Below are 127,937 nucleotides of genomic sequence, written 5' to 3' on the forward strand. Positions count from 1 at the left end.
TCTCTAATTGGTCACACTCTTGCTGAGTGTGTTTCAGACAATGCTTTGGAGTAGGTAGTCCTGCTTCTCAAACCTCCCCTGGATTTTGTCTCACATTTTGTCTGCAATAATTTATATACTTTGGCATTCTTTTCTCTTTCTACAAGCCAGTTCCATGCTATGTAATATTTCCTCCTCCAGTCTATACAGGAATACAGCATCTAATACTTGAATTCAACTTTCCTTGAAAGAAACAAGGAAAGAATCAGGCCTGAATTGCTGATACAGAATAGATAACCAAACCATGAGTGATACACAACACACCTCACAGAGCTGCACAAATGGTTCCCCTGCAACTAAACCCCTCCTTTTTAAGAAATTAGGAGCATTTTCATTGTAGCACATGTAAAAGACAGAAGTCTTCATGAGCTTCCCTTCAGTGCAGTGTTCAGCTTGAACACTGAAAGAAACATTGCAAGCAAATTATCAGACTCAGCTGTGCTCCCACTGCCTGAGAGTAGAACATAGCATGTGAGATCAAGTACTTTATTACAGGCTAAATCCTGCTGCATTCATTCACCTTTTAAGAGTTTAGTCATGGGATGCAGCTCAAGAAACCTAGGTTTTCTTCACAGCTAACTTGCCCAGGAGCTGGCTGGGTCACCTCACACCCTTTACCTCCCCAGACACTGGTTTCACCATCACTGAAATGGGGCTAACAATGTTTTCTTGCAATGCTTTAATATCAGCTGCCGAAAAAAGTTATTTTGCTATTATTTAGGTAAAAACCTGTATGACTTTGTGAGACCTATGCAAAAATCAAGAGAAGATGAGTACTTTCCCTGAAGCGCCCATCACAGGACATGAATCTCTCCAAGGTAGGGAAATACTATTGTCACCCTGCAGCAGGAGGGCGACTGACTGCAGGCTACCACTGCTGCTTTCTATTCACAACCACCTCATACCATGTTCATTCTGACACACAAACCTAAACCTCTCTGGACCCCTGCCCTCCCACCAGCACCCTGCTTCAAAGTCACATTTCTTCACAGCTGACCTTGATCAAGATCTGGATCATTATAGCCACAGAATAAGATGACAAGCACTTATTAGGTTAATAGGCATTAGGAGAGTTGGGCTATGCAAAATGATGAGTTCAGAGGGAATCATCAGCCATGATGTGCCGCAGGAGGACACGGAAAATGGGAGATCAGGTAATCCATCTGAATCAGCCAGTGAGAGGAGAACTGAAATCTCCCATGTAAGCAGCCTACAGCTGTCTGTTACATCTTGGCGGTGGAGTGAAATTTGAAAACCAGAGAAAGACAAAGTGAAAGAAATTGACTAATTTATATGCCTTCAGATCAGGATTTCAGATGGAAGACATTGCTTCCCAGCAGACAACATATTCTAGAAACAATGCTCCTCAGCTCTTTCACCTGCAGACTCACAAGTATGCAGCATGCTGACCTTCATGGGTTTTGTTTTGGGTGACCGGTTGTCCCTTGGGAAGAGCCTGGGCCAACTCTTGACTAGTAAGTGCACTAAAATTATCCATACACTAAAAGTTCTTCTTGCAATACCCAATAGCTTCTTGTAAATCTAGCTTCCAGTTAGTTTGGGTACACTGGACCACAATATTGTGTAATATTTACAGACTTCCTGGTGCACTGAAGCCTGTGAATAGGGAAGAATTAAGTAGAACTTCCTTCCCTCTCCCCCCGCTTTTTTCCTCCCCCTTCAGCTTTCAGGCTACTCACAAATGATCAGGATGTCTTCCTAGAATAGTCAAGTCTTCCACAGAGCTTTGAAAATGCTATCACTATAATATTGCTTTTAGTGAGTCCTAATTACTGACTTGTGGGAAAGGGAAAATAATGCTATGTCCCACAGCACAGTAAGCAAAACGTATTTCATTTTGGAGTAGACTACTATAAAAGCAAATACTAAAAACTGCTATACAAAAACCTCAAGGTATTCACCAAAACATTTTTTGATCTTATTTTTTTTAATGAAAATGCTGGTGTTTTGCTTCCTTGTATATATATAGAGGACACTTTTTTCCCAGGATGCCTTCCTGGGAGTAAGTCTTTGGGATGCGGGTGGAATTTAAAATCAGGCTTATTTATTTATTTATTCTGGCTAGATAAGTGACTGGCACTTGGTTGCATTGTTTCTTCTTACAGTAAGTAATCAACATTTTTCCTTCTCATACAGCATTTCATTCTTCATTTGGCAATAGTTTAAACATTGCAGTATTAGCAAATGTAACCATATCCTGAAATAAACCCACTGATGTGCAAGATACCTCCTAGTCTCCTTTTAATTTCAATTAAAGGTTTAGTAGAAACTCTTCCAGAAGGAAACATAACCTCAAGCAAACTATTTTAATGTTTCAGGGACTAACACTCAGGCAAAGCTAAACACAGCTCACTGTAAATTACAAGGCAGTCTTTCCAAGAGTATAAAGTGATATAAGCAGCCTCAACTGACTTTCTTCACTCTACAAAATTAAAAAAAACACGTCAGAAAGAGAAGTCATCTGTCTAATGGTGAAATGAAGAGCCAAGATACTGTTATTATGATTACAGTTGTGAATATTCTCAATAGTAGCGTTCTGGTTTATGCCCATCCTTGCAGAAAGATTTCCAATGTGCAAGCACAGAGGACAGCAAGCTCTCTTACAGAAAGATCTGCCATCAAAAACTAGAATAAGTGGAGGAGTGAGGAAAAGTCCACTTGCAAGTTGTCTAACAGTAGGCAGAGTTGTGACAGACCCACAGCTTTACTGAGGTCAAACAGGAGAGAGCAGACCCTGTTGGGCCACTGCTCTGTGTTTTATATAAACAGCTATCCCTGTGTCCTGAACTCTGGGCCCAAGAGGACATTCTTGTTCAAGGTCACAAGGAAAACAGAAGATGTAAATAGAACCTGGCAGTTTTTGAAGGAGAGAGGCCCTAATTACATGGAGACAGACAGACAGACAGCTTGCCTGTGGAAAGCCAGCTCTGCTAGCTAAGCGTGGTGTAAACTGGGCACCTCCTGAAGAGCTTTCCCATTTAGTATTTGCATACAAGATAGCTAACCAAAGTGAAATCCCCTGTATTCCATTAACAGACATTGTTACTAAAATGAAACTGATTTCCTGGATTCTTTTCAATAAAGCTACCAAAAATAGTCTCATTCCACTGCCAAAAAATCAACACAGTCCAAATTCCTATGAAAAGAATCGATGTGTGCTTTTCACTATGTAGAATTACTCACCAAATTAATGCCATGTACCTCACCTGGAGTCCAGGAGTCACAACCATCATCCATAAGAAGAAGGCTGTGTAGTACACTATTCCTTTCTTCATATGAGTGTTGAAATAAAAATGCTTATAATAATAAGGTATTTGAGGCAATGTTGTGCTGTTAGGGTCTTTAGATGGATCAAATAGAAAATATACTGTTCTGAAAAAAAAGTACTTGTCAATGTCTTTATATCAAGACTAAATAAGGTTAACAGAAGTATGTATAGAAGTCTGGGGAGGATGAGGGCCAAATCTTGTGAGATGTCTCATCTTGCTCAGAGAATTAGGCATTTTTTAGTCTGTGTAACCAGTCCTGGTGACTTGAATAGCTGAATAATTGAATAAATCACAATATCAGATCAAAAATACTTATATTAATTCTCTTTAACACTTCACCAGAAAGAAAAAATCCAAAAAGCCAACAAAATAAGTCATAGTTTCTTTGGTGTTCTTAACTGATCCAGGCCTTCAGTCTACAGTTACGGGGCACTACTCTTTCACTGAGAGCAGCTTTTTCCAGCTGAGTTTCAGTAAAAGTAATCTTTGGGGTCCTCTGGATGAACTCAGATGGCTCTTAAGAACTGCTTTAAAAATGAGGGCTTGTGACTAAGCTTGCATGTTCTACATCTCTGGCAACTGCAGCAGTTTGTTAGTGCAACAGGCTGTGCTATTAGCATTCGATTTCTGTGTCTTTTATGAGCTTTGTGTGAGGCTCTGATCTGTGCCTGCCTTTAAAATAGGACAGAATCAATATTGTTCCAATTGTCATTTGGTTCATTTTGTGTGCAAGATACACAAGAAACTCTCATCCTTAAAAGTACTTCCCTGCAACACAACACTGTCATTGTGACAGGGAACAGGAAATGCTATGAAAATTTGAGATGGTTAAAGTCAGAAGAATGTTAATTATGTAGTGGGAAATTTCCTGAAGACCTTGTTCTGTTTGGAAGGCCCCAAAAATCTGCAAATGCATGTAAAACACTTCTAGGAAAAAGAAATTACTTTCTAATGTATTTGTGTTTGGGTTTTCTTTCACACCTCAGAAGAGTATCTTCTAAGCTACAAAACCAGTATAGGAATTCCTTCTTCAGAAACTGGGATATACCATGGGTTCTTTATGATGTCCTGTGGTGAGAACATCAGTTACTAGGATTTTAACCACAGAAAAGGAATTTCATTCAGCAACAGTATGCTCAAGTAGCCTCTCTGTTTGAGCTGTTGCAAAGAAAAGCCATACTAGTATCTTCTGACAATCGTTTGGATTTTTCTTGGCTAATTGCTATACAGCTTTAATAATACTTAATTTGATACTTCCTGTCATCATAGATGACCTATTTCCAACAGAATCATTCTTAATTCTCAGTATCAACTAGAATGGGATCTGATGTTCTATGGTTACAAATCTATGACCTTGCTGAATAGTACTGTATAATTTGACCATACTTACTGAACAATTTTTATCTTAGAATATTTATTTGTTCATTTTTGAAATACAAGGGGAAATAATGTCAATTTCTATCTCCTTTCTTTCCTCCAATTTTATCTAGTAAAAGTTATATTTACATTTCATACCTCTGCACATCTGAAAACAAAGATATAAATTCTTTCAGAAATATGCAACATACATGATAATCAAAGTATCACCTATATATAACCATTCCATATTTAAAGAGGAGCCTTTATCTTTTTATATCTCTGCTTCTTTGTCTTTAGAAGAATAGAATTCCAGGATAATTTTCTCATGTTTTGGAAGGGTTTTAGACTCCAATATTATTTCTTATTCAAGTACAGGAAGCATCTACATTGTAGGCATTCTTTCTTTCATAAATATTCAGAACAGATTTATTTTTTTGCATACAGATGCCCTGCTCCTCTGAGCTTTGGGAAATTGTGATACCTTCCCAGGATGAATAATAAAAAAACATTCTTTCTAGACTGAGTTTCAGCAGCAGGAGCTTATAGCCTTCAGCATAAGTAATCAACCTTGGTTACAAAAATACTTGGTTATTTTTGGCTAATGAGAACTTTCGAATTTACACATCAACACAATTTTTTCTCTTTTCCTGTATTTCCATGTTCATACCATATTTCTTTACTAGTTGTATCAACAAGACTTAGAGAAACTGAAAGGAAACAAATAAGAAGGCTGATAGTTTACAGACACTTTGTTGTATAAAAATACTTACATGGATCATAAAAAAAGTTTAAACCCCTGGTGTGCATGAGAGACAAGTGCATATTTTCTGATTGTCAAAAATCTGCATCTTCTAAAGTAGTCACTAGACACTGTTTGGAAATAAAATTTGATTGTTTATTTACATTTTCAATAGAAAAGAGTATTTCCTATTTACTTCTTACTAACAGCCTTAAATTTGTGATTTGATTATTTCTGTGTGCAAGATACAGAAGAAACTCTCATGCTTTAAGGTATAGTATGCCCAAAGTGTGGGCAAACAACACACTGAATTTTGTAAACATATGTTTGTAGTTATAGTACATGGGTTCAAACCATGCAGAAATAATACGTGTTCACTCATAAAAGACAAGGCTCAGACCTTTGATTTGCCTGCTTTCTGTATCCAATAGTGTATTTTTGCTTTTCCATCATGGCATTTTATTGCCTCAAAGTGACCTTTATGTGTGCTGCTATTCTTCCTTTTCTTTTTCCCTTAAGTATTGACTTTGTTCTGGGTGGCTGAGGGCATTGAAGGCCCTGAAGTAACTGCTTGTCTAAGGACAGAATAAGATGAACAGAACACAGCCCAGGCACGCAATCCTGCAGCTCAGTGCAAGCCTCTGGTTTGTAAGGCTGTCCCATCTTCTCTGTGATCAGGGCACAGCATCCTAGGAAGTGTGCAGTATGCTCTTGCTACAGCCTGGCCTCTACAGCAACACATGGATGCATAGCCATGCACATTTTGAATCAAAGTTTTCAGTGCTTGCATCCACAAGCCTTCAAGAACAAAATCTGAATTGCAGCTCTGTAACAGATATACTCAAATGTGGTTCCAGGTATTTTTTTCAGTGTACATATTGAAGTGCAGATGCTAGGTTAGTTGAAAGATTAACGATATTTAACCATGCATGTACATCAGGCAAGTTAAAATCCAGGAAAGTGCCTCTGTTCCTTTGAACATGATCCTGTCCCTTGGCTCACAGCTATGGAGCATGCTATGCATGGGTGCATCTGAAATCCTCAGCACTGCTTTCAGCAGAGCAGTTCAACCTGATTAGAGTAGTGAATTTCCTGAAAGGTAAAATAGTCTGTTGCACAGAAATTCTAGCTAAACAGAGAGCCCTCAAATCATATGAAGTAAATACATATATAACAAGTTCTTTGATCCTTCAAGACCTGATGTCCCATAACAGATTCCTAGTCAACTGTAAAGACTTACCAGGGTATCTAGTAAGCACTTCATAAGTAACTGCAACACGACCAGTTTCACGGCCAGTTGAGTAACCTATCCAATGTTCCCCAAACAACGGGACATGAAGAGGCATTCCAGCACAGACATCACCATGATATCACCATGAGTGCCAGCAGATTTCGTTCATTCCATCACCATAAGGCAGTGATAAAACTTTTTGTAAGCTGTATTTTGGAAAATATGTCTTGGCCAAAAAGAAGACCCTGAACTTTACGTTCTCTTTTAGAGTCCAGGAAAGATCACATTACTATAAAATTTATTATTGTATAATTTAATGCATTTAATGTATGATTTATAATATTACTTGAAAGATCACATTACTATAAAAAACCTTCTATTTATATTAGACACCACCGCCTTCTCTCATGTCTATGTGTCTATGTTTTCAAAAGAAAAATTAGTTTTCTTCTGCCTTTAATGTAAATACCTAGGAATATGTTGTCCCATTAACTCCAATGCAAATTTTGTTCCAAACTCCATAGTGAAGACATATATTCCCTGATCTGTCCCTCTTCCCCTGTTAGGCATCTGGTATATTATAAAGGATCAGAGTCAAAGCCCTAACAGTAAAGTTCAGACAAGGCCCCCCATGCTGTGTAAGAGTAAGAACACTCTGATCTTATATAAACTGTAAATTACTTTACCTGGACATAAGTCTTTCTTGTATGACAAGCTGCCTGGAAAAACAAAAAAAGATTTTTCATGAGATTTCTTGAGGGGTAGGGAAGGGAGAAACCTTTCTTTGATCACTTCGTTTTTTCTAGACATGAAGATAATTATTCCCGCTATTTTCTGTTAGTGTAATTTGCACAATGAGAAGTTGAGAATATATGCATTAAGCCTGAAATTTTCCCTGTTATCCCAAAAGGGCATACATGGTTTTACAGAAAATAAACTACTTAATATAGGCTCCAAATCACTTTTTGATAAAGCCTTTTCAAGTTTCATAGAAGTACTATATTATTGTGATGGAAGCAGCTGTGGGGCTCCCTCATCCAAGCAGTACACCACAGGTTATATATGACAGTAGCACTAATTTCATACAGTGCTACTGCTGCAATCCTTTCCTGCCCTGGAAGTCTCCCAACCTCCCATTTAGAAAGATGACCTCTTCTCATGATCATTCCTTAGTCTCAGACAGTCAGAGGTATGAGATGAGGATATGTAACCCTTAAGAAATGGAATAGTAGTGGCATTTAGAAATGACTCTGTAGTCTTTTTTAATTACTACCACAATCTACCCAAGAAATGAACTAGAAATTATTCTTACTGATCTAATTATTCTAACCCAATCCAGCCTGCAAAATGACCAATACCTTTTATTTTCAGACATGGTCAGCCATCACTGACTTTTGTCTAACAGTTTACCTAATTGACAAAATCTGTATGAGGAAAACTAATAATAATTAAAATTCTTTCATGAAATGTTTTAATTTTTTTTTCTTTTCTTCCTTCTTCTTCTAATTACAAGTGTTACAGGGCATATTTCCATGGACTTTCTGAATAGGTCACAAAAATTACCGAGTTTTCAACTATAAAAATAAGTGTAATCAAAAGTAAACATACTGCTCTGCTGTCAACAACATTCCATTTTCTTTTAGAGTAATATGATGCCACAGACGTATTTTGAACTAAATTTTTCTATGTAAGTAGTCTTGAGTGATTCATGTGAGCAAAGGATACAATATCAATGCACTTGATCACCTCTTTACAGTGAAGAAGGTATCATATGTAGACAACTTCGTTCTCAAGTGCTCTTAAAAGCACGTTTTCCCTTCACTTTACATTCTGTGAGAGAGACAGCACCCAGGTCATGAGTGTTTGTACAGTTTACATAGATTTCAGTAGTCTTTAAAACTGTCCTTATTTTACATAGTGTAGACTGAGGGCATGTATAAATTTAAACAAATTTTTTCCTTGTTGAAATCAGTTCAGTTTGTCTAAACACCAGATTCTTCTTTACATCACTTACAAGATACAGATTGTTCTAAGGGATGCTATAATGTTTATTTCCTTTCAGATCTTGGACTTTTGATCTGCAAAATGGCTTTGGTAGAACTTTTCTTTTGTTACAGGTTATTAAAATATGTGAGTGCATTGCAATTGAATGAATGCTGAAATTTTGCATGACTATTCTACATTTACAAAATACACAATTTTCAGTGCTGTGTGCGTGCAGCACTGTATCTGTATGATCATGATTCATCTCCTCTGTCTTTCTCAGCTGCTAATTCCTTGCCAAGTTTCACTGCTGGGTGCTTTGTAGTGTGTAAAGATTTGAAATCAGTATGCAGTTGGCAACAAGTTGAGAAATAAGTTAAAAGAGCCCACTGCATTATTTATTTTTAAAGTCCTGGATGGTTTTCTTTGTCAAGCTAGTAGCATAAATCACCCCTTTTGGGTCTTGGGCTAGACCTCTTTCAGTTGAGGTTTCACAACATCTGTTTCACAATGCTGAGGCAACAGAAAAACTAGTCTGCCTTGGCAACAGTCATTGCTATCCATTTATATTTATTTTTAAATATCACTGTAAAATTAGGCAGGAGGGGTTGCTGCAAAAAGAAATTTTAATATCATTGCCTTAAGTTAGAGATGAGACTAATGCTTATCTCTGCTTATAATTGCATTTGTATGAGGTGTAATTGATAAAATTGACAAAACTTCAAATGTCTCAAGCTAGTACATGGGATTGCTTGTGGGAGGCAGATGGAATAGCTGAGGTGATGAACCTGGGTTTAGGTCCACGGAACCATGTCATTGAGTCAAAAGCTCCAGGGAAGGGGACGTGCTGCTGGAAAGCACATACTCTCTGGCTGTTGTTACTGGCTTGCCAAGTTGCCGCCTTTGTCTCTTGGCTTCCCAGTGCAACAGAAAGCATGTCATGCTTTGCTGCTGTGTGGGTGTCATAGGCCAGCTGTGGGACACATTTGTAATTTATCTTTACATTTATAGCAATGTAATATAACAAGGACCTTTCCATCCTCTGCAGTGAGTTGTTCTGGCCCTTATAATCCTCCCACTGCCATGGGTAGATGATTTGCTAAAATCAAAGCACACAGATATGGTGGCTTCTTTTTCTGAAGACAATAAACTGGATCATTTTCTTATTCTTTCTATTTACAGAAGGAAATATTAGAAGTCACAATAGGAATGGGCTGACAGTCATCTCTAATGCCTTCTGCAAGGTCTCTGATGCTGCAGTCTCAGAAAATTAATTGGTTTTGTGCATTGTGTCTTGAAATCAGGAACACTTTGATCTACATTTAAATGCACGTAGTCACGGCCTTTACTTACATAGTTCAGATGTTATGGAATGACACTTCTGATGATAAAGGCTGTGCCGCCGGACTTTTACAATTCTGCACATGTCGTCTTTATGTAACTGCCTTATAGAATGCAAGCAGACTGTTTCTTACCTTTATTCACTGGTTATTGTGCTTGGGTAGAAGGAGGCTAAGCAATGGTTGGACAGAAATAATGGTCATGTCTCAGTGTCCCACTGCTGTGTTGTAGGGCAGACTGGGCTGTCTCCAGCCCTCTTGTCAGTCTGTGTTGGCTCATTTTTCTTCAGAGGGAAGGAACCTGTCTTATTAACATCCTCCATGCCAGCACATCCTGCTCTCAGTTGTTTTCAAAACCTGCCCATCAGAATTTCCCTACTGTGGCAGCTACAACCAGCCATGGAAGAGAGTTCCTCCCTAGAAGAAATACCAGGGTGGGGTGAGTAAAACTATGCAGAGCCGTAGGAAAATCCCAGGTCACCCAAGCCTCATCCCACCGCTTTTCTACTGAGCTCTGCCAAGACTTGGTCATGCCAGGACCTCCCACAGCTGTCATCCCTCACATACATGTACCATAGGCACCAGTGAGGTTTCCATTGGGAAGAGTCAGTGCAGAGGATGAAGACAGCTGTAGGCCCTGGCAGTGTCCTGACAGGAGGGACATTACCAGGACAGGGACAACAGGGCATTCTGAGATCAAGCTACCAGGCTCAGTTTGGTAATGTCTTGAACAGATCTGCTTCGAACAGAGAGTCATGTGTAATGGTAATCCAGTATGGACAAAGAGACAACCCAGGTCAGAGTGCAGGATTTCAGTGTGACACCACTTGTGATCCAGAAGGCTGTAAATGGAGAATATATGTATTCTCCATCTCCAGTGTTTGGAGGTTTATGCTCCCAAAATGTTCTAATTTTTATGTGGTGAAGAAAAATCCCTGTTTATAAAAACCCCCAGACTAAAGTAAAAGAAACTAGTAAGAAACATGTTTATTTAATTTCAAATGAGACAAAGAATGAGTTTTCTTCATACAGCAACACTGCAGGAAATGGCAAATGTGAACAGGTAGAAATCCATGGCTTATTCCTGCACAGTTTTATTTGCAGCAAGTTTATCCACATGTGTATCTTAATTTCCTGTACTGTATTCTTCTGTAAATATACATTGTCACAAAGTCTGCACATCATCTTACCCTTCTGAAAGTATTTTAAAATGTCTTTCAGAATTTCCAACAAAAATAAGATTGTTGCAATTAGGAGTGAGGCAGATTCCCTAGGCAGGTGCAAAGGAGAGCCGCTTTATTGCAAAAACCTGGTCTTTTTAAGCAGTTAGCCAGTTATCAGTTTACATAGTTTTAAAGCATAACAAACATAATTCAACCAACCACCATACACCATGATGTGAACATGCAATGGTTATATAACATGTTCTTCTACCCCTAATTCAGCTGTGGCTCTTTCCTACAGTCCTTTACTACCTAGCTGGAGTAACCGGCCTGAGCCATGATTTTACAAAGGCAACAAAGCCTCCATTTTATAAGGTTTTACCTATATGCAACATAAGATTATTGAACTTGAAATTTCATTTAATTTATTGCATATCATTTTTCTTGTTTTATCAAGTCATTTCAGATGCATGAGCTGACAGTTTGACAGCTGTTCTTCATTTGATGGTACTGTAAGCAGTTACACAAGAGGATAACATATGAGTGTTATGGCAACAAAAATCAGCAAGAGTCCTGACTTAGCATCTTAGAATATGCCTAATATGTATCTGTTGCTCTGTATATAACTTTATTTTTCAGCACAAGTAAAAACCAGGGGAAAATCCCCCAGAACTTTAAATAGGACTTCTTATCATTCTGTTACTTTTTTGTATCTGAAGTGATAATTTCTAGATTTGTAAAATAACCACAGCGAATCTGTGCTCAGCAAGAACTCTAATGTACTCATGTTTATATAGTCTGCTTCTGATTTTGTCTTGATGTGCATATATTTCTCATAGGAAGATACTGTTCTGTGAATGAGCTTAGCAGGACATACTGAATAAATACCATTAACTTCCACTTTAAGCCAAATAACTTTGATTGCTTCGATAAATATCCACCCTAATTCTGCTTTAGTATTACTTCAGCAACTCTTCATCATCAACTGTTCTGGGAAAACTGAGCAGTGTAAAAGGTTATTCACTGTTATACAGCAATATATAAAGATGTTTGAAACCCAATATATTTTAGATGTCCCCAAAGAAAGGCCTTAAACATAAGCACTTCGTTGTTTTAAAAATATAATACTTCTACCCAAAATTCACCACTGTGGTCAGAGTAAAAAACTCACACTGATTTAAGGGAAGTTAAGAATTCCCTTGTCTGTAGGAGCAAATGTGACTAGTAACAAACATGAGCAGAAAAGTCCATTGACAGAAGAATTTCTACATTTAAAAATCTGGCCTTCTTTTGAACTAACACCAAGAGTAAAAAGTCTGAGGAAAAAAAATTCAGCTGAAATCAGTGCAGATCTTTTGCCTGATAAGACATTTCATTTCAGATCTAACTACTGTCTGATCAATTTATATACTATAATATGAAATAAATGACTTAAAATGCACAGAAAAAATAGAAAACAGCAGAACAAGATATTCAGACTTTATCAGAATCCGTAAAGCGCTTCTTTTCCTAAATATAATTTATCTCAATAACTATATGCCAAACACTGTTCGAGATGTGATTACATTTTTAGGCAGCAAATGGTTCCCTTAGCAGCTTCTATCTCATTCTAATTAGTAGTAATACTAATATATGAAAATGGTGGCTTCAGATTAGCTATTCCCTACATAGCATAGAACAGGGATGTTTGTACTTCTCTTGCTTTTCTTTTTCCCTGAATAAAAGAGGTAACTGTCTTCTTAGTTTTAATTAGGCATTGATTATAAAATGAAATTGTGGTACCTTTCCCATGATCACATCCTTCTCGCAAGTTAGGAGCCTTTAGAAGTACTGCCCAAAAAGGTTAGAAAAGAAAACGGTTACGGATTACAATATCCATGCTGATCTGCAATTTTCTCTCTTTTATTGCAAAGTGAAAGAAGACTAAAAAAAGGCTAAGTATCATTTGTAACAGGAACTCAGTTTCTTATTCATCTGTAAAACTGGGTTAATGACGGTGACCAATTAATAAAATGCTTCTGCACACAAGACCTGGCTAATATAAAAACCCAATTAATCGCTCTTCTACCATAACAGACAGTGTACCATAGAAAATCGAGTGTTTCCATTTTTCTGAGATGAAGAACTTTCCCAACCCAGTAATTCTGCAAGACCTTGTCTATTCTCAGGATGGTGGGTTGGGGTTTCTTTCAGGTACTACAGGCCAATTTGGATGCAAGATCCATTGCATTCACATCAGGACTATTGAAGTGTTGTTTGGAAGGGCTCTCCTGAGAATATACAGTTCAACCACCTGCTCAAGGCAAGCCTTTTGCCTGCGCTAAATCAGGTCAGTTGTGGGGCTATTTAACTCAGCCTTGGAAATCTCCAAAGATGGAGGCATGACTACATCCCTCAGATCCAGTGATAGAGGAAGAACATTTAATGGAAAAATATCCACCAGCAGACCAGTGCCTCTTAGCCAGTGTTAGGACAGCCTTATTGAGAATGTAGGCTGTGCTTATCTCCACATTCTGAAGGCTAGATGGAAAACTAGGTGGTGTTTCAATAAAAACGTGTTTATTCCTTCTTGCTCCTTGTTAAAACAGTTGTATGTTCACACTTCAGCTGATTTATATCCTGATATAGCACTATATTTTGACTCTTAGATGGTTTACTTGTATCTGAATATAACTGTGGAATGAATTTCCATGGCCTGACTTTGATGGAAGGAGAGAGGCCCTAGATATTTTATAGGTGTTTCCAGTATGTTTTACGTGGCAAACCCTAAAAGATGAGCTGATAGTGTATTTTGAAAACAAAACCCCATCACTTTACAGTATGCCCAATAAAACCTATTATTTTGTTGGGGGTATTTTTTAAGTCCAGTGTGATTACTATGAAACCACTAATACATCATTACAAGGTTAGCAGAAATTAGATCCTCAAAGCACATTCATGTCAAGAAAACTTGGAAACCCCATGTAGTTTTGTGGCTGAAACACTGAACTGGCCAGACACAGGTTTTTATTCCCAGCTTTCTACTTGCACACAGTAAGCAAATAATGTCATATTTTCTTCATCTGCAAAACAGAGCAAATGGCAGTAACCTACTTTATAAAGTGCTTTGGGATCTATTGATGAAAAAAACTAATTGAAAAATTTGATGATCCTAAATAAAAGGTCTTATCTCTGGAAATTACTCAATGGGGCTTCAAATCTTCATACAAGCAGACTACTCTGATTTAAATATGTTCCTTAAGAAACTGATGCAGTTAAATCATAGCAACTTCTGTGGTACAAACAAGACCAAAGAAAAAGCCTGAAGCAATAAGTACAGGGGAAAGGGAATGTATTTGTAGGTCAAGGAGTGTAGAGCAAAATTTTCTGAAGCAAGCACTTCAGTCTCAATCAGTTCTCATTAGCTTTCATCTCTTCTTGTTTTAGCTTCAGATTATGCTGTACAAATGAGAGTAGCAAATAACAGCAAGAAAGGACCAGCCTTTTTACCTGAAGTTAAACCACGCATTACTATGTGCTGCAATATAAACCATATTTGAAACTTTTAGTAGATTGTGCAGGCATGGAAGACAATTAGAAAGAACTAAGGAACAACCTGTGCCAGACATGAACTTCCTAGTGTATTTTTAAGTAAAGATGATTCATTTTGGCAGCAGTTCTCAACCTGGCAGTGGGTGGAGGGGGGAGACTTAGCCTGATGGTGTTGTCGCTGTCATCCTTCCTCATAGCTTTGCCTGGAACAGCTTAAGAGCCTTTTCAGCAAAGCATGCTGAATCAACTTATTCTTGGCCAGCTCAGTTTGCTTTTTGCTGAGCCCAGTGCAGGCAAAGAGGAGGGTGTGACCAGTGCAGCCTCTTCATTCTGCAGACTTCCTAGCCCCTTGTCATAGTTTCTGGTATCTAAAACTAATTAAAATTGAGCAGTGTTCATTGCCCAAGGTGTCTTGTGATAGGAGTTGTAGCTTTTATGTGAGTTCTTTAAGTGCAGAGGAGCTGTGTTATTCACTATAATGCCACCACAACTCCCTATGTCTGACTCATATTACCGAAAAACTATTAGAGCTTAAAAATATTCATGTGGGGTTTTTTGCTGTATCTAGAATGCAGAATAAGTACCATGGAATGCAATGACCTAGATGAATTTATTCAATCCTAGATTACTTTCCATTAATTTGTGAGGTATGTACATGTGTTTGCAGCAAAGAGAACTAAATATTCTGCTTTAGATGAGTCGATAAGCATTCCTGTAAGAGCATTTTGATGCTTGAATCTAAGAGAAACAGTATCTTAACTGCAGTCAATGACATTTAGACTAAGAAACACTGAACATGAGATCTCTCTCTTCAAAAAATTACTTGCTTGGGCAAAGAGAAAGGCTAAGATATGACATGGAAGCCCTTTTACCATTTCACAAGGAGATAGGCCTATGCCTAGTGTCCAGAGCAGATGGCCTCATTCGATTTCATTTCTAGATTAGGCCATGATTTTTCTGAATGATAGTAAGTTGTTTCACTTGTCTGTGCCTTAGGAGTTGTTATACAAAAAAATCACGGATATTCAGAGAATTACATGTAAAAGTGTAGAGCAACCTAAACATTTCACCTCATAATTAATGCTTTGTTTAAGGAAATCTTCATATCACTACTAATACAATATGGCACACACATTTCAGAGACAATGACACACAGAATTTTGATTTATCAGAAGTACCTTTCATTTTTTAAGAGGTTCTTCTGAAACTGAACTTCTCATACGGACAACATCCAGAACCATTAACTTTGGGCCTTAGAAAAGAGAGGACTCTACACAGATGTTGCCTTCACTGGGCCTAGGGACCAGGGATGCAGTGAGCAGGAATGGCAGCAGCATCCTTCCCCCGTCCCTGGAATTAAACCATCTGGACCATGACTGGTGCTCTGCAAAAGCTTAGCTGAGACTGCAAAGGAGAAGTGGACAGATTTTGCCTCTCTAATTCTTGAGCCTCTGTATATCCTCTTCTAGACCAAAGAATGCCAAAATACTCAGAAGATCAGATGATAAGCTTAGGCTTACTAGCAACATTTTCATTCATACTTTCCCATCTTCTGCAACAAGACTAGAATGCAAGACATCAGAGGAATTCAGACCTCTGACCTTCTGAATATTCACAATGAACATGCTTTGAAAGCATCATACACTTCAGTCTCAGGACATCTTTGTTGTCTTTGGTGTGGTACAATTACTAAAATAAGATGGTTGGAATGCCTTTCCGTGTACCAAAACAAACACCCTCACATGGTTCTGTAACATGCATCTGCACCAAATACTCCATGGTTGTGGTTCTAAACAAATGTTTGACAGGTTTATAAAGCTAGTCTCAGATATGAACCATTATTATTCCAAAAAGTTACATTTTATCTCATGCTGTGTTGAGAGCAGGGAAATACAAACATTTTCTCTATATATGACTTTTATATATTTTATGACTTTGGCTTTAACATCACCAAAATGCATTGGAATTTAACTTCACTACTTTCAATACTTTCAAAAAAGATGGAAGAACGGAGGAGTCAGGAATTTATGATACATACCTCTTTAATATGCTGTCATTAGTGATGGTTTTAGAATGACAAATAAGAATCAAAGACAATATCAAGAAAAAAAAGATTACATACAAACAATTTTGTGTTTACTGACTGATTTACATATGTGTTCAGATGAGTTAGAGAAATAGTCCTGTTTTATTTGAGATATAAATAAGTTGCTTTACACCATTCACATTGGGGGAAATTCTGCCTGTAAAAAATAGGATATTTTTTAACTTTCTGCAGGCTTTTCCAGTTGACCATATTCTTCTTTCATAATTTTCTCCAGTGATACTTTTCAGAGGCTCTTCAGCTTCCTTCAAACACTGGATTACTTAATATGGTAAAAAGATGAGCTGTGTTGTTCTTTGATACCTAGACACTCAGGGAGTAGTGCATATACTACTTCAAATCCTTCAAAATCTGAAAGAGAAGCTTCTGGTAGACATGCATAATGTTTCACAGAAGTATGTATCTTGTGTTGAGATTGAAGATTCCCACAAATCAAATCTGAGTTTTAACAATCTGGGGGAATTTTTTGAAATGTGGAAAAGACAGGAACTCTACTCCAGGGGAAAAAAGATTTCTATGTACTGCTTAAAGATGCAAATGGCAATCTACTCTACTAAAATTCAATTGGCAGGATAAGAAAACAAAGAATTGACCTGAACTAGAATGGTGCTTTAATGTATGAAGAGTACCTTTTCTTAAGGTTTAATGAATTTAAACCTGTAGATTAACTGACATGGAAAGCTGGGCTTTCCTCATATTTAAAATAAAATGTTGCTGAAATAATGTGCAAGTGCTTCTACTGAACTAAGTCCTAATACCTCTGAGTTCTCCCTGAAAAAGACAGAATATATATTGTCACATTCATAGTGAACGTGGGGAGTTAGAATATACAAAGAAATTTGAGAAAAACTCAGAAAGTTCTCGGTTTAGGAACTTAAAGGTAAGAGAGAGTATTATTTTCTTTATTTAATAACATCAGCCTATGTTTCATTTTTACCCTTGGTATCTCTTCATACTTCATATATACATGAATATATTTCACTGGATGTGAAAGAAGTTATTAGAAAGTGGCTGCAGTAGTTCTTACTGTAGACTTAAAGGTATGTACCACCCTGTGAAGGATCCTTTGTTCTGGTTAAACAGAGCAAACAAATAGTTATAATCTCAAGACTTCCATGACTAATAAGTAAATGTGTTAATACACATTCTTATCTTGGATAGAAATTAAAATGGAGACTGTTCTCTTCAACATAAAGCAGACAGTTCATGGAGCTTGTAATTAAGATGTTAGAAACCACCTAAAGAAGCCAGTATAATGAAACTGGGGTGAATATTTGTAAATAAAATCACCTCCAAATCTTGTGTCTAGAGGAATGAAACTACGAGCAGCAGCTCGGTACTGTTCTGTTGTTAATGAAGTTCAAGAGAAAATTTTGACATTTGCTTTTTAACTGATCTGACTTGCACTGTTAGTTTCATGCTCAGAAAACCTGATTAAGGCACTGTCCTTGAAAAGCAGTTACACAGCTAACTGGAAGTGTTTTGCATGGATAATTCCTTCAATTGTAAGTGGCCAGTTATGCTCTGGAGACTTGCAAACCTTTGTTCAAAATCTGAAATGTTTTGGCTTAAACCACAAAGAACAAGGAAGATAGGCAATCAGTCAAAATAAATTGTGTATCCTACCTTGGCAACCATTAGAATAATGTCCTCTCCCAAATCCACACAACATATTCTGTCAAGGTCATTCTTTGCTTCTCAAAGCCTTTCATAGTGCAAACATGTAGAACATTTGAAGTCAGCTCAGCTTTGTACTCTGATAATATTTTGTTACATAAGTGAGATGAAATGATCAAAATGAAAATTGCAAAACCACAAAATTGAAACCAAATCTGTTAAAGAAGCAACATATATATATATTATACATATATTTATAGTATTTGCATGTATTTATATTACATGCAAATTAACTTTGCAAATGTCAAAGACCGCAACAGCAGTTTTCTGTGATGCCAGTACCTAACAAAAGGATGGTAAGCATGCAGAAAATAGAGGATTTTTCTATTAATGATTTACTGATAGGATTAATTGGGTGAGGAAAGGAAGTTATGATGTAGAACAGCTAGATCTCTATAAAAGATAAACCTCAGGGACACCAATCAAATCCAACAGGTAGTTTTGTATTGTGGAACAGATAGAATATTTTTTTAAATATCTTATCAGTAAAGTAGAACTCAAGAAAGGTCAGAAATTCATTTCTCAAAAATATATTTTATTTCTTTGTATTTCTTTTGGAGACAGCTTTTCATGAATTATAAAGATAAGATGATTGATTTTAACACCAATCAAATACTAGAAGTGAAATGCTACTTTCCTCAGAACTCTCCAGTGCAATTTTCTTTTTCCAAAAACCACATGGGAATCTTTTTTATAGCTCCTGGACTCTTACTTATGTTTGGACGTTGAAGCAACATGGTGTTCAAAATATTTTGCCACTAGATAGGCAAATTCCTACTACTGATGTCCAGATCATCTGTTTTTTAAGATGTTTAGTTTAAATGACAGCTTTGAACACCATGATTAAATGGCTTCGAAAACACCATTCTCAGGGCCTGTGACTGGCACACAAGCAATGAAGTAGTGTTGTGCCAACTATATTGCTGGAGGGAATAACAGAGATTTAAGAGCCTAAGAAAAAACCATGTAGCCTTTTCTAAAGAGGTGGAGATGATAAAGATCTGACTCTTTGGACATAAAGGATCCCAGAACTATTTTTGAGATCTGCAGATTCCTTGCCATTGTTACAGCTAATAGCTGCTTGATTCACTTCAGCCATGGTGCCAGAAAATTGGCAGACTTGGCATAAAGGGGTCACATGATAAACTAGGCATGGATGTTGCTGCTGAGTTTTATTTCCTCTGACAATAGTGAGGTCCTTGGCAGGTCTACCTGCTGGATTTAGGAAGAGGAACAGCACTGCCATCACTGCTAGCCATCATGAATGGAAGCATACAGACATTATGACTAGAGGGCCAGGGTGGGATGAAGAGAAATTAAAAGGAGGGAGAGAATGTGTCAGCATGGATGCTGTTACTGCACCCAGAAATGATTATTCAGATATGCACTACCTCTGGAGAAAGCAAGGAGGGTACTCTGTGGAGGGTGTTTCTGCCAGTTCCTTGTCCGTCTGGCAATTATTCAGGGAGGCACTTATCCAGAGGTCTCTATAAAATTGTGTCACTCTTGTCTGCTCTTTTTTTAGAGGATGCTCAAAAGGATTGTGTGCTATGTGGTGGGTACATCAATCACACAAGACTTGTTTTACAGCCCACAGCCATGCTGAGACATACCAACAAGGGTTTTAATGTTTGCTGGTGGTTGAATGTTTATGCTGTTTTCAGGTTACTGTCCTCCAGGAACTGCAGCTGGCACTGTGTGATTCTGCTGCCAGGAGAGCAAGGGTGATGAGCAGCAAGCAGAGGAAAAGAAAAACTGCAGGGTCCTCTTCAGTGGGAGTGAGGAAGTGGTCCTTCTTCCATCCTATTAAGACAAAAATAAAAGTGAAATTCTTTCATCTGTTTCTCTGTAATTTGGAAATCTGTAGCTTCCAGTGGAAAAAAGCATCCACAATTTATTAAAATATGAGCTTCTGTTTGTGTCTTTGACTCATAGAACAGAAGGAATAACAAGCACCTAGGCTGAAAGAGTTGTAACAGACAGTGGTAGCAGCAGGGGAAAGGAAAACTGAGCTATCATTGTTTTTCTGAGTCTTAAGTGGTAGAGTTGTTTTCCCCCAGAGAGAGAACAGATAGTGGTGCTTACAATAGATGCAACTGCTGATCCAGGTGAGAACTATGTTTTCAATTTATTAGTCTGGAAGAATACAAAATAAAAGAGCTGCTGGCTGCAATAATTTTGGTAGATCTTCGTAAGTGATGTATGAGAAAAGGTTTAAAAGGTTTTGCTCACTTCATTTATATATTTCTTTTGAGCAAGGGTTCACCTGGAAACTCAATAATATCATATCCCTCAGCCTTGTGTCATGCCTTAGGTAAATAAATAAATTTTTTACACAGTTACAGTTGGGAGAAATTGAACCATGAAAGGATCCTGACTTATTCAAGGCCAGAAAAATCCTCTGTAATACAGTCAAGAAGAATATCCAAGTTAGATATCGAGGTATCAATATTCTAAAGACTATCTGAGGACAAAAATTGAACTGATTTCAGTAGTTAATGCAAGATGTACAAACTAGTGATAAAAAAATCAAGGCAGCAGATCTTCTTATACAGTACAAGGACTGCACTCTAGCTTGCTGATTGCTCTGTTGCCTGTTTGTCTTTCATACTTAAATTGTAAACTCTTTGGAAACAGATCACCTTTTTGCTTTGGATCATATGGTGGATAGACTAAAAGGTTCACTAGTTCATGAGTAGATGCTACAGCAAAAAAAAAAAAAAACAGTTAAATGTAAGGAATGTGACTAGACAGTGCAGGAGTGTTGTAAGTAGCATCAGTATCATTAGCCCTTAAAAAGAATCAGGGAACTGTTGTTACATGCCTTGGCAGAACAAGCAGGTTTAAGTATAGCTCTTTTCTTTTATTATGCATCTGACACCTAGGTCAAGACATCATCTTCACTTTTGTAGATCCAAAATACATTTTTAACAGAAGTTCAGTTCCACGTGGACTGAAATGTGAGGGAAAAAATAATCTTTAAACATGTTTTGCATTGAAATAATGAAGAAAAGCAGAAGTAAAACATTAAGAAAAGAAATACATAAATAACAGTAGATGAGACATTCCTAGTGTGTCAGCAAAACTGCTAGAATTCCCTGTAACAGATTCCAGTTTTACCTTTCTCTCTCCTGACAAGTGATATGGGATCCTGCTTTTCTGAAGGAAATTTCTTCTGAAAGGTACACCTGTTATGCTATAAAGTAAGAATAGTGCATCAGCAAGATGGCAAAGCATTTCTACAGAAAACAGAAATGCCAGCAGATTTTCAGTAGGACCTAGGAAACAAGCATGAGAAGGTCCTCAGACTGGTCCTCATTTAGTTCCTTGACTTCTCCATTACATGGAGGAGTAAACAGGAAAGGATTTTGGCTTAGGAGCAGGTTTGTTTTCCCTTTCTCACAATGGAACGAATGAATAGAAGATCAAGGTGAGGATGTCTTTCTACATAGACTAAGAAGACAGAGAGAATCCAGTTTGCATACAGTATTAAAGCATTTTTTGCATGTTTAGTCAAGACCAGAAACTATGGACTGTGTTATCTCTCATATTTATTCTGTTTGTGCATGATGATGCCTAGGTTATGTATTCAGGGGCATGGCAGATTCCTATCTCTAGCATGTTGAAAATTGTTGATTATTCATTACACTGTTACAAGTTTTGTGCAACAAGGAAACTCCTTGGCTTGCAAAATCTTAGTGTGTTCCCAAACAGAAGTTTCTTTGTGTACAACAGTAGATGTTCCAAATATTGCACGATGCTAATTTGAGGCCAAAGGCCTCTGTTTCATAACAAACCCTGGGTGCCGCTACTTGTGACTGAAAACTGCTAAAAGTCTCATGTTACCTTCTAGAGCTGTGTTTTAAACAGACTGAGAAATAATCTATGCAAGAGGTAACTGACTGTTTTTCTGAGCTCTTTGGTAAGTTTTGTACTTTGTTTTTCAATCAGGTCAACTCATTTGTTTAAGTGCAAAAAAATTTCTAAGAGCAAATGAGAAGAAAACACAGATGTCAATCAGCATGTTCAGTTTCTGATTTCAAAGTGGTAGCGCCTCTATATTGTGCACAAATCTATGTTGCATGCCAGCAACGTACAACCTAATGTTCTGGAGTGAGGACTGGAAGGTGGGTCTTGTTAGCCACTGTGCTCCCTTCTCTGGTCAAGGCACTGTGGAGAAACACACATTTGAAAAAATAAGGTGAACAAAAGGATTATAGGCAGAATGCAATTTATTAGAATTTAAATTCAGCCAGTAATAAGGAGATAAACAACCCTTATCAGGCCCACCATGCATTTTTTAATTACAGAATCATAAGGGTTTTCCACTTTGCATCTTATCCAAAAGTAACTCAATACCGTGACAGTGCTGGCCTTACTCAAAAGGCAAGGTAATGCCTTAACAGGAGTGGTGATAGCACTGGTCTGCTTTTATGTATTTCTTACACCAGTGCCTGTATTTTATGTTTTGCCCTGTTGCTTTCCAGAAAACATTTCTCCTCTGTGCACATGCACATTCCTCAGTACCCTACTGTTACTCCTACATTTTGCCTTGAATTTCCTGTTTCCTTCTCCCTTGTTGGAGACTTGGCACTTGGGAAAGTTTTTCCCTAGAACTGTCATACATATTGTATGCACCCTTACCTCCTAGATTTACTTTTATTGAAGATTTGCTTTTTCTTCTCTGTATTCTATTCCAACCAATTGCTATTCAAAGGGGTACTCCACATGATGAGCATTTATAAAACACCTAAAGTTGTTCTCTTGTTCTGTTTAGATGTCTTTAAAAGCATGAGGTTTTGTGTGGTTTTCTTGTTCTCTTTCCTCGGTCTGTTAATGTCATTGTATGGCAGAGAGGAATATTTGAAAAGATACAAGGGCACTGATTTGCATGCAACTAATTTCATGCTGCTTCTACAAAGTGGATACTTTGTTATCTTTTTCCCATGAGTAACATTCCCACTTTGTCAGTGTGTCTTGGTTTAGGAATCTTCCAGAAACAGTCTCTAATTTATAGCAGAGTCTTTAAGTGTCAAATGCTACCTTTATGAAACTCAGAACTGATTTACATCTCTCAGTTGTACATTACAAGAGAATATTTACATGATCTGCTTATCCCAAAGAAACCTTAGTTGAAAGACGACAATAAATGCAACTTTCTCACAGCATCTTTCACTAAAAAACCTGCACAAGGGTGGCTGTAGTGTGGCATTTTGACAGATCACCTAAGTAATCCAGTCAGTGTGACCTCGAGGCCTTATCTACTGATATTATTCTGCAAGTATATAGAGCACAAAGGGTGCCCTCAGGCTTTCGTCTAGAAAGACCTCTTCCAATCTGGTCATGACATCCTCCAGCAAAGACCCTACATTTAGGTCAGCATCTGATCACGTATGCAAGGCAAGAATCTGCTTCTGTTAGAAGGTACTTCTCACTCAACTAGTGCTTCAGATCAGATCACTGATCCCAGGAAATTGACCATACTAATACTCATTGTTGAGACGCTTAGTTAATGTTACACTTGGATACCTACCAAATTCTGAGAAACAAGCCTGAAATATTCAGCTTAACTACTTTGAACTGTGTGACTTTTACTGTATCTAAAAATCACACCACCCTGAAAACAACCTTGTGTGCATAGCAATATGCAGTTTTCCTTTTCTCATCTCAGATCAAAAAGCAAAACCACCCCAATGCGGTCGAGTGAAAATCTAAACCAGGAGAAAATTTACTTGAACCTCCCCAAGGTTCTGGTCATGTGATGTCTCCTGCCTTTCTTCTCTCTCCCAGTCTCTCAGGAAACAGCCGCAGCGGTAGGTGTGCGTGGCAGGGTATAATCTCATCTACATGTGCATTCCTGCGCACACATGGAGACGGGTGTGCTCCGACGAGACATTAACGCTTCTCCGTCGTTTGCAGACATGGAGAAATACCTGAGGACGGGGGCGGCGGCGCCGGCCAACTGAGGGCAGCCGGGGGAAGGACGCGCGAAGGCTACGAGCGAGGATGTGCATTTAGTTTCCTACTAACTCCAGACAGGGAAGACCAGGTGAGCTGGGGCACATTGGAGAGGCGATTCCGCGGCTGCAGCGCAGCGAGACACCGCAGGCGCTCCGCTCCTCCCGGCCGCTCGCCGGCTTCCCGGGAAATGCTGGGGGGAGAGGCTCAGGTTACGGGGGTGCGAGCCGGGAACGCTCCGAGGTCCGGGAAAGCTTTCCCCCCACCTCGTACGGGGGAGCCCAGCCCACACGCCCGGCCGGCCGTACCCCACCCCGGGGCCGCCGGAGCCTCCACCGTGTTCCCGCACGTGGGGATGGCCGCGTAGAGGCGGGGCCGCGCTCCCCGCTCGCCGCCTCCCCCGGTTCCGGGCTCGGGTCGGCTCGGCCGCCCGGACGAACTCCGTCCGGCCCCTACTCCGGCTCTGTAGCGCGGTGGCGGTGGCGGCGACCGCGACTCCCACCCGGCTCCCTCCCCGGCCCGACACCTGCGCGGGGGCGGGCAGGGCGCGGCCTCGCGGCACCTACGGGCGCGGCCCCGCCCCCAGCGCCCGCCGCCGCCAATCCGCGCCCGCCGCCCGCCCCCGCCCTACGCCGTTTGCGCAGGCGGCGCTGTTTGCGCAGCGCGCCGTCCGCCGGCGGCCCCCGGTGCTCGGGACTCCGATGTGACCCGACAGAGAAAATGGCGGCGGCGGCGGAGGATCGCGCCTCGTCATCGGGATTATCCTCGGGCGGCGGCGCGGAGGCGGCCGCCGCCGCCGCCTGCGGGAGCCTGAAAGGCGGCGCGGTGGCGGGGAGCGTCGCCGGGAGCGGCGGGGGGCTCCTGCGGGAGGCGGGCGGCGGCGGCTGCCGGGAACAGCGCTCTGACTGGAGACGGAAGCAGCTGCGTAAAGTGCGGAGCGTGGAGCTGGACCGGCTGCCGGAGGCGCCCCTCTTCCTCGCCGCCGCCCCGGCCGCCTTCTCCTCTTCCTCCTCCTCGTCGCCGGAGCCCCCCGAGACGCTGCTGCTCCACTACCTGCCCGGGCCGCCGCGCTCCAGCCCCGCCAGCCCGGCTGCCTCCCCCAGCCGCTGCGCCGAGCTCCTGGAATCGCTGCCGGCGGGAAGCACGGTGGGGACGGACCCCGCCGCCGAGCGGAGGATGGAGCCGTCCCCCGCGGTGAGGTGAGGGGCGCCGGGGGCTAGACGGGTGGGCAGGGGTCGGTCCTGGCCGGCGCCGGATGACAGCGGCAGCGTCGGGGCTGTTCCCGCGGACGGGGCTCGGGGCGGGCTCCGGCGCCGCGTTCCGCCTGGCCGCGGGCCGGTAGCGGATGCGGGGGCGGCGGGAGCTGCCGCGGAGCGCAGCGCTGGGCGCGGCGGGCAGAGCTCGCCCGCCGCCCGCCTTCCGCCGGGGTACCTGGTACGGGACTGAGGGAGGGGCACGGCCAGGCCGGGCTGCCCCGTCCGCTGCAGCTGTCAGCCGTGCGGGGCTGCGCGGGAGCCGAGCTGCGGGTGCGGAGCGGCGGGGGACGGCCTGTCTGGCTGCGGGGGTGCGTTGTGTTTGACTTCTGCCGGAGTCCCGAAAGGCTTTGAAGTGTGAGCTCGGGGCGCTGGCAGAGCCGGATGTGTCAGCAGCCATTGGGGCTCGGGGCGAGCGAGCGCGGTGCTGCCCGCGGGGCTGGGGCCGGGCTGCGCCGGGGTTCGAGCGGCGGCTGAGCGCCTGCCTTGGGTGCTCCCCAGGCGCTGCCCGAGCACTTTGCTGCAAAACTGAGTAGTCTACCTTTTTTTTTTTTTCCTCCTGCTGCGGCCCCCCTCCCGCCCCCCCCCCCCCCCGAACTTCTCCGAAGTCAGATTCTAATGTGCAGCTTCGCGATAATGCTGAACTGATTTGTTTTAGTAAAAGGAGGAAAGGCTTTGAAGCATAAATGTCCTCTCTGTTTTTCTAGGAGAAAGTAATTTTGTCGTGGTTTAGTCTAGGCAGCCCATATTTGCCTTCCATATGTATTAATTGATAAGTCCATTTTCTTGTGAACTGCCCGTATTTCGCCAGTTTAACGTGTGTGCTAGTATTCAGGATGAAAGCGAACTCGTGTCTGTGGTGAAGCAGTTTAAGTACTTCAGAACACATTTCAGCTTTAACATGTACTCGCTGGGTCTTACTGGTGTGTGTGTGTATGTGTGTAGGCACTGCAGTATGACCGTGTAATTTTGATATGAAGAGGACAATTTCTACTGGATCTTTTGTAAGGCTTTATCTGATGTGGACTCTGTAGTTTAAGAACTTAATGTTGATGTTAACATCCAGGGACCTATTTTAATGATGCCTTACAGTTTGGCTAATCATTTAAACCTCATAAAAAATGTAATTCCTGTTTGGACTTAGGACTTGTGTGTTCTTTTCAGTTGTGACTTATGTCAGTCAAACCTCAAGAATATTTTTTAAATGTTGACTTATCATGGGAGTACCATAATAAGAATTGTTTTCTAGACCAGTGTCCTGTTTATATGTATTCTCAGGAATTCAGATGGATTTTGGCTTGTTCCTAGGGCAGTGTAAAAATACTTGCTATGGTGTGGTTGTGCAGATAATAAATGGCTGTGTACTTAGAGAAGGATTAGCAGGAAATCATAAATGTTTAGGGTAAGGGGAATGATGTACGAATTTCAGTGAGTGCCTTGTCTTTTTATAAACTCTTAGCACCATCTTTGTTTTTATCAAGTCGTGAAATTATAATGTACTGTATATTGTAATGCAGTTGTATCCAGTTTCATGGCTTTCAAGGAAAATAAATAATCTGGATCAGAATATGTTTAAAACAGTTGATTCTCATGGTGATAGCAAGTGGGAGTTAGGCTTGACATTAGAGATGCAGGAAGGTCAATGTATATTGCATCAGTGCTGAAATGCTGCATCCATCCTTGGTAGTTGGTCCACAGCAGCAATGACAGAGCAGCTGTGGAATTTTTTTCCTTTCCACATGGACAGTTCTGCTTAATTTTAAGTAGCTGCATTTGGGTAAATCAGTGTATAGAGTGTGTATACAATTTAAAACACTTGTAGTTGCTCTCTGATATTTGACTAGGAATGCTATCAAACCTTAGAAAATACTAAATGCCAAATGCTTTTCTCTTCAGTATTTTGGTGAGATAGTCTACTTTGAATTTAAATACATGACATACATGTTGAAATACATGACAACTTTAATAATGATTGTCCTTCAGAAATACCCTATAATTGCTCATGTAGAGTATCTCAGTAATTCTGTGTGCTGTGTTACCAGTAAACAGATAGTAGACCAAGTACTACTTTATCAGGCTGTTTAAAGAGTTTAAACCATCTATCTGCCCTCATTTTAATATTGACTTTTTTTAGCTGGAGAGAGGCTGATTAGTATGTGAATAACAGTAATACACATTAAATTTGTCTGGGCAGCTGTTGCCCAGATATTTATTAAGAGGCAAACTGAAAGGCATAATTTCAATAATGCATTATGGGGAGGTTTTATATTCTGTTTTTAGATACAGGTAGTTGTACTTTCTTGTAAGGATCTACTGTTAGTTAGAAGATACTGTGCTTGCTCCAAAGTCCCCCTATCAGTCTCTGTGGTATTACAGTTACTTCCTTTTAAATATTCTCTGTTTCTGTTTATGCTGGAAGACCTTCATGAACCGCAAAATGAAGATGAGAAGGGAAAATGACTGCTGTTAAATTACAGATGTAAATATTGCCTTTTTTTTTCTTTAAGTTCTCAAGCATTCTGCTTGTCAGGCAGTAGAGTGAATATTTTCACTAAAAGCAGTGAAGGGTGTAAGCTATCTTATATCACTGTAAGACGAAGGGAGCTGTTTTACTAGGAATTCAACATAATAAAGCACTTCAGATTTCTTATCCCGTGTATATTGTTTACTGTCAGTATATTGGTTTTGTTTATAACAAAATCCAAATAGTGAGTTCAGTGATAACTGTAGTGTGATTTCTTGTAGCCTGATGGAAATCCATGGAGGCAAAGTGCACCTCCTTCTCCGTGAGGTTAACGATATGCTTTTAAAGCATCCAGACTTTTAAGTGATGTTAGTGGCTGAAATTGCTGTAGATGCCTTATTACTTCCCCAAGTACAGGATTAGTCTACATTGCTGTAATCATGTTTCTATAAAGAAATAAATGGTGCAGTTCATCTCTTCTGTGTGCAGTAACCACATACCGTGTGACTTCCATGAAAATTAAGTGTTTGAAAAGGCATGTGCTAGATAGTTCAGCTGCAAGGCAACCCTTGTAGGTGTTTATACTGTATTTTTCTGCAGTTGTTGTTTGACACATGCTAGAGACACCAAAGTCACACTGTAAAATAGAAGTTTTGTCTATATGTACAAGTGTACTACTAAAAGTTCATCAGTTTCAGCTCTGTTTATCAATTTGTAGCACCTTTGATGACTTTCAAAGGAAGACATGAATGCTTTTAGCAGAGCACTGGGAGCTAGAGTGGGAACAGAGGGAGAGCACCTATAGTGACAGCACAGCATGGCCAAGGATTTTTCTGTCACTGAAATGCTAACTTTCTCTGTTCATGTCAAAAGGTAGCTAAGCTAAAAAAATATAGCTTATTATTGATCTTGGCTATTCTCAGCTAAGGTAAAATATAATTCTGTATTTTATCCAAGTCCCTAATGCTTGATGTTTTTAACCATCTGTGTAAATAAGCCACCAAATTTTCTACTTCCAGTTTGAGTGGATGCTGCGGTGAGAGGAGATTGCCCTTCTACCTCTTCTGTGCTCTGTGGCTTGGGAGTACTTTTGGAAGAGGGTCACCCTCTACCATGTCTGATTTTTATCACTCTTAGTTATTGCAAATGGTAGGGTTCTGCTTAAATGGTCTGATCTGGTATGGCAGTTTCTTTGTTCCTGTGCAAAGTAAATAGATTGTAACTAACTAATCTGGAGCTTTCTGTCTCATTGGATTTAGTGATACTAAAGGTTCAGTCTCTGCTGTCACTCAGTGGAGTCTAAGTACTGCTCAGTGCAATACCTGTGTGTAGACATCTGCTGTCGTACCTTACCCAAAGGTCGAACATGTAGAACACAAGATTTGAAGACCAGTTTTTCCTTCTGTATGATGGATTTGAACTTCACAAGACCTTTTAAAAGTAATGATGCAGCTGTGCAGAGATTTATGCTGCTGCGGGGGAGCATGAGGCAGGAGTAGAAACAAGCATCTGGGGGTGGAGTGACTGTGAGAATGCTTCTGTTGGCTTTCACCAGCTTCCAGTATTGGTGAAACTTGGCTTAAGCTTGTTTAAAATACAAATTATACGTTGCCATGTAGCTATTCTTTAAACAAACTTGTAAAGCTAGTTTTCAGCAGAAGTGCTGATAAGAGGATGGATCTGGTTTGAGTTCTGAGTTTCTAAGGCTAATCTGAGTGTTCTCAGAGTATTCTCTGCAGAGACCTGAGGGTCACCTTAATTTACTTTTTATCTGCTGTGAGCTCTCTTAAAGCTCTAAAATGACGGTTCATTCTTTCGCTTGAAGCAGAGTGGACAAAAAACCTTTAAAAGGGCTTCATTACTTGTCTCTGTGTGACTAGGAGAACGTGGTTAAGTGGAGAGTTGCTTTCTGTTACTACCCTCCCTTCTCATCTTTAGCCGGCAGCTGAGTGTATTGCCTGCAGGGTTGCTTCCGCTTTCCAGTCTCACAACACTGTAGAGCTGGAGAATTCTGGTCGGTGCTGAAGTGTCTTGATTATTTTTTCACTGTATCTTTGGAGTTTTGAGGGAGTTTTGGTGTGTTTTGGTTCACTTTTTGGTTTTTTGTTCGTTTGTTTTTGGGTTTTTTTTGTGTTTTTTTTTTTTTGTTGTTTGTTTGTTTGGGGTTTTCTTTTGGTCTGTTTCTTGTCTTGTAGGTTTTGGGTTTTTTCTTTCAGTTAGATTTTGGGGGTTGTGTTTGCTTTATTTTGTTGGGGTTGTTTGTTGGTGTGCTTTTAGAAGATCAGTGTTGTTGGATCTTGGCTAAAAATGTCCAGAAAAAGCAGCAGCTCTATCTACTTGCTGCTTAAGAATAATTTGAAATTGGGAATTATTTACCATCTGTCTGGAAACTGATTAAATAGTTTTCAAATTGTCTTAATAAAAGCTGATAGAGGCATCACTCCCTCTCTTTCTGGCTCATAAATATCCTATTGTTTTGATAGCGTTCAGCATGTGATGATTAAGGATTTGAAGGTGTTTGCAAAAAGTAGGGTTTTTTTTTCTTTAAGCTCAGAATGTCATGGAGTATTCCTGTTTCTTAGATTAAACTGGAATTCAGGTCAGTCTACCTTTCTTTCACACTGTCTCCATATATTTCATTTGTGTCCCAAAAGTGTAAACTATTCAAATAATTCATGGAAATAAATACCATGATACTGTTTTTCTCATCTCTCTTGTCCTAGTATTCTAATTGGTAGTGAAATGACTGCTAATATGTCTATTGTGATAGATTTCACCCTGCTCTTGGTACTGCAGCTCCTTGTAACTTACCCAGGGTCACTGTGGAAGGTGGAAGTAGAGTGCTGGGAAGTGAGTTGCATCTGCTTGATCTCACTGACATCTGACCACATCTGACATCTTGTTTTCTGAGCTCTTCTCCATCCTCTTCTTCAGCCTCCAGTCATTTTGTTTTTGAGCAAACTGAAATGAGTTCTTACTCAGCTGTCAGCAGTGATGATCAGGTACTTTTGGGAGCTGGTAGTTCACCCTCAAAGGTGTGCATGTATGTGTTTCATTTCAGTAGTTATTTCTCTGAAATACCCTCTTACATCCTGATGATTTTTGCTGTCCTGTATAACCATCATGTTCCTATCTCCAGGACTGTTCCTTTCAGATGCTGAAAGATCTTGGTGTAAATATTTAAAATGCTGAAGGGGAAGAAATCCTGACTCTAAGTTGTGATAACAAAAAAATTGAGAAAAGTTTTGGTGTTTTTTATACAAATTGGTTTTGTTACCTCCCATTCTACTGCAAATAAAATGTCTGCACAATATTATTTTAGTAATTCTTAGTATTCTTTAAAAGGGAGGCTTCTAAGCTCAGTGGATGATATTTTGCCCTCAGATAACATTTAAGTGTTCTGCATTTGGAGACATATACAAAAATGTAAATATCTGTCAAAGGTGTGGTGAAATGTGCAGTGACATCTAGTTTGCAGTTCACATACAGTTTACTGAGCTCGTCATTAACATGCTCTAGCAGGTTAGTATTTGCTTGCTGCCATGGCTAAGACAATATTCTAATTGCTTTGAATTATGATGGTACTTTTAATTTCTGGTTACTGAATATATAGTTTGAAAATTCTTGTGTAGTCAGTGACAGTTTCTCAGTATTCTACTTTTTTTTTTTTTTTTTTTTTTTTTTTTTTACTTTTCATGGTTTTAGACTGTGAAGTTGCCAGGTCTCATACTAATAGTCCTTTCAATTTTTTCCTCTGGTTGCACGTTTTAACTTTACCGCTAGATCTATAAATAGTGTCTTAAATCTTTCCATTTAAAAAATCTGAAGCGTTTGTTATTTCACTAAAGTAAATGCCTCTACAGAAGTCTGGGCTATGACTACAGTTTTCTTTGCTTAATGTAAGAAAATATTGCAGTTTGATTAGCATGGAAGCTTGCTGAGACAGTGTTAATGTATTCTTAAAAACGTGGAAAGGATCTTCCATGTTAAGGATCTGTATTGCATATTAATGTTGTTAGATTATTCATATAAATAAAACATAGGGGGTGGCTTCTGTAGTTGTGTAAAGTTCTTTCATGGTTCATACTTGAAATGGAAGTGTGGAGGGCTGTTTTTTCAATTGTGTGGCGCTGGATGGAGTTTTTCTTAAAAGTATACTAATATGCATAAGTTTGTTTTTTAAAAGCTTAATTCAGTAATGCCTGCATATAGGTCCAGAAAATGACTTCTTCTGTAAAGATAGAATACACATTAATTTGTTGGGGTTTTTAACTGTAAATTCTGCATTGATTTGTAATGAACAGCTTATTACAGTAGATCTCCTGATCTCTGCATGCAAATCGAATGCCCTGGCCTGTAGAAAGTGCCAGGGCTTTGGGGTTTCTATTAGGTTTTCCATGGTGTGGAAACTATTTCTATAACGCCCAGTAAATGCAGCCAAGCTCTTCACTATCTGCCTGGCAGGGATGGCTCCTGGTTTCTGGCAGGGTCATAGTAACCAGGGATAACTTGCTTTCTCTTTGAACCTCCAAGGTTAGGGCTAGAATTGGTGACCTGGTACATTCTGCTCCACACAGCCTTGTTTACACACTTCCTCAAACATCTTCCTAAAATTAACCAAGAGTTAGAGCTTGTTCCCTGGAGAAGAATTTGCTCTGAGTTGCAACTGCATGTCTCTTACCCTTCCCAGAGGCTCTTGGGAGGAAGAGCAGGGGTACATGGAAAAGAGATCTTAAGGACATGCAGATAATTCTGTATTTGCTTTAAGCCAGCATTACAAGAAGAGGGAGAAGAAGCTCCCGCTCCACCTCCCCCCAGCCTTATGGACAAGAAAGCATGAAATGAGACACCTTAAGCCATGCGGAGCTCTGGCAGAGAGCAATGCAGGTGGCCTCAGGGTTGTCATTTTAGAAATGCCTTTGCCAAACCAATACAGAAAAGTTTGATCTGCTTGGTTTCTCTCACTGTGAAGTGAGACTGATGTTCACTGTAAACATGCAGACTGATACTGAATGCCCTTTTTTGTGGTAAGGGGGCACATAATAAAATAATAAATATTTTGGATTAAACTAAGATATCTTCCATCTTTTCAAAGTTGTAAGGTGCTTTCATTTAAGGATGTGTTCAGTATTGTAAACCAACATACACTGATACGCTCAACAAGCTGAGTGAGGAAAGATATGGAATGGCGAAGCGTTTGACTTGGGTGATTCATGCCTGACCATTGCATTTGGCTTATGCTGCACGCCAGGATCCTCTGTTCAAAACAGTTACTGTTGTCACTCATTTCTGGTATATTGCTGGTAGCAAAGGATTCAATTCTGAAAAAGAAAGCTTTTTCCTTGTTGAGATACTTCAAAGCCTGATGGGTACAAGTTGACTCTCTGAGAAATGGAAAATCTAGGAAAAGGCTTAGAAAGCACCAGAGTAGTAATACAAAAAAATGTGAAGTGTTCCCTGTACCTGGGATGCTCATTATTTTAGCCAAAAATAATTTCTCAGTCTGAGGCAGTTTTTTATTCCACAAAAGGAGAGAAGTCAGGGTTTGCAGACTCCTAGACTCCCCTACAAATTCCGTTTCTTTTCTACAGTAGAAGATGGACTTCCCTTTCTGAAGAAGAAAAAAAAAAAGTTGGAAATGTTTGATCTGAATGTTGCCCAATGACATGTCCATGAAAAAGGTCTTGATGACATCTCATTCAAATGTTTACTGTCTGTTCCAAATAAAACAGTGACAGTAACTTTCCTTGGCTGTTGCTCTTTGGGATACAGTTTACTAATAACATCACAAACGTTTGTTAAAACTCTGGCATATCTTGGAAAAATAGTGTCTTTAACCAAGCCTTAATTCACGATAGTAAACTAATGAAACTGCTTACTCTTCGTCTTTCTAAACTCATTTGAAGTACAATTATACTTGATCTTGAAATTGTTATTTATGTTGAAAATTTTGAAGTATAGATTAGCTCTTTCTAAAAAGTTAAGTGCACATATGGTAAGCGGAACACTGCTACTGTATTGTCAGATTTGTCTTTTAAGCATGTGTTTAAGTTCCAGCATATTCAGGTACAATGGTAAACCATCTTGTCCTGGTAAATGTGCTGAAGTATTTAATTCCCCTTGGTGTCTCAGCAGTAAATTAGTATGCTCTACTGTCTGCTTGTTCTGACCTGCTCTGAGTTGCGTGTTTGTGGCAGCGTTTTTACAGTTCTGCTGCTGCTAGTGAGGATGCCCAGCAAAACCAAGTGGAGAAGGAGAATTGCTTTGACATTTTCAAATCAGCTATGTATGAATTGCATTCCTTTATTTTAAAATTGACTGCAAATGAGAATACAGGTCCAGTACCAGGGCAAGCCACTTGTAGGTCCTGGGAATCAAGACTGCCGGGGAGAGCAGAGCCAGAACTTTTAGATTTTTGGCTTCCTTTCAGCCTACAGGGTAGACTGTTGAGGAACCAGCAAGGGGAACTAGAAAGAAATCTGCCAGTTTCTATCATGTAGACAGAGTTCCATAGGATCTTCATCAAAATAGGTCTTTTACTTTTTCTTATTTGACAAATAATTTTTTGAAAGTATTTCTTCCCAGGAAGTAAGTGTAGCTGTGTGCATTAGTATTTCAACTGTATTTAACGAGTTTGCATGTGCATAAATAGTTGAGGCCTAAATAGCCATAAATAGCTAGGACTTAGACAAAAACTCAAGTTTTAATCTTGTGAGTGAGCATCTAGCAAAAACCTTATGCAGTGGTGGAGCCTTACGGGCTTTATTGGTATTCTTTGTGAGCAAGTGTTCTCTTCCTGTGTATCTATCGTATTTGTGGTATTGGTACGTTAGCATGAAATAAAGCAAGGCATTTGTCACTAAGTAGGTGACTAAGTAGTCTGAGTTTTGTTCAAAACATCAATCCCACTTCAGAGGGAAATCAGGACCCAAATTACCACTATGCCTGCCTTGGAGTTACATGTGACTCTGTCCGAATTCTGAGCTTTATCTGCTCACCAGCTCTGTGTAGCAGCTGGATGAAACTACCATAAAACCTGTTGTACTCACAGTGACTAGGTAAGTTTTCTGCATCTTGTGGCACTCAGCTGCATAAAACTTTTTTTAAGACGTGTAAAGGTAGCAAGCTGGACTGCCTCTGATGCTTCAGGCACTATGTACCTCTGTAGAACTTGGGGGGAAAAAGAAGGGTGCAAGGTCTGGTAATGTAGTATGTGCTACAAACTGCAAGACCTCCTGACTGTAGCAGAATCTCTACAGAGAAATGTGTGTTTCAATTAGCATGCTTAGGTTGCTTTTGTCTAGGCTATGCTGATAGTGTTTTGGTGCATGCTGGTTAAATGTCTAAGACTCATGGGTTTGTCATGACTAAAAATCTGGGTTTTAGTGGATTTAGTGCTGAAATTTATATTCAGTGGATATAGTGCTGAAAGTGGTCAAAAGTAAGAATGTAACTGTATCTTTAATGTACCTAGGACCTTTAGGTATGAGTAGCTATAATTAAGGAGCTGTAAGAATCTGAAAAAGTACTCAGTTTGTTTCATCCAGCTTATTGGGAAATAATTCCGATCTGTTCCATTAATGTTTGTAAGGGGAAAGACTACTGAACAAATTTACCTTCTCTGGTTAACATTGGTATAAAAGGTACATTAAGTTTCTTTGATCACAGAGCCAAAAGTGCTAAAGATCTGATTTGCACAACTAGTAAGTAGGCAAACTGGATTGGAACAAAGCCAAAACCAGATGGTGGAGGACTGATTTATACTATAGCAGCATTTTCAGAGATGTGACATGTCATCTGTACAAAAGAGCTCAACTGGTTATACTAGTTAGGACCAGCTGTGTTCTGTCTTCCCTCTGTGGGGAGAACATAGCTTGTGTTATGGGAGCTGATACCTTAGGAATGATAGGCTCTTTTTTTCATTAAGTGTTGTCAGTTACCTCTGGTTGAGAAGACACCACTGCCTCCAGATCTCAAAATATTTGTGCATCAGACATGATGACAAATAAATTTCTGATTTGGTGGAGGTATAGAATAGGTGTATGGATTTTGCCCTATTGACATTTTTTAAACTACTGTTTTTTGCTTGAAACCACAAATAATTAGTGCATAAGCTGAAATGCAGTCAAAGTTTTCAATGTAATTGTTATCGGGCAAAGTTTGGGCATTCATCTGTCAGTCTGTCTAATCTTTCCTCATGTTTCTTTATAATCACTTTAGGGGAAGAAAAAAAGCTCTGTAGAACTTGCTCTTTTTCCCCCCTTAAGTTCATTTTACAGAACCAACATTTCACTTTATCTCCTGAAGGCCCAATGTATGCTTCATTGCATTTCTGAGTCTCATTGTGAAAAGAGATTTTGCATTTTGATACTTAAAAGGAAATAGGAAATGAGACAATATGGGTCTAACACTGTTACTCCCTTTCCATGTTCAAATAAATGCCATGTTTTTATAACTGGGAGGGGATGAAGCTGGCTCTCACAAGGGAAGTGGTTAGTGTAGCTGGTTCTTACCGTGGTGACTTTTGATAAGGATTTGCTGGGTTACTGTATACTTATTTGCACTTGCTAAAATAATCTGTAATTATAGGATTAAAATGCTTACCCCTTTCTGTGTAACTGCATTAGTTCTTCAGTAGTTGTGAGTGGGCAGCCAAGAAACAAGAACTGAGAACTCTGCTATTCCATATTCATACAGCAGCTTGTTTCTAACTGTGTAGGTGCATGACTGGCTGGCTAATGCTTAACCCAGACATACTAAGCAAGTAGATGGGAAATGTGTCTTCTGAAAGAGGTGACCTTCCCTGTTGAGAGTATTCAGAGTGATACAGTTTATGTTACCTATCTGAGTGTTTGTGAGGCTCGCTGTGCAAATGCCTGTTGGTTTTCCAGGACAGGATCATGTGACAGTGTGTTCTTCACTAGTCCGGGCTGCAATCAGCATTGTTCCAGCATTTCAAAGGCATGTTTTCTTTCTGATATCTGCATGAACTTGGGGCTCTGTCACCCTTTGCTTGTCCCAGGTTGCCTGACATTTTAATGTAGCAATTAATTCAATGGGTGACATCAGTCTTCAGCTTCTAGTTCACAGTCAGGTCACTCCAGTACCTAGTAAAAGATTAACTTGTTGAGAAAAGTATTTCCATAAACAGTCCATTAGTAAGTCATAAGGTCATGACTTGTTTCACATGCAGACTCCCCCAGCTATAGTTACACCAGTGTGTCCTGGAAACTAGTTTTTATTTCTGGGCTTTTATATATTATTGTGGTTTCACAATGATTTGAAAAGCAATTGCACACCTGTTTAAAGAAGTGAGACGGCTTTCCCAGTTACTGTCCTGTATTTGAGGCTGCTGCTGTCATACAAGTTCTCATGGTAAGAAGTAAAATTAGTGTGATATCTTTAGTGATCACAAATGTTTGCCTAATCTTTGAATATTTTATTAAAATTTAATAAGTTATCTGTGTGTTATAGAAAATGGTTTTTTGTTCTCTTTTTTCTTAGGCATTTGTCTTGTAAAGGTCTTTCAGAATAGTATTCATTGTAAAATGAGCATATTGCAATTGTGCTTCAGTGATGGTGGTTAAACTTTTAAGACATCTGATCACGCATTGATTTTACGTAAGAGTCCTTTTGTAATCTCTTAATGTGTGGAAATGCCATTAAACTGGAGAACCTTCTAGAGCCGCAAGAGGTATGGACATCTTTTCCCCACTTTTTTTCCTTTTAAGTAAAACTTACATGGTGTAGCAAAGTAAAGAAAATTACATTGGGTTATGAAATTGTAATAATCAGACAAATTCTGGTATAGAATTATTACTATGTCCTGTTAAGTTGTTTCAGCTAAGGTTGAAAGTCCTTTCAGAGAAGTCATAGCACAGTCGGGTAATCACAAGTGGAACTATTAACTCATACAGCTGCTATGATGCTCAGACTGCTTGATAATCACCTGTTTCATTTGTTGCTGCTTTACAATTTCATGTGCTGAATCAGTGCTGATGAGTTTCTGGTAGCACCTCAGGGAATTCAGATTCAGTGGTTGTTACTGATTTCCTTTGAGTGGAAGATACTTTCTCTATAATAAGTGGGGTAATTTACCCTTTCTTAAGTTGGTTCAGTGAAATCTTGGGCTTTTATTTCCCATATTTTCATGATTTCCATTACTATCACTTCAAGTTACAGTCCTAGTTTGTGTTTCTTATCTTTAAATGTGTTGCTTAAAAAACCAGCACTGTGGTTTAGGCTATACTGATGTTTGTATGATTCTGATTTTAAATCCTCAAACAGACTATGGAAGTATGGAGAACACAAAACTGACTGAGATTTCACTTAAGGTTGTGCAGAAGCACCCATGAAACTTGAAGGAAAACTTTATTAAGGAAGATGGGAAAATCTCATCTTTCCAAAGAAGAATTAATGTTCTTGAATATAATTAGCTCTCCATTTTCCTTTCACTTAATTTTGAGTGAAGGCAGTTATGGCTGCTGGCAAATAAATTAAGTCACTTTAAAATCTGTAGATTGGTCCAATCAGTCTAATAAAAAAGAGTGAGGAATTTGCTTCAGAAGGAATTAAAAATAAAGCACAAGGATAAATAAACTTTTGAGCTGTGCAATTTAGATTTTTACTTTCTGAAGATACTTTAACATAATTGTGTATACAGAGAACTACAGAAATCAGTTCTGGACAAGTAGTGCTTCATCAAATCAAAAAAGGATTAAATGAGCTGGGTCTCCCTCACCTGTGCCTTATGTACTTGCTGGTACTTGAATAGGCTCAGAAACCATACCAAAACTTCAAACTAGCAAATTCTTCTTGGCTTTTTTTTTTTTTAAATATCCAGTTGGATTCTCATTCATTGTAGTCTCATTTTTATTGTGAACTTTTTTTCCAAAGTAGCTGTCATATTCCTTATTAAGTGATTTGGTTTTGGTGATTTTTTTTTTTTAATACTGTAGTTTTAAAACATTCTTGTCTTGTATTGCTGCTTTCTAGGTTGATACATGTCTATGTGAATATTCATAGAGAAAAGAAACCTCACTTCAGTTACTCATTTTTTTTTAAAATTTAATTTTAATTCTTTTAAATTATATTTTTAATAGTTCTGAATTTCTCATGTTGGTATTTGATTTATGTGTTTTCTGGACATGAATGCCTCTTCTGTTCTTTTTTCTTTACTGTGCTGTCTTTAACTAGAATTGCTTATGCAGAAAGTGAAGGTTGGTTTTGAATATAGCTGAAACACAGATTTAGTTACTTAAATGTGAAGCCTAAATCTGGAAATGGCCTTGGGAGGCTTGACATTTTCTAGAAAATAAAATTGCTCCTTGGATACTTTCATATGAATTGGGAAGCTATTTTAATGTGAAGGCAGGGAAGGGAACAATACAGGGAAAGAGTCACTAGTAGTCTTGCACCTTTTTTCAAAGCTGACAGTGGGAATAAAGCACCAGAAGAGTGCATTTATCAGCCAGTTTGCTCCAAGTGATGTGGTTTATTCTGACTTGTTAAGGATTGAGTGCACAGTATTAAATGTTATTTACATAATTACTTTGCAGTTGGAAGTAGTTAAGAATCTTCCAAGAATAATGCAGAAAATTTGCTTTTCTCAAAATACATATCTTGCTTGAGGTGCTTTTGGTTAAAAGTCTGTGATGAGAACTGGCTTTCATCCACCAATTTGAACCAATAAGTTTTGGTGTTTTGCTTTTTTTTTTTAAGGTCATAATTTTAATGGACCAGAGTTTGTTGTTGCATGAAGAAATTATAAGATTTTTGAACAGAAATAGAAAAATCAGTCAATGTTAGTTTAACCTTCCCTTAGAACCCTGAAATAAAATGAAGTGGAAAAGCTCTGGAAACCAGATTAAGACACACTTGGATGGACAGAATTCACTTACTGCCTTTCTAATTTTAGAGCATTGTGGTGGTCAAAACTATATGAGATTTCATGAGAAACTGGTAATAAATTGAAGTAAAAACTCACTGATGTGCATTAGTTTCAGAAAACCCTGTGAAAACTACAATGCAGAAAGAGTATCTTGGTGAACTAAGTGCTGTGAAATTGCTAGGTTTAGAACTTCTAGGTTAGTTCTAGATTGAAACGACAGCACTTGCAAACCATCAATCTATTGGACCTTTTGTAAGACAAGATGGTTTCTCAGACAGCCTTGAAACTTGTAGTTTGTGTTGGTAAGGATTTGTGTCTGCCTGTGGGAGGTGGAAAGGAAAAGAGTCAGGGCTTGGCTTTACTGAAACTCTGGACCTCTTCAGCGTTGTCATTTATGGCCTGTTCTTCTGTGTTTGCCTTTGTTGGTTTTTCAGGTATTTTCCATTTGTTGCTTTTCACTGTGCTAAACAGTCGGGAGAAAATTAAGGACAAAGTATTTCTGTAGTTAGGTTCTGTACCAGATTTTGAGAGGTGGGTGTATGATTCTGGCTTACCTGAAAACTCAGACACCCATGCAATGCTAGTTTAAATAAAGTTGTTCTTGTAGGTGCAAAGTTGTATAGATTACTTTCAAACATAAGATTTAAAATGAAGTGCATATTCTTTCCTTATTACACCTATGTTTCAGTCTAACAATTAAATTATTAAATTCTCTTTAATAGTGTCTATTACCAAGGAGGTCTTGAAAAGTACATACATACTTAGATCCCAGCATTAATACCAGCATAGGTCTAACACATTTTGATCGTATGACAGCTTAACTGTGTTTCACACTAGAAACGGTGCTTTTAATGATCAAATGAATTTTTGAAACAGTGAGGGGGTATACAGCAGAATATCATAATTTGCTTAAAATAGTACTAACTGGTGGGTATATGAAATGAGAAAAAGATTCAGACAAAGATAACATTTTCTTCCCCACAGCCCTGCCTCACCCCCCAGACATCAATGCCACTTGCACATTTGTATTTTAAATTAGACATAGACATTCTTGCTTATTTTTCTCACACATGTGTAATTTGCTGCCCTTCATAAGGGAGAAAAACAATGGATATGTTGATTGAATAAAATAAAATTTAAAAGTTCAGATAACTGGCTTCCCACATTGATCATAGTTTTTGTTGACAACACTTCCATTTATGGGCTAGATTTCATGATCTTTTTTCTTCTTAGTAAGAACATTGCTTTAAAATTAATGCTGTTACATAAATGTGAACACCTCTCCTTGCTTATTGGGTCCTGGACTGAAAAGAGAGTATGATGTGCTGTGCAATGGATGAGAGATACCCATAGGATATGGATAAGTAGTTTACTTTCTAAAGCACTGTGAAACTGGAAATAAGTTGTAAATTGAACATCTAGTTATAAAGCAACATCTCCTAAATTAGAGATTTCTTTACCACTTTCAACTAAATGTATTACATGTCAATGACACAAGTTTCTTCTGCTGGAAAGATAATAACTATAGGATAAATATTTGCATTTTGTGAACTGGAAAACAACTTTCCCTAGGAAAAAAAAGGTAGATTGAGGGGATTTTCCTCCTAGATGAACCTTTAAAATTACTGCTATAACAGTCTTCTGAGATAAATTACAGGTAACAAGAACCTTGCACTTTTTTTATCCTACCTCATGCAGCTGAATCTTCAGTAGATGGTGAGTTTGCTGTGGACTTGATGCAAAGTTGAGAGGTAACACCGAGAACAGTCCCAGTCAGTGTGTTCTGCAGTCCAAGAAAACAAAGTCCTTATCCCCAGTGAAACACTTCCTGTTGTGTTCTTAACAGCTCTATTGTAGTAAATTGTTTATTACTTAAACAAGCCATCTAAGGGGAGAAGCTGAACTGTGACATTGTATAGTAAAATTCAGTTCTGTGCTGATCATATCTTTTAAGTTTGTTTAATTATGATGTAGTTCAAGTCAGCTGGTGTAGTGTGCTATTTGGAACAATTCAGTACAAAAAGTCATGTAAGGCTATGTCACACACACATTTTCCTCTTCTAATTTTTGAAACAAACTGCTGTATTTTTACTTTGTCTGACCATTTTAGCTTTTTTAATGTAATAATCAAATTGCTTTTTAAAACATGCTCAGATATTTTAACAGCACGTGAAAGTAACTTCTGTTACTTTCAGAAGTAACTGAGTTTCACATAACTGAACTGAGTTTCACATAAATTTTTGCAAGCTGTAGAAAGAAATGAGAAGGGCTTTTTCATAGTCAGATAAGAGAAACCGAAAGCATGCATCTGACTTCGGCAAAATGCTTTTTCATTTCCTGGCTCAGCAAGAGAAGGAATCCTTATGAAGCTTTCTTAAACTTTCATTAATAATTTCCTTTGTGTTAATGCTGTCTCTGTTATGACAAATACCACTTTAATGTTTGTATTGAATTTTGTGTTTCAGAGAGATTATGAGAATGCATCTTTCTTGATCAGTGTCTGGTCATGCTCTGTCTAGGCTTTGGGAAGAGACAGCCTTTTCATTGTAGATTCCCTCAGAAATCTGGGGTGGTTTTTTTGTTGTGGTTTTTTTTTTTTTTTTTTAATCTTAAATTTTGCTGCCAGTTTCCCTTCATAGCTGAGGTTCCATTTCTAGTGTGATAATAAAACACTAGCACCATCTGGGTACAGTAATCTGTTCCTGTCTGCTGTTAAATTCTGAAAAAGTGACAGTTGTTTTGATAGTTTTGCAAAGCAGGAAATTACAGACTTCTTCTGCTTTGTCAGAAACTTCAGCCTGCAGCAGGAAGAGCTACTGGGATTCCAAAGAACATGTTCCAGGACACAAAGTGTTTCTGTTTTAAGTCTACTGCTTGGGAGGAAGCTAACTGAATATTTTTTTTTTCTTTTTTCTGATAGTTTTTAGTAATTATAATCATCTTCTGGTTTCTTTTTGTATAGCTTAGAAATAATTTTTTAACATGCCATGGTGCAAACAGACCTTATTTTTAAGAATTTGTTGCTAGTATAGTTGCCGAAGCAAAAACCTTCATGAAGTGAAACTTGCCTTTCTTCTCCTCTTCTGGGTTGTATACACGTGGTAACACTGACAGATGTGTTTGTTGAATGTCTGCTGGCACGGACAGCTTCCTTTAGAGTTTTAGCATAATCCGTAGTTGTAGTTTCTCCTTCTTCTGTCCCCAGAAGGTTACTCGGGTTTTTCTCTCTGCCAGTTTGGTTTGAGTAGAACTTTCTCATTTAATAATTCATTGGATAATTAATGCTGAAGTTTAAATCTCGTTGTATATAATGGCAGTTCTGGTGTAACATTTTCTGAACACTGAAACAGTGGAATTTCTTGTATCATTCTTGTGTAATAATGCTGATAGTGTGACATGAAGTCAAGGACATGCAGTGTCTTCTGCCTAGAGAAGTCAAGATAAACTTAGTAAAAGCAAAAAATAGCGAAAGCAGAGCGTGTACTTGTGGACCCAGTGGGTTTTCTCAATAAGTGAGGAGGGTACGTGAGCACTCTCCTCTGTTTTGACTTGCCTGCAGGAGCAGATTTGATGATTACAACTCTTTTGTACTTGCATCAGGGTTTTAGAAGAAATGGGAAGCTCAAGGTGTGTGTCTTTATGGTAAAGTTTTTAAGTTACTGTATTCCCTAGCCTACAGTCTTTCTGATTTATAATAGTGGGCGTTTGTTCTCTGACCTACATTTGTTCACAAAGGTGACATATATATTAAAATAAACAATGGGCATTTACCTCTAATGTGTATCTTAACGATTTTCTGTACTGCAGTTATTTTCAACATACGGGTTTTTTTTAGTCTTGTGTGGTGAATGAACACAATTTTTACAGCTCAGCTTCTCTGTCCTCTTGGGTCATTTCCCATGACATGCCTTCAGTTTCTAGAGCGCAGTCTGCATACAAACCAACAGATGAAAGATACAGCAGATAAAAAAGAAATCGGACAAATTCATGTAGAGTATCATCCTCTCATTCATCCCTGAAGCTATGCATTGGCTGGTGAAAGTGGGGGAGAATCTAGTGGGAGGAGTTGCTCAGAGATTGTTCTGTGGTTTTACCACAGCACGCACAGATAGTTGCAGTTTGACAGAGGATGCTGGGCTGGATGGACTTGAGGCTTGGACTTACAAAGATGCTTCTATGGGGAGATCCCGTGGAGTGACAGACTGTGCAGCTGGGAGCCTTGTGAATGCACCGGGTCTGCAGTTCTCTGTAAGCTCTATTCTTATCTTTAGTCATACTGACATGTTTCCTTTCTGTCCTGGAAATGTAGCATTTTCTTCCTACAGTAAATAAGAAACAAAGAAAGTTGTTACTTTTGGGGGGTAACCTCTTGAACAGAAAACAGGAAAAAAAGTTAGTATGAATTGCTTTCAGTGTTAAGCGTTCTAATACATTTAATCTCATGTCTGAAGGTCATAACCCCTGCTGTCTTGCTGGGTTGAAGGAGAACAAATTTCACTTTTTGGGGACAGTTGTTTCTGCTCTGGCAGAATAATTTATTTTAATAATAAGAGTTTCTTCATCCTACACTTTCTAGCGTGTAGTGTGTCCTACATCCTTTATTCGTTAGTCCTACATCCTGTAGTCTTTAGTGTGGTAAATCCCATTTCTGCATGTGGGCGATCTTCTCCACTGGAATAAATCTGTATTACAATGCATGTGTACTGTAAAAGAAGCTTGTTCATCAGAAATTTCATCCTGTTTTATTTTCCTGGGAAAATGTTGGAGGACCACATGAATTAGTTTGGAGATCAAATCCAGACCAACAGTTTTCCATTTTCTCTTCTCCAACTTAAAGTTTCAGAATATGTGGTGGCATTTTGGGGTTTTTCTCTGAAGTCAGATGAACATCAGTAGGGGTAAATAGAAATGAATAACTGAGGTAGGGAATAGGAACTTTTTAAACTGACCTTGTGTCTGCAGAGATGGTATATGGAACTGTTTCAACAGGTTACCTACCTGAGAAAGGATAGCTCCTGGTCCCTTCTTCCTTTGGATTGGCATAAATAGCTGTTTTTCAGAGCCTAGGTATTTAAATTACCTAATGTGTTTCTAGGCTTGTTACCACATTAGTTCTAATGTTTGTACTTGATTTAAGAGTTCTAAGAGTATTCTAGCAGCAAATTCAAGATTCTACTTGCATATAAATATTTTAGGTACTCTTTGCTGTTTGATTTTTTTTTTTAATACTCTGTTTTTTTTCATGCTTTTAAAAGCATCTTAATCTATAAATCTTAAATGTTTATGTTTGAGGTTGAGATCCATTACCAAATTGACAAAGTATACCCATCACCTTGCCTCTTCTTTAATTGATACAGAATGGCAGAGAGGGAACTAAGAAGAAATGAAATTTGGGTGTATTCCTTAAGTAGGTTTGTTTTCAGATGACTACCTGAAAAAACATTTTAACTTTTTTTCTTTTCATACCTCAAATTTTTGAAATCTGCTTGGTAAAGAAATAAAAAACCTGCAGTTTTTACTTTTTCCGTATTGTCACCTGGAATAAACTTTCAGTAACCTCTTGGAACCTCCAATTTCCACATGTTCCATATGATAACATGCCCTGAGACTCATTTTAGCTTTTTTTTTTTTTAAAGACTACATTATAATGCTAAAAATACCTTAATATCTCTGTCCCATACTGCTTGTGTATAGGAAGGCTTTAGAATTTTGTTGCAGCCTGTTGGAAGCTGCTTTATGTGGCAGAAAAATGTAGTATTTCTGATTTTTCTGTTTTATGATCTAGTTCAATTCTGCCCTGTAGAGTAGACTGTGTGTTGAATTTCCCCTCTATTGTATGAGTACATTATTAAGTTGGAATATTCAGAATAAAATTGTTGACTTGGGTTTTTTTTGAGACAACATTCAGCATTCCTACTTACTTGATTTTGTGTTTTCAAATGAGCTAACTAGGGAAAATGTTGCATCTTGTTTTTATGCAAGACAGATTTTAACAGATTAATTACACAATTTTGTTTTTTTTAATAGCCTAACAATATTTCATAATATATTGAACTTTAGGAAGTTGAATTTGAAAAATTTACCTTGGGAAGCAGTTATTTTGAAGTGAACTGCATAGAAAACAAAGCTTTCAATTGTGGCTTCAGTTTGAAATCTTATGCTAGCTTTATATGTCATGTCTAAATGTGCTCTGGCTTGAGAAGGGGAGCACAGCAGTCTTTGTGAGTCTAAATGCACATCACACTGCTGTGACTGCATTTTCTCACGAACACTAGAACTATGTTTCAGTGTGGCACTCAGCAGTAGCATGGACTCCTGTCTGTGGTTTGCATGATCCACCCAATGTTGAATTTTGTGTGACGCTGGTTGCTGACAGTGTTAGGCGGTAAGTTAAAACCCAGTCTGCTCTAAGAGATGAGGGCTGCAGTTGTGTTACATCCCTCTAGAGCAGGTAGATGTGTCCATAAACAAGACCACATTTTCTCACCTTTTGTTGTTAAAGTGTTATTTATGAATTAATTGTGTGGAAATGATCTGAAATCCAACATTCCTGGGGGGCAGCATAAAAGCTTAACACATAGGATGATACAGGTAATGGATAAAACATATCTGTGCATTAAAGCACATATCTGTGCATTAAAGTTTCCTTGTAGGGAGGGATATATATGATATGCTTACAGCATACAAAGTTTTTCCGTCTTGCTTTAAAACTTAACAGAACTATGAAAATACTGCCCTATACTTAGGGGTTTGTGTAGCAGGCTTTCTGCTTAACGTGGATTTTTAAAAATGGTTTATGTATTGATGGCAACAAAATGGAATATGAAAAACATTTATTTCATGGTCCTTTCATAAATGGGACACTTATACCAGGGATTGACACAGCAATGCTTTTCCCATGCAGCCTTAACTTGCTCTGCAAGTTATTTTCTTAGTAAACCACCACCATCCCTGCAATAAAAAACAAACCACAAAACCCCCAAAATACTCCAAGCATGGTACATGTGAAACTGAAAATCAAAGTTCTGATGCTTCTTTACTTTACAAAAACAAAAGCATGCTGGGACAATCTGAATAAAGCATCTGCTATTCAGGACTGAAGTTTCTTTTGAGCTATTTTGAGTAAATTACAGAAATGTTTTCATTTCCACTGCTGCCTGAATCATACTCTCTACTTCCTAATAATGATTGTTAATCAGTTGATGGAATAAGACCAAAATATTTGTAATTTGACTTTTCCTTATTTCAAATTGCTTATTTCAAATGGTTGGTACACCTGGCATATTGTTTCTTTAGGGAGGTGTGCTGAGAACTGTGGAAAAATCATAGTTGGGATAAGGATCAGTTGAGGATGTTTTTGAGAGTTGACTTCTGAGCTAAAGGTATCAAGGACCAAACATAAATGAATAAAACATGGCGACATGAATTATACTATTAATCTCCAAATCTGCACAGTAAGGGAAGACATCTTAAAAAAAAAAAAAAAGGGAAAATAAGGTGGATGTTGACATTTGACTTGATTAGTTTATGTTGTAGAACAGGTACTTCTGAATCATGGACCTGCATATTTCTCCGGGATTGATAGCTTAGTTAACAAATTGAGCAAAAGTAAGAAAGGCAGGGCTTTTCTGTACAAAGGTATAATTTTGAAATAAAGTCTGCAAATAAAGACATTTGAAAACCATGCTCTACATTTATTTTAGAAGGCTTTCTTAATAAGCCCAAATTTAATTACTTGAAATTCTAATTTCAGTACAGCCTTACTTCTTTTGTGTAATAGTGAAATGTCATTTTCCAGACAGATGTTTGTTTATACAATTATCTCAGATATACTTCATGAGAAGTTTGAGAAAACCCTGGAACTTCTTTGCTTACATGTGAGGCTAAGTGATGTTTCAACCTATCAAAAATGTTATAATTACAGTGCATGAATATTTAGGCTTTGTGAGCATCATGTGGGAGCATCCCAGCATTCTTTCATATATTGGGAATATTCATGAAAGGATTTTGCTATTATTATTTTAGTTTTCTAAATGGAAGTTTACTAATGTCTAAATATCAGACAACTGCTCTGTAGAGGTCAAACACAACTGTGGACAGAAGATGGATGTTTGAGGATTGCATTGATGAGCTTACATGAGTAGTCCACAAAAGCCTAGTGTATAGTATTACAGAACAAACACAATGTTTGTCTTTTGGGCTATGTGGGAGAGCAGTTTAAAAATCTGAAAGCACACTTGTGTGTTAATGTTTTGGTTTTTTTTTTCTTTGAAGCCATGGACTTCACTGAGTGCTGCTATCTCAACTGAAGCAGTGCTTAAGGGTACTGCATAAATGGTTGGTAACTGCTTCCTGTCTGTAACTTTCAGGGTCCTTTAGTGTGGATGAATTTCATGGCAATTCCTAATTAGATTTTTCTTGGTTGCTGGTTCATGGCTTGAAATCTTTTCTTGCAGTTCTGCTTTGACTTTATTGTTGAAAAGTTTGGATGGGCACAGACTTGCTGCCAGCTACCCGAAAGGTGGTCTGAGTAGTTGTTGGTTTTAAGTGACTAAAGAAAAATACATCTTAAATTGTAACTGATATCTTAACTGGTCAATAACATAAAGAAAATCATAACCTTTTGTCTTGAATGCTGACAGTCAATTTCTGATAAAGCAAGAGTTTAATAGGCAGATAGTTACAAAGAAGCATCTGTCATGATGCACTTTTTGAAGTACTAATAACTGCATTTATGGTGACTGTCAGTATTAAATATTTAAATCAATACCAGATAAAGCTGAATTTGAATTTTAAGTGCATCATTTTCATTCTGCTTCTTAAGTTCCCTTTCTAAGGATATCTAATGGGTGAGAGAAAGATCTTTGTAATTGAAAACATGTCTCCTATGCCTGAAGTATACCTATATCTGTATATTCCTCTGCTCCTTGTTTCATGACAAGATAAATAATTATCTTGTCATGAAACCTACTGAAAACACCTTTGGTGCTTGTCCTATAAACACTGCAGTAGTTTTCTCAATGAGAAAATAAATGAGCTCTTCCGTACTCTTACTTATTTTGTAGCTTCAGCAATATGAGGCTGCTTCTTCAAACACAAGGGTTATTTTTTCTTTTATGCTTGTGGGTTAGGATAAATGAAGACGTTTTTTTTAAAGTCACTTTAATGGGATACCTATCCATGGTAATAAAGCAAGCAGTGAGTACTGCTGTTAGTATTTCTGAAATAAGTGCTCTAGAGATTTTTCAGTTAAATTGTTTAACTTTTTATAGTTGTTTCTAGTCCTTTGTATGCCCATAAGACTTGTGTTCTGTGCCTGTGCTTATTTCTGTTTATAAGTTTCACATTCTTTGTAAGTTTTTTTCCTCCTTCCCTGATTCTGTTGGATTAATTTTTAAAAAAATGGTAAATGCAGCTACTCTGATTTTATTTAACAATAGTATAACGAAGTTTAAGTTATTATTGTAACTCCTTCCCAGCCAAACCCCATGCAGTTACCTTTGGGAGAGGATCTGAGAATGTAGTAATGGACAGTAATTACTCTTACTCAGTTGTGCTGCTGATTAGAGAGGACAGTAAAATATTAACTATCCAGTTCTGAAAAGCCTTCTTCCCTTCCTCTTCAAAAGGGTTTTTAACAGCAATAGGAAATTGTTCAGCACTCTGCCAATACATACAGGTGACATGATCTGTTGTTCGTTACTTGTTTTAAAATGTTACTATTTATGTTCAATATATTTTGTGGTCCCAAAGTCCTGTATGAGGTTAGAGACAGATTTGTTCAAACTACCTTGTAAGCGCATATAACCAGAATGTTTCAATAATGCAGTGGTGGGAGATGAGTAAATGTCAGTGTAGATTTGGGGTTTGTTCCACAGTGTGGTTTATTTTTTCCAATAGGACATATTTTTAAATCTTTTTGTACTGCATTATGTATAGAGTGGCTTTCAGTGTGCAAAGTGGTGGTGTAGTCAGTACAGTGATGGTATTTTAAGAATTTTTGCTAAACAATCACTCCACACAATCCTGGAGAAAAGATAGTATTTCTTAGAGCTGGCAAGCATGGGAATACTAAAAAGTGCTTGAATCAAAAATTGCCAAAATAAATGCAAGAAATTACAAGTAGCCAAAGCATTTTCTGGTGGACTGCTGAAAGGCAAAAGTGAAAGTACCACCTGCAGCTTCCCCCACAACATTTTGAATTCACATTAAATAAATGCTGTCTGGTGACTTTTTGCAGGAAGTGCAATTTGCCTTTTTTTTTTCTCCCCCTATTACTACTTTTCCTGTAATAATTACCGAAGCCATGGGTTTAGAGAACTCAGGATGGTGATCAGAGTGGAATGCAGGGAGTCAGTGTGTGTACATTCTGAGCACTGGTTTTAATAAGGAGAGAGATGACAGTTCTTGGTAACCCACAAAACCTGTGACAGGTTGGGAGTGGTCTGTTGGCAGTCAGTATGTTAACTGAAATCTGAACATAACTAAGGCATCTTTATTCACCACTACGGTCTCTTTAAGACTTAGCACTTCATGTCAAATACTTCTACTCTTTCATGAACCTGGACTTAGAAGGACGACATACGTGTCACTAGATTAAAAATGAATTAGTTTTGCTATTTTTATTTTTAAGAGTGTTTCGCAGATAGGAAAACTGATACCAGCTGACCTAATGGCTCTTACTCTTACATCATCCCTCAAGTACTGTATAAAGCTTCATACTGCTTCTAATTTCTTTTGCATGGTATGTCTTAATGAAATCAGACTATTCCTTTTCATATACTAACATGTTTTGCGTAAGTGCAGTATCTATCTATATAATGCATCTGATGCATCTTTCTAGATCTATGTAATGTTATTTTTCTCGTATTATGGAGACCATGCTTTATGATGCTGTTATTCGCAGTCCCTTGTGTACAGGGGAGGCATTGTAGCTGGGAGCCTGGGATGAAGTGGTTAATCTGAAAGCTTGAATGCAAAGGCCTTCTATCAAATTTGGTTCACATGGAACAGGGTCTTTCCTCAAGTCACTGGTGACAAGCTGGAATGCTCATAAAGTAATGCTCCTCTTGTGTTATGCTCTGTGAATGTCTGCAGTTTATAAGTCAAATTTTAAGCAAACACTGAAGATACCCACTTTTCTTTACCCAGACCCCTATCATATGGAAATGAGCTCACTGCATTTTTGCTCTGACAGTATGTAATTTGTAATTAGTATCAAGAATTACATTTTGTAAGGAGTGTGAATTACTATAAATTAAAAACTTAAATACATTGTTATAAGTGAGATGTGAAAGCAGCAAAGTTTTAAAATAAAATCTCAGGAATCCACTGAAGATGATAAGAAAAAATGGTATATTTTTAAAGTGTATACTTGCTGTCCTGTATTAGCTTTCTTGTTTTGTTATCAGACCTATTTGGTTATTATGGAAAAATATTTTCATTGCTTGCTAACTGGTTTTTAAAAGTTTTTTTTAATTGTCTCACTAAACACTCTCTTCCTCATCTGGTAAGATTCCTGCACTTATTTTCTCTTTATTCTGTAGGTTTTAAAGAAGACAAAACAGGAGTTACTGAGGCTGTATCATTTTTAGCCACATGCTCACAGAAGTTTTGAATGCCTTTTCCTGTAATTTTTTTTGTCATGGTAGCTTGATGTTGTCTTCAAAAAATAAACATTTGCAATAGTAGCTGCCATTGTTGAAGTGGGTGTAGTTACTGTATAGTTGGCCTGTGGTTAGATTAGCTGACAGAGACCACCAAAAGGTCTCCTTCTTCGAAAGGAGACAGCCCTGTTCAGCACAGAGCACTCTATACCTGCAAGGGCACTGCATGTGTGAGCATTAAGGAACTGCAGAACCTAAATCTGGATCTTCATGGTGATAGCCAGCTCTCCTTTAGCTCTCTGCTGATAGAAGATAATGCTTTCAATGTGTGTCTACCATAAGTGGGTGAAAGGGTTGCTAGGGTTTTATTTTTTTACCCAGCAGTTACTCTGAATAGGCTTGCAAGGAATTTTTAATGTTATTTCTGTGCCGTAGGAAAGCTTTTTATGACAGTCAGAAATTTGTGTGGAAACATTTATCCCACTTTGGCCTTTGAGCAAAATTCAGTGTATGCATGAATCTTCAGAACACAAGGCCTTTTTGAATGAGTCTCTGACTGTCAGTGAGCATGACATATATCTCTTTAGCAAGTATAGTGCCTGTTCAGTATAGCTTATATATATAGCTGTTTCTATATCATGTTATCATACTAATGATATCAATTCCTAGTGTAACTTGGATTGATAAATACATAGACAAGAAATATAAAAAGATGGAAAAAAAAAACCAAACATAAACTTTAAAAAATTAATACCAAATAGCAAAACATAAATTAAAGAAACAGATTGGGATGCTTAGAATACTAGGGGCCTGCTTTGTGATTCCTAATTGCTACTTCAGTACAACTAATAGATAAGAATAATAATTGGTTGTAATTGTCAGCAGTGTGCACTAAGAAACAAATATAACCCTGGTGAGAAATAGTGGTTGTCATGAAAGCATGTCAGTTAGATCATTCTTCAGAAAAGAGCAGGAGACCTGTTAAATTTCTTTCTGCATCTCTGGTCTCCTCCTGTGTGGCCAGACTAACCAGCCATTAAGACTTAAAATTTGTAGAGGATGTTGTTTCTTTTCTAGAAATAACATATATATATAAGCCTTAAATTTTTTCATTTGCTTTCTTTTATTGTTTATGATCATATTTTGCTGAGAGACCTTTCCAGCAGTAATCTCTGAACATTTGGTATCTGCTGAGAATTCTGCCATTTTGAACAGGGCCAGGACATTCTAAATTTTTTTTCATTTATAACTATCACAGAAATCATTTAGTAGGTTGTAGCTTTTAAATTTTATCTAGCTTCTTTTGTCCAAGCTACTTGTTTGTATGCTATTTTATTTTCACCATTCTCATTGAAGGTAGAGAATATAGTGAGCAGGTTTATCTGCCTAACCCTAGGATCTTAAGCTGATTCAAAGCATAATTTTTTTGTATGAAATATCTGATGTTCTCTACTGGTGACAGGGCAGTAAAACTGGCTAAGAAACTCTTAATCTTGTGCATTATGTGTGGAGATGTTCTGCTCTTCTCTGACAGTCATCTAATATACAATAAGCAATTTTATCTTTAAAAGTAGGATGGACACTTGAAACAGTAGGATATCTATCTGATATACTGACATAAAAATAATCTCCAATGAGAACTTTGTTTTAGGACTTGTATTTTGGCTTTTATCCTACCTATAAGTCTCATCTTTCTGTTAATGGCTTAGACTTCTGCATCAAGGACTTCTGCAAGGACTGTATCTGCTCTGACCTGATCCTTTCTGTGTGTTGGCCAATCACATTTCAACTAATACTCCTAGTTTCAGCTAGGACAGCCTAAGAGATCAAACTTCATACTAGAAGTGAAGAATTTGATTTATAAAGGGAGTTTACTTACATGATATGTAACAAGTAAAAACTTGTTCGTATACTTCAGGAACAGCTAGAGGAGGTCTCTGGTGGGGCAACTTGGAGGAAAGAATCCCTTTCTAACACCTATGCCTGAGATCCTATAACAGATGGTTATAGGTCATGCAGATGAACTAATCATACAGCTGACTGTAAGTGAGCACTCCAGTTCAGTCTTTGTAATGACATTACTGCTGTTTTTGAAGTAATGCCCAGTGGTATGTTGCACCACGATGGAGACAGGACTTGCATATTCTCTGCAGCTGACGTAACATGAACTGGGCATACTGGGCTCTGCTGGGATGCTGAAGTTTGTAATACTGTAATAAATATTTGAACTTCTTTCATCTCATTTTGGGTATATTAAGCAAAACTCATAAAATTATTTAAAAAATTAAACTGCACAGTTACTAGTAGCGTCCGGTCTCTTGTATCAATATAAATAATTTACCTTCTGTAAATTTTAGAAATTCTGCTCAATAAACTTGATAAAATTTCAGGGTTTTAGAGATAAAGTACCAAATTCTCTTTGTAAAGCATTTATTATGAAAGTGGGGAGTCCGAGAGATCATGTAATGTTAATGATGTTTTTCACATCTTGAAAACATCTATGTGTACGCCCTGATCCCTCTGAACTGTGACTGGCCGACTAAATAATGATAGAAAGAATTAGAGAGCACTAAGAACTTTCTGTAATACTTATGTGAGATGTCTGATAGCTTTTTTAGGAAATACACAGGGAGAAGCCCATTTCATTTGCTTTGTAGCAAGCATCTGTTGTAAACGGAGGCTGTTGTTTCTTGTGTTGTTTTGTAGGTGGACTCATTTTCAGTGCCTACTGAGTAATATGTATCTCAAAGGATTAGCTAGGTGGTTTCAGAGCAAGAAAAAACAAATGGTTTACATTGGTGAATTTGACTTCACAGAAGCTAGAAAATCCATGCAGGAAATTTACCTCTGTATGTTTTGACATACATCTTTGGAGTTTTGAGCCTTCATCACTGGGGCTCACAGGAAGGATTGACCCTTCTTGACCAGGGCCTGTGAGGTTCCAGTGAAGGGGATGGCTCAGTCTGTGGAGTTAGAACTTTGGTTGTGAATACTGTCCTGTTAGCAGTGAAATATTTTTTGACAAATGCACCTTTTGATGTACCAGCCTTCAAGGGAGTACTCTTAACGGAATAATACAACTAAATTTCACACTTCCATAATCATTCAGCTAAAGTCTCTGTAACTATTTTTGGAAGCCAGGTACCTTTGTCTCTAGGAAGTAGCACATTTATTTCTGTTGTTAAGTGGCAGTTGCTGCCATTTATTACCAGACTGAGAAGGTTCCTATGAAATTTTTTATTTTCATAGTATCTGCCATACCTGATCTTTTGCTTTGTTAGAATGAATGCATATGGTTAGATGATAGATGCCAGCAATAGTGAATCAGCAGGAGAAGGAACAGGAGACCTGACAGGAGGACAGACCATCCCTTGTCCATCTTGCTCTGGTTTTTATTTACTGATCTCTACTTCATTAGAAATACGTAATGGCAAAAGAGAAGCTGTGAGCACTACTGGAACTGTTAGTGGCAAGAAGTTATCTAAAATATTAGTAGCTGACCACCTCAGTTCAGGGAATGGCTAACTCTTTTGTCCCTGTTCCTCACATTTGAGCACTGCTCCTAGCATGCCTCCTGGCTGGCTGACTAGTCTGGTGTTCTTGGGACCTGTTGAGGCTTGGGTTGCATTTAGCTGGGTGACCATATTGTTAATTTGTGCTTAAGATCCTCAAAATGAGATCTTTATGTCCCATCTAAGGTCACTTCCAGTTTTGATTGTTACAACAGATGGCATTTGTATTGAACAAATGATGTAATTTCTCCTGTATTCATTCTTTCTCATCCAGTGCTCTTCCATCAGGTCTGTTTTTAACTGCATTGATTGTTCTGATATAGCTCCTTCGTGACTGCTTTTGTTCATAAATATTTCTTGTGGTTCCTCATGGTTTGACCACTGCTGATATGCAAGTTAGTTTTGCTAAATTGCTTCCGACAAATGTTTAAAATAAAAGAAAAAAACCAAATAACTCAGCAGCTAATAACTTTTCTCCTTGCTATGATTGGGTATTTGTGGATATAGCAAATAGAACCTCCCTTTCTTGGTGAATTGACTCCTCTTTCAGAACTTGCCTTTTTCTTGTCTTCCTAATAAAATAATTAATAATTAATGCTAATAAAATGTGGTCAATCCTGGCTATTGGATAAAGCTTTTTTACCCAAATAAGATAGCAGAGAAGCCAAGACATCTAACTGTTGAGAGGTACAATGGAATGTACAACTGGCAAATGAATTGGAGCTACAGTTGAGCTTTCATATACCATTATATACCCTTTGTAAAAAAAACACATGCAGAGAATTAGTACTGAATTCACTAAGCTATTAGAAGTAAAGTTTGCCTGTGTACTTCACCATCATTTACTAAAACAGCATGTGTACTGCATACCTCATTCTAAAATCCTGAGTCATTGGTCCATGGAAAACAAGTTGTTCATAATCTAGCTACTCATTTACCGTTTGCAAGTCTTCAAAATTAAGAAATGAAGGACATTTTGCCTTCTCTGTTGCGTAAGATGTTGCAGTAGATTGTTTCCATGCAGTATGTTAATCTTACAGTATTGAGTTTTATAGTTCATGAAGCAAATAATCCAAAGTGAATAATGCAATTATTAAGTTGCAGATCAGTGACCTTATGCATTAAACTCCAGTATTCATCACACTGTTGACCTTGATCAGTACTCCAGAACTCAGTTTATACCCATTTCTTTGGAAATTCTTGACAATTACTACAGGAGCTGATGTCTGTTGATTTGAAAATACCGATCCAAAGAATTGAGAAGGTACTTGGTGTTGCCTTAAGGGGGAGGGAGGCAAAGTTTAAAAGTTAAAATTTATCAGAAAAAAAGCATATTTTATCTTCTTTTGTTCTACTCATGAGAAGCTGAAACATTTAAGGGCAAAATCCTGATGAAGCAGAGGGGTGGGCTGTTGAGAAATATAAGGCTCCCGGGGTCCAGACGTGTTCTCTGAGGTTTGTTTTTAGTTTGTTCATTAGCTTTGCACTGTGATTCAAATGAAACACCTCCTGGGAGTCACTTAAGCACATAGCTATCATGAATAGGTGCTGCTGTATGAAGATCAGAATACTCTGTACACTGGAGGATGAAGTCCTTGGTGGAATATGCTCTGGATTTCTTGTTTTTATTTTGTGCTGAGGTACAGTGATACAGACTGGCAGTCTAAACATCGTTGTATGGAAAAATCTCAGCTTGCCTGACATAGATGAGGGATTTTGCTTAAGAAACAGAAAACAAACAAAAAAACCAAACCTGGCAGGTTCGGGGTCACAAAGTGAGGGTATCTTCCAGTATGTAGGAGTTTGGTGCAGTTACAGGAAAAATATTTTTTCCACAGACCCAGCAGATAAGACTACTTAATGAATATTTTAGCCAAGGGTTGAGTTAAAATACGAAGTTGTTTTGATCACTTAAGAAGATGTGTTCTATAAATAAAAAGAAATACATAGAGATATACATACAACTTAAATTCTGCATAAGATAACTGATTTACTAAGCAAAAGCTTTCAGACTCGGTTGGTCTTTCCCACCTGCGTGTAGAGAAAGCACAAGAGTTCTTTGTGCAGGCAAGAGTAGATGGGTTTAGCTGTCACATGAGAGGAAGATAGCTGCTTCTGCTTTTTAGAGAACAAGCAGAGATTGTGAAGCCTCTGCTGTTGTATTACATTGTTCATGAATTCAAGTCCAAGGGCCTCTAAAAGACTTTTTTTATATCAGTTGGGAAGTTAATCATGGGTATATGAACAAATGAAATACTGTGTTGTTATTTCACTGCTGGTGGGATGTTTTCTGTCTGGTATATGAAGTACTCATGCAACTGAGATGGTTCATGTCATTAAATAACTAATATAAAAAATACAATAATGATATTTTAACTTGCATCTGTATTACTTTGGAGCTGTGCTGTTCTTATAAAGTATTTTTTGTCTTTGAACAGATTTTCTGATTGAGAAAAAAATGTAAAGCTGAGTCTTTTTACATGGTGGTTTCTTTCACATTTGAAACTTTCAGGCATGTTCTTCATTTGGACTCTATCTACTGCTATAGTATCTTTGTTCTCCATTAATTGTCACTATTTTTGTCTCTGTTTCTAGAAGGCAATGCTATGGAATTGTGCTGGGACAAAAATTACTTCTATGTCACTTGCATTACTTTTAGAATTAAGCAGGCATTAATGCTTAACCTCTGAAAAAACATTAATTCTTAAGTGGATTGTGTTTTTACTTATAAACATTTTTAAGTCCTTAATCACTAGAATCACACAGTTCTGCATATCCAAAATCAGTCATTAACAGTAAGTTTAGAAGGTAGCTTGAAAGAAAATATATTTTGTTTACAGTGTCCATCTGCTTATTACGTTTCAGCGCTGAACAGGAAGAATTATTTCCTGCCTCAGAATCCTTTGTTTCCTTTGTCTCTACAATGAGAGAAGAAAAAAAAATAACAGTACTCTCCTGACCAGCAAAAACTTTTAATTTTCTTTAAAGTACAGATTTGTGATAAATTACTTTAGTAATACAATGGTGCTGAAGATAGGAACTGTAATTTTAAGATTTTATTGCAATGAATATTGCAGGGAATATGTTTTTAGGTCATCATACAGTACATAAATGCAGTTGTGACTGCATGGTTAAATGCTTTAAAAGCTGAGACTTTTAAAGCACGGAAGAAAGCAGTGGTTGTAGCTAAATTATTATATAGTCTTCCTCTTTAAGCTGTGATTTTATTTTTGGAGTAAAGTCTCATTCTGACAGTTGTCTTAATCAAGCTTGCTTATTTCTAAAGAGCACTGACTTCAAGAAGATGGGTGGGGATCATGTGCTCCTGCTTAAGAATGTGGTTTTCTTGGTGATTTCTCAGATAGCTCAACAGAATCAGGAAATCTTCTAGACTGTTCATATTTGTTTTTCAGTGTCTGACAGTATTTTTTGCTTTCTGTTGTTGCTAGCAGTCACAAGGAACTACTTTGCTGTAGGTCAGAAAGTACAAGCCCAGATGGATTAAATTTTCATTTTACAGATACAAACTTGCTGTGAATTTTGCTCTTATTATAGCTGACTTTAAGAGCTCTTGAGTCATTAGTCACTTGGAAAGAACTCATAAGGCCACTAACCTTAATTTTGTGACTTCTGTATCTAGTTTAAATACACTTCAGGTCAGTTTGAATGGGGCAACCTAGTCTAGTGGGAGGTGTCCCTGCCTGCAGCGGGAGGGTTGCAACTTTAAGGGCTCTTCCAACCCAGGCCATCTTATTATTCTCTGATATTTACTGTGTATTAGTTTACAAGTTCTCTTTTTTTGAGCAGAGTTACTATATGAAGAGGCACTAGGTACATAGTTTCATTCTTGTGCATCCTCTGATTATGGAAAATTTTCATCTTTGTATTAATTTTGTTAATTATTTTAAAATGGAGACTGTAGGTTTTGAATTGCCAAGAAATGCATGAACCATTGCAACACTTTTGAAGATGAATGGCATGACATAGAGGGTAATTTTTGTATTGCTTTTATATTTACCAGGACTTTGGTTTTACTGGTTGTTCAGTGCTACAAACAGTACACATATTTTAAAGAAATATCCCTCTAAGCAGGTATTGTGCTTCAAATGGCAGAACAACAAATCAGTTGTAACTCTTAAAAGGCTTCTTGCAGTCTGGTGGAAATAATGTTTTAGCAGCTGCATTGTAAGGAGAGGGAGAATAGGGTGGCACAAATTTTAAGAATGCTGTGGCATTATACTTTAACTGAAATTAATTGTGTTTATGACTTTTTTTCCTTTGCTGTAGTCGTGACATGGAGAATAAAGAAACCCTCAGGGGGTTGCAGAAGATGGATGACCGCCCAGAAGAGCGCATGATCAGGGAGAAACTCAAGGCAACGTGTATGCCAGCCTGGAAGCATGAATGGCTGGAAAGAAGAAGCAGGAGAGGCCCTGTGGTAAGTTGAACTGATGGAAGGACAGTATCTCTAACAGCTATTACAAATAAAAATCACTTAAATTTCTTTCTGTTAGAAACCTCTTTTTCTTAACAATTTCTCTGCTCCTAATCGTGGCGGTCCTGCCCGTTTCCTAGGCGGCGTTTAGCAGGACAGCGCGGCTGCCTTTCTGAAATGCAGCGCGTTGGTTGGTGTTTATTTTTGAGCACAGGCGCTACCGCGGCGCTGCTGTGGGAGCGGTCACGCACGGCTGCGGCACCGCTGCCCTCCAGCGGCAGCCGCGGGGCTGCGCCTGCTCACCAGGTGAGAGCCTGCTGGGAACGGACACAAACCGAATCCCAGCTGGTCTTCGGCCAGCTCTCAGCTCTGCTGAGCTTTGGATGACAGTGCTCCGTTAGTCTTTTGGGTATTGCTTTGGCATAATGGCTTGGAAGTGCTTTAAGAAATGCAAATAGATCAAACCTGAAACATTTTTAAGGGTAGTTTCAATTCTATTCAGCATATTGCTGGTTAATGAACAGCCATTAGTTACCTATAAACATAGTTGCACTGGTTGCTGTGACTCCCATGTACCACTAGTGTAAAGTTAAGATCATCTGATGCAGTACGCAAGTGTTTGGGGACAGCTTTTCTGGAACAGAAATAAGAAGGTTCTGTTGTGAGAAATAACGTTGAAAATACTTAAAAGTGCACCAAACCCCAATACCTCAAAGGATCAAATAACCAACTTTAACTTTAAAAATGTAAATGCTTTTGGGTTACTGTGTGGTTTGAAATTGTTTTCCTGCTCAGCCCACTTCCTTTGAGGTTTCTGGGTGTGTCAGTACAACATTTGATGCTCCAGATTCTCAATTACTGTAATTTGACATTTTTTTATGTTTTCAAGCACAAGTAGCTGGTAACTGTCGCTTGTCTATAGGTACATAGATTTGTATTCTGATCTTCCAGGAAAGGAGAAGCATTACAGTTATTGGTAGGAGGGAAAAAATGCTTTTCACTGCTCTTTTATCCTGTTCCCTTTAGTAATTGGGCACTGAGCCTAGATGTCTCTTCTTACCCTAAGGGGGAAAAGCCCCTCTCAGTTTTTGTCTCAGAGAGACCTCTGGAACTTTCTGGGAGAGATCTGCTCTGTTTATCTGACATGTTGCTTGGAGCTTCCTTCCAGTGTTGAGTCAAGTCTCTGAGACACTGAAAAATGTAGAACTAAAACTGAATCTGCCCAGTGTGACTGTTTTTAATTTGATTCCCAGGGATGTTACTCTTCTTATGCATTATATGGATCTGACAGGCAGAAAGCTGAAAGTTGTCTTGAAATATTCTAATCCTCAGTATCAAAATTAAGTGTCCATGCAACAAAGCAGTGAATTGGAAGTGTATATACTCCCTTTGATTGAGCACCTGTGTCTATCCACATTGTGCAGCACCAGGCACGTTGGTTAGCTCAGACACCAAATGAGGTGTAGCTATTTTGCTTGTATGGCAGACAAAAAATGTGGATGTGGTTTTTACAAAGAACAGCACACCTAATTTTGCTGGATTACCTCCATGTTTGAAGTCTTAATTTTACAAAAGTGTTGTGCTGTAGAAATAGTAACCCTAGTATTCTTCAGCTGGTACCGTATTGAATGGATGGATCCAATATTATAGCTCTTAATAAGCAGACAGTACCTGTAGAGAAGAAAGTTCTTTTGGCTTCAACTATGCAGATGGGGAAACTGCTATTCTTTGATATATCGTGACTGATAATTATAGAAGTACTTTGAGAATTAAATCAGTTGCTGCCACTAGTAACATAAGCGGCACAAATGGACAGGAAGAAAGGTTCTTGCTTTTGTGTTGCATATAGATCAGGAAGCTAATCCCTCTTAGATGTTAGTAGTATGGCCCAAGGCATATTTGGATATTTGTATAACAGATTATTTATAGTAAAATAATTCTTGATTAATTTGATTTGCATTAATGTAAAATTACCAATTAATAATTTTAACATGTGGTTTAATTCCCGCAAGGTGGTGAAACCTATCCCTGGAAAAGTAGATGGATCAGAAATGAACAAACTCTGTCTAGATCCTCAAGCTGAAGGACAAAACACTGCTTCACCTACACAGAAAGGAAGACGTAGTCCTTCTCCTAGCAGCTCCTCTTCATCATCTGCTAGGACAGTTAAATCTGAGTCACCAGGTGTTAGAAGAAAAAGGGTATCTCCAGTGCCTGTAAGTTGCAAGCTGTGATGTAATTTTCAGTTTGGCTATATTCTACAATCTTTTGCTTAGAGGGGCAGTTGGTCCTGCCTCTGTAGAGCGAGATGCTGATATAAAGAGGTTATTACAGGGTATCACTTGGGTGACATACATATCTCATGTGATACTTCTCATGTGTGTTTTCTTTTTCCTTCAGTCCTGCTTTCATTTGTTATTGTTAGGAAATAAATGAAAAAATACAGATACTCAGTCATGAATACATATATGTTCTCTTAGCTTGACTAGCATGAAGAAGTGCTGGTAGTTTTTTTTTGTTTTTTTTTTTTTTACTGTAGTCAGTTTCTCCTGCCTGTCAGTTCTCTGGGCAGGTATATTCTATTAAGGATTGGATTGTGGATGAGATTAAGATTCCTGTAGAAAAGCGTTACTGGTATACTCTTGTGATCCTCTATTTCAGAACTGATCTTTATGCACAGATTAAGGAAGATGTATTTATGTACGTTGTTAGAAGTCTAAAATCACTATCACTGCATTCTAGGGAAGATGTAGAATAGAATGTTTTGAGCAAGAGTAACTGGCTTAATTAAAGATCAAGACTATATATTGAGGAATAATATCTAACATGCTAGGTTGTTGTAAAAATGCTCATCAACAGTTAAATTCACAGTGCAATTCACTGTGCAATTCACAGTGCAATTAGAGGAAAAATAAGATCTAATTGGTTTTATTGTCCCATTGTTCTAAACAAGTTTTTCCAGTATCAGTTAAAATATGTACTGCCATTCTTCTGAACTAGGGACAAGTATCAAAAGTTACAGCACAGCAGCAGTAGTCCTTTCCTCTTGACAAGAGAAACTGACAACTCACCAAAATATTGAATTTCGTCTTTGATCCATTTTTACTTGGTTGGGGTTTTTTGGTTTATATTAACTTTTCACATTAAAAACATTAAAAATCCTGGTTCTATTTCACTTATATGATGGACAGTGAATTCATTATTACTTTCATCCTAACATGAAAGTCAATGCATATAAATAAAAGCAGAAGATCTGAAATGGGATTGAACCATTAATGCATTTCATAATGTTAGAAATGTGAAGAATTTAATTGAAGGCAATCTTCCTAAAAGGTTTGGGCCATTGATTTTTTTTATTATGGGGAAACAATATTAAAAAAAACCCAAAAGCATCTTCAGCTAAAAGTTGCTTTCACGGTGGAAAAGGGAGCAAGCTGTATCTTTTTTTTTCTTTTCTTTGGAATTTTCTTAAACTTTTGATCTTTGTTGGACTTGTATTCCCTTTTGTAAACTGTAGTCATAGCATTTTTTCATTTATGAAATGCATTAGCATTACAGCCTTATATAGTGATCTCTTTTATTGAGTAATAAGTCTCTGATTATCTTCTGATTGAATTATGTTTGATAATTGAGTAGTAATCTGGTAAGGCAACCAATGACATTAAAATAAAAAGCAATTTAAAAGACTCCTTTTGTGTCCCAATGTCAGGCAAGTTTCAGCTACAGAATTCAGTTTTCGTATGCCCTCAAGTTCTGGGCATGGGAGAAGAGTAATCCTTTTAAATCATATAGTCTAAGAGATTGTAGTAGTTCCAGGTTTTGGGGACTCTTATTCTGGAAATAAATAAACCATACCTATTTAAACATTTTTCTGTCCTTTGAATGCTCATGACGGAGGCACTTCTATAGTTTCAGAGCGGACGGATAACGCCACCTCGACGAGCCCCATCTCCAGATGGCTTCTCTCCATACAGCCCTGAGGAGACAAATCGCCGTGTCAACAAAGTGATGCGAGCCAGGCTGTACTTGCTGCAGCAGATAGGACCCAACTCTTTCTTAATTGGAGGCGACAGCCCTGATAATAAATACCGAGTGTTTATTGGGCCTCAGGTAGGGAATGTTTTTGTCTTGTTTATAGCTTTTACCAATTCATAGTTAATTTCAGAAATCTGTTTAAAGCCAGATGAGATCAATCAGTGATCACTGTTCTGTAAAGTAATATTTCAAAGTTGTAATCTGTACTCATGAAATACCAAAATCAGCTTGTAATTTGTAAACTACATTTGTCTACAGTTTCTCTTTTTTGAAAGAAAAAAACTCATTCCTAGAAGTGGCTCTGAATTACATGTCTTACATACTCTTGGCTAAAATTTGGCCACTTAATTCCTCTATTCATGGGATGTGTATAAATGACAAACACATGACATAATTCCTTTAATTGTGTGATAATTTCATTGATACCCATAATGAGGTCCATCGGCTTTCTTGGTACTAATGTGATGCAATATTGGGACACATCCAGGTTGGATAAAGAGAAGCATCTCATTTAAGTTCGATTGATGTCCTGTTGTGGATTTGTGCTTATATGCATAAATTCCTTCCAGTTTGAAGCATAAAAATAGCTCCAGTTGATTAAAAAAAAGGGATGGGGTAGAGGGAGAAAATAAATTGAAAACTGGTGTCATAATTATATGCTTTCTCGTCTGTGTTTCTGAATAATATTTTAGGAATTCTCTTTTTTTGTAAGTCCGTGCAAGAGACATTTGTGCTATATATGAAATACTTTTTTTTTGGGGGGTGGGTAGTGTATGTTCTATGATACACTTAAATGTGGAAAAATTACCAAGTCAGTAGAGCCTTAGCATGTACTTTTCTTTGCAGACTTGTAGCTGCGGCCGTGGGACTTTTTGTATTCATCTGCTGTTTGTTATGCTGCGGGTCTTTCAGCTTGAACCCTCAGACCCAATGCTCTGGAGAAAGACACTGAAGAACTTTGAGGTAATCAATTTCTAATAGATGTAATGACGATCTAGAATACACTCTATAATGTCTTCAGGACACTATCTTAAAAATGCTGAAAACTGTTAGATTTCAAAGCAACAAGAAATATGTTTATAATTATATCTTTAATTCAGTCACAAGAGTTCTTTCAGTGGAAAAAATTATCTGCAAATATTACACATAACTGCATAAATAGTAGAGAGCTGTGGTTTAGTGGGTGATTCAACTCCTGGGATTTTCTACTCAAATTTATAGATCTGTCTCTCTGGGTTGCTAAAAGGAAGAAGGAAAATGGGTATTTTGAAGTGATCGTGTGTTTACTTAGAGCTGTTATTTTCAATAAGCAGATAAGTTTTTGGTATAAAATGTTTCTTGTGATCTTTTTAGTAGTAAGACTTCTGAAATTTCTGCTGCTACTGCTAATGCATTGTTGTGAAGATGAATAGATTTTTCCTGTTAGCAGTAGTTTACGCTTTGGTAATATGACTTTTAATTACAAGCTATTCATAGGATAAATACGACTGTTGCTATCTTTTTCTGATGTTAGGTTGAGAGTTTGTTCCAGAAATATCACAGTAGGCGTAGCTCGAGGATCAAAGCTCCATCTCGTAACACCATCCAGAAGTTTGTCTCACGCATGTCAAATTCTCATACATTGTCATCATCTAGTACTTCTACATCTAGTTCAGAAAACAGGTTAGTATTTTTTAAAGGAATTACAAGCTTTATTTTGTAGTTTCAGAATCACCTACATTCTTTTTGTTCAAAGCTGCTTTCATTTCAAGCCACTTTAAGTCTCTGCATTTGCAAGCTATCAAGTCAAGCATACATTAGTCACTGTGGTACCAAGTGGGCATATTTGTTTTGTAACTTCTGTTGGGAAAATGTTAAGCAGAGGTGTGAAAAGAATTTTTTTGACCCTGTATGAATTTTGCGAAACAAACTTGAATATGAGTGCAAGACTGAAGCATATGTCAACTTTGGTAGCCTATTGTGTGCATTTTTTCAAATACAGCACTTGTGCAAATGTTAACAGAAGAATAAACATGATTTTTCTTTGTCGCCTATCCTGCTTTGGAGAAAAGCTTGTGTGTCTGACAATACAATGAAAAATATTTAGGTAAATGCACTCCATGTAAACACATACATAAATGTAAAAACACAAGTAAGCATATGTTTTTAAAACTACTTCATTAAAAATGGGTGCTTAAATTATTTTAAAAGGGCAATTAATGTGCTAGCTTTATAGTTTGTACAATACTAAATGATGTCTTGTCTATGAATTTTAAGTGATGTGTTATTCTTTCATATTTTTTTCCCTGACTTCTACTTGAGTGCTTTTATACATTCTTTTCCATGGTTTTTAAAAGATAATGATTAAGTTTTTAAACAAATAATTTATGCTTGCATTATTTTGTGGGTAAACTGTACATCATTTAGAGAGGTCAAACCAAAGAAGGCAACCCTAACTGAGGCTTTGTTTTGTGTGAAGTGGAATCTAACTTAAGGAATACCTTGATATGTTACTTTGTGATAATGAGCATATTAGTAAGATGAATATATTCAGACAGGTTTATAATTCTGATATACAGACTGTGACATTAACTTCACTTCATCTTTTACTTATTTTTCCAAATTATGTCACTGTAAATAAATTCCATAAACAAAGCTGTAAATACGTAATTACTCTGGAACTACTTATCTGTGACAAGCCAGTTCCTTTTACGTAGGTACTTTGTGTAGGAATTATTTTTTCCCATAGGATTGTGAACTTTGCTGCCTTAGTTATCACTTTTTACAGGATGAAAGATTTTTCAGTTGTTTGCCAGTACACCTGGTGATACTGATTCACCCTGCAATAATGATTCAATGAGAGAAGCTACTGTTTTTGTACTAGTCTAAATTTGTATGGTATAGTTATTGAAGAACACTGAGCATCAGATTCATTTGAAATAGAAGTATACTCGGTTCTGGTATTTCCTGTGACTTGCAGTTATATTTTGCTTACTGCTAATTCTTCAAAAATAAGTTTCTAATTAATAAATATGGAAATTAATAAACATGTGGAAGATTATTTTTCATTGTAAGCTTACTTTTGTGGATTTTTTCAAGGCAAAAATAGCTTTGCAAGCATTTGCAAAGAAATAGAAGGGAATACTTGTATATAGAAATAATGCATGTACAAGTTAATTTTAGTTTTAAAATACATAGTTGTTAAACAAATGCAGGGTGCCTGCAAAGTTTTAGATGCATGCCAGCTATACCTTAAATTTTTTGCTATGAGTAATTAAGAGTTTTATACATTTAAACAATATTGCAAAGGATTAAAAATCTGTGCTTTTCATTGCATGTTGTTTAAGTTTAGAAAAATTTTTTGGGTAAATCTCTGGTTATATCCATTTAAAAATTAAATTGGAGAAAAATAAAATAGAAACAACAAATAAAACAGGGAAAATAGGGTTTTTTCTAAACGTCTGTGTGTGACATGTATGTTAGTGTTCATGTGAATCTATTCCATCAGTTTCTGTTAGTGGCAGAAAATTCTTGAGCAGTTGTTTATTTTTTGAGTTTTACTGTGTTCATCGAAGAGTTTATTTATTTAGAGTTTCCTGTAAAGGGCTAGAGACTACCTTGTGACTCCACATTCTGAAAGGAATGTGATGAAAAAGAATGTGGGTAGCTTTCAAAATATAAAACTTCTTAGTTTTTCAAAACCAAAATATAAATTATAAAGTGAAGGTTGGTTTGTTTAAAGAAGCCTTAGGGGAAAAAAATGTTAAGTGCCCAAAGCTGGGCCTTTCAATCTCTAATTGGTATCTGACCTAGTTTGAAAAGATGTCATGCGTTTTGTGACTTTCCCTTTCATTTCAACAAAGTGTTGTCTGTACTCGGTGCTTCTAAAAATCTGGTTGCTTACTTACTCAGACCAAGGTTTAGGAGAATGGTTCATGAATAGCCTATAATTATCCAGAAGTGACTCTTCCAAACTGGAAGTTAATATTTTTTCACTCTTAAAGCATGTTCTGAATTCTGATATGCCTCTCCTACAATCACAAATGTCTCTTTTTATAGTATGAAGGATGAAGAAGAACAGATGTGCCCCATTTGTTTGTTAGGCATGCTGGATGAAGAGAGTCTAACTGTGTGTGAAGATGGCTGCAGGAACAAATTACACCACCACTGCATGTCAATATGTATGTTACCTTTGTTTTGTAAAGTTCTGGTGACTCTAAATCTGCAGAAGTACTATAGCTTACTATGAGTTTGGGTTGTTTTTTTCCTTTTTAATAAAAAAACCCCAGAAATCTGCTCTTAAATGGTGACTGTTAACTCTGAGAATGTGGTACCATTCAGGTACTATTGATACACCTTATTTTATCACTTACTCACAAATCAAGTTTGCAATTTAATGCTCTGATAGAGAAGTTACCTGCAGGTCTAGAGGTTTAAGCTTCTCTTATCTGAATGAAAAGATTATGTCCAATTAGACCAATGTTAGGAATGGCCTTTTAACTCCCTGTGACTTGTCATTAGAATGCATGAAAGTCATATAGTGTCAGCTTGGATTATATAATGAATTATGAAGTATAGTTATATAATACATTAAATAAAGAGTATAAGTATTTACAGTTTGCATTTACAAATAAAATTTTCCTATATTTGTGGTGCAAAAGGACTTGAATTGCAGTTCATAACTCAAAATATTCATTGTACTACTGAAGTGAAGCATTTCTTCATGCAGAAAAAAAAAGTTTAAGCACCCATATTTTAATGCCCAGGCTGTTAAAAGTGGCTCAGTTCAGAAGCATTTATTATGAAACTGATGTTCTTCAGTAAAACTTAGAAATAGTTATGCCATTTTCTGGTTTTGTACCCTGTAAAACTTAAATGCATATTATCCTGTTGCTGTATTCCAGGGGCAGAAGAATGCAGAAGAAACAGAGAGCCACTTATCTGTCCACTTTGTAGATCTAAATGGAGATCTCATGATTTCTATAGGTGAGGATTCAGTTGGTGTATAATAAACTATCTGTTTCTGGATCTTTAATTGATATTTCTGAATATGCTAGAGTATTACCTCAGATGTTTTATTTGTTACCTGTGTTATTTGTTCTTGATCTGTAGTCATGAATTGCCAAGCCCTGTGGACTCTTCTGTTCTCCGTGTGGTTCAGCAACAATCTCAGCAGCAGTCTGCAGTTGGATCACAGAGAAGAATCCAAGATAGCGATTTTAACCTTACTCATTATGGAGTCCAGCAGATCCCTTCTATATATAAAGATTCAGCTGAGCCATGGATTCAGGTAATTTTATTTTGTGAAAAACGTAATAGCCTTTAGAGTGTAGAGGTGGGTTCAGCTGAACATGGGTCAAATACTTAAAAATGAGAGAATTGCCATTATTTTTGTCCAGTATAGCCAGCTCTTGATTTCAGGACTGTTAATGTCAATGTCTAGAAACCAACTTCATACTTAATAATTAAAATTCAAAGTGAATTAAGCTGTCCTCACAGTCATTCTCCACTTCTCCTAATAGATTTTTTACAGAACCAGTAGTATATAATTTATGATGTTTTATTTCTATCACAGAATCTGTTTTTTAAGTCACTGTACCTTTGGACATATTTTTGCTGTCAGCCTTGATGATTTTTAACTCATCTTTCCTCTTTTTAATTGCTCTTGTTAGGTACTTAAGTTGCAGCATTATTAATTTTGACTCCTGTAATGTTGCTTTCTTCCTTGGCAGGTGTTCGGGATGGAGCTAGTTGGCTGCTTGTTTTCTCGAAACTGGAATATACGAGAGATGGCACTTAGACGTCTTTCCCATGATGTTAGCGGTGCTCTGTTACTGGCTAATGGTGAAAGCACTGGAAACTCTGGAAGCAGCAATGGAAACAACACAAGTGCTGGAGCTCTGGGAGCAGCTAGTGGGTCATCTCAGACCAGTATCTCAGGAGATGTGGTGGTGGAATCCTGCTGCAGTGTGCTGTCCATGGTCTGTGCCGACCCTGTCTACAAAGTGTATGTTGCTGCTTTAGTAAGTAGTTGTTTACTTGTTGTATTCTACTCATTTCATAGCTACTTCAGTTTTGAAGGTGGAGGGAATGGGAGAAGATACATGAAGTCAGGAATCCTAGTAATTGTTGCTGAGCACCACTGATGACTTTTAACTATCATTTGAAAGTGGGATGATCAAAATACTCATAAGTTAAAGGATATGACTTCACTGGCACTTGCCACAGTGCTAAGTATTGACAATATTTGTATGTCTTTTCACTCTCAAAGAGGAGGTGACTAACTCTTGCAGTGAATATGTAGTAAGCTATTTATCCTTTGAACATTTCACTGACATTTTGAACACAATTTATGTAGAACTTAATTTACAACTCTTCAATGCTTATTTGCATCTCTTTAAAAATAATAAAAATTGTTTAGCTGGTAAGTCGGATTTAGTATGTATTGTTTTTTTCCTTTCTCTTAGAAAACTTTAAGAGCCATGCTGGTGTACACTCCTTGTCATACTTTGGCAGAGAGGACTAAACTACAGCGACTTCTCAAGCCAATTGTAGAGACGATACTAGTTAAATGTGCAGATGCTAACAGGTATGGTGTCTCATGAACTTAATTTTGGATTATTACTGAAATATCTTAAAGCTTCATTTGTTGCTATTCATGTGGAACTAGTTGGTGTTAAAATGTGTGGATTGTAAATATATATCATTGTTTTGCTAGCCTAACTGCTGCTGGCAAACTTCTGGCTTGAAAGATGTAGGTTTTGAAGGAAAGTGAATGTATACTTTGTTTTCTTAAGGGCTTTTCCCCCCCATAAAATAAAGGGCAGTCATGAAACCATCCCATCCATCTCTTTTGCTATTGATTTGGTCTAATTCTCATGACTCTCCTTAAAGACTCTCCTTAAAGCTATTAGCAAGTACTCCTCAGTAATCTTCCTGCTTCAGCAAAAGTTGTAACACATCTTTGCCAATAAGTAGTAGCAGTAATTTAACACTTGTGATTTGTAATTCAGAGTGTAATGATAGGAGATGACTATTCAGAGAGAATTGCTCTTGGCTCGAGTCTTCCTGTCCTAGGCTACCCTGTTTGTTCTGCCAGGCCAACCATTTCTTCTCCTGTACTATAAACTAATGCAGAACTCCACCAGCTTGAGTTTCGTCTCTCTAGGTTTAGTTTCTAAGCAGCATTTCTTCTGAAACTGCAGCTAGGGATCCACCCGCAATAGTCTAGCAAGAGAATATCTAAAGTTAAAGTAGTAAGTGAAATAGAACTGTTTCTATGCATTTGGCCACATTTTGCAAGAGAATGAGATGATTTGGGGTTTTGTTTGTATATTAGTGATAGACATTACATTTCTGGAAGTATCCTTGTAAAAATGTTGCAACCACTGGTAGCTTACGAAGAGTGCATTATAGAAATTTACTGGAATAAAGTGATGTGAAATCATTTTACATACAATTCCTAGCTGATGATTTCTTAAGTATAATGAATAGAATGTCTTTCCTTGAAAGCATTTTCTAAAGGAATTCTTTTTTTGGTTTTAATTTCTTACAGTCGAACAAGTCAACTTTCAGTCTCAACGCTATTGGAGATGTGTAAAGGTCAAGCAGGCGAGCTGGCAGTTGGGAGAGAAATACTTAAATCTGGTAATAATAACTCTCCATATACAATTGAATTAAATTACAAGCAAATAATACTAGAATTTATCAAGTACAAGCACGGCAAAGAGAACAGTATTTCAGCAGTTAGGAGTGGGGTTAATTTGGGCAAACAATGAATAATTCTGTTTTATACAGTTCTGATCTTCATGTAGACTGTGAATCTAATACCTAATCTTCATTTTATTAACTTTCTTACAGGATCCATTGGTATTGGAGGTGTTGATTATGTCTTAAATTGTATTCTTGGAACTGAAATCGAATCTAGCAACTGGCAAGCACTGCTTGGACGACTTTGTCTAATAGACAGACTTCTCTTGGAATTTCCTGGTGAATTTTATCCCCACATTGTTTGTGGAGATGTCTTGCAGGCTGATGCTATAGTTGACAGGTATTTGCTTGTACTATGTGAATTTTACTCTTTGTAGTTGAATTTGTTGGTGGTGATTTCATAAAAGAAGTAGTTGTTCTAATTCCTGTAAACAAGTAACATGTATTTCTATGCACTGTGTGCTTGCTTTATGGAGTAAATAGTTGCATTTTAAAAAACTTCTGACCTGGGAAGCATTTTTGAAGCACCAATGCAACGATAAATCTCCTTCTTACTTCAGAACTGACAGCTAAATACATTATCTTGAAACAGCTTTTTTGGTACTAGTTAACTAGAGGATGTCAGTGTATAAAAGACCTCTTTTTTTTTTTTTAGGTATAAGAAACTTCTCTCCCTCTTAAATTTCGCCTTGCAGTCGATTGATAATTCCCACTCAATGGTTGGCAAACTGTCGCGGAGAGTATTTCTGAGTGCAGCAAGAATGGTGGCAAGAGTGCCCCAAGTTTTTGTAAAGCTGTTAGATATGTTGAGTGTGACAAGCTCAACTCATTATGCAAGGATGCGTCGACGTCTGATGGCAATAGCAGATGAAATGGAAATTGCAGAAGCAATTCAGCTAGGCATGGAAGAAATGCACTCTGGGGAACGCCGACATGAAGACTTTTTACAGCTACCTGTGCCAGATAACTCTCCAGAAACTACAGAAAATAATACTCCTAACAATACTGTCCAGTTATCAGGGAAGAGTGGGAAAGGTTTAAGTGATAGAAAACTGAGTGCCAGTCCAGATGACATTTCTGAGATGCTAGCTGGCCTTGCTGTGGGACTTCCTGTTTCCTCAGTAACCACTGAGCAACCAAAACCAGCCATTCAAACAAAAGGAAAACCCCACAGTCAGTGTGTGAACTCTTCTTCCTCATCCGGTCAGTCCCAGTCACTATTCCCAACACTTCTGTCTCCATCAAACCCATCTGTACCAGCTGGCACTGTAACAGATGTCTCTAAACTCAGACCTCAGGGATTTGTTCCCTGCAAAATCCCCTCACCTTCTCCTCAAACACAGCGGAAACTTTCTCTCCAGTTTCAGCGAAACTGTTCTGAAAGTAAAGAATCTGAGAAACTTTCTCCGGTTTTTACCCAAGCCAGGCCATTGCCATCCAGTCATGTACACAGGCCAAAGCCATCACGACCCACCCCAAGTGATGTGAACAAGCAAGGAGAAACCTTAAAAAGCAGTATGACACTTGACCTGAATGATATTTCACAGTGTGAAGGCAATAGCAGTGCAGTTATACCAAGTGAAGAGACAGTGTTCACACCGGTAGATGAAAAGTGCCGGCTGGATGTTAATGCAGAGCTCAATTCCAGTATTGAGGACCTACTTGAGGCCTCCATGCCAACAAGTGATGGCACAGTTACATTCAAGTCTGAAGTTGCAGTTCTTTCTCCTGAGCGGGCAGAAAATGATGATACTTACAAAGATGATGTAAATCATAATCAAAAATGCAAGGAGAAGATGGAAGCTGAAGAGGAGGAAGCTTTAGCTATTGCTATGGCAATGTCAGCATCCCAAGATGCCTTGCCAGTAATTCCTCAGCTACAGGTCGAAAATGGTGAAGATATCATAATCATTCAGCAGGATGTAAGTATACATATGTGAATTTTAAGTCTCAACTGAGGGTTGCTGAAATTATAAAGCAGTGCTTTTATGTTTCAAAAGTGATAGAAAACATGGTGCTCAATACTCTTTCATAGGAAATGGAATATAAACAGTCTGCCACTTGAGGGTGCTAACAGAAACCTTCCATGTTATTACCAAATCTAGAGAAGGTGTTTGGAAGAGAAACACCATATCATGTATCAACATTTAAAGTGACAAATAAAGAAGTGTAAAATTGGGGAAGCCAGGAAATAAAACCAAAATTTTTAAGCAGGAGTAGAACTATACTGAGTCCTAATGCTGACTTACTTTGAAGGCAATTGTACAAAACCAAACTAATTTCTGAAAGAAAGAGTCGTGAAATATCTTGTTGTCTTCCTATCTTGAGAGAAGATGAGAAATACTTTAGTAGTCAGAAAAAAAATACAAATATATTTGCAAATAAACAAAAAGCTCAAGAAATAAGAACAGAGGAAGGGGTATTTTATTTGGGATCCTTTGAGGTAACAACATGTAAAGCCTAAAATGGAAGGGATAAGTTAAATAGGAAAACAACTTGATTTTGGTTCTGTTTACTGTAGGTGCAAGCTAAAGCCTTAACTAGATGTGAGACTAGGGATAGTAAAAGAAGTCATGTTCCTACTTGTCTCCTCTAATCTTCCCTTTCACCTTCACTTAGTAACACAGAGGAAGCTCTGTTTCTGCATAGAGTAGGAGTATGTGGGTTACAGAATACTCTGGTGTGCTAATCTCAGCTGAGACCTATATAACAAGCAGTACAAAGAAGTGTAAGGGAGAGGAGAGGTATATAAGCTTGGATATTTCCTAACACTTTAGAATGTCGGTATTTTAGATGCATGTTAGTAAACTTGGAATTGATTTTGAATTTAATTTGCAGACACCAGAAACCCTGCCTGGACATACCAAAGCAAAACACCATTACAGAGAAGATGCAGAATGGCTTAAAGGTCAGCAAATTGGTCTTGGAGCTTTCTCTTCCTGTTACCAAGCTCAAGATGTGGGAACAGGGACGTTAATGGCTGTAAAACAGGTAAATACTTCAGGAAAGTACCTCATTTTCTTGTGTTTGCTCTCACAAACCTATTGTGTTCCTGCTTCTTCTACTCCCTGTCATGTGTTCTGACATAATACAAAATTAAAAAATCTCTATGTGCATGGTATTAACCATATACATGGAAGTTTTTTCAATTCTTAGAGTGAAAAAGCACCCTTTTTTCTATGCCCATTTTCTCCCATACTTAAGTGTGTTTTTGCTTCTATCAAGTTCATAAATTGGTGGCTGAGTTAGGAATGGAGCCCAGTCTTGATTCCAAATTAATGCCCTATTTGCGAGATAGCTATTTAAAACAGTTTTCCCTCACTTGTCAAGAATATTTTTCCTAAAACTTTAAATGGAGGAAATGTAGTTTAATGTTTGTTTCCTCTGATTCGACTTTGCTGACTGACTAAAGCCAACTTGGAGGCAAGTATTTCTTACTATTCAAATTAATAGATACAGAAGTGTGGCTGAGAAGAGGCCCAAATGCACATGCTTCAGTCAAGATTTTTGAAAGTTTTAGGTGTGAGTAAATTGTTCACACCAGAGCTGCCCTAGGGCTGAATCGGTGGTAACAAAATAGTGGGAATTTTAGTCCAAACACTCTCTTATCAGTTCTACAAGGAACTTATACCTATGGAATTGATTGAATGCTTTGAAGTTACTCAAGGAAAGAGTGTCTGCCACCAGCTGTTTCTTCTTTGAAACTCTTTTGCTTGTGCAGAAGTGGGACTGTCCATGTGGTCCTGGAGAGATGATGATTGTGATGCCTGGGGGAAATTCCCTGCAGCATACCATTATTTCATAAGTAGTATGGATCAGAGCTGAGTGTCTCCAGTTCCATTACTTCTGATCTGTCATGTTCTCCCCTCAGTTGAATTTATGTAACAGCTTTAGTTTTGAAATATTTATCATTAAAGTGGTAACATTTTATAAATAACACTCAGGGTCCTATTTCAGGTCTTATCTTTCTTCCTTTTCCTCAATATCTGGAAACCAAGGGGTTTTTTGTAGTTTAAACAGGAGAGAACAGAGATGTTTCGCCACTCTGTACTTGGAGAGGTTTTTGTTTGTTCCCTAGAAGATCACTCTTAATTTTATGTGACTGTCTCAGATGGACATAGGTTCTCAGCTGATGGGGTTGGAGGTAAAAAAGTAGTTCCAGATGGTGAAAACTGTCCATTCTTTTTGCTGTACTGAGGGGGGATTACAGGACTTGTACTTAAATTAAGTAAGTCTGAATACCATATTTCAAAACAGGTGACATATGTCAGGAACACATCATCTGAGCAAGAAGAGGTAGTTGAAGCACTGAGAGAAGAAATAAGGATGATGAGTCATCTGAACCATCCTAACATTATTCGAATGTTGGGTGCTACATGCGAGAAGAGCAACTATAACCTCTTCATTGAATGGATGGCAGGTAAACAACTGGTGAAAATACCATTTGAGTCTTGAAATACATAGTTTCGTAGTGGATTTTGCATTGCGTGAGGTTGTAAATTTATAGTTTCATTGCTGTGTTGGCAATCAGTATAAATGTCTACTTACAGAACAGCTGAAGTGGTCATAGCAATATTCTTAATGGTGCATCTTTCTGTGATTTGTAATTTTCCATGCCTAACCTGTCTCACAGTTAAAGCAGTTGGAAACCCTGAGGAAAGATTCTATTACTTTTCCTTCCATTTCTGACTCTTAAGTGAGAAGTTGGAAATAAATCAAAATAAATTTTATTTCCAACGGAATGACTATCTCTCAAACTGTTGCATTTTCAGTGTATCTGTGAAGCTTTAGGTTATTATTAAAAATAACTTTGCTAGAAAGTTTGGAATACCTCTCACTTATTTTTGTCCCAAGCTTTTTCTTAAAAATTGTGTCAGGTGATATGCAGAAGCATTTAAGAACTGAAAAGTAAGTTTCAAATAATAAGTAGTAAGTAGGGCATTTGGAAAAATTAATTCAAGTCTTAACTCTCTTAACTGGTAATTTAGTAAAAAATTTTGAAATCTTTCTGTAATTGTATAGAGCAGGGACAAGAAAATCTGGGGTTTTTTTGAAAAGTAGTTTTATTAATTTTATGAATGTGATTGTATGTTGCTGTCATCCAGTTACCAAGACTAGGTTTGGTGTTTTATACACCCTTATTTTCTGTGAAAGAAAGCATTGCACCTTAACTTATGGTCAGAGTGCTAACATGCAAAGACCCCAAGTATCTGTCATTATGTGAAGTAGTGCAATAAATATTTTCTCAAAATTAAGAGTGTTAAACTTTTTAAGTGTAGTTTTTTAATGAAATTTTATTATTTAGATAATGAAATCTCAGGAATTGTGTTTACCTCATTTGAGCCAAGGTTATATTACAATACTTTGAGAGACAAATTGGAAATACAAAATCTTCAGAATCTATTACCAGTTTTGGAAAATAGAAGAAGATACTGCTTTTCCTTGCTTGTCTGTGTAGTTCTATGTAATGGTTAATAACAAACATAAATGAAAATATTAAGAGAGAATTCTTGCTGGAGGTTGCACTTATCTGTTGCCCCAGAGAAAGCTAGTGTTCTGCTGTTTACACGTTAATGGGAATAGATAAAGTGTTGTTTTTAAGGAAGTATAAAATTATTAGGAAGCATGAAGACTTTTGACTTTAATGTGTACAATTGCATGTAGAAAGTAATTGAGGAATGAACTATGTCACTTTCTGCCTATGAAATTATTTTAATTTTTGGGGGAGAAAATCTAGTTATAATTTAGAAATACTAATACCAAGTTCCAGTTTTAGGATGTAGTGTTGCACTCTATTAACAGAAAAGTGTAAATGTTGATAGAATGTACTGTTTTATCTTTTAGGGGGTTCAGTTGCTCATTTGTTAAGTAAATATGGAGCCTTCAAAGAATCGGTTATTATTAATTACACAGAACAACTGTTACGTGGCCTTTCTTACCTCCATGAGAATCAGATAATCCATAGAGATGTTAAAGGTGAGAATTACTAATAATTTCTTCTAAAAAGAAGTATTCAGAAAGCAGCATTTGTTTTGGCCTGAGAGCTGTTCATTCTCTAAGGTACCATCTCAGGAGTGGTATTTCTACTGGGTTTATCTGATCATTCTTGATCATTCCTAAGAAACTCTATTGCTGAAATTAATCAAAATGCTAGTGAACTTAATCAAAATGTTCAAAGCAAGCTTGGGGATATTTGCTACTTAGGCCAACAGTTTAGAAAAATAGTCTTTCTCAGTTGGTTAAAATAAGATGTGAAATTGCCATACAGTTTTAAAATACTGCTATTTAAATTAATGTAAATGTTTTATACTGAAATGATAGTAAAGTCTGGGAACAAGCCAAGATAAAGAGGCCAGATTTCTAATGTATGGAAATACTGTGAGGAGTTTTCTTCCTTCATCCTAATTGAACATAAATACAGTTATACTCTGAGTAAAATGTGGACTTCACTGGGAAATACCAGTCTTACTGAACTTTTCCCTTTGATGTCTCTATAGCTGTCCATGAACTAGAGATATATTTAAATAAGTGGCAACGTATCGATGGCAAATGTTTGTCTTTACTAATTCTTTTTGAAATAGTAAAACTTTCAATTGCTCTGTAATTCTCCTTAAAGCAACTCAAGGTTGCTTGATAATGAAATAACTTTAAATTTCATGAGGAGCCACAGGCAAAGAAAGCCTTTGGGGCTTTACGTCACCATTTTCTTCCATTATACCATCTCCAGGCATTGTTCCAGAATCCCGTGTGTTTGCCCTACTTTGAAAGTTTGATTGCTTCTTGAAATCTCTCAAACAGCCTCAAGCTGTGTGCAATATCATTCAGGCATAACAGAAAAGTGAGGTTATTAGACCGTATCCTTGATTTTTAGATTTCCTTGATACTGGGGTGGGGAATGTCAACCTATTTCATAATTTTGAAGTGAGGGAGGAAAAGTATCAAGTGTCTGTTCATCCTTTTGCCTTTAATAGAAAGCCAACTAGTAGTATTTTTATTGTGCTGTTGACAGGTGCCAATTTGCTAATTGACAGCACAGGTCATAGATTAAGAATTGCTGATTTTGGAGCTGCAGCCAGGTTGGCATCAAAAGGAACTGGTGCTGGGGAGTTTCAGGGACAGTTGTTGGGAACTATTGCATTTATGGCACCAGAGGTAAGAAACCAATTTTTAAAGTTATTTCAAAAAGTTTGTTTGAACTCTTTAAGCTAATTCATGTAGCCACATAACAGAAAAATGCTGTATATGCTTCAAATGTGTTTTAAATGCCTTTGTTCTAAAGATTAGGAGTGATTCCAACATGGTAATCATGACATTTCTTTCTTGCCGCCAAAGTTGTTTTGAGTAGTTTGCTACAAGATACAATTATCACAAGTGTTGTTACTAACTCCCAAATGACCATTTGCTCAAAAGCTGACCATTGCAAGGTACTTTTCTTGGCACTTGGTCAAGTATTGTATTTACTATGACTAGATCTCTAGACCTGTATAAGTCTTGTGGCATTTACGTCACTCATCACTCTCTTAGCCTGAAATGTTATTCTGAATAAACTTGTCTGATGACATTTTGGAGTTTACTTCTAAATGACTTAAAACTAAGAGACTTTGAAGCGTATAATCTGAATTTTGGTGTTTGCCTGTTCAGGTCCTGAGAGGTCAGCAATATGGAAGGAGCTGTGATGTGTGGAGTGTTGGCTGTGTTGTCATAGAAATGGCTTGTGCTAAACCTCCCTGGAATGCAGAGAAACACTCCAATCATCTTGCTCTGATATTTAAGGTGAGGTATTTTGTTACTGCCAATACGCTACAAAAGATGCCAAGTAATCTTGTATACAGCAGTGTGAATTTTAGAAAAGTGTGCATGTAGCAGGGGTTGTTGCAATAGCTTTTTTTTTATGTTGGAGGTGTTAGTACAGAAGCAATATTGGTACCAATATAACCACACTTGCTTCTTTAAAAAAACCAAACAAACTGATACCAAAAAAAAGATAGTGATAAAAAAATATTCAAAATCATAGAATCATGGAATGGTTTGTGTTGGAAGGGACCTTAAAGATCATCTAGTTCTACCTTCCCCTCCATGTGCTGGGGCACCTTCCACTAGACCAGATTGCTCAGAAGGGTCTATTTTAAGATATTAAAATACAGTGTAATAGGCCAAAAAAAAAAAAACAAACCAGGAATAGAGTTGATCTTTACATTTGGCAGAAGATTGGGATTTGAACTTTTTCTTACAATCCTGTAAAATACAGAAGCTTTATTTACTGTAAACTATTTCTCTGTGTGTTCATATTTCACAGTGGGGAATGTCCTTTTGTAAAAGCCTAATGTTCCATGAACTGTAGGCATGAATGAAGAAAATACTGCTGGAAGTGAATAAAGTGTTTGCAGAAAACAGACACTGCACAGCAGTACTCAGACATGTTCTAAGTGAAATCAGTTGTGATAAGAGATGTCTTGGTTGTCCTGGTTCTGTGTCTCTGTGAAACTGGTGGTGCCACTCTAGTGTTCCCAGTCATCCTGCTTTAATCTGATCTAGATAAATTAAAATTAATTTGGTTGGGAGAGATTTGTGTCTTTCTGAGACATACTGGCCTTTGGGGTGGTAGCATAAATACAGCAAAGGCAGTGCAAGAAAGCACACCGAGTTTAATGTGTTGTAGTGTAACATCACTCAGTTTTATCTCTCTCCATGGTGACTTATGCCAGTTAACAGTGAGGGCAGCTAGTAGACTAAAGAAAGCCCATGTGTGCTGTAAGAGCTTCTCCTATGGCCTGCTCAGAGATGATCACTGCAGGATCTTGCTGTAAGAAGAAAATTTAGAGAAATATATAAGGAGAAAGTCAGACTGAAAAGCAGTAAAATAAAACTGAAAAGCAATAGGACAACAAACTGAAAGAAGTAGCATAATCCTCAATTGCAGTAGGAAACATGCTGAACAGAGAAAAGTTCATAAATCTAACTCATCAGCTGAAATTATCAGCTCATGGAATGTTTTTGGGGTAGAAGAGGGGGTTTAATCGCTGACTTCTAAAAAGTTATTTCCCCTTGTTCAGATTGCTAGTGCAACTACTGCTCCATCAATCCCTACACATCTGTCTCCGGGCTTGAAAGATGTGACTCTTCGGTGTTTAGAACTTCAACCTCAGGACAGACCCCCTTCCAGGGAGCTGCTGAAACACCCAGTCTTCCGTACTACGTGGTAGCTACTTACGTGTAAGGCTGAAATACTGAAGAAAATGCTACTGAATATACAGTAACTGTCTTGCAGTGCAGTTAAGCGCAGCAAATTATACTATTCTGCTGGCCTTAATGATAGATACATCAAGAGGATAAGGCCAGTGGAGGACCCTACCTAAGTATGTGATTGACAAATCAAGATCTTTACCTAAGCTCAGTATGCAACATTTGACAATTCATGCAGAGATTTGTAAACTGTGCCTTTTCAAACATCTGGCTCTATGTTAACACAAAAACATTTTCCTTAAATCTGCATGATTATTTAGCAGGTAAGTGATTTTTATTTTATTTAGAGCACTTTTTCAGCAATATTAGAAGCTGAGAGGCTCAAGATCTATTTTAATATAGCAATCACTGTTCAATTTCACATGTAGATACTCTGCAATTAGTAAGTTTTCAGTACTGGTTAAAAGGACATTCTGTATCTGTCCCTTTTAATTACATGATGTTCTCTGAGTAACAAATCCAAATATTGATGGAAACTTTAAAAAAAGCATTTTGCCTTCCTATGAAGTAAGAGCAGGCACTCATGGTTCACTGTGCATTTACTGCTGGCCATGTAATTTCTTTTGAAATCAAAGTTTGTTTTCTTTGTGTTTTTAACTTTCATGAAAAGGGGATATTTTAAAATAGTCTTTAGAAAAAAAGATGCAAGCTGTGTCATGGAGTATTTTCCTGACACAAGAGTTTTAAAACCAGATTTTCTGGAAATCTGGGATAAAATGCCACCTTCAACAAGGATATGTTGAAGGCTCTGATAGTATAGGTTATTTAATAAACAAGATTGTTCTGTATAAAGCAACTTAGTCTGAATCATGCTAGAAGTTGTTGAGCCTTTTTTTTTCATATAGCAGTTTCTTCTGGCAAATCATGTAGAGAAGTTTCATGTCAAAGGCCCCACAAACAAAGCTCCCATTAAAGTTTTTATGGGAGACTTTGGCATGTACTTCAGTGTGAGCAGGTGCCAAATGAGCAAATCTCATTCTTTGTGTAAAGAAACTGAGGTTACATTCTCTACTGATAACAAAGTTTTACCTGCTGTTTTCCTTCTGCCGTACATCATCTATTTACTGTAGCCACTAGTGATAATTTAATTTGAAAATGTTAAAAATATTACCGTAAGAAAGGTATTTATTTTAACAAGAAACAAACTTGGACTTGAAGATCAAGATAAAGTAAAATGTGAAGTAAAGCTTCACCTGTAGTGCAAAACTTGTCGGTTTTTAGGAGTTGTGGGGGTTTTTTTAAACAAGTTTTTAGAATTATTTTAAAGGCAGGTTTTTAGATTCTGATGCATGTAATTCTGAAGGAAAATGGCAGCTTTTTCTTTTGCTTTTTTAAAAATGGGGATCTTTTTTAATCTAATACTGATTGTGTTTAATCCATTTTGAAAAAAAATACTGTTGATGTTATAACTCTTCAGAAGCCAGTTGGATTGTTGGACTCAGACAGAATTGGTTATTTTCAAAGACTCAGGACAAACTAAATAAGCTATAGTACCTTAAAAGTGTATAATACAAATTGGAATTTAAGACATCTTAAAGATAAGTTTACATGAATGATAGTGCTCATACTAATAAAAAAAACAAACAAACCAACAAACCCGTGTCATTAGTTGTGAATGTGTTTCTTTTGGAAATATTACATTCCTTTGTTTTTGAAGATTGGCAGACTTTGAAGAGTTAAAAAGATAATACCGAAATGTGAAGTTTGGTAGCTCTGTTTTGTACTTGACTTTTTTTTGACCACTTTAGAATTTCCCATTCTAATAAGATTGTTTCCAAGTCTTTCTTACGTGCAAGCTTTAAAGGATGCACTCTTGCCAATTCATGTACTGGAAGATCAGTTGTCAGATTAATGCTGTGTCTGGCAGAAACGTAAACTGTATAAACTGATGAACCTCAGCTAATCAGTATTACTATGTAGATCACCATGCCTACCACATTTCAAACTCAAACTGCCTCTTATGCATTTGTTTGAGTTTGCATTTCCCTCGGCTTGCTGGTAATTGTGGTGTTTTTAAAATGGAGATGTGATGTAATATTCTTATTTTCTTTGGATCAAAGCTGGACTGAAAATTGTATTGTGTAATTATTTTTTGTGTTCTTAATGTTATTTGGTACTTAAGTTGTAAATAACGTCTACTGCTGTTTATTCCAGTTTCTACTACCTCAGGTGTCCTATAGAGTTTCTTCTACCAAAGTTCACTTTCACAATGAAATTATATTTGCTATGTGACTGATTCCTAAGACTTCCAGGGCTTAAGGGCTAACTTCTATTAGCACCTTACTGTGCAAGCAAATTTTACAGAAATCTCTGGGTTAAGAAATTTGGCTTCATTGTATCCTTTGTTATTTTAAATATATCAAGATATTTTAATTAAAAGTTTTTACCCCATTGAACCAATTTTATATAGTATAATTTGTATGTATTTTGATGTTTTTTGTCTTTATAGTAAATAAAAGTTTTTGAACAAACTTTGTCCTTTGCTTACTGTGAGATAAACACATTTGTTTTACTGATGGGAATAAAACATTTCTGCTACACTTCACTGTTTATACACAATTTCGTACATCACACTTGATATATCAAGACTTAGTTTCTAATATTAAATGACACAAGTGTCTGAGTACTGGCCTACATATATATATGTGTGTATATATATATATGTATATCTTGGGTGAATTAATAAAGAATGGTTAGATAAAGGGGAGCAACAAAGACTGATTTTCTTTTTTTTTTTAATTAAAGATAAAGATAGGAACTTCTGTTATGACAGCAGTGTTTTCTATGAACCTCACTTGATTGTGCCTTTAGGACAAGAATTAAATGCCAGAATTTTGCATTACTGCAAATGTAACAATTACCTGTTCAGGTGAGCTGATTTGGTTAGGTCAGTTCTGGAGCAATTGAAGTGTATGTGGGAAGTTAATCTGCTGTTTTATGTTTTTAGTGAAATGATTCTGTTGCTTGAGATTTTAATAGCAAACATAAGCCTTTCCTTATTCAGGCAATCCATGTATTCCAAAGCTTGGGCTTGTCTTTCTCCAGATATTTTTGAAATTTAAAAAAATTAATCTATTTTTTTATAGAAACAGATTTCAACTGCAGATTTTTTTGTGACTGTAGATTCTGTATTTTGAAGGATTGCACTTTTTTATTATTTCCATTAGTTATGTGACTTTCTGCAGATAGATACAAGTATATCGATTCACTAGAAGAAAACTGACAGCAGAAATCTTCAGATAAACTCTATTATCTGATTTCTAAAATCAGGAAAATATACTACCTGAAATGTCAGGAAGGAAAACACATGGCAAGGATGAAACAGGAGATAAACTGATTATAATGTATCTTCCTTTATCTGATTTACTACAGAAGTTCTGAATCCTGCCGTAGTAATGTCGTAAGGTTGCAGCCCCCTTTTTAGGAGCAAGGGATGACAGGGATCACGGGTGCCCGGCAGATGGCAGTACATTTCAAAGACACCTACTCAGGGAACCAAGTCTCTTCACGTGCTCAGGGCATGTTCGGTTCTTCCAGACGCAAACGGTAGGCGCTATGCCTGTTGTGACTTCTCCCGGGGGAGTAACATCTCATTCCTGCCTGAGGGCCATAGGTTGAAGTCTGGTGGTGCTTCATCTTCGCAAGTTCTCACTCAAGGGTGCAGACTGGCTCCAGAACATGTTGGAGTGTCACAAGGGTCACGTATGGCCTTTCATCATACGGAAGTGGGCAACTTGTGTGCGTGGCTGTTGTGACTTGACAGCCCACCTCCCAAAGCACTCTATTTCCATTACTAACTTTCCGCTCACTGCTTAGTCTTCCTTAATGACCTGAGTCACGCTGTGCCTATCTTGCTTTCAAGAGCCACAATATGCATGTGTTGTGGTGAACATGTGTGTTGTTTCCTGGTTATGGCACACAGCTGCTGAAACCCAGAGCTGCAAGTATTGATGAGACCTTTCTTCCGTGTAATTACCGAGGAAGGCCGCGAGATGGCAGGGAAGCACTTCGCGGCAGCCACTGTGCCTTTTCCTGCATTTTCCCTCAATTACTTCAGTTTGCAATAGCCCATTGCTCAGCTCCTCTTCTTGGAAAAGATGTGGCAGGCCAACAGTAGAACTGATTATGGAATAAATAAAGGCACAGCTTCAAATATTTGTAAAGCTCTTGAGATGGGAAGTTAATTCTGATAGTTACATTGCTTTGGTGGGCCTGTCCCAAATTCCCAAACTCTTGTCAAAATTTCAGGTCCAGAGGGAGGAGTGTAACCCCTGAGAGTGTTTTGAGGCTTGATTTCTGTTTACCCCAAAACTAATTCTGAAACACTTGCTTAATACTTCTTAAACTGCTTTCTGAATAATGTAAAATACTTGCATACATGTGTTTATTTTTCCAATTTGTTGGCAGACTTAAACTGCAGCTAAGGAGCAGAATCCAAAGATAAAAGTTTTATGAAACTAGGTACCCAAGCAGGCAAGGGACAACAGTGGCCAAAGATGATAACAGCACCCTTATCTTTACATGTCAAGTGGTTTGTACAGAATGATTCGGGGGGCCATTGCTAGTTTTTGAAGATCAATTGCTGAATGGTTGTTTTTCTTACTAGATTTCTTTTTTAATTACATTAGAGATAAGTGTTGGTAGAATGTAGCACCGAAAGGGCCCGTGTTTGTAAATGCTCATGGTTTGTAGTATATTCCTTCAATCTGTCTACTTATGTGCTGCTGCTTGCTGGGCATCAGTCAGCAGGATGCACCTTCCAATCTACAGTAGCTTATAATGCTACAAATTACAATTAGTGTCTCCTTGTTGTCACAGTCACAAGGCTAAAGTGTGGACAGAAGTGTAACAGGTCTCTTTTTATGACATGGTTCACAAATCTTAACGAGGAGCAGCTGAGGGAGCTGGGCGGGGCGAGGCTCAGTCGGGAGAAGCAGAAGTTGGGATGTGACCTGCCTGAAAGGAGGTTGTGGCCAGGTGGGGATCAGCCTTGTCTCCCATGCAGCAGGACGCGAGGACATGGCCTGAAGCTGCTGCACAGGAGGTTCAGGTTGGACATTAGGAGGAATTTCTTCACAGGAAGGGTGATTAAACATTGGAATGGGCTGCCCAGGGAGGTGGTGGGATCTGGTGCCTGAGGTCTTTAAGGAAAGACTGGACATGGCACGGTGCCACGGTGGTGTTTGGCTTTTCCAGCCTAATTGATTCTGTGACCTTAGCATACTAAGAGCCCTTAGCATAGCTAGAAGCAGGCACTGGATTTTGGGGAGGTGATCTGACAGTGCCAGCAGCGATCTTTAACGGCTGCTTCTAGATAATTTTTTAACCACCTTTTAATCGGATCTTGTCTTTTTGGATCGTTCACAGAAGATGCAATAAACATTGTTCGGAGAGAGGTCTGCGTATTTACGTCTGTAAATGTGGACCCAGCAGCCATGCGTCTTCACTCCCAAAGCCTGCAGCTCTCCCCGTTCTGGGTGCTGCGCGTCATTACCCGCAGGCCGCGCCCTCACCGTCCGCCCTCGGCGGCTCCCCGCTCCCGGCCCGGCCGCCGCTCGGCGCCACCCCGCCTGCTCGCAGCCAATGGCAGCTCAGGACACAAACGCGCCGGCGTGTGTCCGGAGCTCGGATTGGCTGGCCCGGTTCGCGCGGGCGCGGCGGTGCAGGGGGGCGGTGCGCGGCGCCGTGTGGGAGCGGCCGCCATGCTGCGGGAGCTGCGGCGGCGCTGGGGCTCCTACAAGTATCGCTTCGTGCCCTGGCTCGCCCTCAACCTCCGCCGCCAGCGCAGGTGAGGCGCGGGAGATGGCCCCGGGCGCCAGCCCAGGCCCCGCTGCCTCGGGAGGGACTGGGGCGCCGCAGGAGCTCACTCGGGTTTGTCATTCAGAAATGCTTCAGCATTGGTTGCCTCTTGGCTGGCATGAAATTCGTAGTCAGATACTTTAAAATGGTGTTTAACGTTGAAGATAGATAGATAGATAGATAGATAGATAGATAGATAGATAGATAGATAGATAATTTCTTGTCGGTAGGATGTGTATGCCCTATTTTAATCGTAAAAGTAGTGTTTGAATTTAAATTATTACGACGTGGTTATAAGGAACAAAATTAACTAACTAAATTAAAACTTTCCTCGCCCACATAACATTTGTCTCACCTCATTTAAAGTGCAATGGACTATTTTTTTTAATAAACATTATGATGGTTATGTTTCATTTTTGATGCGTTTTTCACTGAGCGCTCAATAGGGTTTAACGTACTTGTAAATACTCAGACGATGGTTTTAGAGCAGAACAGGTACTGGTTTAAACAGTCTTTTTTCGTGTTTTTTGTGTTAAAAACAGTGGTTGGAGCTAGAAAAAAGTGGAAAAAGTGTGAAAAAAGTTTGGGGGTTTCTGAAAGAACAGTGCATCTAAGTTACTGATGCTGCAAAATGGCTCTTCTCTATTTAGGAAAAAAAGTATACATGTTTTTAATTTTAAAATATTTTATTTTCTTTACAGGACCCTTCGATATGTTCCTGAAAGCTCTCAAGACAAAATTATTGCTGATGAAGATGTCTTTGAAACACTACTGAAAACATTTAAGGCTTTATTCATAAATGATTTTAGTAGACAAGCAGATATTCTGACCTTACTTCCAGAAGTCAAATGTCAATATCTGGAGTTACTGACTGTGGAGCAGAAGCGGTCAAAAGTAAATTCTTGTACTCATCCGGGTCAGCACGTGTTTAGTCCTGAGGAAGTTTTGTTTAACACACTTGGGTTCACTGTTGGCAGGGACCAGAGTTCCCTGGTGTCTGCTGGAACTGGAGTCTTTGTTACCAAAGGCTTTGTACCGAAAGGGACGGTTGTGTCTATGTATCCTGGTAATGGAATGTTTTTGTTTTTATTATGTTAGATGGAACTTCTAAGCCTCTGATCATGGAATGCCAAAGATGAACACTTATTTTATGGGTTTTATTTCTGTCACTCCATAACAAAATCACCAGTTAAGCTGCATGAGAATATTTATAAACTATCTAGAATTATTTTGGAAATAAGAAAAACAATATTGGGAAGAATAATTTTGTTTATCAAAAAAAAATTCAGTACTGAGAGTCTCATTTTCCAGCAGCTACAAAAGTTGTTCCAGATTCTTTAAATGCAAATGTATGGGAGAAGTTTCAAGTAGATGAACAGGACAGTGTAATTCCTTGGGGTTTCTGTTTTGGTTCAGGATCTGAAAAATGAGGTTTTGAGAGCTCCACACAGGTCAATAGACAATTGCATGAACTTCAAAGTATGGAAGTACAAATTGCAGAATGAAAATAAAACCTTCATTTAGCATAACTTTATTCCATAAATCATGTTTGGAAAAATCAGTACTTCTGTCTTCCTCATTTCTTGGAACTGTGTTTGCATACATTTCTCAAAAAGGTTTGTGATTCTGTCAGTATGGCTAAGCTAGCAACTCTCCTGAGTTGCTTCAGGTTTGTTTCTGTTTCATCTGTCAACAGAATCATTCCCTGTGGTCTGTGGCTTGTGCCAGCAGTGCAGGATCGGGAGCAGCCCAGGCATTCACTGGTTTTTCTGGGTGCCTGGCCATTACCATTGATTACTTGTGAACTGACTAATTGTCAAGTGACATTGAGTGAGCCTGCCACTTTTGCAGCTCACTTCAAATTTCAGGCCCATACGAAGTGTGAGCATAGGCTCATTCAGAGTCTGCTTGAACTGCTCTTCAGCAAAACAAGAGGATGGGCTGTTGAAATGCCTTTTCAGGTTAGTGAAGGCTGGGGATGGGACCCTGTGGACAGGGACTGCAGCCTGCCTGTGGCCTTTGCTTGGCTCCTTGTGAGAGCACAGTACAGGATTTCTGCAGGGGTGCTGCAGACATAGTGGGTGTGAGGGATGCAGGACAATGATTTTGTGAAAAATGACAAGCCAGTCAGTTGGTTTTTTGTGCTTGGAAGTCATGGCAGATTAAATCCTCTCCTCAGATTTGGGAAACAGTCTGCTGAAATAATTTTTTTCTTGGTTTGTCATTTTCCAGCTCCTGGACCAAACAAAATCCCTGGGGTAGTGGATGGAGGTGTTTCAGATTATTTGCTGAATCCCTGTGTGCTTTTCAGAGTCCTGACACAATAGGAGCAAAATGGCTTAGTATCTTCAGCTGTGTTTTCCTGAGCAAGTATCCCCTGATGTTTTTGTCTCTGAAGCTCACCAGTTAGCTGTGAGGCTTTATCTTCCTCTCCCAAGGGTACCCAATTCAGGCCTTCTATGATTTCCTTTGAGGCTTCTTTTTTTGGAATATATCAGCTCATTTAGTTGAGAGGGGATTTCTTTTACATCCCAAAAAATTGTGTCTGAGAGCTTGTTGGTTTACAAATATCAATGTCACTAAGTGAGAGGGAACTTCTGTCCCACCCACTCTCTCTCTCCTTTGAGTTTCTGTGTGGAGGGGACTGAAAGCCCACTCTAACAGTTAACTTATTTTCTTCTGAAATAATATCTGTCTTGCAACAGGTACAGTATACAGAAAGCATGAGCCCATCTTTTTCCAGTCCCTTGGCAATCCCTTTATTTTTAGGTGCATTGATGGTGTCCTTATTGATGGGAACGATAAAGGACTGTCCAGATCAGTGTACAGGTAAGCAAAAGAAATAGAGGATTGTTGTTCATTTGATTTAAAACAGGTACTTCTTGTCTCAGTTCCCTGTTTCTTACCCTGAGTTACATGTGATTGTCATCCACCTGTGTGTATCTCAAAATGCAAACACCACAAGGGTGGGAGATGATGGATGCGACCCATAATGTACTTGTGTCTTCATCTGTAACACCACTGAGATGCATTTTGAGGTACAGAGACTTTCCTGTACAGAAAATAGTTTTAATAAAGCAGGAAGTAGCATAGAAGTACTGAAATGTTTCTGAACTGTTAATCAAACCTGCCCAGCTTGGTTCATCAAGTCTGACTCCCTGCTCCTTGCAGGACTACCTAAAACCATATGACTAAGAGCATCGTGTACACAGCCTTGAACTGTGACAGACTTGGTGCTGTGACTACTCTCCAGAGGAGTCCAGTGACCAGCCACCCTCTCAGTGAAGAATCTTTTCATAATGCCCAGTCTGAACTTCCCCTGACACAGCTAACCTGGACTGCTTTGGCTTGCCTTAAAATACAGTTTGTTGCAATTTATGTTTAAATACGAAATGAAAAGAACTAGCAAAATGATATCATAACCGGTTTGAATATTAATACTTACCAGATTTTAATTTCTGGAATGAGTTTGAAGCTAATATTGTAATGAATCTTTGTGTTTTTAGAAGTGAATGAAAGGTATTGACACTTCTCTAATGGTAATGTTTGATGTTGATTTTGGGAAGAGTGTGTGGTGGTTTTGTTCAGGTTCTTTCACCAATCTGAAGGACACCATAGAATAGTGGGAGGTGTTGGTCTATGCATATGCCCCCCACCTCAGGTGGGTTGGGCAGCTGCAATGTTATACAGTGACTGTGGCCATTCCTGCAGAGGAAGTAAGATAACCTGTTAGCCAAAGGAGCCACGACCCATGCTAATGCTGTCGGGCATTTCAGGTCTTGCAGCAGGAGAGATCAAGTTGGCCCTTTTCAAATGAGTGATGAGAGCTGGCTCACAGCCACCCTGCAGAACCCGCTGGCAGTGGGACAGTATGTCAACAACTGCTCACATGGTAAGTTGCCAGGTAAATTTTCCATGTAGGAGTTTGGCTTTATATATATATATATATATATATATATATATATATATTATTTTGAAGGTGACACAGAGAGTAGGATATTGATGTTGGGGGACAGTAGTACTATTTAAAACAAGCACTTAGGAGGTAAAAAGTTTCTGAGGCTTTTTGTCGCAGCTGAGTGTTGGAATCATTCATTGCAGCAGCTCTTCAAATATGCTCGTTCTTTTCTCATTGACCCCCCCCAGTTTCCCTCCTGGTGTGTAGAATGAAAAGTACACACCCCAAAATGTGAGATAGTGGGAAAGGATATCTGGCAAAGTACCACTGGACTGAGACAGTAGAGAGTTGCAGATCGAGTTCCCCAGTAGGGTTCCAGGAGGTTTCATGAGAAAGCTCCACACAGTGACATGTACAGTAGGATTCCATCACTGCTCAGTTTGAACTGTAAGATTTTTTTTAGACTTTCTTACATTTGTGCACAAAATTTAGGAAACTGTTGGTGTAATCTCACTTGTTGGAGTTGAAGAAGGGAACTATTTATTCTGTCTCACTGTTGATCTTAAGTAACTCATGGGAACGTTTGTACTGTGCAGAAAATGTAATTGATACCATACTCGGGTTCTAAGTGGCTTTCATAGCCTGCATTACGGTAAAGATGCCCTGCCTCCAGGTAGCATTCAGAAAGGTGGCTGGAGGAGTAAACTGAGGATTGACTGGCGCAGAGATATAGGGCTGTCCCATGAAACTGCTTTTTTGAAGTCCAGTGTCTTACGTAAATGGTGATTTTCTCCTTGCCTGTATTTCTGACATGTTTTGAGACCAGGAAAATTTTTTTCAATAATTTTTTAATTGTGGAAGCAAACATTGTGTTTTTGGAACATTTGGTAGTGCTGTAAGCTACCGCTGACACTTGAGCAAGTTGTGCCTCTTCATGGACGTGTTGATAATTGGGCAAAGCTCCTGTAGTTGATTGCGTACCTCTTGTGTAATTCAAAATAGGACTTCAGAGGAGTGCAGTACCTCCCAACAGGAGAATGGTTTTCAGGCTTGATGAAGCATCTGGTATTCCTGTAGCAGTACATTTGATGGTTTTACACATCTTTAAGCCCTATCGAATAACTTTTTTTTTTTATTCCTAGAAAAAGCAGCAAACGTGTGCTATCAAGAATTTGATGTGCCAGGACATTTTCCAGTAGAACTGAAACAGTATCTTCCAAACATCGTCTACAGCCATGACATAGAGAGGTTGGCAGCAAATGCAAGAACTTGTAGATTTGTATGATGCATATTTCATGTGTAAAGAAAAGACAGACATGATTAAAAAATAACAAACCATATGAGGATGAATTACACAAGTGTGCAGCTGTATGGGAGAGTTACCTCTCTGAGCAGACTAATTTTAATTACAAGACTCTTCATTTGTTATCCCACATAATCACAAATGAAATCAGCATAGCTCTGAAGACAGTTTTACGAGCAGTTGTTGCGCTATAGTGCAATTCTTCTGAATTCCATAAAGCACTAGTTGTACTTGGCTTGTATTACAGTACTGAGGTTTTTCAGTACTTACTTCAAATCTGTTTCAGCCTTGTCCAATCAAACTTACTCACCTTCTGAGGTAATTCAGATTTAGGCTTCTTCCTCTGTGTTCTTCATGTCTGCTGCTTATGTGACAAATACGCAGATGAAATTTGCAGGAAGAAACCTAAAATTATATTGATACAAGTGAAGTACTATGCAATATAAAGGCATGGACTTACAGTACAGTTAGTAAAATTACAACATCCTGGTTATGACCTGAAAGTCCACCTTTTTTAAGAGATTAAAACACTTGGGAATCTTTCTCAGATTATCCTCTTCATTTCAAGAATATGTAAGAATCGTAGAGCAGAGCATCTGAACTTTTAATGTAATTCTGGAGTTATTTAAATACTCTGAAATTTCACTGGAGAAAGTTATAGTGCATATTGGAAAAATGACTTTTCTGATTAAACTTAGAGTTTGTTGAGTCAAGGTTAGAGATGCATTTGGAATATGCAGATCATGAAATGAATGCTAATAAAATAAGCAGTAGGACTAAATTCTCAGGAAGCCTGGATGCTGTACTTGAAGTGTGAAAGCACATAAGCTGTGGGACTGCTTCAGGAAAGGGGAATTTTGCTCTTGCTTGGAATCTGTCCAAGAAAATACAGTCTTCCAGTCATCATTTCTCCCAGTGTACAGCCACCAGACAAAAGATCCCATTCACTTCTAGGTGCTTATTTTGATGCTGATGAATACAATGCTGACAACATAGATAATCTGGTTTCTAGATCTTGCTGTGTTTTATGAAAAGTTCTCAGTACTTATCTACCTTGTTGGTTTGTATGTTTCAAAATGGCCTCACACTAAATTTTTAGCAGTAGAGACTTGGGTTGATGCTGTTTTCCACTTCCTGGTTCATCAGTATCAGAAGCATGTGCTCTCCTTCCTAGAACAGACACTTCAGCTTTAGGGCATGGTCATTTACTAAAAGGAAATTTAGAGGGGTGGGTTTCTATATACCTCTGTGAGAAACTGCCTGCCAGCACCTGATTTCAGCCTGGAGTTCATGGATAATTTGACACATCACTGCAGATGGCAGCAGGTTTCTGGTGCAGTTGGGAGCTGTCTTCGTGGGTGGTGCTGGGCCTTAGGAGAGACACTTTGGCCAGCCAGCGCCTGCGACAGGCGTGTCCGCAGGAGCGGCTTCTGCTGCATCAGCTTTGCTGTAAGCTTTTCCTACTGAGTGTGTCTCTTGAAGTCTTGACTAATTCTTTTAATCCCTGAATGATTGTGTGGAACAACTGAGTGGAAACATATTTTGCATACCCACATAGGCTGTGGGTTTTGGTAATAATACTGCTTTTGCTTGTATTTGCTGTCTGTATTGCAGTGTTGTTTTTCCATGTTTCTTGCCCTGCGTTATGCATATTACTCACTAAACTAATCTAGACACTGGTTCAGCTTCTTGAAATGAAGAACTAAAAACAATTCAAAGCAAAATATAACTGTTCACTTTTACATGTTTTCCTTCTTTTACAGCCACCTGAGGTGTGTAGTTCTTGTCTCTCTAAGAGACATCAAGCAAGGAGAAGAACTTTTTTCAAATTACTACACTGTTGTCAGATGAATTGATAGATTCAAGACAGAAGAAATATGTGTCAATAAAATATGTATGGTGCCTGTACTTCAAGCTTTATCATTTTTGTGTAAGGGAGCACTATAGTTTTGCCATCTACAAGCTGTAGGCTTGAATTTGTCTGAAAAAAGTCCGCATTTGATGCGCAGGTGAAGGTTTAACCATTTACGTCGTAAGGTACTCAGCTGTCTGCTGTTGTTGATAGTTTTCCATATTGGTGTTCAGCTGTTCATAAGGTAGTTCATAAAATTAAAACCTAAGTTTTAGATGTATCATTTAATCTACTAGATTGCACAGTTCTCTGTAACTGGGACTGTTACAGTATTTTTCCATTTAATTTCCTGTGCTTAGAATGGACACAGCTTGTAAAAATTACTTTCCTCTTGAATTGTATAATAATATATTATGTTAATCCTCATAGCTCCCAGTAGTTACTACATCTTGTTCTGGTATCCTTGAAGTTGACCCCTTTGGTATCAGCTTGCTTTTAAAACACACAACAGTGCCAGCAGTTGTCCTTATCTTGTATGAAGGCCATTTTGGAACCATGCTGATGGGCCCCTCAGCTGCGCCTGCATGGTGCACTGTCATCCTGAGGCCATCTTGAGCCGCTGGCTTAGCTGTGCCTGTCCTGGATTAGGAGGAAACACGTGTCCAGTCTTATTTCAGTGATTCACTGAAAGTTTCCTGGCATGTGGCAACTTTCATTGCTTTTGTTCTGCAAGAGGATTTCATGTTGCAGTGTAGCTGGAGGAAACAATGCCAACCAAGGCTGCAATATATTTTTTAATGAGTTTCTGGTATAGACAGGGCCAACTATTCCCACATTAATTTTTGTTGCTGTCTGCAAACTGCCTTCAGAAAGATGAAACCAGTATTTAATGCAAAAGTCCAAGCAAGCCTCCCAATGGATTTGAGGTTGGCATAAGCTCATGGGAGAGGAGGAGCTGGGAAACGATGTGCTCTTATGAACTGAGTGGTGGTTGGGGCAGCCAGGGTGCCCTGCTTAGCTGCTGAGACATCGTCTCCTTTTCAGAATGCAAAGCTTTGTGGTGTCTGCATTACTTGTTCTGCTTCTGAACCTGAACCTTGACTGTCACGTTCATCTGGAAGTCCTTCACTGCCATAGCACCCAGGCTATTTCAGCAGGGTTAACTAGCAGTGCTCTGAGATAGTGGCATCTGGCTCAGCTTGGGTTGTGCAAGTTTTATGGTGATGCTCAGGGTGTGGAGTGACTTCTAGTGACATTCCTCGTGGATTAGTAAGGGATCAGAGGAGTGATCACCAGTCTACTGAAGAAGGTCATCCACCATGACTCTGAGGATCCCTTCTCTCCCGAGCTGACCCTTCTCCCCAGCTTTCTGGGAGGTTATTGGGACCTCTTGGTCTGTGGAAGAAGCTGGATGTCAAGGGCACATACAGTATTCCTAGTGTATGGGCTGTAGTTCCCCAGGCAGCTCCCATGGCACTCTGGAAGGAGGAGAGCGGGAAAGGTGTGAATGTGCATGCTGCTGCTTATTTGTCCCTTTTCCGTTGCTCTTAAAGCTGCTGTTCTTGGTTACTGCTCATTAGATCCTCCTGTGAGCTGATCTGACTTGCTAAGCATGGTAACACCACTACCGCCCCTCTCATGTTGTGTTCTATTGCAGTGAGGTGAAACAGCTCACAGAGGGGCCAGAGTGAGCGAGAGACTAGGAAGCCCATAGGTAGTGTCAGAATTGCTGATTTGACTCCCTGGATCCTACAAATCTGTGCTGTCCGACAGTTCTATTTTGCACATAAAGGTGATGCTGTACTTGCTGGATGTCTCTCTGCCTGCCAGGCTGGTCTACTCCCTGCTGCATGCTCCACCCTGTGCCAGTTCTGGAGCTCACCTGGCAACACAGGAAACTGTGTCAGGAACTGCAGCAAGAGGGAGTGATGGTGGTTCTGCCACCTTAAAGGACTATGCATGTTAGGCCTGTTGGCACAGAAGGCAGGCACGTTCCAGCCACAGCAAAGGAGCAGGTGGGGATAAGCAGCCATGCTGCAGGGCAAGAGTGGGAAGTTAGCAAATGTTGTCCTGATTTTCAAGAAGGGTAAGGAGTATCCAGAAACTACGGTTCTATCAGTCTCACTTTCCGTGTCCAGTAAAAATCATGAAAAGATTATTCTGGGAAGTATTGAAAAACAGCTGGAGGATAATGCAGTCACTGGTCACAGCCAGCATGACTTCATGAGAGGGAAAGTCCTGCTTGTTGAACCTGATTTCCCTTTATGACAAGGTAGCACACATAGTTGATCAAGGGAAGCTGGTTCATGTGATCTTCTTGGATTTTGGCAAAGCTTTCATTGCTGTCTCTCACTGTATCCTTCTGGACAAAGTGTCCACTCACAGCTGGACAAACATATCCTGTGGTGGGTGAGCTTCTGGCTTATAGGTTGGGCACTAAGGGTTACAGTGATTGAGGTGACATCAGACTGGGGACCTGTGACCTGTCACAAGTGGGGCTCTGCAGGGCTCCATCCTCAGGCCTGTGCTCTTTGACATCTTCATACATGACTTAGACAAAGGATGAAAAGGAATACTAAGTAAGTTTGCTGATTATGCTGAATTTGGAGGAGCTGTTGACTCCCTTAAGGGCAGAGAGACCTCAAAAAATTAGAGGGATGGACAATCACCAACCATATGAAGTTCAGCAAAGGAAAGTGATGGATTCTGGGCACCTGGCATGGGGCAGCCCTGGATGTATGGACAGACTGGGGAGTGAGAGGCTGGAGAGCAGTGCCATGGAAAGGGCCCTGGGGGTCCTGGTCAGTGGCAAGTTGAACATGAGCCAGCAGTGCCCTGGCAGCCAGGAGGGCCAAGCGTGTCCTGGGGGGCATCAGGCACAGCATGGCCAGCCGGGCAAGGGAGGGGATTGTCCCCTCTGCTCTGCACTGGGGCAGCCTCACCTCGAGTGCTGGGGCAGCTTTGGGTGCCACAATGTAAGACATTAACAGAGAACATCCAAAGGAGGGCCCTGAGGATGTTGAAGGGTGTGGAGGGGAAGCCTTGTGAGGGACAGCTGAGGTCACTTGGTCTGTTCAGCCTGGAGAAACTGAGGGGGAACCTTGCTATGGTCTTCAATATCCCCAGGAGGTGAAGAGGAGGGGCAGGCACTGATCTCTTCACTCTCATGACCAGTGGCAGGACCCAAGGGAATGGCCTGGAGTTGTGTCAGGGGAGGTTTAGGTTGGATATTAGGAAAAGGTTCTTCACCCAGAGGGTGGTTGGGCACTGGAACAGGCTCCCCAGGGCAGTGGTCACAGCACCAAGCCTGACAGAGTTCAAGAAATGTTTGGACAATGCTCTTCAGGCACATGGTGTGACGCCTGGGGTGCCATGTGCAGGGCCAGAGCTGGACTTGGATGATCCTGATGGGTCCCTTCCAACACAGCTTATTCTACGATTCTACAACTTGGCTATTTGTTGCCTAAGCACCACAAGGACTTCATCTTACCTTTTCAGTGGCAGAATCTAATGTTTCCTACATAAATGGAAATGTAAGTTAAGTAACTGAGTTGAGGGGAGAAGTTTACATTAAATAAAAATATACTAGACTAGAACCATTTTTAAGACTACAGCACTGCAAGGCTAACAATTAGTTGCATCAAAACAAGAACTAGATGGGGTCAGTCATTATCATTTATTCTAACATCAATCATTATGCTAAACAACTAAAAAAAAAGCGAGGTGTAGCTTGTAACAGAAGTGTTTTGGATAGGTATTTTGTTTGGCAGATTTTAGTGACCATCATCAGAAAAACACCCTTGTATCCATCAGGGGAAGCAAAGCTCATGACTTGGCAAATCACAACTTTTGCTGTTCAGAATTGTATCAGCTGGCACTCCTAATTAAAAAAATAGTAATTTCTCACCTGAAGATTTACTGTGCCAGCCACTGTAAAAGCAAGCATGCTGGGTTTAGGAAAGAACTCCACTAACTCCATCTGGCATTTGACAGAATTGGTATGCAAGATCTTACAGCTTTTCAGGGTCCAAGATTAAGGCTTGTTGTCTTGAAGGACAGGAGAATCAGGGCAAGAAGCATTTCAACATCAAGGCCTAAGCCAAGTAAAATTTTTGTATTCACAGCTGTAATCCAGTTTGACATGGATTTACGAATTTGGGCAAGTTTTCTTCCCACACAGAACAGATACGTGTTCCTCACAGCTTACAGTGTAATCTGAACACTGGGTGACACTGCTTCGATGTGCCACTTTGAAGCTACATTTAAGTCCCACCTAAGATTTGCTGTACTTCAGCCATAATGTTTCAAAAGTCTGAGGAAAACCATTACTCAGTAGCTACCTGCATCACTGCATGCTGCATTTTTCACTCCTCTGTGCACCATCAGGTGTGTGGTAGCATGTGCTTTGGTGGTACCCAGAGTTCTTAAAGTACATTCTGAGTTACTGCTACATATCTCTGGAAATGAAGTAGCAAACACAGTGCAGATGCATGAAGAGCTTTACAAGTAAAGAAAGGTTTCCAGACATTTATTTCTGGAACTGTACACCAGGTATTAAAGTACAACAAATACAAAATAATGCTCAAAAAAATCAGTGTTTATGTACAAATATTAAAACCAATGCAACAACAGCGACTTCCTCTTGAACATCTGATACTAAAACATGTTCCGATTGTCACTTGATTTGTTGTTATGCACAGGGTAGTTAACTTTGAACTGAGAATAATTGGAATCTCTGTTTTATTAGGAAGACTATAACCATTCATACTTTATTGTACAATTGATAGCATCTTCCTCCTTCTTTCAATGAAAAATAGGAATAATAAAAATAGTAACCTTGTCATTATCTTACAAATCACTGTATTTCATTTCCCTGTCTGTAGACAATGTGCTTGTAATGCTGGGCCAATAGTGTCCCTGTTGGTCAGTTTATCCATTAGTTTACATTCAAAGTTGAAATACTCACTAGAGACTTTGGTAAAATTAAGCAGTATCACTGTGTCCTACTTGAACTGAAGTTTTCCTATATTTTTGACTCTCAATTGCACGATTCATTGACCTAATTGTACAGAGTTTCATATTTTTGAAACAGTATTGTATTGTACATCCTTCAAGTAAATTCAGCAGTTTGACCATTGCAAGAGGAAGACTAAACACTTAAGAACCTAGCATGGGAAGATGACGTGTGACCAACTGTGGTATTGCTATAATCACAGCACCAGTTACACTTCTAAATGAATCTGCTACCCTCTTCAGATTCCCTGTACATAAAAAGGATACATTTACCAACACTGCAATTGCCCATTATGGATTTTTTGGTTTGTTTGTATGAAGAAAACACATGGCAAAGGACAAAGAATTCATCACAGTTTGTTAGAAGAATTGTGCTTCACCATGTAATAGCCAAAGCATTGTAATTTCTTCATATGGTGGCAATTCAGTTATCTCCATGCTGACTTTCAAAACACAATTCTTTTAATAAACAGTAACAAGTTCTCCATTTAAATGTTTAAACTGAGAGAAAAAATTAAGTCCAGCTTTTTAAAGAAAAGTTCAATAAATAGCTATTTTACATGGATAAAGTCATAGTGGTACAAATTTATGAATGTCACATCAAGCATGCACAAAAATGTTACTATACACAGAAGTAGTCAGAAAATATCGAAAGAGATATCTAAAAAGATATGAAGAATTTACATATTTACGAAATCTTGCAAATTATTGCCTCATTTTAACAAGGAATTAAAAGTAAACGATACCAGCTAGCTAGCCAACAGGCTAAATAAGATCAGCATTTATATTAGACTACCCAGAAATCATTTTTCTCTCATACCATTTTCTGAATTTTGGTCAAAGTCTTTATTAAATAACTAAAGTGTCCATTCAACTTGCTGACAACCCAAGCCTTAGACAAGTCTCTGCCTACATTAAGAGCCCAGCAATGCATAGATAAACTGAGTATATTACTGCATCAGCTAATGAAAATGGGCATGTTCATTTAAGTGCAACTGGTATAAGCATTCAGTCATCTTTGTATGATTTTTATACAGACCAGCCACTCACTGTAAACCCATAGATAAACTTGAATGTATAACAATGGAAGATTATGGCCAGAATTCTACAAAATTACTTAAAATGGGTTGATTCATAAACAAAAGAAACAAGGTACAAAGTTCAGCACAAAACACAGCAGTAAGAAGCTGAGAACTTGGCGAAAAATGTCAAGGATACAACACAGGGCCAAGGCTACCCGTTATTTACTGTGTACTTACTAAAGTTAAATATTTCAGATGTTTAAGTTAAGAACTGATTACAAAATTATATCTACTTTTGTCCACTGTGCTAAACTAATTTGTTTTTAATATGGTAAATGTGCTATTGCATAAACACTTCAAAGCAATCTTCATTACAATGCTGTAAAGAAAACTCCATATGCTGCATCTGAAAATCAGGATGTCAATGCAGTTCACAGTATGCATAATAAATACCCTCTTCCCTTTCAAATATTAAACTCACTACTTTCTAATTACTCAGCACAACCTTGAAGCAACTATTAAAAATATCAACAATGCAAACTTAATTGCTTGAATAATGAAAACAAATTAGTGGCAATTAAATTTGTAATACAAACAGTGCAAAGAAAAAGTATGGAGGGGAAAGGGGTAATCCTACTGAAGTGAGGTTCAGGCTTTCATTAGAACACCCTGCAAGTTGTATGCTACAACATGTTACATACCAACACTATGCTTGGTTCCTGCAGCAACTGGAACAAATGTTTGCAAGACAAACTTCCTGGATGGCTAAATTGCACTCAATGTTCAAAATAAAAAAAATGTAATACAGTTAAATACTTGCTTTTATGGGATGCATTTTTACTCATCCCTTCCTATTTGACCAAGGAAGTGAAGTGCCATTTTGAAGCCAACGACTTGCCAAAAAAAATAAATGCAATCCACACTAAATAAAAACTTTCAAGCATGTACTTCAAGGTTCTACTATTACTATATAAACTAGATAGTCCCTCAGAACTGTAACTCTTAGAACTGCAGTGCTCCAAACAACTTAAGATGTCTTCCAAACGTAGACTGTTTAGTGGTAAATCCTAAGGTGTGCAGACTGTAGCTTTATACATCAGCTGCCTTAGGAAAGGTATGGTACACGATTGCATTACTCTTCAAAATTGTGGACAAACCCCATCCAAATACAATATAGCCTGAAACTCGTCTGTTTAAGCCAATAAGTTTAAAGTACACAGACATCTATGGCAGCATGATTACTTCTGTGTAAGGTAGCCATGACCTTTAATTTTGCAACAGCATTCAAGTGTAGATCTTCACTTTACTCATCTTAAGTCCCTTGTGCTAGCTTCCACCAACATGAATTTGCTGTTTTGTAAACTGAAGTGCTCTAGTTTAGTATCACATGAGAGAAGGTTCCATTTAAAAAACATCCTTGTATGTTTGTGCAGTTTAAAGTAAAGAAACCCATCCCTGCCTTTATAAGGGGGGAAAAAAAATGCTACATTGAGCAGGGATCAGGATCGGTACCTGTAAACACTGTTACTCCACTGCATCCATTACGGCAAAAGTAACTTAGACTAAAAAAGCCACTCCATCTGTTCAGAACTTCTGTGCTGGTTTTGAAACGGTGGCCTTCGTCTACAGGCTTTAGAAAAAAAACTGAAGCAGAGCTTAAAGCTGCACCACAGAGTTCTCTTAGTCCCAAACTCTGCCACACATCCTATGACATTTCCACATTTATGGACTGAAAAAAGAAATTACTCTTGATAAATCAAGATATAGTTCTATACATACAAAGACATCACTGATGTCATAAAGTTCAAACTTCCAGTGAAAGACTAAGCAAACCTGATAGCTCCCATCAAGTTTACTACTACTGCATAAAGTACCCACTGTTTGTTTAGGTTTCCACAGTCATTCTGAGTGAAGGGCAGCATGTTGGTGGAGAGTGTGGGTACTGATAAAACCATTTGTCTCATTTGCAGATAGACTGCTGAAGTCAGCCACTGAAACAGCCATTTTGGCACTGGTAATGTGGTGTGTGTGGTTCTCGAAGTCCACACCAAGGTTATTTACAGAGACATCATTCATAAAAGATTCTGGGACAGCAATCCCCATTTTCAATCTCTTCGCAGGTCTTTCTGCCTCCTCACTGCACATGTTCATTTGGTTTAGCTCTGAATGATAAAAGCCAGTCTCAAATAAATTAAAACAATCACTTTCACCATTGCTAGGCAAGTTAAGTAATTCTTCTGTTCCAACAGGCACATGATTAACTGGTGCTCGAGGTAAGCTGTCCATGGGAGGGAAGGCGTCATCCAGGCAGTTCACATCTGAAGTGTGGCAGACTGTAGCTACACTGTTGGTCAGTGCTGGAAAACAGATGAACACAAATGCAAATGAAATAGCTGTTTGTGTAGTTCCAACCAAGATTTTTTTTTTTCTTGATTTACCTGTCAACTCATTGGCAGTGATAGAGTTTAGAATGCTTAGCTGTTGATCAGGAATGCTTTCTGTTCGACTATTAGATGTTAAGGCTGAAGAATGCACTGCTCCACCAAGGGATTCTGCTTCATCTACCAAACGATCCATGTAGTCCCTAAAAGAATATTGCATCCATCAGGTATTATATAACTGGAAAACAAAACCTATAAATGATGATAGGTTTAATTTCAGTTGCCATAGCCACTGAAGCTTTACACTGCAATGACATAAGAGGGGTGGGGGGGGATGTCTTCTACATTTCTGATTTGCAACAGAAAACCCATTCCAAGAACATTTTACTTACGTAACTCCTGGATGATGGTTGTATTTCTTCTTTCCAAATCTTGTTTGCTGAGCAAAGTAATCATAACGTTCTGACTTCTTCCACATGTAGTAGAAAGCCACACACTCAGCAACTGTTCTGGTTCTTACCTAAAGGGCAACAAGAAGAATTTATAAGATTAATGCAAAGACTTGTCATCTTCCCAATTCCCAATCCTGCAATATTGTTAGGTCTAATTGTTCTGGAACAAATCTTTGCAGACTTCAAACAGCCTTACTGTTTCAAGTATTACATTTGTTCTACTCTACATGTTACTACATTTTTTTTCAAACTAGATTGAAACTCTATCTACATCTGAAGTACTTATATATATAAAAACATTTTTTAAACTGTAAGATATGCCCTCCCTTAGGATGGCAAAAGCTGAGCAAATTAATGACCTAAGAGAAGTGAAGCACAGAAGACTGTGGGTACATATTCCTTTGGGGAAAGCCCAGAACCATTGAGGCTTTGGCAACAAGAGAGCTGTCAAATCACGACAGCAATTGCTTAAACAAAATAAAACTGTGGTCTTGTTGAGAAGGTATAAAGGACTGAAAAGACTCATTTTCATCTATGTTAACTGTTTGTCTCTTTCCCCAAAATGGAGGTTGCTATGTGAAGTCAGATTCTTGGAGAAAAAGTCATTCATTACTTCTACTTATATCCACTTTTTGATGCAGAAACACTTCAAATCATCATCACATCACCCACAGTTCCAGCTTTACAACTAAAATATACAACTCTATCCAATACAATCTGGCAGTAAACATATAGAGACATCAGTGGCGAATCCAAAATGCCTTGGGTGCAGTAGTAAACCTTGCTAGTTTAGGCACAGACATACCAGGCAGGGGAGGAAATTAACAGGTGTCCACATGCTAATGCATAAAGTCCCAGTTAACAAAGCTTTGCAGTGCAGTGATAAGGAAACACATCTTGTTAAGCTCCTCCACCCTGTTAATCTTTTCTAGCAGATACCTGCTGTACACAAGTGACGTTACCTTATGCTGGATCCCAGAACCTTCCCTAAACTTTCTGGCCTTCTACCTGGGAAAAAAACCCAGGAGATTTCTTAGACAAATTCTAGTCCATAGTGATACACGTGTTTTGTTCCGTGTTGGAAAATATATTTTAATCTCTGATGCATTAATTTTTATTTGTAAAGTCCATTTAAAATCTGAACCACCCAAATTACTTAGGATAGGTTAAACCAGGTAGTGGGCAAGACCAGCAGACAGTTGTTGAAGAGCAACCACAACCCTATGAAGTTTACCTGAAATGCAATAAAAACAAGCAGACTCCTAAAGAAAAAAACCCTTTAATGTAGTATCAAAAGTATAAAGGAGATATACAGGAAATTTGGAAACAATGATATTGTCAACTGCTGCTTTTTGATAACAAAAAATTTTAAAAAGCCCTATTCTTCAGGCACAGAAGAGTCAATCAGAAGCAATCCAGACCAAGATTAGAACTCCTTTTTGGCTCAGAAAAGAGAGTATTATGGATGACTACACTTCATGAAAACACAGAGCTCAGCCTGATTCTGTAAACTTGCACCTTCCTGGTGGCAAAACAAATTAGGCAAACATGCATTCTCCCCTCCTACAGCCACAGTACAGAAATACTGTTCCCTTTCAGGAAAGGCACAAATTTAAGTTGAATTGTAATGCACATGCATAAATAGAAGTAATGTTAACATAAGCTGATTTCAGAGATAATATATTGACCTATCTTGCAATGCCTAATATTTCCAATGACATTTGGAAATATTAATGCAGGGAAAGGAAAAATTAGTTCAAAAATGCCAAATTTATTTTAATATGCTTCTTTTTCCCTCTTTTGCATGGCTTCTGACAAAGAGATTGCCTTCACATAGTTTAAGTATCATACCATTTACCAACTCTTCCATTTAACTGTAGAATACTAACCTTGTTTTTCTGTATGAGATGAAAGTCTTTTCCATACATCAGAAGTGCATTTTCAAAGCTTCTGCATTCTTCTTCTGTCCATGCTGTCATCTCTTCTAGACAATTATAAAAGTAGCATGAGAAACTTGATTTTACTCACTAACCTCTGACAAAGAATAAAATTTTTGTTCCTAATGGACGAATATCCAAATGCATTTAATAAAAAAAAAAGGAACTCAGTTATGTAGATTCATGTTATTTCCCCTACTGAGAAGCTATCCTACCTGAAATCTAACATTCTTCTTTACAAAGAATCATCTAGAAGAGCTTGATTTCTGAAATCTTTCATCCTTGAGGGCAAAGGTTATTTGAAAGGTTTATTTTTCTTAGTAAGTCTGTCATCAAAAAATAGTGTCCGATAATATCACTGAGGTGGTGTGATGATTTTTCTCAATATTTCTTGTTACACAGGACACAAAGAACAGTGGTTGTTGGAAAAAGGAGAGAAGGAAGCCTGAGAGAGCTCAGCCCTGCTGTGCAAACCACAGGAACAGTGCTAGGCCCACACCCTCTCAGGCACTCAGGAGCCTGGGCCATGTCTGACCCAGGAGCCAGCTACCAGCCCGAGTGCCAGCCTTGGTGCACGGCACTGTAAATCACAGTTGAGAAACAGGATGGGGTGAACTGTCATCAAAAGGACAACTCCAACCTGACACAGCAAGCCGAGGGATCCAGCATGAAATAGACTCCCCAGAACATACAACATCCTACCTGATCTTATAAACCCCCTGGTGAGGTAGTGGACTCCTGGAAAAGGTGTAAAAGCTCAGTCAGCACTGAGCCTAGGTCAGGCAGCCATACAGGACAAACTGACTGAGACTATACTTAACGTGATCCAGCCAAAAATAAAGAACAAAGAACCATCTTTGTTAAATGACAGACTCTGGTTTTCATTTAAGGGATTAATAAATAATAGGGACAAACAAGATGGAATCCTGTTTTCCAAGGAGACTCAAGCAAATCTCTCCATGCCCTATGGAACTGTACAACAGAATCCATTTAGGATTGGCACAGCACAAATGTTAGCACAGCAAGGAATGGAGTGGGGCTTATTTATGTACCCAGCTATGTCCTCCTGATTTTGGTACAAATGTCATCAGACTGTAATCAATCACAATTGCGAAGAGATACTACACAGTGGGTGAGAACTGCTTTATGGCAGCAGAACCACAACCTGTTTCATTGTTACAACAGCAGTGGCGGAAAGAAAGGAAGGTCAAAAGCAAACCTTTCTACCAACTGCAAACTTCTGTAGCAGAACTTCCAGCTGGCTGACTGTCAGATTATATCTAATTTGTGCTAAAGTCATCATGACAGGGATGTGCTTGATAATCTGATTCCTACTCAAGGGTTTTCCATGAAACCTTTTTTTTTTTTTTGGAAACACACTTTACTGACAAACCAGGTATTCTCTTACCCTGAGATGCCTTTCCATTTGAGCAGTATCTCTCAATTGCTTCTTTAACATTATGGCTACTTTTAAGAAGTTCATACAGCGCCTATAAAATAGGAAAAGTCTTTAGAAAGAGTCAGAGTTTTCTAATATCCAATACAAACCTCCAAAATCAGTGTTCCAGTAAACATATCTAATGAAAAAAAAAAAGGATTTATCTTTACACATGATGAAAATTTAAAAGTAACAACCCAAACCACCCAAAGGCAAGATTTAATTTTAAAAAATGTAAAACATTATATGCAATTATTAAAAAGGCTGGATTTGTCAACAGTATGACAATCAGAAACACCACAGATCACAACACTGCCAACATTCAAATACTCAATATTTTTAAGCATGTGCTTAAAAATTTTAAGTAAGATCTTGACCCAATAATATCCAACTAAGGAATGAAGAAATTGAGTAGTGGTGCCTTTATAATGCAAAGCAGAGAAAGAGACCACATGTTAATTACCAAGTGCTGTGTCACAAATGGAACAGCCTATAAAACCTACTTGTTCATTGTCCCGTGTATGTAGTCCTTCAGGAATTCTGCCAATCATTTTTTCATTTCCTGTTCTTAAGGAGGTTTCAAAAAGGTATTCTTTAACTTTACTTTCTGAGATCACATCGGGTTTCCAAAGTAAATGGTCTTCATTTTCATAAACTGATAAAATAGAAATCCATTAATGCCAGTTATAACATTTTTAAGGCTGTAACATTAAAAGCTATTTCACAAATACAAAGACCAGTAAAAAAGAAGTAATCAAATCACACCACTTTTAAACTGCAGATCACTTGGGCTATTTAGTAATTTTCAACTAAAATTTGCCAAAAATTATGAATTATTATATGGCAATGTGGTGATTTGTTTTTCCATTCATTAGCAACTGAATGCTGCTGAGAACTTGGTATGTTGAATGCTTTGAAGTGATTAGGGTGTACTGTTCTCCACAATACACTGAAATGATGTCTGCAACTCTCAGATAGTTAATTTCAAGGATGATATATTGAAAGTGCACAAGAGTTGACCTGAACCTTTGTCAGTCTGTGCATATGTTTCAACACTAGATCAAACTGTAAATCCTTTACTCTGATCAACAGATGTGATTACCACTGCACATCTTCATGTAGTCTCTTGGCAATAGAGAATTTGAGTTACTTAATTCAAACACAAAGTCATAATGGCTGTTACAGCAGAAAAGAAGGAGATGCTCAAAGCTCTCCTAAAACTGCAGGAAACAACATTAGGCTAAGATGAGGAATAGAATGACACCTCTGAAACTTCTTTTACGGCTTAACAACATGGAAAGCTTTCAGACAGACATGTTCAAGTGTAAAATTCATAGGAGAGCAAAACTGCTTTCTAGCACAATTCTGGTAGCTGGGACTACATAGCACAAATGTAAGTCCCTGTTTGCCATCACAAGCTTTTCAAGGAGTACAGAAAAGGCTTTCATAGAATCCTCCACCCCTACAACCAAGCCCAACCTTTCAGAGTGCTACTGACACTCCTCTTCAGCTTTGTTTATCAACGAAGACCACACAGTGCTTTTTCCTGGAGACCATGACTCAAAAGATACTCCTTGAGCCCTCTCAGGTGGGAGGTACCCCTTCGCTCTTGGCTATGATATCAGACTTTCACTGGTTCTCTCTACTACCAGCTCATTACAGAGAAAATTATCAGATTAACCCCTCCTTGGTCATCCTCTAGCTATTAGCACTTCCTTAGTTCATGGCTGAGGAGAAGTCAAGATGTGGAAATAGTAAAAGAATCACCCACATAAATCCAGTCCTTACTCCTCCATTTCTTGGAACCCATTAGCATCATGCTTGAATCTTAAAAAATTGGAGGCTCTCCTAGATCTTAAGCAACACAGGAGATGTTCGCTTCCTAACACTTCCAGCTCCATCCCTACCAAACATTCTTCTTCTCTATTGCAAAGGACTTCTCCTCAAAAGAGCAGGTGGCAATGTTAAAAAGACTCAATACAATTCACTCAAATAATATCCCCATTAAATGTTACAGTAACAGAACACAAGCACCTTAGAGAATATCAAAAATTTACAGAAAAAAAAACCAGAATGCCCTTCATTTATTATTATATCACCCTACCCATTTCTTAATTTCATAGCTTTTCCAGCTATGAGCAAATTTTTTTGCATTATTTGCCTTTTTAATTCCACAACTATATGCTGGTTTCTAAAGAAACAAAATAAAACTCTATTAAATAAAGCTCTTTTTTCCACTCTAGCACAACTGCAGTTTTTGACCTAAATTTGCACGGGAGACAGTATATCAGGACCTATACAAGGAAATTTAAAATAGCTTACTGCTTTGTTTTCCATATTAATTTTGTAACTCACATGATTTTACCTGCCAAAAAAAAACCACCCAAGGCAAAAGGCTGTTTTGAACATCTTCAGTGTAAACTAAGTTACATGCTCACAAACTAGCTACGATTCTCCAATGACAGACTCCCTTCTTGACCTACAGTTGGTTGCCTCCTAATATTACTGGATACTTCAGAATTAACCCTCCAATTTTGTCTTAAGAATGTCCTCTCCAAGATGAAAAGACACATTTCTGAGATTTAAGTATATAGTTGTGCTACTTCAATTTTCTAGTGCCTTATTTTTAATGGTCTCTGAGACTTCAGCTAGGGAACTGAATTGACCTTACAAATTTAAATAACATTTTTCCATCAAGTGCTATGTATAAACATAAAATAAGAAGTAAAAGAAGAACTGACCCTTTTCATCATCTCTACATCTGCCAAGGTAAGCTGGAATTTCAGCCTGGTACTGTGAACCAACCATTATTTCCTGAAAATGTAATAAAAATGAAGAGAGAAAGTTATTAACAATATTTTGTGTATGGAAGTATTAAAAAATGTCGTTAACCTGGCACGTGACATAGAATTCCTGAATGAAGGTGCTATTTTAGATACATACTAAAACTCTTAATGGATTTTTCTTAACACCAAAGTTTTAACTTTTAAAAAATATAATTATTACCTTTCTCAAATCTTCAGATGAATTACCATTGTCTGCCTCTACATCTTCACCATCAGATTCCTTATCTCCATCGTAAGTGGTGTTTGCTTCAGACACAAAAAAGTTTGCTGTTAGCTACGAAGAATTTTCTGTTCAAGCACAGAACTACAAGATATCATTTACTTCTGAAAGGAGCACCTGCTCTTACTCAAGGAGACACTTATTGTGTGTCTATTGATTCACATTTCTATCAAAACCAAACTAGAATGAAGTCAGAACGCACTGATACTTGTATACTGCAGAACTGAAACATTTCTCATCATTGCAAATGACACAATCTACTGTATTTCTAACAGTCAAATGGAAATGAGACAATTTTTTTTTGTTGATTTTCTCAATAAAAGCTTATACCTAGAGAAAAAACAGAAAACTTCCAGGGCTATGACATAGCCTCAGGTTAATCACAAAGAGAGTAAAGCTGAAGGCATGCCTTTATTATCTACTAAAACCTTTCATCAGAAGTTTTAATGGGCATTCAAAACATTCCTTTAAACCAGGCTGCCTTAGCACGCAATGAAGATACAGGAGAGACACACAAAATGGAATAAATAAAAGACAGCAAAAGACTGCTTATTCCTCTTTAATCTTTTTTTTTCCTTCACTTAGGAAGAAATACAGCAGAGCCCTCCAAACAGCACAAATACATTACTCCATAGAGTAACTCATATTTTAGAATCTGGAATGCTATGGTATTATGTTCTGAAGCAGTTCTATTTTTATAGTTGTATAATCCCCAGCAGAATGAAATCTACAGTTCTGACATGATTACAGCTATTTTGTATTCTCCAACATCAGAAAAAACAAACTGGGCTGAAGTATCAGCTTCATCACAACTAAAACGTCATGAACATCAGAGACAATGGCCAAGACTGTATGGACTGAGGCTCTTCTTCTGTAGTCATGACTAAAATCACCAGACTCTCTCTTTGGTTTTACAAGTAGCAAGCAAGGAGCTAACCTGAATGAATGGAACAATATGCCTAGACAATCACAGGCAATTATTTTGTCCAATTAATGTAAACTTAATGAAACAGTCTATGTTATGTATTAGATATGCATATCTTAAAACTTATGTTATCTTAGAATCTGGGAGATGGACAAAGACCAGAAAAAAGATGGGACTGCCAAATCACAGAGAACTGACATCTTCCCTGAAATGGTGGATATTTGATTTTAAAATGTCTGGCTTAATGTTCTAACAAAGTAACATTTTTAAAGAAGACCATGACAGCTGAGAACAAAGATGACTGCTTCTTAATCCTCAATACAGATGAGGAGCTGAGAACTTTTTTTGTATGAAGCTGCCACATTTAAAATGTCGTATTTCTTAACAGTTCCCAAGTGCCAGCATGTTTTGAAGTTTGTTTAACTGAAAAAGGGGCATTATAATTTTTAAGTTTTTTGTATCTCTCTTTCAATACAAATGTCTTGCATTTATCAGACAGCAGCATGCAAAGGGCTATGACTGCTGGTGACTGAGGCAGCACTTTCCCTTTATCCCCCCCTCCTCTAGAGGAATGAAATCCCCCATGGAATACCTTAAGATACTTGCCAAATTAAAACTGTGGTAAAAGTCTTCCACACTGCTCTAACTCTAGGACACAGGTGAACAAATGAGATGCAACAGGCAATCAGGAATATCTCATCCAGGTTGGATAACTGAACCACTGGTTCTCAGATCTTTCCCATCATAGCTCCATGGATAGTGAAATTTTGGTGGTCATGGGTTTACAGGCCCCATCCCATATAAAACTACTTTGGCTCACCCCATGAAGTCCTATGGAAAAGTGTTGAATGTGTGAAGGGAAATAATCACAAAGACACTGCGTCCCAGTTCACATCCACAGGCTGCACGGAGAAGTCACTGGCTTAAAAGCAGCAGCAAAAATTTTAGTAGAGAAACACTAATTTAAAAGAATGGGTTACATATTCATATAATTCACTAACATATTGAAAATCATGACGGGTGTTCCTCAATACTGTACTAACTACTGATTATGAAGTCATTGTATTTATAGAGAAATTAATTTTACTTGTGCTTTGAGCACAGAACCAAATATGAGTCTTTTAAGTAATCAATAATACCAACCCAAAGGCAATGTTCATGTACAACATCCTGCAAAGCACTGTTTCTCAACTCCTGGTACAGTGAGCAGTACTCCTCAATTTTGGTGTTTTAAGATATGAAGCTATATATAACGCTATGACTTTTTTGAGTACTATTACAAAATCAGGTTTCCTACATCTTAATGGCCGAGGAAAGAAGTCAGTAGCCTCATGTGAAGTAACTGATGGTGTCAAGTCATCAGCAGAGGACTGTGTTTCTTCATCATCACCCGACAAGAGGTCTTTAGCGATTTCCTCCTGTATCATTAAAATAAAAAAATAAAACCTCAGAGTGACTATGGACTGGTAAGCATTTAGATTCAGCCAACTGTAAACCTCATTAATTAAAATGAGTTACCTTACCATAAGAAAATTTAGCTGACCATACTCCCTTAATTAAAAAGCTAGTTTGCTCCTACTAACTCTAAGAATACAACCATTCATTTCAGAGTCAAACATAGCGGTTCATTCCCCCTCTGTCTCCTATTAAAACAGATGCACAAGAACTAACTTTTGTAAGCATCAATCTCAGATGTTCCTCCAATTGCTTGCTGTAAAAAACACCAATGGAAACTGCCTCACATATTTAGCATTCTGTCATTCTTTGCATCACAGATATACTGAAGCTTTAGAAGCCTACTGCCCCCTAAACTCTGGGGAAAAAGCCAACCAAACAAAAAAAACCCAGCCAGGTTTTTTGTAGACTTTTGCTGAGAGGAATAGTTCCAAATAATAGACAACTTCCCAAAACACAAAAAAATCTGATGTTTTTGTAGGTTAAAGAAATTATACTAAGAAAGAAAAAGCACACTGCGTCCACTAGCAGACATGTTTGAACCCCTCTGACTGAGATTTGGAAGGGAAAGAACTGTATTAGACAACAAGCCAACTACATTTTTGTAGCCTCAACACAATCGTGAATCCTAACGAGAATCAGATGTGCAGAGCCATCATTATACCCTTCTTTCTGTGGAGTTTACCATTACATCATACAGGAAAAATAAAAGACATATACTTACTACTTGCATACTTTCTAAGCTCAACTACAAGCTGCACATGCTTTGTAACAAAAATCAGAATACAATCTCAGAATTTAAAGTTAACTTGCAAACCACAAAAGCTGAAGTTTCAGGTTTTTATATCAGCAATGCAACACATGTAGTCACCACACATAAAACAACCTCTCTCTCATTCCTCAAAGCTGAGACCTTCCTAAATGATATGCATTTGAAAATAAAATTCCAAAGCAATCAAGAGTGCATTTTCAAATTATTTTCATACCATTTTGGTACTTGATATGTGGTGGAAGTCAAAGTTATTTCTGGACATCACATACATTATCGAAAAATCCCACTTCTTAACTAAAAAAAAACCCAAAACAACTAACAAACCTCATACTTAAATGTTCTTTGCATGTGTTTTAGAAGAACTGTTGACATACTTATTTTTCTTTTGTACTAATATAGTAACACTGAAATTGCTATACATTTGAAACTGTCATTATTAGAACTAGATGCCCAATATCCATGAAAAGGTAGGATCCCAGAGTAACAATATATATCAAATATAACAAGAGACGTATTTTGTAATATCAAGAGATAATGACACATAATTTAAGGCCACCGGGATTTCTGCTTTTAAACAATTCAGGTAAAAATGGTTCTGGACTTACTTTATCTAGAGTCATATCTGGAAGTTCATCTGCAAGTTCACTTGGAGAGCTATTTGCACTGGAACCAGGCATAACTGGAATTGTGGGTTCATAGCCATAGAATGCTAGTAAATCTTCCAGTGGCATGTTTCCTTCCTAATACAAGAAGAATTACAACACTTCAATATATAGCCAATTACTTGTAAACAGTTCAGGCATAAGAAGGTAAGACATACTCTGAAGAACAGAAATAAAAACCAAAGAAAAACTCAACTGAAAGCAGGAATGATTAAAGGTTTAAGATACGGTGATTCTATGATAACAGTAATTCATAAACATGTCTCTTGGCGTGTAGTGAAGTCCTGTCAAGCTATTGGGGAAAACATTTTACTGGATGAAACTAAAGAGTAAGTATTAAAAATTTGCTCCCTGTCTGATTGATACTGCAGAACACGATTTATCAATATTTCTTTAAGAGAAATACAGAAAACCCTGAAGACTTTATTCTTACATAGCTACAGCTGCACACGTGAAAACCCCCACAAAAGTAAACCAATATAGCAACTTTAAAGCCTTTCCTTTCATCTCCTGCACAATGTATTTTATATTAACCATTGACAAGGTAACAGAAGAAAGACAGCCAAGAGAAGGCAAAAATCAAGAGAAAGGCTTGATTTTTGACTTGTCTTTTCCAGTAGCTTTTGATCAAGTGATTCTAGTAACTGTCATCATACTTACATCCTAATACAATTAATAAAACAAAAAACAGTGAAGATTTTTTTGTAGTTACCTGGTTCAAGACATCAAAGTATCAAAAATATTTCCAAATATTTATACCTTTGAAAGTTATAACTCTATAAATTTACTGTTGAACTCATACACTGATTAAATTGCTTTTTTTTCTTTAGTCAGGCAAGGTCTTAGTCCTGTGAAGATTTTTCACAATGGGTAAATGGAAACTCATGTCCAAGTCTTTCCAGGATCAGGAACTAAAGTAATAAAGTGTTTAAGACGTGTGTCTCTCAGTTCTTCTTTCTTCTATTATAGAAGCAGTAAGAGAACTTTGTGGAGTAGCAACTCCACTTTAACCATCAGACCTGGCAAACTCCTTCACTACTATAACAGCAAGCTCAATCAGTAAAAATCTAATTGTAAAGGCAAAAAAGGCAAAAAAAGGCAAAAAAAAGGCAAAAAAAGGCAAAAAAAAAAAAAGAAACGGGAGTATAAGCACTGTCAACTCCACATTTAGAAAATTTGTTTTTACATGGACTACATAAACACAGCATTGTATTTGATGGTAAAAATTAGTTTTTTGGAAGTCTGTTGACCAAAACCTGCAGTTATGCTGAGTGGTGTAAGTGGGTCACCAAACAGTAATGCAAAGAGCACCAATTTGTGGGTGTTTAGCATTCAGCAGGCATTGAGAATGGGTGATGTACTGCCGTGGATGAACAAGAAGTGTTAATATGAAAAACTTCTTATGAAGAAAATAAAAAGGAACAGGAAAAGCCAAAGAGCACACTGATTATTTCGTACATCCACTGAATGCTAAACTGATGAAACTAAGACACAGAAATATCATTTATATAGCAAATTATTGTGACCCATCATGCCTAAACCAGGATTGCTTGTCTGCATATTGGAAAAGTAAAACCTGACCAACATAATGAAATGCAGCTAGATGTCACTTTAATAGTACGCATATTGTACAGTTTTAACATACAAGTGATCTTAGATGACAGGACTCTAAAACCTGCGTCAGTGATTTCTCTACCAAAGCAAATGTGCTACTAAATAAAAAAAAATATATGAGTACTAATACCTTTGAGAAGCTAAGTTCAGCCTTTTCTGTGAGGATACACTGCTACATCTACATCCTAACCTTTCTTTTAAACAAGCTGCAAATGTATTTTTGCAGAAAACAGCACTATACGATACAAACTGAAGGACAGGTTGAATGTTCTTCTCACTAGAAAAGTTAAAATAGGTATTTCACAAGGGACAGAGTCACTCTTACCTTTTCTAAATCTTCAATTTCAGAGCTGAAATTTTTGCTTTCTTCCATCATTTCCTCCTCTTCGAGAGTTCGCTCATCATCATAATCATGTACCAGCATTTCAGCAGATGGGTCAAAGTCATGATCCTCAGATGATAAAGAGCCAACTATCAAAAAAAACACCTTAATTTGAGAAATTTTTTCCCTATACCATCATACGAAATTAAATCCCAGTAAAAAAAGTTGCATGAATTCTTTTACCAACAGGGTGACAGCTCTCAGTGGAGTAACAAATTCTTAAGTACTTCACAAATTCAGCTGCTTTAGCCGACCTTCCCTTTTCATATTTTTAAGTAATAAGCATAATTTAAGCATAATAATAAAATTACAGTTTTCTCTCTTTCTACAAACAGAATACTAGGGAGAAGCACCTAAACAAGTAAAACAAAGTTTCAGGAAGTACAATCCCAAACTAGTATTATACTGAATAAAAGTTTGCTCAAAACATCCTTGAAATCATCATTAAGATACAAAGCACACGCATCACAAGATATCAGAAGCTGGAAGACTGTGATCTATAGACTCTGATTTTATTGATGTGATTTATATGGTAACAAGCATAGTTTTTCACTGGAAAACAGGTAACTTAGGTTATGAATTCACATCCTACTAACAGCAAAATAAAGTGAGACTCGCTTCCAATTGCTTTAGCCTGACAAATGGATCTTCTAATAAAACTGATTTGTAGTACTTGATCTAGAAGAAAAAGCACAGCAGAGTTTCAAGAAATATTATGGAAAATACACCAAAAATAACAAAATGCTTCTAATGGAACATATTAATTAACAAGACAGTGTAACAGGTCTGTGGTCCAACAGACACTTTTTCATTACTGAAGATGATACTCAGAAGTCATCAAAAAAGTCCTATTATTTTAAATGCACTTTGTAATTTCAAAGATTATCATTAGATTCAACAAGTTTTGAAGATGAAAATATTCTTCACCAGTAGTCAGTGTCCTACAGCAAAGAATCACCAAATTACAGGGTTGCTTTGCTCTTTAATGTTCACTTTTTTATGGCTTTCAGGTTGGAGAAAAAAGACAGATTAGGATAATCCTCTTTCACTTCTGGTTTCCCCTTACATACTAGTCCTCTGTTGCAATCCTTAGCTTTCAAGCATCAATGAGAAGGTTTATCAAGAATTATTTCTATCAAGGAACTTCTTCCAAAGTGTTGAAGGAAATAGCTACAAATTTTCAACCCTCTTCAAAAAATAATGCAGTATTCCTCTCTGCACTGCTTTCAGCCTTGAAAGAGACAGCTGTATATGCCAAGACTTCTGAACCTTACGGAATGCAATTTTTCATCATTTATGGTAAATGTTCATTCTGTACATGCAGGTAATTGAACTTTGTTTAGCTTGCTTAAGACAAAGCAAGCGAAGTCAAAGTTTGTACTATCATACTGCAGAGAAACACTCAGGCCAAAAGTGTTTTTTCACATGCTACTCATATTATGGTCTCATAGAACCTTCAGAAATCAATGCCATCAATGCTACTACAGTTCCAATAACGACATTATGTGTTTAATTCTCCTGCTGTTGGCCATCACATCCTGCTCAAGCTCTAAGAAAGCATCAACTGCCTTAATGTAACATGTATTTATAAGGGTGTGCTCAAGATTATTGATGGTAATTGCTCTTCTAACTAGTTTTCCGTTTAACTCAAGGGGAAGCTCTGTTCCACAGATTTTACATTAAAAAGTTCCACTTCTCCTGTAGTTCTGAATGTTCAATACTCCATTTAAAATATTTAAAACTATACTGAAAAATACAAGTTCAAGAAATTCCATAGTAGCTAAAGATTATGACAAACACCGCAGAATGCATTTGCATAGAAGCAAATACGTCCCCCAAATATTTGAGAATAGTTTGGCTGATGTTAACGATGCTTGGTTGGATATAATGTGTTCCAAAGAACCTTAACAGTATTTAGTTACAGCCATAAAAATTACTTGTTGTTCTGATTTCAAACATTTTCTTTTACTACCAAGAAGTCAAAAATTCAGATAAGCCTGTTCTTATCAGCAGCAAGAGAAGCTGTCTCTCTCCAGGCTATCTGGCTTTACTGAGATGCTGACTTAAAAGTGCTAAAAACTTTGATTTCATTTTTGGTTCTGAGCAGTCAATTTCTAACTGCAACTGGACTTAAGTGAAGGATTCCACAGCGCGCATCTCCTCTTAAAAACCTGGCAGGTGGTTAACAGCGTGCACACGAAGCCTTAGGAAAGCTACGAGGGGATAAATTTGGGAAGGAGCAGCAAGGAGAGAGCGGCGTGCGGGCGACAAGCCGGGTGCCGATGCAGGAGGTGGGCGAGGACGAACCTGGGCTCGAACTCCCAAAGGAAGCCTGCAGGGAAAAGAGAGCGAGGTGAGAGCTGGCTCCCTGCGGCCCGGCAGCAAGCAGGGCTCTTCATTTCACGCAGCCGTCGGAGCTGCCCCGTTTCCCCGCCGCCCCGCTTTCCCCCGCTCCCCTCCAGCCTCAGCCCCAGCGTCCCGCCCTGTTGGCCGCTCCATCCCGCTCACCCTCGCCCATCCCTCCGTCCCTCGCTCCCGCCTGCCGCTCTCCGTCCCTCCGCCTCCCCGGGCATAAGGCCCCCCCAGGGGCCGCGCCAGGCCCGGCCGCCGCTCCCGCTCCCTCCGGCCCCGGCCGGGCGGGACGTGACACGGACCGGACCGGCCGCCGCCTCCTCCCCCGCTCCCAGCCCGGGGCTCGCTCCTCCTCCCTCCCTCCGGACGGTTCTCCGCGGCCCGCGCCGCAGCGGCGACACCGCCGGCCCGTCCCGCGGCCCCTCCGCCGCCCGCGGGCCGCACACCGGCACCGCGCCCGCCCCGCGGCCTGGTCGCGCAGGCTCGGCCGCCCCGGCCCCGCCGCCCCGTCAGTCCCGCCGCGCCGCCGCGGGGGCGCCTCCCGGGGGTGCCGGGGCGGCGCGGGGGCGCTGCGGGCGCGGGGCTCCGCGGGGCGCCGGGCGAGCCGCCCGCGCCCGGCCCGCTCTGCCCGCTCACCTCCGCCATATTGGGACGATGGGGCCGAGCGGCGGCGCCGCGCCGAGTGCCCGGATGGCGCCGTGAGCCAATGGCGGCCACGGGCCCACCGGACCGTCCGTGCGGGCGCGGGGGGACCGCGACGGGCCGGGACGGGCCGGGCTGGGCGGGGCGGCGGAGGCGGGGCAGGGAGCACCGGGACCCGCCGGGACCCTCCTCTGGCGGCGCCGCCCCGGCCGGCGACGGCGCTCGGCCCGCCCCGGCCCGGCCCCGCCCGGAGAGGGCGCCCGCCCTACCGGCGGGGGCTGCTGCTGGGGCAGCCAGCGGGGCACTCGGGGCCGGCCGGGAGCGGGTGACTCGGACACCCAGGGCTGGGAGTGTCGAGCTGGAGCGGACCCGGCCGCGTCACCTCGGTACCGGGTGCTGGTGTGCAGGAGAGCTGGTGGTTACACTCACCCCACACCCGAAGTGTCAGGAACATGAAACAAAACTCCGAAGCCTTCAGCCTTTCTGGTGTGCGTTGTCTGCTCTGGCAAATAGAAAGTAAAATTTACTTTATAGTGTTTTTATCTGAAGCGTGCCATGTCTGTTATGTGCAAGTTATATCTACTCCGTTTTACAAAATCAAAGAATCGTTAGGGTTAGAAAGGACCTCAGGAGATCCCCTGGTCCAAATCCCTGCCACAGGAACACATCCAGGTGGGTGTTCAATGTCTCAGGAAAGGGAGACTCCATGACTTCCCTGGACAGCCCGTTCCAGTGCACTGCCACTCTCAATGTGAAGTTCTTCCTCATGTTTTGGTGGAAGTTTTTTGTTTTAATTTATGGTCATTGCATCTCGTGCTGTTGCTGGGCACCACTGAAAAGAGTCTAGCACCATCCTGTTGGCACCTGCGTTTGAAGTACTCATATTCATCAATGAGATGTCCTCTCGGGCTTCTCTAGACTAAACAGGCCCAGCTCCTGTAGTCTCGCCTCATAAAAGAGGTGCTTCAGACCCCTCATCATCTTTGTTGCCCTCCACTGGACTGTCTCTGGTACTCCTTGTCTTTCTTGAACTGAGGAACCCAGAACTGGACACTGTACTCCAGATGTGGCCTCACCAGGGCCAAGCAGAGGGAGAGGGTCAACCTCTCTTGACCTGCTGGCCACACTCTTCCAGGCCTCTTAGTGGCATTTTTTGTTCCTCTACACATTAAGTTGGATTGGGCTGGTTTTAGCTTGATTCCTTAATCCCAGGCTATAAAGACCGATCCGTCTAATTCTAGATTCACAGGTTTCTGCTTCTGGCCACAATTTCAATGGCCATACTTTTTATATTAAATATTGCTCTGCTAGAGGGGTGATGTGTGTCACAGCAACACTCACAGGCAGTAGTGCCCCAGGCTGTGTCCCACATGGGGCATCAAGGCTGCATGCAAAGTGAATGGCTCCTTTGGATGCATCCTAAGTTGGGTTTTCAGACAGTGTAAAGATCTCAAGCTAGTTTAGGTGCTTGAGAAGGAGAATTCTAATGGTCAAATGGTTAATTCTCAGACCTGTTGCTCTGAGAAACAGAGTAAATTAAATTGTGTCGTGGGGCACTGCTGAATCTAATATAATTCCAGTACTCAAAGTGTCTGTAAGCCTTCAAACTACACAGCAGCTACAATGTAGTCATACTGCTTTCAATGTACCTGGGGTAAAATGCTGGCAACATAAAAATTGCAAGTCTTTGCAGAAACACATTTTTTAGGAAAGTTGTCACAGTCACTGGTAGCTTCATCAGTACCTCAACCTGTTTGCCTGATCAGCCTTTGTGTTTTTTCAAAGTTATCTGGTAAAAATGGTCAGTGACAGACAGATGGGCTATGTCAAGGCACACTGCACATACTAAAACATTAAGAAGAAAGAGTCAATCCTTTCCACTCAAAAATTAAGAAAGCAGATTTAATCTTTTCCAGCTCTGACTGATCCAGAATGCCATTATAATCCACTAGTGCTAGCTACTTAGCCTTTCTAAGTTTTGTTCCCTCCAAATACAACAAATTCAGGTCTTTATTCTCTTGAAGCCTCAGGCTGGATAATGCAAATAGCTTCTCATGAGCGCAGAATGTGTAACACAAACACAGACCTGTTCATCTTATCAATAAAATAGCACAGAAAATGCAGCAGGAAAAAAAAAATCAATTCAGGGAAGTACATATTTGCTACTATATACATTTTATTAATAGGAATTGTCCTCAATTTGGATGCAAGTACCTATTTTGTAACTCCTGAAGTAGTTTACTTCAGAGTCATTTGACTGTTTAATATGATTAAGCTTTTCAGTTGTGTGCAATTTTACAGAAAAATCTATCGTTAATTTGCTACTTAAAATATTTTATCAGATTTAGAACCAAGTTTTTAAATTATAATTCAGTTGTCTTTGATAGTGTGAACTCATAGCTCTGTCACAGCAGATCATGACACACACTCGAGAGCTGCCATATAAGTTGCAGCAAGTATTCTGGAAAAACTAGTACTCAGAGCTGTGGACAGAGGGCTGCAAGGAAAATAAAAATTACTGGATTATAAAGCATAACAATGAAAAGAATTTTCACTGAGTTTTGTACTTGGAAATTGTAACTATACATAAAGATGTATAAATATTTGCATGCTCCAATACCTAAAAAAAAAAAGACAATCTGGATCTTGAAGATTTGAAAGGAGCTGCTCTGATCCTGTATCACAATGGGGGTTGGATTGCAATAGCAATATCTATAATGCAATTACATTCTATGCTGTTACAAGATGTTTTACCTCCCAGTGGTTTTTACTGAGTGCAGATCAAGAGAAAAAGTGAGGATGGTGAAGTTACTGGGCTAAAATTGTTTTTAATGGAAATGGAAAGGAACAGGGATGTGATTGCACTACTGCTTTCTCAATTTTTCTCCAGGAACAGAGGTGAGAACCTGAAATGCTGGTAAAGTGTAGCTTGGAAACAAAACCTTGTACTTTGGTGGAGTCTGGTATGGCATTGGTGTGGAGCTTCCTCTGGAGCCCAGTGCTTTCTCAAGTGTTTTTCTGCCCTCTGCCTTTCCTCCCTGAACAGAAAGGCGAGATTGCTGTTTCCATTTTACAAGGACTCAGAATTAGACATGGCAGAACAAAATATACCAATGCATATACAGAGTAAATAAAATAATTGCATCAATGCAGATGCAGTTTTCCATAGCTACCATGCATATAAAGACCCATGGAGTTCTGTATTTCAAGGTGTCTTATCTCTTGAATTGGAATCAAGAAGATGGGACAAAAATCTGCCTAAACTATACTTAACGAAGTAATGGAGGATGATACATTATATATATGTTTTGGCTATATTTTATCATCTGACTTAATCTCAGATTAAAAAAAAAAGTTTCAATTGATTGAAATAGTAAAGAAAGTGGAAGCAACTACAATTAATTAAAAAAACCTGAAACAAAAAACCGAATAATGCAATGAAACTGAACAGTTATAGATGGGGAGTTGTAAGATAAAGAGGGAAGAAGCTCTAGGAAAAAATCTCTTGATCTATAGCAATTTTTTCTCTTTCAATCTTAAAAAGGGTAAAATTTAGTCTTTTACTTCTTAGTGTGTGCTGTCATGGACATGTCTAACAGACACATGATGATCAGAGATTACCATAAGCATGTTTGGAGTCTAAATTTGTATCTGGGTGGTGTCAATGTGATGTTACTTTATCACTTCAGTCTGCAGTCTTCCAGCAAACGGTTGCCCAAAGCCCTAGAGTAATGGCCTCAAATAGCTCTTTCTGCAGGCATAAGAAAAAGTAAAGCCTGCTTGTTCAGCAAATCAAGCTGGTCTTAGACCTTTTGGATGTATCTGTGCTAGTAAATTAAATATGCTCAGGAATGTTTGCTTGACATTAAAACGACCAAGAAGCACAGAACTGCACATACCTCTGCTTCTGCCAGAGACCACCTGTTGTAGGTGGACAGTTGAACACAGTAACCTGAAGGGTAATGAGAAGGAAGGCTGCTGGTCATGAAGCACACAGGAGCCATCCTACTAGTTTGATGTCAAGGATGACCATGTCACAGCACTATTCAACTTACTGGGAAAGAAAACATTATAAAAATACAAGGCATTATCTCCCACCAATCTATATTTGAGCTTTGGGATGGCAGGATGAAAGGAACCCCCTCTGTGTATTAGGCATATCACTTACTACTCTTAATCACATTTTTTGTTGTGTAGATGCCATCGATTTGAGGATTTTATTTCAGCAGAAAATGGATGTGCAGAGTAAATTTTAAAATCCCCCAGTTGTTTGTCATGGTTTAACCCAGTTGTCATCTAAGTACTGTGCAACTGCCTGCTTACTTTCCCCAGGTAGGGAGAAAAGTCAGAAAAAAAAGGTAAACTTGTGGATTGAGATAAGAACAGTTTAATAATTGAAACAAAATAAAATATAATACTACTAATTGTAACAATAACATCTTCATCATCAACAACAATAATAATGAAAGAGAGAGAGGAATAAAACCCCAGAAAGGCAAGAGATGCTCAAATGCAGTTGCTCACCACCCAGTGACAGATGCCCAGCCTGTCATCCTGCAGCAACAATCAGTCCCTCCCAGCCAGCTCCCCCCAGTTCACACCCTGGCCAAGTCGGTCTGTGTATGGAATATCCCTTTGGCCAGTTTGGGTCAGCTGTCCTGGCCATGCTCCCCTAGCCTCTTGGGCACCTGATTGCTGCAGAGCACAGGACACTGAAATGTCCTTGACTATGGAAAGGATTTAATAATAAAAATAATAACAATAGCAAAAAACAACAATAAACAACAACAACAACTTAATTTTAATAGTGAGCAAAGTGGCTTACTTTTGGTGAAGCTTACAAAAATCAGCAGATTTATAGCAAGATGTTTTATCCAGATTTACAGATATATGACTTACACATGCAAATAATGACAGCACTGTTAATTACACAAGAGATGTACACAAGAGATGGTGTAATGTGAATACTTTAATTTAGGAGGTTTTCACAGAGGTCTTCTAAGGAAGGCTTCCTGTCAGGGATATACCTTAGGCTGCAACCTTCAGCCTTCCTTAGGTTTTAACACCTATGGGATGGATAACCCTGGTGTGAAGGGAATGAGTCTTATGTTCCATTAAAAGCACAGCTTTCCCAGGAAGGTCTTCTTGCATAGAGAAAGCATCTTTCTGATTGTCTTCATACTGAAATGGGACTGCCCTTGCAATATAACTGAAAACAATTGTTACTCAGCTATGCAAAGAAAAAAGACGATCGAGTACCTCCTCTGTATGCCCTATGTTGGTCAAGGAGGAAGTTTTTAATGAAAGGGTAGGTATGTAATTCAATTATAAACAATTAAGAGCCTAATGAGAAACAGATTATCCTCAGTATTGCATACTGCAATTGGATATTTTCATTTTATAACAATGGCAGTTGTGTCACACATTATGAAGGAATAAAACCCCTTGTGCTTTTCAACGTCTCTCAAAATATTTCAAATGCATGCACAATAGCCATCATAATTCAAAAAATATTTTCAAGAAACTTGCCTTTACTTATTAAAGATATGCTATTAGCCTTCCTGGCAACATTACTGTAGTGTAATAAGATATCTTTGTTTTGGAAGAAGTGGGGAGGAATACTTCCTAAACAGCAGGCCCAGTACTTGTGTTTTGAGGGTATTTTGCCTATTTCTTTTGAGCCAATTTGTAATAATTACAGAATAACAGAATCCTTTATGCTGGAGAAAACCTCTGAGATTGTAGGGTCCAACCTCTGACTGATCACCACCTTCTCAATTAGAGCAAAGTTCCACTTCCAGTATTTCTCGAACACTTCCCAACTTGGTGTTGCTCAGGCAGGACCTGTCTTTCCTAGACCTGTGCTGGCCTGATCCCTTGGCGGTCCTGTGTACGCGGTGTGATGACACTTCCGATGAGCTGTTCCATGACCTTGCTGGGGACCAAGGTCAGGCTGAGAGGCTTGTAGTTCCCTGGATCCTTCTTCTGGCCCTTTTTGTGGATGAGCGTCACATTTGGCAACCTCCAGTCAACTGGGACCTACCGAGTTAGCTAGGATTGATAATAAATGATAGAGAACAGCTTAGCGAGTTCTTCTGCCAGCTTCCTCAGGACCCTAAATGACCAAGTTCACAGAAAGTATCACCACTGTCTTTCAAAAAGTTCACAAAGATACACATACTTTCAAAAAACTTAGTACTATGTACATTGATGGGCAAAACTTGCAGAAAATCCTTACAAAAATGGTTTTCTTAACTTCACTTGGATGTACAAAGTTTCTAAATTAATCTAGTCATTTAAAAATGGTGGCAATAAACAAAATGGCACAAATTGGTGCCAATACAGATTTTTTAAAGAAAAAAGGGCTAAAGGAAATAAAATTTGCTATGAAACAAAATGGCGTTAAATTGAGATCTGCTTATATTTAGGTATGTGCAAGATTCTGATATCATTCTAGTAATCTGGTCTCCTTATTTCAAATTTAATATGCTCAAAGTTCACAAGTTAGCAAGGTGAATTTTAGGGAAAACACAGGAATTTTACTTTATAGAGAAAAGAGCAGGATCAAGACAAGCATCTTGGGAAAATTAGTCACTTGGTATTGAATGTTTAGTTCATAATTCCTTCAATATAATTTATTTTCATCTAAACAGTTTCTTGTCATTCATAGTTACTATTCTAAGGTGTTTTTTTTAAATTTAGAACAGTGAATATTCACTTGCTGTTACTTCATGGGTGGCAGAAGTTGAGTACATTTATAATTCAGATGTGTAATATTTTGCAGAAGGTGTATACCATGACTTTATCCTTCAACAGAAGAAATGTAATGTAGGCAGCATTCATCTGGGACATATTTGGAAAACACTTCCACCCTTTTAACCTCTATTTATTATCTCTCATGACAAGGAAGGAATTCTACATAATGGAGATAAACCGTTCAATTGGCTTCAAATAGCCCTTAGCTTAATAGTCCACAGTGTTTACAGAATGTGTTATTGGAGATGGATGCTTTTACTGTTAAAGGAGAGAAAACTACTAGTCAGACTATTTTCAGTCACAGTATATGTGAAAAACTTGAAATGGAGAAGCTGCTCTTTTAAAAGCTTGGTTCCAAACGAGTTTCTATCTCTAATCAGCATAAACAAAAGCATGGCCTCCCAGTTCTTGTGCTGGCTTTTCACTAGTGTCACCAAGATAAAGATTATTTGAGGTAGGAACAGCCATTATCTTGAGAAAGGTAAAATGATCAATAGTATAGGTCAAATTTATACTTACGTATCATTCAAAATTCGTACTGGGTATTACTTCAAAATATGGACTGTTAACTACAGCTTTATTGAAGCCTTTGCCCAAAATTCTGCTCCTGTCAAAATCAGTGGTAATTTTAATATAAAAGTTCTTCAGAAAATAAGGAGTCAACAAGCATTTATGTTTCAATTCCCAGACCTGTCTTGTATTGGCTTATTGTATTAAATGCATTGGATGCAGAGATGCCCAGACCTCTTGAAAAATCAAGTAACTAGAGGTTATACATAATAAAATGCAAATAATAATAATGGCCAAACATTTAATACAGTCAAATTCCATTGTCTTATTTATGTAGACAGACCCACTGAGATCCTGAATAAATTGGCAAAGTCATCTTACCTTCCTTTCCTGGAAGGGATAATACATAAAAGTAGACAAGCCCAGACACTTTATACTAGTGTTCATCATGTTATTGCAAATGATAATGACTAGATGTTGCGGTGCCTTTTTGTATACTGCTTCCATTCTTTTAATTTTGCTACTTAAAATGTAAGTGAACATGCAGCTGAAAGATATTTAAAACTTTGCAGTAAGGACTAATCATTAGAACTGTGTTTGTACTGAGGAATTCTGTGTTTGGGAGCTGATTATACAAATAATAATTTGCTGATAAGGACATAAAGTTGAGCTTTTTATTATTAGCATTAGGTGTCCATTTGCTTTCTAGTTTTTAGATACTGGGCTCACTGCATCAGAAGTTTTCTGGATCAAATCTGTATTAATCAGATTTAAACCTATTATACGAAAATTTTAATTTTGGCTTTCTGCCTGATCCTTTGCTTCAGATTGGTTGTATGTTGGGCACACTGGGTTTTTAAAAAAAGTTAAAGTGTTTCGTACATCTTCTGGAGTGACACAAAAATGTGTAATAGTAGGGAATTAATTATGTTTCTGTATTTTTCTATAGTATTTGCTTAATTAACAACATAAGTGTGTACTATACTCATGTATAGTATCTTGTATTCTATTACTAGAAATGAAAGCACATTTCAAGTGCCTGTCAAAATACATTTTTGGTCTCATACTTCATCCCATTAGGTGAGGAAGGAGAGGTGGTGGGGTGTCTTTTTATAGTAGGGAGTGTTTCAACTACAGTATAGAGTTCAAGGATGAACTCTATACTCAACTGGAGTATAGAGCTCAAGGATAGTGACACATAAGTTTGAGTCCTGATGGGTAGGAATCAAGGGGATGGCCAACAAGGCAGGTATCCTGGTGGGAGCCTTTTTAAGACCACCCAACCAGGACGAAGAGGAAAACAAAGCATTCTACAAGCAACTGGCAGATGTCTGATGATCACTGGCCCTTGTTATCATGGGATATTACAGCTGGTGGTGGGGTCAGTAGCTCTGACCCAGGAAGAGGTGACTGGTCCGGAGAGATGGTCCCGAAAGGGATCGCCTTCCTGAGGCCCGGTGTCTCCCCTCAGCTGCTGGCAGAGGGGCCCTTGCAGAGGCTGTCAGCTCTTTAGTGATTGTCAGCTCGTGATTCCAGCTCAGCTCTGCAGGGCACCTCCAGGCCAAGCCAGACCAGAGAGAGACGAGAGGCTCGTGTGGCTGGTTCCGCACGAAGGCAGCTTTATTGTTGGTCCTCTCCGGCGAAGGGGAAAGCCAGGGACGAGCTCTCTCTCCCACAGAGCCAGGGGGCTCCCTTTTATAGGGATACAGGGGATCAGTGGGGGACCAATGAGTTACAGAGGGTCTGGGACAGACCAGTGGGTTACAGAGGGTCTGGGACAGACCAATGGGTTACAGAGGATCTGCATAGTGTCTCTCATAGGATTGTGGGTCCACCTTTCCTCGCCATGACCCAAGAAGTGGTTGCCTTTCCGAGGAGCCCTGCTGGGCGATTGCGAAATCTCTTGTCTCAGCAGAGATCCCTCCAGGGCAAGGGCTGGGCATATCCCACAATGGGAGGCTTTACTTTAAATTGCTGGATCTCTGCTGGAAACTCAGCACAGTAGAGAGCAGGAATTCTAGGCAGTTTATGGAGCGTGTGGAAGACAATTTCCTCACACAGATTATGTGTGTGAGCCAGCAAGGGAAGACCTCAATGGACCTGCTGTTTGTGAATAGGGAAGAACTGGGGCTGATGTGATGGTCAGAGGCTGTCTTGGGCATGGTGAGAGCTCTCACAAAATGAGAGGTTTCAATTCTTGGTGAAAGAAGAGAGGGCATCAACAAAACTTCTGCCTTGGCCTATCAGAGGGTAAACTTTGGCCTGTTCAGGACAGTGGTTCAGAGACTCCCTTGCAAAACAGTCCGTAACAACAAAGGGAACCAGGAAGGCTGGACATACTTTAAGAAGGAAATCTTAGAGGCACAAGAGAAGCCCATCCCTATTTGCCGAAAGATGAGCCAGGGCAGGGAAAGAAGACTGGAAAGGCCTGGCTGAATAGGGAGCTTTTCCTGGAACCCAGGGTAAAAAAGAGATTTTATGACCTTTGGAAGAAAGCAACTCGGGAAGCGTACAAGGATGTTATTAGGTCATGTAGACTGAAAATTAGGCAAAAGCTCAGCTAGAACTCAATCTGGCTACTCCTGTAAAAGACAATTAAAAGAGTTTTTATAAAAAAAAAATAACAACAAAAGGAGGACCAAGGAAAATCTCCATACCTTATTGGATGCAGAGGGGAACATTGTAATCATGGATGAGAAAAAGGCTGAGGGATGAGAAAAAGGCTGAGGTACTTAATTCCTTCTTTGCCTCAACCTTTAACAAGAAGACAGTTGTTATAAAAGCAACCACCCTCTGAGCTGGTAGACAGGGACAAGGAGCAGAATAGAGCCCCTTTAATCCAGAAGTTAGTTGGTGGCCTGCTGAGCTGCTTAGACACTCCAAAGTGTAGAGGGCCAGATGGAATCCACCCAAGGATACTGAGGGAGCTGGTGGAAGAGCTCACCAAGCCACTCTCCATCATTTACCAACAGCCCTGACTGAACAGGAAGGTCTCAGTTGACTTGAGTGGAGGCTGGCCAATGTGACACCCATCTACTATAAGGTTTGGAAGGATGTTCTGGGGAGCTACAGGTCTGACGTTGGTGCCTGGCAAGGCTGTGTAACACATCATCTTGAGTGTGATAGTGCAATCATATGGCATGTGCAGGACAGCCAAGGGATCAG

The 127,937-nt window shown here is 38.6% G+C and overlaps 3 protein-coding genes across 8 annotated transcripts; 2 read left to right on the forward strand and 1 right to left on the reverse strand.

Annotated features, from left to right (window-relative positions):
* The first annotated feature begins 22,682 nt into the window (after positions 1–22,682).
* MAP3K1 (mitogen-activated protein kinase kinase kinase 1) lies at positions 22,683–83,243 on the forward strand. Of its 5 annotated transcripts, none has more exons than XM_069000774.1 (20): positions 22,683–24,505; positions 59,427–59,577; positions 61,587–61,790; positions 63,484–63,684; positions 64,456–64,572; positions 65,123–65,271; positions 67,648–67,769; positions 68,493–68,574; positions 68,701–68,878; positions 69,321–69,611; positions 70,056–70,177; positions 71,144–71,235; positions 71,449–71,638; positions 71,954–73,220; positions 74,137–74,289; positions 75,556–75,718; positions 77,143–77,274; positions 78,308–78,450; positions 78,940–79,071; positions 80,352–83,243. In XM_069000774.1, exons 2-20 carry the CDS (start codon positions 59,434–59,436, stop codon positions 80,499–80,501), a joined length of 4,032 nt encoding a protein of 1,343 aa, XP_068856875.1. In that variant the 5' UTR covers positions 22,683–24,505; positions 59,427–59,433; the 3' UTR covers positions 80,502–83,243. The 5 variants fall into 5 exon arrangements, with proteins under 5 accessions (XP_068856875.1, XP_068856874.1, XP_068856879.1 ...); XM_069000773.1 differs by lacking the exon at positions 22,683–24,505 and adding an exon at positions 25,093–25,613; XM_069000778.1 differs by lacking the exon at positions 22,683–24,505 and adding an exon at positions 25,809–25,848.
* A 2,716-nt stretch (positions 83,244–85,959) lies between these two features.
* On the forward strand, positions 85,960–94,021 carry SETD9 (SET domain containing 9). Its single transcript, XM_069001714.1, is given in 8 exon segments — positions 85,960–86,045; positions 86,047–86,179; positions 86,181–86,329; positions 87,042–87,406; positions 89,046–89,169; positions 90,117–90,232; positions 91,381–91,486; positions 93,305–94,021. Coding segments are annotated over 8 exon segments (1,167 nt in total). The 3' UTR covers positions 93,393–94,021.
* A 3,883-nt stretch (positions 94,022–97,904) lies between these two features.
* MIER3 (MIER family member 3) lies at positions 97,905–117,696 on the reverse strand. Of its 2 annotated transcripts, none has more exons than XM_069001077.1 (13): positions 117,501–117,696; positions 116,820–116,844; positions 114,456–114,601; positions 112,460–112,594; positions 110,925–111,045; positions 108,643–108,728; positions 108,378–108,450; positions 106,140–106,291; positions 105,607–105,688; positions 104,151–104,242; positions 102,202–102,329; positions 101,867–102,012; positions 97,905–101,785 (listed from the first exon to the last, which is right to left on the reverse strand). In XM_069001077.1, the coding sequence occupies exons 1-13, from the start codon at positions 117,507–117,509 to the stop codon at positions 101,328–101,330; spliced, it is 1,653 nt and encodes a 550-aa protein (XP_068857178.1). In that variant the 5' UTR covers positions 117,510–117,696; the 3' UTR covers positions 97,905–101,327. The 2 variants fall into 2 exon arrangements, with proteins under 2 accessions (XP_068857178.1, XP_068857177.1); XM_069001076.1 differs by having other exon boundaries at positions 104,151–104,245; positions 117,501–117,689.
* Positions 117,697–127,937: the final 10,241 nt, after the last annotated feature.

The sequence above is a fragment of the Aphelocoma coerulescens genome (assembly GCF_041296385.1).
Source record: "Aphelocoma coerulescens isolate FSJ_1873_10779 chromosome Z unlocalized genomic scaffold, UR_Acoe_1.0 ChrZ, whole genome shotgun sequence".
In the NCBI taxonomy this organism is placed as follows: Eukaryota; Metazoa; Chordata; class Aves; order Passeriformes; family Corvidae; genus Aphelocoma; species Aphelocoma coerulescens.

What these genes read in the sequence shown, in the direction of transcription:
- MAP3K1 (XM_069000773.1), top strand. Translation starts at nt 25,135, where the DNA reads ATGGCGGCGGCGGCGGAGGATCGCGCCTCGTCATCGGGATTATCCTCG. An exon ending in CCACCACTGCATGTCAATAT is followed by an intron (nt 67,770 to 68,492) that starts GTATGTTACCTT and finishes GCTGTATTCCAG; the next exon opens with GGGCAGAAGAATGCAGAAGA. An exon ending in GCTGATGCTATAGTTGACAG is followed by an intron (nt 71,639 to 71,953) that starts GTATTTGCTTGT and finishes TTTTTTTTTTAG; the next exon opens with GTATAAGAAACTTCTCTCCC.
- MIER3 (XM_069001076.1), bottom strand. An exon ending in CTTTGGGAGTTCGAGCCCAG is followed by an intron (nt 114,602 to 116,819) that starts GTTCGTCCTCGC and finishes TTTTTTTGATAG; the next exon opens with TTGGCTCTTTATCATCTGAG. An exon ending in ATGTAGAGATGATGAAAAGG is followed by an intron (nt 106,292 to 108,377) that starts GTCAGTTCTTCT and finishes CTATTTTATCAG; the next exon opens with TTTATGAAAATGAAGACCAT.